The sequence below is a fragment of the Medicago sativa genome, chromosome 6 (genome assembly GCF_051527215.1).
Source record: "Medicago sativa cultivar Bolivia chromosome 6, Bolivia_mono, whole genome shotgun sequence".
Lineage (NCBI taxonomy): Eukaryota > Viridiplantae > Streptophyta > Magnoliopsida > Fabales > Fabaceae > Medicago > Medicago sativa.
This window is the reverse complement of record NC_140754.1, coordinates 41,053,731-41,180,417: the sequence shown is the minus strand read 5'-3', so window position 1 is coordinate 41,180,417 and position 126,687 is coordinate 41,053,731. Positions and strand designations below refer to the sequence as shown.

Below are 126,687 nucleotides of genomic sequence, written 5' to 3'. Positions count from 1 at the left end.
GTTTCATTCTAGTGGCAATTGACTATTTCACCAAGTGGGTTGAAGCTGCCTCCTATGCCAATGTGACCAAGCAAGTGGTTGTCAAGTTTATCAAGAATAACATCATCTGTCGATATGGTGTTCCCAACAAAATTATCACCGACAATGGTTCCAATCTGAACAATAGCATGATGCAAGCTTTATGTGAAGAATTCAAGATTGAACACCACAACTCTTCTCCTTATAGACCTCAGATGAATGGTGCAGTTGAGGCCGCTAACAAGAACATCAAGAAGATTGTTCAGAAGATGGTCACTACTTACAAAGACTGGCATGAAATGCTACCATTTGCCTTGCATGGTTACCGTACTACAGTGCGCAGTTCAACCGGGGCAACCCCTTTCTCTTTGGTGTATGGTATGGAAGCAGTTCTCCCTCTGGAAGTGGAGATTCCATCTCTTCGAGTAATAATGGAGGCAAAGTTAACTGAGGCTGAATGGTGTCAAAGTCGGTATGATCAATTGAATCTGATTGAAGAGAAGCGTATGGATGCTATGACTCATGGACAGTTGTATCAAGTGCGAATGAAGAATGCTTTTGACAAGAAAGTCCGACCTCGAGAATTCAAGGAAGGCGAACTTGTATTGAAAAGAAGAATAAGTCAGCAACCCGACCCAAGGGGCAAGTGGACACCTAACTATGAAGGTCCTTATGTTGTCAAGAAGGCTTTCTCTGGTGGTGCTTTGATTCTCACACACATGGATGGTGTTGAACTCCCAAATCCTGTTAATGCCGATATAGTCAAGAAATACTTTGTCTAAAAAGAAAAGAACAGCGTGGTAGGTCGAAAATCCGAAAGGGCGGCCTAGGCAAAAATGCGCTTCCCGGTGGATCGAAAACCCGAAAGGGCGATCCAGGCAAAAGTTAGGGACAAAAAAAATGAATATGAAAGAGCTCGCTGAGATTGTACGCAACTCAGGCAAGAATGAGCGCCTCGATGAGCCGAAAACCCGAAAGGGCGGTTCATGCAAAAATGAGGTTGATAAAAGACAAGTAACTATATCTGGCAAATCACCATCACTCCTTGGGGCATCTGCAACTGTCAATGATCGTCTTCATCAGAGGCTTCTGTACTTGTGAATTCAAAATTTCTATGAAATGTAGCGGTCATCGTGTTCAATGTATCACCAACCAATAAAATTACCATTTTCCAAGCTTTGTAAATCCGTGAGGTCATGCCTTCGGCTGACTCTCACTCTTCTACATTAATTTGAGCCTGTGCTTTTGTCTGAAACTCTATTTTTCTTTCTACTTTCAATGCTATATACGAAGTACTTTCTTTCTATTTGATAATGTCAATGTCTGAAACAAACATCTTTGAAAATTGAAAAATCTTTTTTTGTCTATTTTGAAAGCAAACCTGAGCAACAGGGTACATTTCAATGAAACATGCATGAATGAATGAGTGTCAATGTCTATTTCAATACATGTTACAAGCAGGTTACTCCCCGGGATGATCTGTGGTCAATGGCAAGAATGAAAAACAGAATGAAAATGAAAAAGTGAAAAAAATGAAAATAAAAAGCTCGCTAAGTTGAAAACCCGAAAGGGCGGCTTAGGCAAAAATGAGCACCCCGCTGATTGACAACCTATGAAGGCAATTCAGGCAAAAATGGGGCAATGAAAAGAATCTTTACTCCCCGGTGAATTGAAAACCCGAAAGGGCGGTTCAGGCAAAAATGGGGTTTGAAAATGAAAAATGAAAGAATGAAATATTAAAAAAGCATTGACCACAGATGCGAACATCCAATGTTTACCCAGCACTGACACGCCTAGCAACGGCGAATTGTGTCCAAGAACCTTCCAAGGGTCCTCCTTTACAAGTTTTATTGCCCTCAGCCATGGTTTCGATACGTCTCTCAACGACGGTCTCTCCAAAGAGGTTTTCCCCCTGTGAATATGTTGCAGCACGAGCCACTGCGTGCCCAATCTTCCAATGTCTTGTCTGCCTTTGTGAAACTTCTCTGCCAAGTTACAAACCAATCATGCATTTCAAGCATTCATACATGCATAATCATGCATTTTATGTGCTCATACATCCAAAAATCTTGCTATACCATACATACATGTTACATATCCAACTGTCAGCTGTCAAATGTCAATGCCAATGTCAATATTCAATGTCAATGTCAATGTCAATGTCAATGTTAATGTCAAATGTCAATGTCAATGTCAAATGTCAAATGTCAATGTCAATGTCAATTTCAATGTCAACGTCAATGCCAATCCAATGTCAATGTCAATGTCAATGTCAATGTCAATGCCAATGTCAATGTCAATGTCAATTTCAATTCCCAAGCCAATGTCAATGTCAATGTCAAGTTCAACTTTCAATTCAGTTCAAATCAATGTCAATTTACTCTTGGGCCAACAAAAATGGTCATGTCTATTTGCAAATCAGGTCAATAACAATTTACCCTCAATTGGTATCTTGTTAAACCAGACTCTCAATTTGTATCTTGTAATGGTCAAGTGCCAGGTTCGATCCAAAAAGAACCACTTGTACCTGCTTATATACCTATGCTTCCGGACAAACGGCAAGTTCGATTTGAAGAACAGTTTGTACCCAGCTTATGCTTTGTTATCGGTCAAACGGCAAGTTCGATATGAAGAACAGTTTGTACCCAGCTGATGCTTTGTTATCGGTCAAACGGCAAGTTCGATCTAAAAGAACAGTTTGCACCTTCCCACATGACGTGGTGATAATCCAACAAGCAAGTTCGATCCAAAGAACAGTTTGTATCAACCCTTTTGTCTATATCGCCGGCCAAACGGCCAGTTCGATCCAAAGAACAGTTTGTGTCTGCCTATCTGTTTGTATTTTCAATCAAGTGTCAAGTTCGATCCAAAGAACAGCTTGTATCTGCCTATATGTCTATGTTTCCGGTCAAGTGCCAAGTTTGATCCCAAGAACAGCTTGCACCTATCTCCTGTTTTGTATTTCTCGGTCAAGTGGCTAGTTCGACCCAAAGAACAGCTTGTACCTGTCTATTTGTTGCCCGTTCTTTCTACCTTGATGTCTATAAATCCCTTGGTGGTGTGACACAGCCCGTAGATTCCGGTTCGATTGTCTTGCATTCATAAATGAAATGTTGCATGGCATTCATGTTTTTGAAAATCTGAAAACGTATTTTTATGTCCAAAAGCAGTGCAAATGTTAATATTTAAGTATCTTCGTCCCGTCAATTCTAAGACTTCGTCTCTTGACTCCCCGGACAAAGAAACTTAAATAGGGGCAGCTGTTATACCCTAATTTTGGACCTAAAAATACTTGTCCAATTCTTCTTTTCTTGCATTATAAGTCATTTGATATGTCTCTGATCAATTGCATCTTTCTCTGCATTTTGTTTCAATATTATTTGCAAAATTCATATAAAAGGGTATCTTAGTCATTTCCTGCATTCAACTCATTTTAATCCTTGAAAATTGTTTGAGTCTTTTAAATTGGTTTGTATAAATCCTTGTTTCAATCTCATGTCAAAATTCATTTCAAAAATATCAGCGGAGTCATTTTTTAGTCAGTTTTGCCCCTAGGGGCATTTTAGTCATTTCCTATGTTAAAATTTCTTTCAGCCCTTAAAAAAAAAAATTGTTTGAGTCTTTTCATTTGATCTGAATGAGTCTCTGTTTCATTCTATGTCAAAATCCATTTCAAAATTTGCATTTGAAGTCATTTTGAGTCAGTTTTGCCCCTAGGGGCATTTTAGTCTTTTCATGTGTTAAAACCCTGTTTAAAATTCTAAAAATCGTCTCTGAGTCTTTTATTTCGCTTGTATAAACTCTTGCTTTAATCCCTTGTTAAAAAATCATTTTAAAATTGCATTTGAGTCGTTTTTAGACGTTTTAGTCCCTAGGGGCGTTTTGGTCATTTCACATAAAAACCCTTGTCTGCTTCGTTGTTTTTAATCGTCTCGCTTTACGTTAATTTTCAATTTACTTTTTTCAATTCAATTTTAGTCTTAATTTCCATTTTGGTCCTTGTACTTTTGTTATTTGCATTTTAATCCTTTTTTAGTTTGTTAGAGTCCAAGTGCCACGTGTCCAAATGTTATTGGTCCACAAAAGTTTGTTACAAGTCAAGTGCCACATGTCCCACTCTCATTGGTCCAAGCTTACCATGTCATCTATAAATAGGTCAAAGTCATTGGTCAAGGTCAATTACAACTAATCATTTTCACAAATACACAAAAAAATCATAAACTTCATAATTATTTTCTCTCTATTTTTTCCCTCTTTTCTAACTAACTCTCCACCACCCTAACAAACTTCCTCCACCACTCTAACCACCATAACCAACTTCCACCACCATCTTCAACAACCCTAACCACCATAACCACCATAAACCACCACCTCTAACCTCTATAACCACCCAAATTCATCACCATTTCCATCATAACCGATCCATTTCATCATCACATTCAACAACCGATTCATTCACCTTTTTTCAATCCAATCAATTTTCATCATCCAATCGGAATTCTCAATTTTCCAACACTACTTCTCTCAATTCCAATCCTTCTCACCGGCGTAGGGCTCCACGAACAAGCCACTTCAGAATGCGAAATTGGTGGTTGTTGTCGTGTCACATGGCTTCTTTCTACGATCTCTGATAAGGTTCTCCCTCGCGTTCCTCGTTGCAAACATGCGTTTCAGAACTGAATCGGAGTTGACGAAGTTCGACGAGAGGAAGCTCGGAACCGCAAACAACAACGCAAATTTGTCACGATAATCACAAAAGGTAACAGAACCGAATCCGAGCCAGAAGAAGAAGATTCGGAACGAAACAGAACGGAAATTGAACGGGACTGGAGCGCAGCAAGAAGAAAAAGCTAAGGTTATGACCAGAGGGAAAGTCCAAGTCGACACAGGCATTCACACGGCAAAACAAAGGTAGCAATTGTTTTCTCTTTTCATGTTTGTTCTATTCGTTTTGTGTAGATCTATAACAATCCTTTGAGCTTTTGAAAATTCTGAATGTATATTTGAAATCGGTTTGAAGAATGATGTGTGGATCTATGTTTGTTCCTAAAGAAATGAGGTGTTTGAAAGTTCCGATACGGTGGCGCCGCCCTGTTGGGCTGGCAACCACCGCGCCAGAAGTTGTCTTATCACCGGAGAAGATGATGCATGGGGAAGCTCTGTTTCTTTTAAAAACTGAGAGAACGGGAGGTTTGAAAACAGAGTGAATAGCAACAACATTTTATGCTAACCCGGTTTAAACCCTTAACCCAAACCCGTTTTGATCTGAACCGCCCCCATGACCCAGCTCTTTGGGGCCCAATCGATTTATTTTCTATTGTGTATTCTGATTGCTACTCGCACCCCCCCATTCCCAGTATGCCTTTGTTAATTTTTGCTGTTCATACCCCCTGCTGTGTTAAAATTGCATGAAAAAATTCCAAAAAATTTGTGAATGTCTTACTCGTTATTTTGATTGAATCTTGACACTATTTGTATGTTAATCTTGATAACATTCCATGGAAAATGTTTCGTGCTCTTGTTAATTCATTGTTTTGATTCTTGCTAAAGTTTTGTTAATAAAAAAAATTCTAAAAGTTTGTGTGAGTTTTTGTGTGAAGTAGTGTCGATACTTGAGACCTATCGTTTGGAAAATAATTGCGTGTTAAGACCTACTTCGAAAATAATGTGTGTTTGTTGTGTCATTTTGCCACTTTTTTTGTTAAGACTTTCGTGAAAATTGTGATGTGATCTTGTCCTTGAATTTTGGTGCATAAGTGTGACTTTGAGTATGTCGTTCTTGGAGTGATTTTTGTTTCTTGATTCAGCATATGCCTGCTGTTCTTGTTATAAGTCCTTCACCTTGTGAATAATGTGTGTTTCTTGTGTTAAATAAAGTGCAAATAGGCTTGAAAATACTATGATCATATTGCATACTAATTTCCCTTGATTTCTCACATCATGATTGAATTAAAACTTTTGAGATGTTACCATTGATGTGAGGATTCTAGGCCTTAGTTTTGCCTTAGGATTTTAGTAATCTTTCAAGTACTATTTCATCATGTTTTTTGATTAAGTTCTAGGATATCTCTTTGTTAATTTCTAGTTACTTTAATTCTCTTTACTCATTTCCATTTCTTTTCTATATTTTTGTGCTACTAACCCTTTTCCTTTCATGTTTCATGAGCATATTTCATCCCTCAATTTTAGTTTCATTTCTTGCACTTTAATTTCGTGCCACTTTAATTCATGCAAAAATTAGAATGTAATAATTAGGACTTTTTTGTACTTTACTTTCATGCAATTTTAAATTTCTTGCAAGACTATAGAATGTATCTAGGCCAATGATGTAATAAGGACAATGGACTCTAATGATGTACACCGACACAAGCACCGACACATGCACACACATCACTATATAGTTAGAATATGCATGTTTAGATGTATGGTTAGGATTGTATGTTTAGATGAATGTCTAGGACTTATACTTAGAAAAAACCAATTTTCCAAACAAATGTGAACAACTTCACTCAAATCTTTTTCAAATAAACCTTGGGATCCAACATCCCATTGTATTTTCTTTTTCATTTTCTTAATCAAACTTCAATGAACTCTAATCCTACTTTGACCATATTTTGCAATTCACTAATTCAACCTCACTATTTCCTAATCTCATGCCCTCGAGGCCTCTTTCTATTCTTCAAACTCCATTTTCAAACTTAAAATCAACCAACAAAAACAAAAACATTTTTGAGAGAGAACTACGGTGGATTTGATCCCTTAATCGGGTACGTAGGCAAGGAACAAAATTCCTTCAATTCAACTAAAATAAAAAAACATTCTTCTCCCTCCAATTCTTCACTTAGAACATTCTTAGTTTAAATAAACATTTTCAAAATAGCATTTAAAAATAAAGCGCGCGCGTAGAAATTAAAGACGGTTCCTATAGGTTACTATAGTCGTTATGGGTGCCTAACACCTTCCCGTAGCGAAAACAACTCCCGGACCTCGATTCTCAAGGGTTTTGCTTACTTTTTCCCTTCCCAAGAAAAAATAAGATATCACCGGTTTAAAAGGTTCAAACGTAATCAATGTTTGACACCCGAAAACCAAGATAAAACAACTCCCCCACACTTGAATCTTTGCTTGTCCTCAAGCAAAAGGCAATGGACATAGCAGCAACTAAAAGGATTAATTATGGCAATGCAATTGAAAACACAAGTCTCTTTGAAGGTTTTGTTTCAAGTACACTAATCATAATTTCAAACATTCCTCGTGAACCTATTCAACCCAACATCAAGTCTCAAGTGAGTGTGTGTGTGCAGTCCAACCTTTTTCTTGCTCCTGTATAAGACAGATATTATGAGGAACAGGTTCTATCCTTAATGCTAAAGTAACCGAGAAAAGTCCTTTCTTCATTTCATATAAGAGTGATGGGAATTTAAGTTAAAATTGAATTAAATTAACAATTAAGCACAAAGGGGCTGCAGATGCTTAGGGGCTATCTATCCTCATAGGAAGTCTTTTTGGATGTAATTGTCCTTTCCCCCTAGATTCAAAATCAACCTAAGCAGTGCTGCAAAATTTTCTTTGATTTCATCTCCGCGTACGAAGTCTTTTTGGATGTAATTGTCCTTTCCCCCTAGCATTGATGAATTTATTTTCTTTAAGTTTAAATTAGGGAGTCACCACCACAATTAGGAAGTTAGGGATTGTCCTTTCCCCCATATGTTGGTGCCATTCTCCCGCCCTATTTAACTTTTAACAATTAAGAATATAACAATAAGGCACGATTGATTAATTTCCCACACAAACTTATACTACTTTTACTCTAAAGACTTTAAAGGGTCTAAGTTAACACTAAAGATAGAACGTGCTCCTTAAAATACCTATTCATACACTTGCTCAAAGATTGCAACCGGGTGCTTTTCTCATTGGAGAATTTTTCACAAAGACAAGATATGAGTATAGCAAGAACACAAGAAACACAAGAACTACTTTCATGTACAAGAAACAACCTTTAAAGAAGAGACAAAACAAAAAAAATTTATGCCATTTTTTACATTGAAAACAAGCTACTAGTCATGCCTTTCACTATAAAAACAAAACAAAAGAATAAAGTTCAAGGGAGTTTGAAAACACTATGATTCTAGACACTTTATTAGGCCCCCCCACACTTAGGGGAAGCATTGTCCTCAATGATTCAAAAGAAAAAGAAATTAAAAGAGAAGAAGAGGAAGTAGAAGAAGGATAGGAGAAAGAGAGAAGAGATAAGGGAAGAGAGGAAGAGGAAAGCTCATAATTTATTGAGGTCCATAAGGAGGACCTTGGAGTTGTAGGTGTTGCATCATCCGGCTGAGCATCTCATTATTTTCATGAGTTAAGAGGTTGCCCCTTTGAACATCGTTTCTTAGTCCGGCGATTTCAACACCTTGCCTTTGTTGCTCGGTGCTTACTCTTTCAACTTCATTGTGAATCCATGCCCATCTTTGATCTTCATTGAGCTCACCGGCTTCATGGTCATGGTACTCTCTCTCATGTTGCAAGTTAGCACCTTCTCCTTCCTCCTGGTGCAAGGTAGCACCTTCTCCCGCATCATGAGCTTGCTCACCAAGAACCAGTACATCATCAACATACAACCAATTTTCCTCCACCTCGGTGGTAGTTCGAGATGGGTTAGGAAGTAAAAACATAATAGGCACATTTAGCTTGAGTTGGTAATGGAGAGGTGGACGACGTTTAATGAAATTCATAGCAATGAGGGTTTCCCTATTGAGCCTATTGTTTCCCTCAATTGGTTTGATCCCCTCATCCTCACTCACCCCAAAACACCTAGCTATGTATGTAATGATGCCACCCACCACTATGTCGCCCTTACCGGCTGGTCTAGTACCTACAAAGTCTAGGTAATCAATCAAATAGAAGCAAGTGTTGACATGGTGGTTGTAGAGCATTGCCCATAACATGAACAACTCATCGGTTCTAGTGTTTCCTAGCTCGGTTCTACCCCAAATAGTGCAAGCCATTACCCGTTGAAGGTACCTAAGGACCGGGTTGTGAATGTTGCTAGCTTTGTTGGACCTAGAGACAAAAGATGTAAGGCCGATGATACGCTCCCAAAAGGCAGCTGGGTCATAGTTATCCAGTTTTAAACTATCATCCCAATGATCATGGATATATCCCTCATTAGCAAAACCTACGGCATCACAAAAGTGCTGAAGAGACATATTATAATCAACATTCATTAACCGGAAAACAACTCTATGATTGGGGTTATCAAAATTCAACTTATCTTTGGTAAAAATAATTGAGCTTAAAAATTCATAAGTGAAATTCTCATAACCCCTCATAGGTGTTAGCATATCAGTCCAACCTAGCCTTCCTATTAACCTAAAAACATCATCTCTAAGCCCTAGCACATTCAAATCATATGAATCAGGATATCTACACTTATGCTTGCTTCTTTGAGGGAGGACCGCAAGAGCTTGCTGGTTCCTTACCACTTCTTCTTGAAGCCATTTGACTCTTGTTTGAATTGGTTTGAAGGTTTAGGGTTGGGGAAGATTTTTGGTGGAAAGGATTGGTTTAGGGTTGGGGTTGATATGTAAGTAAGGTTTATGGGTTTAGTTATGGAGATTGGTTGGGAATTTGTGGTGTTTGGGTTAGGTTTTGAAAGATTAGGGTTTTGGTGAATTATTGGTTTGGGTGGATGAAAGTTGTTTTTGATTGGTGGTTTATGTTTGGAATGAATTTTGTGATTGTTTGGTGAAAGAATTGAGTGGATTGGTTGAGTTTTGAGGGAGATACGAAGGTTTGAAGGTTGGTGGTTATGGAGGTTTAGAGAGAGAGGTTTAGAAGATGAAAGAAGTTTGTGGTTTGAGAATGAATGGAGAAGAAGAAGAAAAATTGGTTTATAGTGGGCTAGAGATCGGGCACGTCCGTGCCCCCTTGGCACGGGTCGTGCCAACATTCTGTGGCTCTTTGGTTTTTTTTTTTTGTGTTACAAACATGGCACGGCCGTGCCAACCTTCTGGTAAGGAGACTTCAAAATTTTTCTTTTCTCAATTTTTTCGAATCACACTTGGACAATTACCTACAAAACAACTTAAAACAAAGAAAAACAAACAAAATAAAGCAATTAAATGCGTGGGTTGCCTCCCACGAAACGCTTGTTTAGATTCACTAGCTTGACGGTTGGAAGGTGGTTGTAACTATCCTATACCCAATCTCTTACTAAGGGATAATGGCATCAAACAAACATTCTCTCCCAAATCACACATGGCTTTCTCAAAGGTTTCAAATCCTATGACACAAGGTAGGGAAAAGCTTCCTAGATTCTTAAGTTTAGGTGGCAATTTGTTTGGAAGTATTTCAATAAAATTCATATACTACTCATCTAACTTGGACTCATCAAACCCTTGTGTTAATGGAATTTCATGCTCATGAGATGGTGAAACGAATGGCTTTTCATTCTCCCCTATGGCTTTCTCACTTTGAGGCTCATCACTCCCTATCTCTCCTTCATTGTTCTTAATTTTCACAACGGGGTCCTCTAATTGTTTACCATCCCTAAGAGTAATAGCACTTATATTTTCTTTGGGGTTGGTTTCGGTTTGGTCTAGGAGGACATCGGAGGATTGAGAGGAAGTAGCCACCTGTTGGGGCACTTGAGAAGTCTGAGTTTCAAGCATCTGACTGTGAGTAACTATGGGGTCTTCTTTTGATGTAAGTTTGGCAAGAGTCCTTCAAAAATTCAGTTTGATTTTTAAGCTCTTGGAGCTGCTCGGATTGATTCATAACACATTTTTCTAGTAAAATTTCCAAGCTGGATTTTTGAGGGACTTCTTGGTTGTTTGCATAACCGGGTGGTGTTGTTTGTTGTCCAAATTTTTTTTGATGGGTTTGAAAAAAAATTTGATTGTTTCCAAACCCTTGATTATATTGAGCATAGTTTACTTGCTCAGGACTTCTAACAACACTACGTAGTTGGCAACCAATGCCAATATGGCCAAATACACCACAAATTTCACAAAAAGGAGATGCAGAAGAAGAAGAAGAAGAATAAGAGATGGCACTAACATTTATTTTTTCAAATTTTTGGGTTAATGCATCAATCTTAACGGCAAGGTGATCATAGTTAGAGATTTCATACATACCTGCCTCCTTTTTGGAGGGTGAAGAATTAGTGATGGCTCTCTCGTCGGTCCACTTGTAATGATTCTGAGCCATGTCTTCAATCAAGGCGTATGCTTCTGTGTAATTCTTGTTCATTAAAGCTCCACCTGCAGCTGCATCAACATAAATTTTTGTGGTATACAAAAGACCATTATAAAAAATGTGAATAATAAGCCAATTCTTTAAACCATGATGGGGACAAAGTCTAAGCATTTCTTTGAAACGCTCCCATGCATCATAAAGAGATTCTCCATCTTTTTGATTGAATTGTATGATTTGATTCCTTAATTGAACAGTTTTAGAATATGGAAAGAATTGAGCAAGAAAAGTTTGCTTCATTTGATGCCATGAAGTGATAGAACCAATTTCCAATGAATTAAACCAAGTACTAGCTCTACCCGCTAGGGAAAAAGGAAAGTAGTGCAGCCTTACGACCTCTTGGTTTGCATTCACGGTTTCACTGAGTCTTAAAAAAGTTGAAATATGAAAATTCAGATCCTCAGTGGGTGATCCGAAAAATTGATTTTGCTGCACAGTGAATAAGTGCAGGTTCTATTTCAAAATTGTCATCAACCGTTGGGTACACAATAGCATCGTATGACTCATTTGAAGATGGGATTGCATACTCTATGAGAGTGCATTCCTTAGCCATATCATTATTATCTTCCCAAGAAGTTAAAGGCAAAAGAAGAAATAGAATAAAGAAAAAAATAAAATAAAATAGAGAAAAAGATTTTTTTTATATAAAATAAAATAAAATAAAGAAAAAGATTTTTATTCAGTCTAATCACTATTAAAAAGTTAATCAAATTACAACAATAATAGTAGAATGATTAGAGGGTCAAACCGCAAGTGCACGGCCTATCGAAGTAATAGTAGTAAGAAGAGTATCGTTCCGCTAGGGAGTTGTGCAACTTAATTAACCTTTAAAGAATGATTATAGGAGAAGAAAGTTTGATAAAAGGAGGTTTGATTGCTGAAGGTAAATAACAATAATAATAAAGAGCCTTGGGATTATTGGTTTGTCATAATAACAAATCTTTCACTAGACAAGACTTTAACTTATAATTCTATGGTTTACACCGTAATTTCCTAAGACCGGTTTCCCTTTAGCCCCTCACCTTTCCGATGAAAGTCCGGTGAGAGTTTACTTCTAGTAACCAAGCCTATTTCGCTGACTTGATTACTAGAAGATGCTTATAAGGATTGAAACTACCTGTGTCTCAATAATTGCAAAGACTATTTCGCTGCCTTTGCAATTATTGTCTAGATTCACTTGTTCCAACATCAAAGCTCCGCTCTCGCTTTATGAATTGATGTTTGGGATGATGGATTAACAGTTATCAAACCCTCCACTTTCGCTTCTACAATTTGATAATGGTTAATCCACGTTAAAACGGTGAATCTAAAAGAAATTACGGTTACATAGAATTAAGGTTAAAGCTTGGTTCGTTAGGATTATATCATTAGACTTTCCCAACAATCCCAAGACAAAGAAGTCTACTCACTCATGTTCATCGTAGACATGGGGGAAGAAGAGAGAAAATAATAAATTGCGATAAAAGAAAGGAACTTTATTGAAATAATAATACTGAAATATTCTAAGCAAAGGTGAATGTTTATGGTGGCGAGCTACTCTATTTATAGCTTTACAATTGACTTAGAAACTAAGCAACTAAAAGGGCAAAACAGTAAAGCTGCAACAGGGTAACTTGGGCTTGAAGAAAAAGCAGCAAAAGTGGCTTCTGGGGGTGGCACGGCCGTGCCACATGTTGGCACTGGCCGTGCCAAGCTTCTGACTTGGTGGGAACATATTTTTGTTCCGTATCTTCGTATTTTCGCACTGTATTTGCTCCAGTCCTCTTTCTTTTGCTCCAAGACACCTTCCACCATATATTCGTTCCTAAAATATAATAAAAAGCAATTTGAAGTAAAATATTCAAAATGGAAATAAATTGCAATAAAATAAAATCAAATCTTTAATAAAACTAAACTAAATAATGCATTAAAATAGACTAATTAATGACTCATCACATACCATCATACTCATGAGCATTGCACTCTTAGCATCTCGACTGGTCCAAAAGTGGTGTACTTAAGTATTTAAGTCTCTTCGACCCATCGATTTAGAAGTTTTCTTTCAAATCTTCGAGTGGTGTACTTAAGTATTTAAGTCTCTTCGACCCATCGATTTAAAAGTTTTCTTTCAAATCTTCGTGACGAAGAAACTTAAATAGGGGCATCTGTCATACCCCAATTTTGGACCAGTTATTTCTTTTTCTAGTCGTTTTAAAATGTCTCAAACCTTTTTTCGCTTTAATTATTTAAAGTCATTTATTCGTCTTTTAAAATTGTTTTGAGGCTTTATTTTACAGTTTGAAGTAAAGTTCATAATTGTCCAAGCTTCGTATAATTTAAATTATTTCTTTTGTGTGTCAGCTTTTTAAAAAATATTTTACGCACTCTTTTTAAGCACTTAGCGTCCTATTTTTTTATTTTATTTTTTCCCTTTAAAAAGCTTTTAATTCAAAAATTTCCTCTTTGTCCGTTTTTAAAATACTTTAAAAGAATTTTGTTCGCGCTTTAAAACGCCGCGTTATTTTAGACATTTCAGTCAAAATTTCGGCAGAGAGGTATTTTAAAATACCTCATTTAAGATAAAGTTTTTAGTCTTATTATCCTTTTATTATTATTATTATTAATTTTATTATTATTATTATTATTTAATATTTTATATATATATGGTGACGTGAGTTTCAAAACAACTCACACTTGTTTTAAGTTTTTTTTATTATTATTATTTTTATTATTTCTTTTAATTTTTGTTAAGTCTTTGGGTCCATCTAGTTGTCCATGTGTCCTGTCCTTATTGGTCAATATGGTCAATATGAAACTTGGTCCCCAATTTTCGTTTTTGTTGTGCTGGCACTTTTCATCAGAGACATAGGGACATTTTAGTCTTTTTTCTCATAGGCAGAAACCCTAAAATGACAGTCTATAAATAGACTATCATTTATGGCAGTCTGCAGGCACTGTTCACGAGTAAAAACAGCAGCAGCAATCATTACAAACAATTCTCATCTTTCTCTTTCATAAAATTTTGGATCAAACACTACCAAAAATACAAAAAACCAAGAACATGATGAATAGAGTAAGAACTTCATGAACATTCATCCAAATTTCCAGCAAACATCAAAGCAATTCATAACCTCATGATCAACAACACTGCCTTCACTCATACTAAATCACTTTTCGTCAACAAATAAGTTCAAATCCGAATTCATTTGAACTCAGAAACAACAACAGCTCGCTCTTATTTCTTTTTCTCCTCCGATCTGGAACGGTACCAACACAACAAGCAGCCCAAACTCGATTCAGCAACAACAAGGTCGGTTCATTTTTACAAACAAGAAGTAGAGCAGAAGTTTTCCTATTATCTTTGTTTATCTCCGTTTATTGCTAGAGGTAACCGAATCTTCACCCTCCTTTTACCTTATTGCCGTTTTGGTATGAGCTTGTTGTGTTGATTCTTGCTTGTTTGTGTAAAAACATAAAGATGTGGTTGAGAAGCTTAGAAATGTGTTTTTGAAAAATGTAGATCTAGGCTTCGTGATTTAATTTTTGGAAAAAATAACTTCGGATTTGGACTCAGGAGAAGAAAAGGAATCGATTCATGTAAAAAGTTTCAAAAAAAAATAAAAAAATATAGCTCCGACGGCGGCGCCGCCACCCTAGGGCGGCCGGCCACTGCGTCGGAGTTGTTTCCGATTTTCTTCTCCGGCGTCCAAGTTGCAGAGGTGAGTGAGAGTTTCTCTCACTAGAAATGTTTTAGAGAAAGGGAAAGAGGGAGAAATGAGGAGAAAACCGGCCTTATGGCCTTTTATAGCTCAATCGAACCGGTTTGGTTCAACTGAACCGAACCGGTTCCCTTTGATTCTCCTCCTTTCTTTCTCAATCATTGGATCTGCTTCTGTTGTCCGATCTAATGGCTCCTGTAATTTCCTTGAAACTTTACCATGCGCTCTAGTTAATATTGCATGTTTCACAGCTTAAGGACCTTAGATCTATCATCTTATAGATCCAACGGTCACTGAAGCTCCCTGATCAATCCCATGGTACTTTTTTTTTTGTTAATACTTTGTACATACTTATCTTTTAGCCTTATGATCAATCCAAGGGCCAGGATCAAATCCTAAAGCCCAGTGGACCAAGTGAAGACCCTTTCACTCTACTGTTTCGCTTTTCATACCTCCCAGTATTATTTTTGCACCCCCCTACATTACTTACATATTTTTCTTTTACAAACTTTTAAAATAATTTCATGCTTTTTTTTTCTTTTAATTTCTTTCAAATAATATTATCCCATCAATTTTAAAGCTTTATTTTCTATGCTTTATTTCATTTTTAGTTCTTTTCCTTAAAAAATTCATCTCATGCATTTTTAATGTCTTGTTCAATAATTTTCCATATGAATCATGCTTTATTTTATGCCTTGCTAAAATCTTTTCTTATCATCATTGCATTGCATTTTAGTATATAATGTTTTTAATTTTCTCTTTATCTCATTATATCATGATTGCTTTAATGTGGGTACCTACTCATTTTTCTCCTATTGCAAAGCCCCATAATGTTTAGTGTGTATAATTAGGGGAATGATGTAATTTGATGTGGGCTTTGCATTTAGGAATGGTATGTAATAGCTTAGTAATTGCACACACCGACACAAGCACCGACACTATCACTTTATTTATCGCTTTACTCTCGCTTTATTTTTCACGTTGTTACGCCCGCTTTCCGTTAGTCTAGAAAAATCCTTTTTATCTCAAACATCAAATAAGCAAAAGTCAAATTATTTTCTTAATAAACCTTGGATCCAAATCCAAGAGATTTTCCTTTATTTTCTTAATCAAATTCCTAAATGAACTTTAATTAAACTTAGACTAAATTTATCAAATAAAATGAAACAACCTCACTTCTATTTTATTCTTCTATACCTTGAGGTCTCGCAACCTTTCCCAAAATCATTTTCAAAATTAAATTAAAATCAACCTAACCCACAAAAATATTTTTATAAGAGAGAACTACGGCGGTTTTGATCCCTTTTAAGGGTACGTAGGCAGAGGCTTTATTCCTTTCAAATCGATCAAATAAAAATAACAAAAACTCCTACTTCTTCTCCCTCCATTCTTTCACTTAGACTTTAAGCAATAAATTTTCAAATAAAAATAAAGTTAGAAAGAGGTTCCCACGGAGTACCGTGGACGATGCGGGTGCCTAACACCTTCCCTAATCGTAACCGACCCCCGGATCCAAATAAGGGTTTAACTCATTTTCCCTTCCCACGAAAAATCGAGAAAGTCCAAACGATTGAGGGTTCAAAACCAATCGATGGATTGACACCCGAAAATCATGGTCTACAACTAAGTTTGCTCTATGAGTACTATTGGTTTTTTTTTTGACATATCAGATAATCTCTATATTTTAAGAATCTGTTCTTTTGCTCTCTTTTAGGAATTGTTTAGACTCTTTTTCTACAATTTCTAAGTGTGTATATACATGAAGTAAGCGACTCTTTTAGGAATTCAGAGTATTTTTAAATTTTGGTGCTCCAGTGATGTGAGGCTCCGACTCCGTGTATGAATTACAAACGGCGCTGGAATCAACTTTGTTGTATGTTTAGCTAATTTATCTTCAAACTTGGTGTGGAGAGTTGGTGAGCACCTAGTGTGGGTTGGCTGCTGTTTCGGTTTTGCTCCGGTTCGGATGGCTGTTTTCGCCTACTTTAGGTTGGAACTCATTTAAGCGGTCATTTTAGTATCCGGAATTGTGGAAAGTTTTGGGGATAGGCTGGAACGGCAGAATTTGAAGGAGCTGGTCTTGTTATGTGTTGTATTCCTGATGGTTACAACTTACAACTGTGTTTTCTCCCCTGATATGCCGCTTGGTTCAGATGCGTAGTTAACTGCTTTTGTTGTTGGTTCGGTTTCCTGCTATACAGTTTAGGTTTCATGCTTTGTAGGGGTTTTAGGGCTCCTGTGGAATCTTTATTTATGTGGATGGCTCCTGTGGAACACAACACTTCCCTCTTCCAGCAACATTCGGATCTCCTAGCCAAACAATTCTGCGGATTCCAACACCACTTATAGTATAGACAAGATGAAATTTTAAGCCGGTTCATACTCCAATCCAACACCATGAGATCAACTTTATACTCTCCACCAATTCAATTACATCCACCACAACATTATTGAAAATAATTCCATTCCTCACCTTCCAAATCATCCAAATCGTCACATTCCAAACAGTCCAATGACCATGTCTTAATTTCTTAGATGTCGCCTCATGTGTCCAACAATTCAAATGCATCAAAAGATGTCGTTGGGTTAGGAAATGCGACATGAAGCAAGATGTTTTTCTAGATTATTTTTCTCCTGGTAATAAGAAAATAATAGTTTCCCATATGAAACTGCCCTAAGGAGGTGTAATATCATTATGTATTATTGGTGTAATATCTAAGGAGGTGACAATGAAGAACAAAATATCTTGGGAAGCTTTTCTATTTGTGGTGGACCAAGATATAATACTTCTTTCACATTATCAATAAACAAGACCTTGCACCCGTGCTGCCGCACGGGTCATATTGATGACAAACAAAATATTCAATTATACTGTTAATTCATAATCTATTTGTGCAAATACAATGTTAAAAATAATAATACAACTTAAAAAAAAGGGAACAAATCATGTTGGTACATTACGAAAAATTTCCTTGTAAACAACATTGTATTTAGGATGATTTGAATGATTCAAAAATTCGCCGCAATCTAAAATATGAGAACCATCTCCACCATATACTAACAAATACAGGTGTTTCATTTGTTGAAACTGACATTAAATATATGGTAGTCTGTCCACAAAGATTAGTTTTTGAATAGTTGTTCGAAACGAATATCTTAATCATTTTGGATACTCGCCGCTACATAGGGAAACATAGAATTATGATTTGAATAATAACTAACTTGAGATCAGTTATGAATTGACTATGGGTAGATGTCGAAAAATTTCCTTTCCAGGAGAAAAAAGGCAAAGTTTATTTGAATGCATTTTGTGCCTTGTAACTGCAATATTGGTTTAACAGTCACCGCAATTTAAGATATTAGATCCACTGATGGATAAGATAACATGGTTTCTTAGATTATCTTGCAGTGAATAATTGCATCAGTTCTTGCTTCTTGAAAAATTAGAATATTAGCTATACGTAACAGATATGAAGTTATGATTGATGGTAATAATGTCATAAGCAATGAGATTATAATAAGGTACGTTGTTCATAGAAGGTTGCTCGGAATGATAACATAATAGAGATCAGTCAGAAATTTACTATACTAAGATGTCAAATAACGTCCTGTTCAGCATTAAGTGATAAAGTTTAGCAGAAAATATTATGTGTACTGTAACTACTATGGTTTAACAGTCACTAAACTTTAAAACATAAGTTGAACTGATCGCATGCATTTTGTAGATACAATGAGTTGGAGTGTAAGGTTTTAATCTGATGCTTTTTTCCAATCTTATAATAGAGTATGTTGCAGAGAAAATATATTGTCAGTTATCGCTTCACAGAGATTTAGGAAATTAGTTATACTTAACGGATATAAAGTGGTGATACCAGTGTAACTAAATGTGGACCTTTCAATACTCGTGCTCTTTTTCTCTTCAGATTCAAGTAACTATAACTGTGTGCACCTTCATTAGAACCTACAAATTAAAAAAAAAAAAGTTCAGAACATCAAAAGGTAAGAATTAAAAAAAAAAGTTCAGAACAATCAAATGGAATTTATGAATTAAGTAATAGTAGTTTTAGCACGTTCTACTATAATCACAATGAAACAACTTTTTTATAAGCACAATGAAACAATTGTTCCCCATCTGCAAAATGTGTAGACAAAATTTTATCAAATAAACAATAAAAGATTAACAATCACAACATTCTCATGTCTAGTCCATCTCAAGGAAGTTTGAAAATTGAAAAAACCAAAGAAGACACAATCAAAATAGATAGTTTACTGAATCAGATGCTACAGGAAATTTATTTGCAAAAGAATGAACACCGGATATCACACAACCATGATTAGAGAAACAGATTAGAGAGAACATACATACCTTCTATTAGTTTCTTTCCTACGGACAACATAATTCAAAGTTATTAATTCCTCAATGATTCAGTTACTCTCAATTTCACAGCAAATCATCTAATACCATAAAAGATAAAGAATCACAGACAAAACAATAGTTGTAACAAATAAAAGCTAAAAAAAAAAAAAACTTAAATATAGATGATAGCAGCAGAAGAGGCATTGGTCTGTTTTCATAACCGTAACCACCACCTGAATTCTTCAACCTGCAGTGGGAAGGGTGAATTTCGTGTTTGTGATTGTGATTTCTGGTGATGCAATTTCACAAAGGTGGGGTCGGAAATTAGGGTTTTTCAACACTTACTTACATACTTGAATCGAAGAAAATATCTTATAGGAAGAAACGAAAGTACATCAAGGATGAGATCGCAAGAGAGGATCGAGGGGACTGCCGGCGATGGAGTCATTGTCATGGCGGTGATGGTAATGACGTGATGAAAGTTGACCGCGACAATGGTTTGTTAACGGTGATGATGGTGACGGTTAGTTAGTGATGATTGTTTGGTTACTGCACTGATGGTGTGGATAATGAATGGTGATAGTGAAAAGAGAAGTGAGAGAGAGGGAGATGGACCAATGAAAAAAATGGTGTATTGAAGCTGGAAAAAAAAAGATGACACAAATAAAGTAAAAGAGATCATTTATTTCGATTTTCATATATAAGCATCAGATTGACTATATCATTAGTTGTCGACATGTTTAAACAATGAACAAATTTTTGAAAAAAAGTTACTGTATGAAGGGAAAAAAATGGTTGAAAATCACAAACTTTTGGGTTTAGATTGCGAAGGAGAAAAAAGGGTTCGAAACCATTTGGAAAGAAAGAAAAAAGAATTAATTGGTTTTTAGAAAAGGGAGATTATGTTGGATATCATGTAGTGGAAGCCAAATGATATCACAAAAACAGTAAGTGGCTTGGTGGTCAAAATGCTTTGAAATAACCAATATGTCATGGGTTCGAATCTGTTCGAATCTTATGTCATGGGTTCGAATCTTTGGAGTGAATTTTTTCATAAATATTTTTCAAAACCCTCAAAAAAGGCAGGAGGACACAAAGGTAATTGTGAGATATAAATTAGGTTTAGGGTTTTCATATTAGGCATTGTGAACCTTAGTATTATATATTAAGATAATAATAAAAAGTCAACATTACATTACAAGTGGACATTTACTGCTTAACACTGGAATCAATGATGAGGACTAAAAGGAACCATTTCCCTTCACTAGGCCATAGGGTTGAGAGAAAAAGTTTAACCTAATAACACACTGGAAATCAAACTTTAAAACATAAGTAAAAAATGTTTAAATTAATAGAAGAACTTAAACATGAAACTAAATTGATGGAACATTTACAATACTTAAAAACTAGGGCAAAAGGTTCATTAACTTTGATACATTTAACCCAAAGACATCTTTGTAGCCAATGCCATATGAATAGACCAATATACTTTTACCAGCATAATGGAATATCACAAATGAAAAAGTATTCAATCTTTGAAAATATAACCTTCTTTAAAATAGTCATTGGCGCAAGCTCATCTAAAACTCAATGTTTCAGCATCAATTCTGACTGGTGCCTCACATTCATCAAGTAAAAGTTCTTGATTCACTTTTATCCCATGAAACAGAACCTGAAATTCCATGTAAACCAATCAAGATATCTTCAATGAGGAATGAATAACACATCAGATCCCTCCATGCTTTTCAATAGAGATCATACATGCAAAAAAGAGAGAGAATCCCTCCACATAAGACTATCCTATGATTCTTTTTCCAGAGGCCGAAAAACATAGATAAGGACAAATATAGAACTACTAGGCCCTAAGGAAGGACAAAATCGTATTTTTGGATGCTCAAAGGAACATAATTAATTTATGTAATCAAACTTTATTATTAGCAAAACATGAAGAAGGTTGCTGAGGGACAAAGGAAAAAAACCATAACTCGAAAACCTCCTTCCCGTTTTGCTAAAAATAAATTTTGATAACATAAACCAAACAAGTTCTTTTGAGCATCCAAAAAGTTTTTTTGAACAAATCAAAATGATATATATTACGAAACCAACGATGATTCCTCCCGCACAAGGTGTGCAAAGAAGGAACACCAAAAAATATTTACAAAGTTAAGGTGCCAATAAAGAGCACCCACCAAATCAAAGATTACAAAAGAGCACCCATACAAAGAGTAGGATGTCTCCACCAATTGTTAAAAGTATAAGCAAAAGCCACCTGTTTGGATTGCAGCCAAAGGAAAGAATGGAGTTTAACTTTTTCAATGAGAGTAATAGGAGAGGAAACCGTATTTTGGAATACCCGGTTGTTCCTTTCCCTCCAAAGAACCCAAATAGTGGCAAACCAAATAATCCTGAAGAAAACCTTAGTAGAGAACGGCATACCCGCCATTTTAGTGAATTGAAGGAAATGATGTCGAAGCTGACCATCATGCACAAAATAAATGCCTAACCAATTCAACTCAAGTGCCCAAAGATCTGCTGACAGCGTACAAAGAAGGAATAAATGAGTCGTCGATTCAGTACAATCACAACCAACAACGCACAGCACGTCTGAAGGAGGGATAACACCGCGCCGCATCAAGTTGTCTCTAGTTGGCAATCGATTACGGAGAAGACGCCACGCCAACAACGACACCTTTGAGGGAATATGCCTGTGTCAAACCTCATCAACAAGAGACCTGTCCACCATATCACCTGTAGTAGTAATAAGGCGGTATGCTCCCCGAACTGTGTATCCATGAGTAGGATCAAGAGCCCACCACCACGTATCAAGGACTGAATCCTGCAAAACAAAGTTATGTAATAACAACGAACACTCATGTGCGGTGCTAGCAAGAAGTGGTTCCTTTTTTTTTGAACAAAGCAAGAAGTAATTCTTGTATCATGAAGAGTACTAGCTATGAGACCAACCGCATTAGGTAACTCACCAATGGTGGCGAAATACTCTTAAGTCAACCGAAGCAGAAAACCAAATTTATATAGTGTCTATTTATTAACTGAACCAAATTCTGTTTCCTTTTCAATTCTACGATGCAACCGAAGCTGATTCCCTAAGGATGGAGGAAAGACGGATTACAAACTAGAATGAGACAATGGAAGAGCAAAAGACATCATCACCTAAAGTAGTAAGTTCTATTAGGCCATGATAAAATATATTTGACTGATTTTATGAAAATATTTTTATTAAAAACATTTTTAAAAAATGACAATGTGAGGAGTTGCCAAAATTAGTTTTAACAACTTGTATGTTATTAAATTTAAAAATTATAATATAACTAAGGTGTTTAACGAGGATAAAAAATTAGAACTTGCATGATAATGAGTTATAAAACTTGTATGATTCATGTAGAAATAAGAATTTGGATAGAGAAATCATATAAAATATTATTTTTACATAGTCAAGATGTTCAAATCAATAAAAATGTTTTACAAAAACAATAACCTAAATTTTCTAATTTTACATAGAGTAAATTATGTATTACAGCCCAATCTTTTGTATTATTCCTTTTTAGTTAATCGATTAGCTAAAAAGGAATAGTACAAAATATTGAGTTGTAAAACATGATTTACTCTATGTAAAATTAAAAAATTTAGGTTATAACTCTTTAAAACATTTTTATTTATTTGATCACCTTGACTATGTAAAAATAAGGACTCATATGATTTCTTTATCCAAATTCTCATTTCTACATGAATCATACAAGTTTTTATATCTCATTCTCATACAAGCTCTTATTCATTTATCCTTGTTCAACACCTTGATTATATTGTAGTTTTTATTTTTAACAACATACAAGTTGTTAAAATTAATTTTGGAAACTCCTCACATTGTCATTTTTTGAAAATATTCTTAATAAAAATATTTCTTAAAATTTACTGTTTTAGGTGATGATGTCTTTTTCTCTTTCATTGTCTCATTCAAGTTTTTAATTTGTCCTTCCTCCATCCGACATTGTAGAATTGAAAAGGAGATGGGAATTGGTTCAGTTAACGAAAAGACACTATATTGATTATGCAGAATTATTAATCACATGTTTGTTTGAGAGTGATAAATAATAATTCTTAACTTGAGTTTCTAAAATGTTTTTATATTGTGTTATTGTTTACTCTTTTTTTTTTTTGATTAATCGATATAAAGACATTGATATTTATTGATATTGAGAACTAAATTTTTTTTTTTTGAACAAGCTAAGTGTAATATCCCACTCGTCAGTATTGCAATATTACCAGTCAAACGTGTCAGAGGAAAATGTTCATGGAAAGTAAGTATGACGGAGAATGTTTATTAACGACATCAGTCAAGCACGAGTTAAGTATCAATGTCGGTACATACACGTTTAAGGCGAAGGGCATAATGGTACTTTTACGTAAAAGGGGTATATAAGTGATTTTGGGTACAAAATCTTCATCTCAAGCTATTTCTCTCTCTAGGTTTTGAGAATTTGGGTTCTCTCTTCCTTCTCTCTACTCACGCCCTCCCTCTCTTCTTCAGATCCTTCCAAAAACTCATTCCAAACCAAGAAGTATGTTGAACAAGTGATTTTTATATGAATGTTTTTCAGGTATCCTATGATCCATAGAGTTAAAATATACTTTGGGTCACTTAGTTTTGAGGTTTTTGAGCGAAAAATGCCATTTTTACAAGTTCTGGACTGCCACAACTCGCTAGGGCGAGCTAGAACTCGCCATGGCGAGCTAGACCACAGAATACATGGTCTACTCACCACCAACTCGCCATGGCGAGCTGACAACATCAAAACGTGTTGTTGGCTCGTTCTAGGCAGTTTTTGGCATCTTCGTGTCGGGTTTTCTCTGTGATGTTTTTACAAAAGTAAACCCCTCAAACCAAGGTCCACTTTGACAATCTTTTAAAAGGTTTTCTTAAGAATGAAGCAAGTATTTAACATATTTAGTAATGCCTGGCATACGAGAGAATGATATGATATAAGTCGGGTCACAAGCTAATCTTTAAGGAAGGGAATGAATGTAGAGCCTCGACATAGTTTGTCGAGAACTAGTATGCTAGGCATGAGTCCCATGTATGATAAGACGCGAAGTGATTAGTGTATTCTCTTCGCACATGAACAAGAATGACCATGCAAGCATGTTAAGCCGTGAATAGATAAGCTAATCTCTTCACTATGAATGAGAATGTCTATGTAGGTAGCTTACCGCTAAACAGGTAGATCACGGACCCGTGGTAAACGAGTAAGCATGTATAGGTTTATCCCTTCATGTATGTAAGACCAAGACTATGTTGTATGTGTAGTTTACCGTTAATCGGATCATTTACGTATCCGTGGTAAATGAGTATGTATGATGTAGGTGTCGTGTCTCTTGTGATCCACGCAAGGTTGGGATCTCAAGGGGTTTTCGCCATGGGAACGGGATAAGCTCTGCAAGGGGGGCCCGCGCGTCACTGAGGGAGTCCGATGTGCCTTAGCTAGGTTTTCATCGATCATGTATGGGATTGTACTCGGGGTTACTCCACCTGAAGCTCTCCGTAAAATGAACTTAGATGATATGTTTGTTCAACGCTAACATCTATGTATGAATGATTATGACTATGTATGATTATGATATGATGTTAGAAACGCACAAGTTTATGAGATAGAGCAAGTTATGAATGTTAAACCGAAGACGATCTTAGGTTCCCCTAATCGTCCGGTTTAGGATCGGGTCATGAGTAAGCATGTAAAGTCTTGATGCGTTTAGCGTATCTTGAGTTAGTGGTCTTAGGTTCCCTTTAACCGCCATGACACATATCATGTAAGAAGGACCTATGACAAGTTAAGATGAACCTACGACGGATCTAGTATGCATGACTGTGTAGGCAAGCATGACCACACACGTATAATCAACCGGCAGGTTGTATTGTAGACACGTGGTGACCATAGGTTTCCCGCGAGGTTAACTATAGCCTAGGATTGGGTAGAACTCACTGAGACATTATGTCTCATCCCAATCCTTATTTGTTTCAGATAAACAGGTTGGCATTGTGAGCTCGTAGCCGGATGGATATTCCAGTAAGTGTTTGTTCGTACCCGCTGCAGGATGTCATGGACCTTTAAGGATGTTTTTTCTATGTATAGACGAGTAGTGTTGTATGTTGATGTACGAACGCGTATTGTTGTATAATATATTCATTCAAATGTATTTTATGTTGTAAAATTTAATGTATCCAGTACTAAAGATAATGCACATGCTAAACTTTTTAGAAACGTTTAGTGTGGGCGTTCACTAAATTAGTCCACGTAAATTGGCACTATAGAGAACCGAACCTGTGATCAAAGAGGAGCACACTCTCAGATCTCAAGGCAATACCACTAGATCTCAAGGAGGAGAACTGAATTTTTTAACGTATTAGATGTGTAATATTTCTGTTGGGTTCTTCCTTGTATTTTTCTCGGGCAAATCTATGCAACTAATATTCCTAGAGTTGTGAGATGATCAATTGATAAATCTAAATATTTTGTGACCATGTATTAAAATATGATATTAATATCTTTAGTTTGAGTGAAATATATTTTACTATGGGGCATATATCATGCACTTTGTCAAGACTTTATTTTGTTGTTTATATATTAATATTATTGTTTGAGATATTTTATTTTATTGCGGAATATTGTTTAATTATGTTTATTTTATTGCGGAATATTGTTTAATTATGTTATTAGCCGAAAAATTGAGAATTTCTTGGAGATGCATATATAATATGCATGAGTGAAAGAAAGGAAAAAGAGATATTTCCTCTTAAAATTAATTTAAGCCGACGTATATAAGGGTTGGAGGTGGAGCCGCCTCTATGAAAGTTTGGGTACACTTTTAAGAGCCAGTTATGAAATCAGACATAGGTGCAAGGCCAAAATACACCACGCCACGTTGAACAATTTTGGACGAAGATCAATGTGAGTGGTGAGATCACTAATTCTCAAACAATATGAGGTTCGTATAGGTTATAATCTCACCGATATTCTAGTGGTTCCAATTTCATTTGCTCTATGTGTTAGTTTATAGTCAAAAGACACTGGTGTTTATGCATTGATGTTTTACGCCTAAAACTTTAAAATATATTGTAGGGGATTATTGTTGTAAAATATTGACATAAAATTTTCTCCATATAATAGCCAACAAATAATTTCAACATCAAGAAAATATTATTTTAGAATAAATAAAGTAGGAATAAGAGAAACTTATCGAATTGGCTTTCGACACCATGCTACCAACATCTTTAAATTAAACTTCTTGATACATCCACCATATATCTTAATCAATTATGTAGAACTGCAAAACAAACAAAACCGTGAAAGTCTAAAACACGTTGACCACACTAGCCTTTTTTTTCTTTTCTACATTATATAGTTACCAAGGATTTAATAGACCTTTATCGATATAGAATAGAGGGACACAAATAAAATGTTGCAGTTGAGAAAATTAATACTTACACCAAGTAATGATCATGAACACGTGGTCAAAGAGTAGATATATAAGCATGAAATTAAACCTAAGTAGAAAACAATGACGAAGTCAAATTGTATTATAAATAAAATATAAATAATAATAATTTTCTACTAAAACTATTTTTCTTATATTTCTCAGCTAAAATAAGTGTACACAATTTTTTTTTTTGAAGAATCAAAAATGAAATATATAATAACAACGGCGGTGAATCCCCTTGAGCACAAGGTGTACTCAAGAGATCACCCCAAAATTACAATCTGTCTGAATACAAGAACAAAATTATGAATCAGTCGATACCCAAACTACGTAACGGGTCCGACCACCAACTTTGTGAACCATAAACAAAAATAGCATTAGTAGCTTTTAGCCACGACAAAGACGTATATTTAACTTTATCCATCAAGTCTGTCAGTGTAGTGTGAATATTATTGAATAACCTGTTGTTTCTTTCGTTCCATAATATACACACACACAATAGCCATAGAAGCTGCATAAATGACCGTCAGGACCTCGAAGTTCCTAAAGCGTTAGTAAACTGAATGAAATGAGCATGGATATGAAAGGGATCAGCTCCTGAAATTCCAAGCCAATTCCTTACATGTTGCCATAAACCACCAAAACTATCACAATGAATGAACAGATGTAGCAATGATTCATTGTTCCCACACCCCGCCACACAATTAATGTCCGCAGGTTGTATAATACCCCGCCTCAATAAATTCTGTTTTGTTGGCAATCTGTCCCGCAACAACCTCCAAGCTAGAATAGAAACCTTCAAAGGTACCTGCTTATGCCAAACAAGATCTCTCGTTTCATCATTTAAAGTAGCTTCCTGAGTAGATAGAATTTGGTAAGCTCCACGCACAGTATACCCCCCCCCCCCCCCCCCCCCCCACAATGTCAGGGAGCCACTGCCACCTGTCAGTAACATCAAACTGCAAAACAAAATTGTTAAGTAAAAGGCGACACTCCTCTAACAACTCCTCCTCCCACTCCCACAACCTTCTCCTCCATCTCCACGCTTCTCCCCTACCTCCCAACCCAGCGAGAACACATCAGCGACTGTAATCAATTTATTCAACGATAAATCAAATAAACGACTAAACCGCCTACATAACGGGACATCACCTAACCACCTGTCATGCCAAAATAATGTAGATGAACCATTCCCCACCTTCCTATACACATTAGCAGCGAACCATCCTCCCACCTCACTCTCTACTCCGTCCCTAATCTTCGCTATCTCCCTCCACCAAGTAGATACACTCCGGCCCCCAACCTCCAACCGCCCAGCCTCCTGACCATATCTCGCCACCAATACCCTGAACCACAACCCTCCTCTATCCACTAACATCCTCCAACACCACTTTCCTAACAAAGCAAGATTAAACTCCTTCAACTGTCTCACCCCCAAACCCCCATACTCCTTTCGTAAACATATCGAGCTCCAAGCAATCCAGGAAATTTTCCTGTTATCCTCAGTCCCTCCCCAAAAGAAATTTTTAAAAATAGATTCAATGGAATAGATTATACCTGACGGAGCTTTGAAGAAAGAAAGAACGTAGACAGGCAATGAGGACAGGACGGACTTGAGAAGAACCAAACGGCCTCCGAAAGAGAGAAAACGACTTTGCCAACACCGCAATCTAGATTTTATGGTTTTCAACACAGGTTCCCAGAATGCTAGTCTCCTAGGATCACCGCCTATCGGAAGACCCAAATACAGAAACGGAATTTTGCCAACCTTACAATTCAAAATAGATGCTGCCTCATTCAACCATGAATCCGAAATATTAATTCCCACCAATAAGCTTTTCTGAAAATTAACTTTTAACCCGGACATATCTGCAAACAATGTCAAAACCGCCCGTAATGCTCGAACATTGGCCCAACTCTTGACACCTAATAGTAGCGTGTCGTCAACAAATTGAAGATGGGATACGACAGTGGAGTTTACGCTACCCACCCCATAGCCTGTAAATAAATGATTGTCCACCATCGATTTCATCATTACATTCAGGCCCTCTGCGACCATCAAAAAAAGAAACGGCGAAAGAGGGTCGCCTTGGCGCAATCCCCTCTTTAAAGGAAACTCTGCTGTTGGACTACCATTGACAAGGACCGAAGAAGTTGCAGTTGTCACACATTCTTTTATCCATTTTCTCCAAAGAACTGGAAAAGCCATTTTACTCATAACGGCTTCTAGATACCCCCAATCCACCGAATCATATGCTTTTTCAAAATCAACCTTAAAGAGCATCAATTCCTTGTATGATTTTTTTGCTTCATCAACCACCTCATTAGCTATAAGAATTCCATCAAGTATCTGTCTATCTTTTACAAATGCCGTCTGAGTTTCAGATATCACACTCCCGAGTACCCTCTTTAGTCGATTCGTTAGCACCTTCGACAAAATTTTATAAAGGCATCCCACCAAAGAGATAGGTCGAAAATCATTTAAACGATGGGGACTATCCACCTTAGGAATCAAAGCTATGAAAGTAGAATTAATACCTCTTGTTAACCTGCCATTTTTATGAAAGTCTGTTATGAAGCATAACACATCCCCTTTAACAATCTCCCAACAATCTTTTAAGAAGCCAAAATTCACGCCATCAGGTCCCGGGCTTTTATAATTATCACAATCCCATATTGCGGACTTTACTTCTTCTTCTGAAAAAGGTATAATCAGACTGGTTCCTTGGACAACAATAAACTTTAAAAGCCAAGTTTGCCACCCGTAGCCTACTGCGATTTGAATCCTCAAAGTGATCTTTAAAGTGCGTGAAAACTGCATGTCGTATAGGCTGAACCCCTTCAACAAGAGAACCATTCACCATGAGTGAAACAATGGAGTTACGTCGTCTTCGACTAGACAAGGCCGAATGGAAATACTTTGAATTTGCATCGCTCTCCTTCAACCAAAGTAACCGAGATTGTTGCCAAGTAATACTAGTGTTAACGTGTGACAGATAGTGGATGTCGTGCGTTAGACCCTTTAACTCTTCTCTTTCTTCGACCGACAACCCACCAACCGCATTTTTCTCATCAAAATCAAACAATCGAGCTTTTAGAGAATCTATCCTTCCGGGCATATTATGAGCATGACTGGAATGCCACTCCTTCAACTCGGTCTTTAACAATTTCAGCTTCTCCTTTATTACAAACCCGCCCCGACCCTCTACATGAAAAGAGTTCCACTTATCTTGCACAAACTGCTTATAACCCGGCATATCTTGCCAACATTTCAACATTCGAGACGGCCTTGGTCCCCAATTTTCCTCATCCACTGCTAATTGAAGCGGACAATGATCAGAAAGGCCCCTAAGAAGGGCTACCTGAAAACAGTTAGGCCATTGTAAGCACCATTCTTCAGACAACAAGAACCGATCAATCCTACTCATAGCTGACCCATCACCCTTAAACCAAGTAAAACTGCGTCCACATAACGGCAAATCTATTAATCCATTATCTTCAATAAAGAGATTAAAGAATTGACTGTCATAAACGGCTCTTTCCCCTCTGGCAGACCGTCTTTCCTCAACACTTCTGACTGCGTTAAAATCGCCACATAAGCACACCTTTCGAACCCTCAGTAACTGCAACCGCGCTAACAAAGAGACCCATAATTCTTTTTTTCCTCTATCATCACAAGGAGCATAAATATTGAGCAAAAAGAATTCTTCATCTGTCCGTGTAAATCTTCTATGAACTTGAAGAAAGTGATTCTGACTACTTGAAGACCAAACCTCAACCTCCGTAGTGTCCCACAACGTGATTAATCTACCTGAAGCCCCCTCCGAGGGACGATAAGAATAATCATAGTTCGAATCGCCCCACAAAAAAGCACATAACCCGCCATCGCATACCATTAATTTTGTTTCTTGAATACACATAACAAAAGGTTTTTTCTCCTTCACCAGCTGCCTGACCTCCCTCCTCTTCTCCAACCCTCAACTACTCCCACGCCAAACCCCCACACCCCTCCACCACAACTAGACCATCCCTCCAACCCTACCTCCTCCGTCCTCTACCAGCATTAACACAGGCCCTAAGACATCCTTCTTGGAGCAAGACAACACACTGAATTTGTTTGAAAAATCATCCTTAGAAGATACACCAATAATTTTACCTATTTCTTGAATATCTTCTTCGACGGCCTTTTCATTTCCCTTTAAAGCAACCCAATTTTTCCAATCATTATTCACAGATGATAATGATGCTGATCCATTGTTGGAATTTTGGTTCACCTCCAAAGATCGAGTCACTCTCTGTCGTTGCGTTTGACGGTTACAAACTTTTTGTTTCAATTCTTTCAATAATTTAGAGTTTTTCAGAACTTTCATGACTTCTGCTCTATCTTTACTTGGTAATCTTGCCACAATACTCCTCCCGCCTTGGTAATCTTTCAATCACTGGATGTCACAATACTCCTCCCGCCTTCTTTCTAACCTCTTGTTTCTTGGTTCCCCCAAAGTGTACACAATATATTATAAAACTTTTGAAATATACAAAATTACAACAATCCCTAAAATATCTTAAAAGTTGAAAAAGTAAATCAAAAAATGACATTCTGAGTTAACATCGTGGATGTAATACATCAAACTAGTGTAGCAAGCTATTTGAACCAGCCCTAGATGATATACTTAACACATAATGAAGTTGGTGTAGCAAGTTATATGAACCAAAATCTTTAGGCGTATGTTAAAGGTATACCTCTTGCATCACACCCAACATTTCTTGTTGTTGAATTAGATCACTAACCAATTAAGGAAGGAAAATAAGTTGATTGATATTCTATCCAAATCAACAAAAACTCATCATTTTTGTATCAATTGAAAAATGTATTGCCTACACTATATGAAGTTTGTCATGCTAGATTGAAATAAATAGAATGAAACTCACTCTTCATTTTACAAAGATATGTATGTATCATATGTTACATTAGATAACAAAGTATAAGAGCTTAAATGTTCTAACTTTCCTAAATCCTTATATAATAAGCTTCAAAGAAGTATTAAAGCCTCAAATTGCAAAGGACAAGATTCAACAATTAAACTACTGAAATATAATCAATTTATAATCATTTATCAAACTATATGACATATCAAACACATAAACTAATAGTCATAATGGATAAAAAAACACAAGCTTCAAACCCACCAAGAAAACTTACATAAACTCAATCAAAGTCATTTCATCACATGGATGGTAGGTATACAAAAAATTTCACTTGGATGCATAAAAACTTATACATGTTTGACAATCACATAACTGATCAAAACATTAAGCATATTAAATGACAATTACTTGGCTTTTCAGTATTCATGCCACATGTACACTTAATAACATCAACCTTTTCTTTAGCTCATTAAATTTATGGCCAAACAATTCTAGATGAATACCATCTCAATAGAAATAAGTTTATCAGTTTATGTATAATCCTTGCAGGTTTACAGTAGTCTTCATCATTCTTGCATTGTTTGATTTAGTTTCTAAATTACCATTTAAACAATAATTAGACTCATTGAGTTAGGAAAATATTACCAAAATAATAAATTCTCTAGATCATGAGATTTCATCATGCACATGAATCAAAGTGAACATGGCAAAGATCACCAAGTAAAACTATAAAGAGAGAAATAATAAAAAACGTGGATGGAATAATAAAAACATGGATGACTTAGTTAAGAGATGAATATTACCACATAAAATACTTTTATATGAAGATTAACTTTAGTAATAGAAAAAACTTTGGTAAAAAAAAAAAGAGTTTAAAGAGGGTAAGCAGAGACAATGTTTAGAAACTATACACCTTCAACCAATCAAATATCACAATTTTGACACATCATATTACAATTTTAAAATGAATATACAAAAGTCTAACCACGATGAATTGATACCGTAACTGCTTTTTGTCGATCACCGTGGTATATATCCGGCTTCTAACATGCTCTTGCATACAAACCCTAATATTAAATTTGTATTCTCCAAATATTTTTTCCAATGTCCCTTTCTATAGAGAGACATCAAAGCATAAGCTTAAGCTGAAAGTAGGCAAGCATAAGTTGTTGCATGAGTTCAAGATAATTGAGGTGAGTTTCTTTAGTTGTAGAACCCACCACTTGGGTAGGTTATGATTATGATTGAGTGAGATGATTATTATGTTAGATTAATCTAAGTATGTATGATTCAGGTGAGTTTTTTTAAAAGACATGTCTGTGTGAGTGTTGTACATGTAAAAGTGATTTTTGCAGTGCATAAGCTGAATACAGGCTTATCTTTGAGATTTTATACTTGGTAATTGGTTACCACATCCTGGTAACCGATTACCAGTTGATTCGCAATGTTGGAAACTATTTATCTGCTCTGGTAATTGATTACCACCCAGCAATAACCTTAAAAATGCACTACAAATCCGCTTTTCTTGTTTCCTTTCCTTATAAATCAAGTACTAACTTGTCTTTCAATCCCGAACGATTTATTTTAGAGGCGAATCAAGTTAAACATAAGATTAACACATAATGCATTTACAAGAGAGATTTATTAAGATTATAATTTGACTATGTTGAGATTGTGGATAGGATTCTAATCCATATGTCATGAGAAAATACCTTATCATTAATGTATGGCTAAGTATGATCTAGAAAATATTTCAGATAATAATCAAATAAGTTGTGTCCTTTAAGACTCCATATTATGCTGGATTCTCCCTAGATGGAAATCCAAACGCAAGTAAGTATAAGTAAAGTATCATTTAGTCGTAATCTTAGATATTTATGTATTTATAAATATAACATTTATAATAGGAATAAAAGATTGATGTTTAAAAAACAAAATAAAGAAAAACTAATAAAATAGACCGATTGAATTAATCTTACCATTTCCATTGTCACTAGTTAAGTACAATAAACATGTATTTAACCAGTGGGATGGTCATAATGGTGTAATAAAACATAGATAAAACTCTGAGAACATCGTCGTTATGCTCAATACCCTCTTGGAAAGTGCTTACAAACACATGAACGAGAGAAGTCGTTAAGTCACTGTAGACAACTCATATGCTTTGAAAGGCCAATAAAAATATAGTCATCCAACCCAACTAATAACAATCAACAAGAAACAAGTTACAATTTTAATTATTTTGTGGACAATAAGTCACATGTTGCCCAACCAACGCAATTTACAAGCAACATGTGAATTATTCTCCACGAGATAATTAAGTTTGTCACTTGTTTCTTGAATTTTGATTGTTATTAATTGGGTAGGATGACTACATTTTTATTGGCTTTTCAAAGCATAGGAGTTGTCTAGCGTGACTCGAAACTTCACACATGCTTGTGTTTGCAAGCACCTTCCATGAAGGTATTGAGCATATATAAGGAAACATTCTTGACGTCTTATCTACGAAATTTATACCGTTCTAACCATCCCACTTGTTAAATACATGTTTATTGTACTTAAGGCTAGTGACAATGACAGTGATAAGATAAATCCATTGAAACTCACACTTCATTTTGCAAAGATAAGTATGTATTATATGTTACATTAGATAACTGAGTATAAGAACTTAAATGTTCTAACACTCTTCAATCCTTATAGAGCTTCAAAGTTAAGTATTGAAAACTCAAATTGTCAAAGGACGAGATTCAACAATTAAACTACTTAAAATATAATAAGCATAATGGATAGAAACACAAACTTCAAACCTACCAAGAGATTTCAGTATATGGATTTATTACAAGAACTCAATCAAAGTCATTTCATCACATGGATGGTAAGAATACAATAAAAAAATTCACTTGGATGCATAAAAACTTATACATGTTTGACAATTAAATAACTGATCAAAACATTAAGAATGATAAATGAAACTTACTTGGCTTTTCATGATTCATGCCGCATGTACACTTAATAACATCAACCCATTTCTTAGTTCATTAAATCTTTGGTTAAACAATGCTAGATGAATACCATCTTAACAGAAATAAGTTTATCAGTTTATGCACCATTCTTGCATTGTTTAATGTAGTTTCTCAATAACATTTTAAACAATAATTAGACTAATTGAGTTAGGAAAATCTACCAAAATAAAAAGTTCTCTAGATCATGAGATTTCATCATGCACATGAATCAAAGTGAATGTGGTAAGGATCACAAATTAAAACTATAAAGAGAGAAATAAGGATTGACTAGGTAACTCATCAAATTAGGAATAATAAAAAAACATGGAGGACTTACTCAAAAACATGACGAATACAACGTAAAATTACTTTGATATAAAAATTAACTTTGGTAATAAAAAATACTTTGGTACAAAAAAAAACAGTTTAAAGATGGTAAACTGACATTGTATATAAACTATACACCTTCAACCAATCAAATCTCACAATTTTGAAATATCATATTACATTTTTAAAATGAATATAGATTTTAAAAATAATAGAGGCTGACCTTGTTGAATTAATACCGTAACTTCTCTTTGTCACCGTAGTTCAATGATGAAATTCAGTCATGTGATGCTTGCTTCCTCTCTTTTTTTGGTATATTTCCTGCTTCTAACATGCTCTTGCATACAAAACCTCATATTAAATTTGTCTTCTCCAAATATTTTTTTTCAATGTCCCTTTCTATAGAGAGACATCAAAGCATAAGCTTAAGCTGAAAGTAGGCAAGCATAAGTTGTTGCATGAGTTCAAGATAATTCAGGTGAGTTTCTTTAGTTGTCGAACCCACCACTTGGGTAGGTTATGATTATGATTGAGTGAGATGATTATTATGTTAGATTAATCTAAGTATGTATGATTCAGGTGAGTTTTTTTAAAAGACATGTCTGTGTTAGTGTTGTATATGAAAAAGTGATTTTTGCACTGCATAAGCTGATTATGGGCTTAAGTCAATCAACCCTGTTTGGTAATCGATTATCTGCTAGAAACAGGTAGGAAATTGAGATTTTACACTTTGGAAATTGGTTACAAATCACCTTTTGTTGTTTCCTTTCCTTATAAATCAAGTACTAACTTGTCTTTCAATCCCGAACGATTTATTTTAGAGGCGAATCAACTTAAACATAAGATTAAAACATAATGCATTTACAAGAGAGATTTATTAAGATTATTTGACTATGTTGAGATTGTGGGTAGGATGCTAACCCTTATGTTATGAGAAAATACCTTATCATTAATGTATGGCTAAGTATGATCTAGAAAATATTTCAGATAATAATCAAATAAGCTGTGTCCTTTAAGGCTCCATATTATGTTGGATTCTCCCTAGATGGAAATCCAAACGCAAGTAAGTATAAGTGAAGTATCATTTAGTCGTAATCTTAGATATTTATTTATAAATATAACACTTATAATAGGAATAAAAGATTGATGTTTAAAAAACAAAATAAAGAAAAACTAATAAAATAGACAGATTGGATTTATCTTACCATTTCCATTGTCACTAGTTAAGTACAATAAACATGTATTTAACAAGTGGGATGGTCATAATGGTATAATAAAACATAGATAAAACTCTGAGAATATCGTCGTTATGCTCAATACCCTCTTGGAAAGTGGTTACAAACACATGAATGAGAGTAGTTGTTAAGTCACTGTAGACAACTCATATGCTTTGGAAGGCCAAAAAAAATATAGTCATCCAACCCAATTAATAACAATCGACAAGAAACAAGTTACAATTTTAATTACTTTGTGGACAATAAGTCACATGTTGCCCAACCAACGCAATTTACAAGCAACATGTGACTTATTGTCCACGAGATAATTAAGTTTGTAACTTGTTTCTTGAATTTTGATTGTTATTAATTGGGTAGGATGACTACATTTTTATTGGCTTTTCAAAGCATAGGAGTTGTCTAGCGTGACTCGAAACTTCACACATGCTTGTGTTTGCAAGCACCTTCCATGAAGGTATTGAGCATATATAAGGAAACATTCTTGACGTCTTATCTACGAAATTTACACCGTTCTGACCATCCCACTTGTTAAATACATGTTTATTATACTTAAGGCTAGTGACAATGGCAATGAGAAAATAAATCCAATGAAACTCACACTTCATTTTGCAAAGATAAGTATGTATCATATGTCACATTAGATAACAGAGTATAAGAACTTAAATTTCTGACTTTCTTCAATCCTTATAGATCTTCAAAGTTAAGTATTGAAAACTCAAATTGTAAAAGGACAAGATTCAACAATTAAACTACTTAAAATATAATAAATATAAAATTATTTATCAGCACATATGACATATCAAACACATAAAATAATAATCATAATGGATAGAAACACAAACTTCAAACCTACCAAGAGATTTCAGTATATGGATTTATTACAAGAACTCAATCAAAGTCATTTCATCACATGGATGGTAAGAATACAATAACAAAATTCACTTGGATGCATAAAAACTTATACATGTTTGACAATCAAATAACTGATCAAAACATTAAGAATGATAAATGAAACTTACTTGGCTTTTCATGATTCATGCCGCATGTACACTTAATAACATTAACCCATTCCTTAGTGCATTAAATCTTTGGTTAAACAATGCTATATGAATACCATCGTAACAGAAATAAGTTTATCAGTTTATGTATCAATTCTGCAGGTTTATAGCACCGTTCATCATTCTTGCATTGTTTAATGTAGTTTCTAAATAACATTTTAAACAATAATTAGACTAATTGAGTTAGGAAAATCTACCAAAATAAAAAGTTCTCTAGATCATGAGATTTCATCATGCACATGAATCAAAGTGAATGTGGTAGAGATCACAAATTAAAACTATAAAGAGAGAAATAAGGATTGACTAGGTATCTCATCAAATTAGGAATAATAAAAAAACATGGAGGACTTACTCAAAAACATGACGAATACAACGTAAAATTACTTTGATATAAAAATTAACTTTGGTAATAAAAAATACTTTGGTACAAAAAAAAAGTTTAAAGATGGTAAACAGACATTGTATATAAACTATACACCTTCAACCAATCAAATTTTTGAAATATCATATTACAATTTTAAAATGAATATATATTTTAAAAATAATAGAGTCTGACCTTGATGAATTGATACCGTAACTTCTTTTTGTCACCGTGGTTCAATGATGAAATTCAGTCATGTGATGCTTGCTTCCTCTCTTTTTTTGGTATATTTCCTGCTTCTAACATGCTCTTGCATACAAAACCTCATATTAAATTTGTCTTCTCCAAATATTTTTTCCAATGTCCCTTTCTATAGAGAGACATCAAAGCATAAGCTTAAGCTGAAAGTAGGCAAGCATAAGTTGTTGCATGAGTTCAAGATAATTCAGGTGAGTTTCTTTAGTTGTAGAACCCACCACTTGGGTAGGTTATGATTATGATTGAGTGAGATGATTATTATGTTAGATTAATCTAAGTATGTATGATTCAGGTGAGTTTTTTTAAAAGACATGTATGTGTGAGTGTTGTACATGTAAAAGTGATTTTTGCAGTGCATAAGCTGAATACAGTCTTATCTTTGAGATTTTATACTTGGTAATTGGTTACCACATCCTGGTAACCGATTACCAGTTGATTCGCAATGATGGAAACTATTTATATGCTCTGGTAATTGATTACCACCCAGCAATAACCGTAAAAATGCACTACAAATCCCCTTTTCTTGTTTCCTTTCCTTATAAATCAAGTACTAACTTGTCTTTCAATCCCGAACGATTTATTTTAGAGGCGAATCAAGTTAAACATAAGATTAACACATAATGCATTTACAAGAGAGATTTATTAGGATTATAATTTGACTATGTTGAGATTGTGGATAGGATGCTAATCCATATGTTATGAGAAAATACCTTATCATTAATGTATGGCTAAGTTTGATCTAGAAAATATTTCAGATAATAATCAAATAAGTTGTGTCCTTTAAGACTCCATATTATGCTGGATTCTCCCTAGATGGAAATCCAAACGCAAGTAAGTATAAGTAAAGTATCATTTAGTCATAATCTTAGATATTTATTTATTTATAAATATAACACTTATAATAGGAATAAAAGATTGATGTTTAAAAAACAAAATAAAGAAAAACTAATAAAATAGACAGATTGAATTTATCTTACCATTTCCATTGTCACTAGTTAAGTACAATAAACATGTATTTAACAAGTGGGATGGTCATAATGGTGTAATAAAACATAGATAAAACTCTGAGAACATCGTCGTTATGCTCAATACCCTCTTGGAAAGTGCTTACAAACACATGAACGAGAGAAGTCGTTAAGTCAATGTAGACAACTCATGTGCTTTGAAAGGCCAATTAGGATATCGTCATCCAACCCAACTAATAACAATCAACAAGAAACAAGTTACAATTTTAATTATTTTGTGGACAATAAGTCACATGTTGCCCAACCAACGCAATTTACAAGCAACATGTGAATTATTGTCCTCGAGATAATTAAGTTTGTAACTTGTTTCTTGAATTTTGATTGTTATTAATTGGGTAGGATGACTACATTTTTATTGGCTTTTCAAAGCATAGAAGTTGTCTAGCGTGACTCGAAACTTCACACATGCTTGTGTTTGCAAGCACCTTCCATGAAGGTATTGAGCATATATAAGGAAACATTCTTGACGTTTTATCTACGAAATTTATAGCATTCTGACCACCCTACTTGTTAAATACATGTTTATTGTACTTAAGGCTAGTGACAATGACAATGATAAGATAAATCCATTGAAACTCACACTTCATTTTGCAAAGATAAGTATGTATCATATGTTACATTAGATAACTGAGTATATGAACTTAAATGTTCTAACACTCTTCAATCCTTATAGAGCTTCAAAGTTAAGTATTGAAAACTCAAATTGTCAAAGGACGAGATTCAACAATTAAACTACTTAAAATATAATAAGCATAATGGATAGAAACACAAACTTCAAACCTACCAAGAGATTTCAGTATATGGATCTATTACAAGAAATCAATCAAAGTCATTTCATCACATGGATGGTAAGAATACAATAAAAAATTTCACTTGGATGCATAAAAACTTATACATGTTTGACAATCAAATAACTGATCAAAACATTAAGAATGATAAATGAAACTTACTTGGCTTGTCATGATTCATGCCGCATGTACACTTAATAACATCAACCCATTTCTTAGTTCATTAAATCTTTGGTTAAACAATGCTAGATGAATACCATCTTAACAGAAATAAGTTTATCAGTTTATGTATCAATTCTCTAGGTTTATAGCAGCGTTCACCATTCTTGCATTGTTTAATGTAGTTTCTCAATAACATTTTAAACAATAATTAGGCTAATTGAGTTAGGAAAATCTACCAAAATAAAAAGTTCTCTAGATCATGAGATTTCATCATGCACATGAATCAAAGTGAATGTGGTAAACATCACAAATTAAAACTATAAAGAGAGAAATAAGGAATGACTAGGTAACTCATCAAATTAGGAATAATAAAAAAAACATGGAGGACTTACTCAAAAACATGAAGAATACAACGTAAAATTACTTTGATATAAAAATTAACTTTGGTAATAAAAAATACTTTGATACAAAAAAAAAAAAAGTTTAAAGATGGTAAACAGACATTGTATATAAACTATACACCTTCAACCAATCAAATTTTTGAAATATCATATTACAATTTTAAAATGAATATATATTTTAAAAATAATAGAGTCTGACCTTGATGAATTGATACCGTAATTTCTTTTTGTCGCCGTGGTTCAATGATGAAATTCAGTCATGTGATGCTTGCTTCCTCTCTTTTTTTGGTATATTTCCTGCTTCTAACATGCTCTTGCATACAAAACCTCATATTAAATTTGTCTTCTCCAAATATTTTTTCCAATGTCCCTTTCTATAGAGAGACATCAAAGCATAAGCTTAAGCTGAAAGTAGGCAAGCATAAGTTGTTGCATGAGTTCAAGATAATTCAGGTGAGTTTCTTTAGTTGTAGAACCCACCACTTGGGTAGGTTATGATTATGATTGAGTGAGATGATTATTATGTTAGATTAATCTAAGTATGTATGATTCAGGTGAGTTTTTTTAAAAGACATGTCTGTGTGAGTGTTGTACATGTAAAAGTGATTCTTGCAGTGCATAAGCTGAATACAGGCTTATCTTTGAGATTTTATACTTGGTAATTGGTTACCACATCCTGGTAACCGATTACCAGTTGATTTGCAATGTTGGAAACTATTTATCTGCTCTGGTAATTGATTACCACCCAGCAATAACCTTAAAAATGCACTACAAATCCCCTTTTCTTGTTTCCTTTCCTTATAAATCAAGTACTAACTTGTCTTTCAATCCCGAACGATTTATTTTAGAGGCGAATCAAGTTAAACATAAGATTAACACATAATGCATTTACAAGAGAGATTTATTAGGATTATAATTTGACTATGTTGAGATTGTGGATAGGATGCTAATCCATATGTTATGAGAAAATACCTTATCATTAATGTATGGCTAAGTTTGATCTAGAAAATATTTCAGATAATAATCAAATAAGTTGTGTCCTTTAAGACTCCATATTATGCTGGATTCTCCCTAGATGGAAATCCAAACGCAAGTAAGTATAAGTAAAGTATCATTTAGTCATAATCTTAGATATTTATTTATTTATAAATATAACACTTATATTAGGAATAAAAGATTGATGTTTAAAAAACAAAATAAAGAAAAACTAATAAAATAGACAGATTGAATTTATCTTACCATTTCCATTGTCACTAGTTAAGTACAATAAACATGTATTTAACAAGTGGGATGGTCATAATGGTGTAATAAAACATAGATAAAACTCTGAGAACATCGTCGTTATGCTCAATACCCTCTTGGAAAGTGCTTACAAACACATGAACGAGAGAAGTCGTTAAGTCAATGTAGACAACTCATGTGCTTTGAAAGGCCAATTAGGATATCGTCATCCAACCCAACTAATAACAATCAACAAGAAACAAGTTACAATTTTAATTATTTTGTGGACAATAAGTCACATGTTGCCCAACCAACGCAATTTACAAGCAACATGTGAATTATTGTCCTCGAGATAATTAAGTTTGTAACTTGTTTCTTGAATTTTGATTGTTATTAATTGGGTAGGATGACTACATTTTTATTGGCTTTTCAAAGCATAGAAGTTGTCTAGCGTGACTCGAAACTTCACACATGCTTGTGTTTGCAAGCACCTTCCATGAAGGTATTGAGCATATATAAGGAAACATTCTTGACGTTTTATCTACGAAATTTATAGCATTCTGACCACCCTACTTGTTAAATACATGTTTATTGTACTTAAGGCTAGTGACAATGACAATGATAAGATAAATCCATTGAAACTCACACTTCATTTTGCAAAGATAAGTATGTATCATATGTTACATTAGATAACTGAGTATATGAACTTAAATGTTCTAACACTCTTCAATCCTTATAGAGCTTCAAAGTTAAGTATTGAAAACTCAAATTGTCAAAGGACGAGATTCAACAATTAAACTACTTAAAATATAATAAGCATAATGGATAGAAACACAAACTTCAAACCTACCAAGAGATTTCAGTATATGGATCTATTACAAGAAATCAATCAAAGTCATTTCATCACATGGATGGTAAGAATACAATAAAAAATTTCACTTGGATGCATAAAAACTTATACATGTTTGACAATCAAATAACTGATCAAAACATTAAGAATGATAAATGAAACTTACTTGGCTTTTCATGATTCATGCCGCATGTACACTTAATAACATCAACCCATTTCTTAGTTCATTAAATCTTTGGTTAAACAATGCTAGATGAATACCATCTTAACAGAAATAAGTTTATCAGTTTATGTATCAATTCTCTAGGTTTATAGCAGCGTTCACCATTCTTGCATTGTTTAATGTAGTTTCTCAATAACATTTTAAACAATAATTAGGCTAATTGAGTTAGGAAAATCTACCAAAATAAAAAGTTCTCTAGATCATGAGATTTCATCATGCACATGAATCAAAGTGAATGTGGTAAACATCACAAATTAAAACTATAAAGAGAGAAATAAGGAATGACTAGGTAACTCATCAAATTAGGAATAATAAAAAAAACATGGAGGACTTACTCAAAAACATGAAGAATACAACGTAAAATTACTTTGATATAAAAATTAACTTTGGTAATAAAAAATACTTTGATACAAAAAAAAAAAGTTTAAAGATGGTAAACAGACATTGTATATAAACTATACACCTTCAACCAATCAAATTTTTGAAATATCATATTACAATTTTAAAATGAATATATATTTTAAAAATAATAGAGTCTGACCTTGATGAATTGATACCGTAATTTCTTTTTGTCGCCGTGGTTCAATGATGAAATTCAGTCATGTGATGCTTGCTTCCTCTCTTTTTTTGGTATATTTCCTGCTTCTAACATGCTCTTGCATACAAAACCTCATATTAAATTTGTCTTCTCCAAATATTTTTTCCAATGTCCCTTTCTATAGAGAGACATCAAAGCATAAGCTTAAGCTGAAAGTAGGCAAGCATAAGTTGTTGCATGAGTTCAAGATAATTCAGGTGAGTTTCTTTAGTTGTAGAACCCACCACTTGGGTAGGTTATGATTATGATTGAGTGAGATGATTATTATGTTAGATTAATCTAAGTATGTATGATTCAGGTGAGTTTTTTTAAAAGACATGTCTGTGTGAGTGTTGTACATGTAAAAGTGATTCTTGCAGTGCATAAGCTGAATACAGGCTTATCTTTGAGATTTTATACTTGGTAATTGGTTACCACATCCTGGTAACCGATTACCAGTTGATTTGCAATGTTGGAAACTATTTATCTGCTCTGGTAATTGATTACCACCCAGCAATAACCTTAAAAATGCACTACAAATCCCCTTTTCTTGTTTCCTTTCCTTATAAATCACGTACTAACTTGTCTTTCAATCCTGGATGATTTATTTTAGATGCGAATCAAGTTAAACATAAGATTAACTTCAAATGCATTTACAAGAGAGATTTATTAAGATTATCTACCTATGTTGAGATTAAGGGTAGAATGCTAACCCTTATGTTATGAGAAAATACTTTATAATTAACTTACGGCTAAGTATGACCTAGAAAATATTTCAGATAATAATTAGATAAGATGTGTCCTTCGAGGCTCCAGACTATGTTGGATGGGATTCTCCCTAGTTGGAAATCCACACGCATGTAAGTATAAGTAAAGTATTATTAAGTCGTAACCTAGTGATTCCGCAATTAGTGTGATGGGAGTATGTTTCGAATGGATGACCCACTTCAATAGTTGAAGTAGGAGTATGTTCCGACTGGATTGCCCAGACGAGGACAAGAGAAGTCCGGTGTTAGCCTGATACGATATGAATTTTCACCAGTTATGTTATGGGGATGTGTCTGGGGTTACTCCACTCAGATTCAATCTATAAAATCAACCCATATAATATTGTTTGTTTCACGCTAACTTAATAAAATATGAATGTGATTATATGATATGTTTATGACAAGAATTATGATAGTATACAGTTAGCGATCCTAGACTTCCCCTAATCTCTACGATATGCAAAACAAAACAGTAAACCTTATCTCATGTCTATGTACAGAAATGTGGCGATCATAGGTTCCCCAAGATCGCCTACAACCTAAGGATATGTGAAACTCACTGAGACATCATGTCTCACCCCAATCATTTATCTTATTTTAGATAAGAAGGTTGACTGTGGCAAGGGCAAGCAAAAGAAAATCTTGATGATTATACACAAATGTCTCATATTAGACTATCAATTGTATTTACTTATGTATCGTGTACTCGTTAGTTAGTGCATTATTACTCATACAAAGATTTTACTTTATCTACTCGCCAGTTAGTGCATTTGTATTCAGATAAGGCTTATGGTTTGTACTCATCCGTTAGTACTTTACATATGAGATTGTGCATTGATATAATTCATTCAGATTAACCAAGAATAGATTCAAGGCATCTGTAATTCATTTACAAGAATTTTTAATTGATCTCACCTCAGGTATATGCCTCGTGATGAAGGACCTGTCATCAGCAATCATATAAAAGACATAAGTTTGCCAATTTCCAGAGCTTGGTCTTAGTAACACGTAAACTTCCATATTTTGTTTTTGAACTTTAGTTGTGCATGTCTAATTTGAGATTACATATGCAATACAACAACTATTCAATGATAAAAGAAATCTTGACTTATTTTTTAAGCCATGCAACCTTCACATACATGATTGTCCGAACCTAAATAGAAAAGCTTAAGGAGTGTATTAAAATATCATTCTTAAGGAGCGTATAAACCCTCAACAAGTTTACAACTCTAGGTATCAAAATAAAGTAATTGTACTTTCAAAGTTTACTCCATAAACTCATGTTATTTTATCCCCAAACATTCCTAATACAATGGTGGTTACAATATTTCTTTATCAAAATAAAATGCAACAGTGAAATACTAAACACTCCGTTGTTGACGACCTAGATATAAGCGGCCATGTTTTACAACATTGGTACCAATATAATTCTATTCTATGCAATATACAAAGTTCATTTCCACCAGCTACATGCAAATTTACTTTGTTATTCGACAAAAATCTTCATTATTTATTTATAATTCAATTTGCAATCTAACTTAATGGGTTTTAATGTGGCATGGCATGAACCAACTCTCTATGAGATGTGAAGGACATGGATTGTTATACATGTAATAAACCTCTCGTGAAAGAGACTTTGGAATTAAATGCTTAAAATCTAACTTGTTTTTATAGGAGGGAAAGGTGAAATATAAATGGAAGAATATAAATTCACCTGTTTTTCCAGATTGTTGAATCTTTATCTGATACTGCGCACATGGAATGTTTTGTTACTCTTGTATATATTCAAAAGCCCTGTCATAGAGTGTATGATTTAAGTCAATATGGATATTACAAAATTATCATTTACTAAGTTTCCGTGAATGTAAAGAATTAGTAAATTACTAACTTTTGAACTTCATAAGCCCCCCTTGTCTTGTGGAAAATTTATCTTTAGGTAAATTAGCAATGGGAACTGAGCTATGGACTCACAGGAAATCCCTCATACACATCAGAAATGCAACCAAAAACCTGCATTATACTTATGATAAACCTGAAGTGTGAGTGCAATGTAGAACTATATTTACTATAAAAGAAAACATGAAAAAAGCAAGCCATTGGTTAGATACCAAATGTGTATAGTGTGACATGAAAGTGTAAACAAAATATAAACGGAACTCATGAAAAACATAAATATTGCTTTTTGTCCAAAGCAACCCATTCATTGTAGAATCATCCAAATGACTTCAACCCTATATGCTTTCCTGCTCTACACAACAAAATGATACCAACATTTGATATAAATCTGATTGCAAAAGACAGTAAAGTTTGATTGTGTCTAATTTTCGAACACCAAAAATGAAAAAGAATAAAAGTGACTCACAGAATTAGGGTTGAGAAGAGAGAGACAACCTGATGGAGAATTCCTGCTATTGGAATCAAAATATGATTGTTTGATCAATTGTGAGGCAATGTATAGTATTGTAGATTGTAGATTGAGACCGAGTAAAAATTCTGTTGGGGAAATAGCCTTATTCTGCGGAAAAAACTAACAACTACACTAAAGGCAAGGTCAAAGCAAAACCATATTTTAACAATAATCTCATAAAGAAAGGTAAAAAAACGTTATAGGGAAAAACGAATGGTCAAAGAAAAACAGAATTCACAAAATTTGTTTATATTTCCATTTTTGTTATGAATACTAGCGTCGTCCTACCTGTGCATGTCTTGCTTTTTCTACTGCTCAAACATATGTATATATTTGACTATTTTTTTTTTTTTGTATAAATTAATATAAAATATGCATACACGAATATAATTTTATTTCAAAAAAAAATATGAATATAATTTATTTAACACCATGTAAAAGAGTAATATATATATAAAGCTTATGATATAAAAAATAAAAAGACTGAATTGCTGCATTATTAATTTGATAATGTGTTAGGGTATTTTTTTTTTGGCTTAATTGCACTTTTGCCCCCTATATTTTGCCAATTGTGCGATTTTGCACCCCATTGCTTCAAACGAGCGATTGAGCACCCTATATTTTGCCAATTGTGCGATTTTGCACCCCATTGTTTCAAACGAGCGATTTTGCACCCCATAGTTTTCCCCATTTCTGATTTTGCACCCCAAAAAATCATAAAAAAATTCATTTTTTTCCAAAAAATTTTAAAAATCAATTTTTTTTTTTTAAAAAGTACATAAATCAATAGTTCAATTAAAATTTACGTTATTTTTTAAAATTTAATCACCAACTAATTCAAATAAAAACAGAATAATTATTATGATTATCCTTATTTAGTTATCCGTGTAGAAAGGAAAGTAAAAAATCAAAAACAAAAAATCAATCCTTCTGTCAAGAACTATATAATGTCATTCACTTGGTTATGCCCACGTTTATATATATGACCCATTGTGTGAACATGTTTTATTATTAAGGCACCTTAGGGCCGGTCCAACACATTGAGTCTCAAGACGAAATCCAAAATGATGCCTTCTAAGTTATTCTTAGTTTGTGCAAAAAAAGAAGTTATTAATTGCATTTGTTTTACAAAAGTAATATTTTAATTCAAATTTCACTTGTCTAACTTTTTTTTGGTTGCAAAATCATTCATTAAATTATTGTAATTGATTTCGTTTAACAACTGTTTTTCAATCATTAACAAAACAAATCCATTTAATCTTTGTGGACACAATGTTGATCTTAAATAATATATTATTAAGTTTAATTTTAAATTTTATTTTCGAAAGAAGCAACGACTATAGGAATTGCTGGCATTATTCTATAAGCAATATACGCATTTGAAAATGAATTAAGTTTTTGAATATAATTAAGTATTAAGTATATCAATTGGTATATCATTTTCCACTTGTATTATTTCTCTTAAAACTTCCAGCTTCATAAATAAATGATGCCTTCTAAGTTATTCTTAGTTTGTTACCAATAAAAAAAAGGCCTAGTTAGCCTATAGCTTGGGCCGGCCCTGAGGCACATACAACTTGATGTCTTGTTGTGAATATTGATGACGGAGCATCATATGATATTTTTGGTTATGTTTTTTTATCTGTCCGATGAAGATTGATGAAAGGCAACAGTGGCAAAAAGTGCTTTGGTACGGCGCCGATGAGACATCGCAGTGGAACGAAAGGTGTTTGTAGGCTTATTAGCATTCCAATACCCAAGTCAGTATTGGAACTGAGAAAGAGTGTGTAGAAAGTGTTGTGAAAGTGAATCATACCTTGAGGGTGAAACAATGTCACCCTTATATAGGTACGGTTAGAGGATACGTGTAGCGTGATCCTTGCGCGGGGACGTGCTTGTATGCGATGTGGTGCATTAAAGTTGGCGTGTTTTCAGGCGCAGAGTCTTAAGCCGGTGTAAGTTCAGGCCACGCGACAGCATTGGATTGGTCTTTTACCCGGTCCAGAACAGTTTCCCCCCAAGTCCTTCATGCCTTTAAGGCACAATGACTTTTAGCTGTAATGAGAGGTGCATGATAGGGCACCTGCAAACGATGTTGCCTCCGAAGTTTTTGCTTAATTAGAGATTTCTTGTCCTTCTGTTTCGAGGAAGGTGACGCTAGTAATAAGCAAGTGGGGTATTTGGCATTTTATGCTTCAAATCGAAACATTTTGATGGGATGATCGTTCTTCTTGCTTTACATGTATCAGCTTCTTGAGTTAAACGCATCCAGGGAAATGTACTTTACGCACGAGTCATATTGACTGCGTTTCGTTTTTTCCAATGCCATTTACAGCCGCTTAGATCGCGGCTCTCTGTTTCCCCTTCATTTGGTCCGTTGATTTGAATAGTCCAAAGGCTATTTAAAAGGGGTAACCTCTCCTTCTTCTTATTATTATGCCATCATTCTTTGTCGACGTGTTTTTGGGGAACATTTTCCTTTTCCCTCGGAGTTTCCTTTTCTATTTATTTTCTGGGTTGAATGAGAAAGATGATTGTTTCCTTTGTGGGTTATGGGAATTTGACAGGTTTTTCGTTTCAGTATGGTGATTGGTTTCATGCACTTGTTATGGCGACATTCATCAGAAAGGAGAGAACTACGTTGGTCGAAAAGTTCGTCAAAGCCGAGTCAGAACGGTCGATTTCGGACGAGGCTACTGCTCCGGCTCCAAAAATTGCAGCTGAAACTGTGTATGTTGTGGCAAAGATAAAGGACTCATTGTACTTCCTCCCGTTATATCCAGGATCTTTTGGCTTGCTGGCGCCAGGCTTCCTCCGTTCGAGTTTTCTGTCATCCGGTGGATTTTGCCGATTAGTCTTGTTGTTGCGGATGACCGGAAAATGATTAACCTGCAAAAATAACAAACTGTGAAATAAACCTGAGGCGTGACTACGTCACTGGACTAAGGAATTATCCGCAGAATTGCGCAATTCCCCCAGAATACAACAAGTTCTTCCCGGCGATAATCATACCGAGGCTATCAAGACACGAGAAAAATTATTGACATAGTAACTCAGGCACTTAGTTTAATTTATAAAATTGAAGGAAGAAAAGTAGAACAATATATATTTTCTCTTTTTTTTATCCGAAAAAGCAATGTAGCTGAGTTAATATAGAAGGAATATATTTTCTCCCGTTGGAAAACGGTTCTTCCCATTAAAAGGCAACATTCTATATTACTTGTTAATAATAATGATAATAACAGCCCAACAAATGAGAAGTTTATGAATAGGAAGGTAACGTATACGGTCAGCAAAATTCAAGGGTAGCTAATTATTGAGAAAACCAAATCAAATTCATTTGAAAAGTGATTGTTCCTAATAAATACGGAGCAGGAAGAGTAATTAAAAAGGAGGTTCTACAAATCATGGTAAAATGGCAATGTAATATCCTGTCAAAATGAGCTTCTTATGCATAAGTCAACAAAGTTAATTTTCTCTCAATAAAATTAATTAAACCATTTATTTTTAATAAAATAGAATAGAATAAAATAACTTTTGAAATATCTCAAATATACAACAATCCCCCACATATTTCAAAAGTTTTAAATTAAACTATTTTGCCTGAGTCACCTTTGAGTATGATGCATCAAACTGGTGTAACAAGCTATATGAACCAGTGCTAGAATGATAAACTTAACACACAGTGAATTGGTGTAGCAAGCTATATGAACCAAAGACACTTGGCGTATGTTAGAGGTGTATCACTCGCATCACACCCCCACAATTCTCGTGTTATCGCTGTGTTGCGCATTTAGGCCGTGCGCGTGTCTGGTTTTCATGAGTGCTCTAGAGACCCGCCACGGTCTCATGCAAGCGGCCCCACTTGACACTCATATAGGTGATTCCATCTAGTGCATGCTACAACCACGCACCACCCATAAGGGTTTATGGTAATCATTAAAAGCATATAAAGCTTACCCTCAAATTTAAAATTTAATTAGCACTTCTCATTGGCATAACACTATAGGAAAAAGAGAAAACAATTTAGTGCTAACATAACTAACAAGTGACTTGTTTTTCCCATATGAACCTTTTTCATGGGATCTCCAATCATAAAGGTTGGGTTCCCATCACTTGTCGTTTTCAAGTGGCATAGTCTTATTTCCTTCATTTTCTTCCTGGGGTTTTTGTCAACGAATTCGTTAAACTCTCAAATATTGACTAAGACGTCTCTTAGTCAATTAATCTCATATTTCATCAAGTATATAAAAATAACTCGGATTGCACAATAAGTTTATACAAGTCTGCTTAGTTGTCTACTAAGCGACAACTTATTCATCAATGAGATAAATCAAGTTATAGATTTATTCTTATTGGATTTATATCTAATTAACATCATTGTATTATTTGAATACAATGGCTCATCCTCTCTAAATAATATCACATGTGTTGTCAAATCAACTTCTATATGGTTGATCAAGTCTACTTAGATGAATTCCAAGCGACACCATATCCACAAAGGAAAAACTAGATCCAACGATGAAGTTATTATCCAAGTCTACCAAAAAAAAAAAAACTTTCAGGCAACAAACCCCCACATTGGATTAATATAATACAATGTGTAGATTTATTGTACATATCAACTTGAATAATTTTTTTTTTTTATGTAACAACATTGTCACAATGGCGAAAACAAATCCCCATAAATAACATAAGCAAAGTTTTAACTAGTGATTCAAAGGACAACATGTCACACTCTAAATTATTTCTGGTTCAAGAGTATGTGCCATTCCAAAAATAGTATTAGTACCAAGACTTGATCACATAATTTGGTAGAAAGCAAATTTAGAAGTCTATCCTCTGAATACATTTCATAAACTTTTCATTAATGTCTCTTGGCAATACACTTCAAATCATATAACCATTGTCAACTATTCAATTTCAAGTTAAATATTATTTTAGCATATCAACAAATACATATGAAACACATTTTATTGCACGACAATTGACAAGAAAACATATGCATGCAGTCATTATCATAATTTGAATATAATGATTTCTCATGATTTGTAATTGAAACAAATAAGACACATATTTTTAACAAGAATTAAACAATAAGTCAAAATAGATAGAACCTGGTAGAAGTATATAGCTTTCAAACACTTAATCGTCTTTTCCCTGGCTCCCTCCTCTGAAGGCAAACCTCCACCTCTTCACGTAGTGAAAAATAGAACAGCACTAACATCTAATATTAGACATAATTGTTTGGATAAGTGACCACCGTCGTAAGACCGGTGACAACTAGAATCAGCAACCCATTTCACCATTGCATAATCTTTTTCGGTCATAATTCCTTAGATTGTTGTTGCGGATGACCGGAAAATGATTAACCTGCAAAAATAACAAACTGTGAAATAAACCTGAGGCGTGACTACGTCACTGGACTAAGGAATTATCCGCAGAATTGCGCAATTCCCCCAGAATACAACAGGTTCTTCCCGGCGATAATCGTACCGAGGCTATCAAGACACGAGAAAAATTATTGACATAGTAACTCAGGCACTTAGTTTAATTTATAAAATTGAAGGAAGAAAAGTAGAACAATATATATTTTCTCTTTTTTTTATCCGAAAAAGCAATGTAGCTGAGTTAATATAGAAGGAATATATTTTCTCCCGTTGGAAAACGGTTCTTCCCATTAAAAGGCAACATTCTATATTACTTGTTAATAATAATGATAATAACAGCCCAACAAATGAGAAGTTTATGAATAGGAAGGTAACGTATACGGTCAGCAAAATTCAAGGGTAGCTAATTATTGAGAAAACCAAATCAAATTCATTTGAAAAGTGATTGTTCCTAATAAATACGGAGCAGGAAGAGTAATTAAAAAGGAGGTTCTACAAATCATGGTAAAATGGCAACGTAATATCCTGTCAAAATGAGCTTCTTATGCATAAGTCAACAAAGTTAATTTTCTCTCAATAAAATTAATTAAACCATTTATTTTTAATAAAATAGAATAGAATAAAATAACTTTTGAAATATCTCAAATATACAACAAGTCTTCCATAAATTCTCCAACTTTCCAGCGATATACTTGGAAGGGTATGGATTATCCCCCCTTGTTCAATACTAGTCAACCCTGAAGGTTAACCTTACACACTTCTAACCCTCAAACATAAGCCTCATTCGCAATCTTAATTGAAAGTGTGTCTCCACGAATTGATGGTGTTTGAAGCGGTTCAGAGAATTGTACATGAGGTCCTTTGGCACCCTCTGCAAAGGTAGCAGCCACTACAGAAGGAGAAAGTGTTGCATGCGCGAATGATTTTGAAGAAAAAGCCATCGCTGAAGAGGAAATCAGTGCATGCACGTGTCGTAGAGGAGAAACCGAAGTCGCATGTTCAGCCTGCCAATCAAACATGGTGAGGCACGCGATGCAGTAATCAGACTGATTTGAGAAATCCAAACAGGAGAAAGAAATGGCTTCAAAACAATCTCACCAAAGGCAATCATGTTTGAACAACAACCAACACTTAATTGCTAGGATATATTCCAATTGTAAACAATCAGAAGTCAGAACCGAACAAAAATAACAAGCCATCAATCACAAAAGTTTGGAAAATTGGATCAATCAATTTGACAAGAGAGGGGGGGGGGGGGGGGGGGGGGGGGGGGGTTCATGCTGGGAGATCCCTAGCTGACCGTGTTTTTCCAAATTCATTGTAGGGTAAAAATGTGGAAGGAGGAATCACCAATGAAGCATTATGACACTTTAGATGAGGTAAATGGGCTATTACTTATGTTTGGGCTGAGTTAGGAGCTAATGCTTGATATCTAACTACATAAATTGACTTCATTTGTTCTTTGTTTTTCTTCTAACTTACTGATGGTTCTTTTTGGAAGTTGGATATATGTTTGTAAGGGAAGGATTTTATCAGGCATATGGAAGAAAAGTCATTCAAACAAGATGTGGAATACCAAGATGGATATATGTCTGCATTCATGTCCAAGTTGGATATAAGTCTCGATTTTTGGTTCTTATTTTTTAGTTAACTCAAGTGTACCTTTCATATTTTTTTAATTTTTTATGGAGAATATCATAAAAATCTCATTAATTTCTATTTTTTTAGAATTGTTAAACATATATTAATGTTCTTTGACATTAAGTTAGTTCGATCAAAAAATTCTTTGGTGCTTTATTCAATAGATCTTTCCTACAAGCGGTTCTTGTAACAATTGCAATGTTCTTTGTCACACAGCAATCATTCATAAGGATTTACACTAATAATTACCCAAAATGGCACTGCTGAAACACAAATTGACCATGTACTCTATCCTCTGATATTTGCAAACTATCAACATATTTTTGGTCTTGGCACATACACCCTTCAAAACAAATCATTTCTCATTTGAATCTTGAATGTGCTAGCACATTCATCACATACTTACAACAATCTTCGTTATGCATATGTTGTTTGATGACACCCTGTCATCCTAGTTTATTAGGCACTTTTTATGTAATGTTTGGGCCATTTTTGATGTAATTCTGGGAGCTAGAAGCCACAAAGGAGGAAAAACACAAGTTTGAGGAAGTCAGGAATCGGTCACCGTTATTTCCAATCAACCACCGATTTTGCTGCTGAATTTCCAACTTTCAACACTGGAAAAATCGGCTACCGATGGCCTTGCATCGGCTACCAATTCTGCCTTTTTTGGATCGCATATTTTGGGCTTTAGTGAGCAATCGGTTACCGATTGGATGCCATCGGTAACCGATTTTGCCTGTGTCTATTTAAAGGAACTCGGTCTCAGACTTAAGGGGACGATTTTTTGGAGATCAAAAGGCATAGAAACACATAGGAGAGCGATTTGGAGCGACTTGGAACATCATTGAAGGAGTTTTAACAAGGTTTATTCATGAATTCACCTTGTAATTCTTCTTTTATTGTTTATTGCTTGATTATGTGTAACTAAACCCTCCTTTGTTGGGGATGAGTAGACCTAGATGAACATGTTTATTATGACCTAGTTTATTTTATTGATTGAAATTCATATGATTGTTTCTCTTATTTCCGTTTTTAATGCTTTTTATTGTGTCGGCCGCCTTTAAATTGATTCATGGTTTATTTTGTGATACGGAAGTGGAATTGATAAACGCTTTGAAATAAGAGATCCTTGCCTTTGTAATCTAGGAATAGATACAAACCCTTGGAATCATTAAGAGAATTCTTGTTTGTTAATGCTTAACCCTAATCTTCAAATTCACTAAGGAATTAGGTCTTTATTTTAGGTTTAAAGTTTTTGTCACTAAGGAATTAGGGCAAGAATAAATTAGATAATTCGGTAACAATCATACGAGTCGATTCAATAGTTGAGACTAAGTTATTAGCTTTTCATGGTCATCTAGCGAAACTCATCCCTAGCATCTTTCTCCCATTAATCTTAATCACTTTATTTTCCGTTATTTTAACTATTGTTTAAAAACCAAAAGATTAACTTTTTGTTCGATTAAGTTCTAAATACAATTCAATAGCATAACGCAATCCTCGAGTTCGACACTCGGTTTTACCGTTTTAACTTTACTACTTGAACGATTTCGTACACTTGCGAAATACGCCATCATTGTCTTTTGGGCTTTTCCTTTCATGCAGTGTTAGCCGATTCATCGCTCGGTCCAAAAAACATACTTATCTTTTCTTGTGTCTCAATGCCAATAATTTCCATGCCCGTAATCCTCTCCATCTCCACCATTATTTTGATTTACTTATCCTTGTTTTTCTCACCAATGAAGTTAACGCTGAATGGAGGTTCCGAGTTGGGATTATTGAGTATTTTACTTTCACAACGAGGTACCTGTCTTTACCATGCTATCGCTTATATTAACCGGAACTATTTGGACATCTCTTTACCTTTTGTCGTCAATCCATGTTATATGTTACTCTGTCACTGCTTATTGATTTGTTACCGAGTCCCCAAGATGGTTTATTATGCAAGGCCAAAAGAAAGAAATTTTTAAAATGCTCAAAAGAGTTTCATGTGAAGAAAATGTTGATGATCGTAACGTTAATCTTACTTCAAGTTTACAAAAACCACCAACAAAAGAAAAGGTTTCAATTTTTCAACTTTACTCTTCAATATGTCAATTATTTCATGAAAAAAGGGATCTTATAAGAGTGATAGTTGTAATGCTTCTTAGAATTGGAATGGTTTTTATTCTGGTTTGCCACTGTACGTTGGAAATTTAGGATTCAACAACTACTTGGCCGTTGTTTTTAGTTCCTCAGTGGAAATACCTTCATGTGTAGCAAGTAGCAACTTATTTCTTGGAAAACTATAGAAGAAAATCTTCAATTCTTGTTTTCTCAATCTTAGGTGGAATTTGTTGTGTGATGTGAACCGACACAAAATTGTATAAAATCTCGTAAAATAGACCTATAATCGTTGATTTTTTAAATTTTGGGGGTGGGCCGTGGCCCACCTCAGCCCATGAAGGGCTCCGCCACTGATTCATATGATTATTGAGTCCAATGACACAGTCATGTTATGACCTCCACCAAGTCAATTAAGCTTCAGTCATGCAAATAACAATGCAATTTGAAGCCATACTTTTAGATTATATTTTAGCTTATGTTGAAGCAGTGGCGGAGCCAGGATTAGTATCAAGCCTAGGCAAAACAATTTTGCAACACATTTATAGGGGTTTACATGAGAAATTGCAAGCAAATAATAAAAAAATCTAAATAAATTGCCCAATTCATAACGGTTTATATAAGAAATTTAGAGGAATTTATGTAAGAAATTGCAACAAAAATTGGGTCGGAGCCCGGGCGCGTGCCCGGGGTCGGCGGGCGGTGAAACCGCCGCTGCATTGAAGACAACCTAGCTAGTTGACAAAAAAAAATTAACTTTAAGAGGATATTGACTCAGGACAGATGTGTGACTCCTAAATTGTCATCCAAAGGATTCATGTCACAGATGTGTCTTAGAACCAAACCACTAAGGATCCGAAATAAATCAACGACTCTTGGATAAAATTTATATGTACCGACTCTGATTATAGCAATATGCCAATCTTTAAACTGTAACCTAAGATCAATTCACAATATAAGTGTATCACTTCCTAGTGCGAAGAGCATTCAACACAAAACATATGAAAATTAAATATAACTTATGGAAATTGGAATTTTAATAAAAGAGAACTGTGGAATTATTAATAGAGAAGTGAAGAGCAACGGTTGTAATACTAAGCTATAGCGTGGTATAGCTCTGGTGATCTAGCTTTATGACTGTTTATTAACCTCTTAAGCTAACTGAGGTTCACTAGGCTATAGCTTCCTATAGCGTTTGTTTTACATTCAGGTCCCTTGACCACTTTCACTCTCTAAGTGTTTAAGGGATAACTCGTATCAAGTAAACATGCTCTGCTCCTTATTTAGCCAACCTGATGAGCTATATCACTAGAACTAAATTGCTTATCAGGAATCACTTCTAGTGGTTTTGCAATACGAACAGTTTACTGGAGTAAAGCACGTCACTACAACTTTATATATTGCAAGTAATTAATAAATCATAACCTCACCATGTCTAAACCACCTGAAGGGGTTTAGGTCATGGTGAGCTGAACCATGAAAATGGAAATGAATGAAAACAAAGAAAACTAAATTAATAGAATTGATAGAGTTTTCACAAGTATACAATCCTTGAAGGAATAAGGTGAGCCAAAGCATCACCAAATAATCTACTCTAAGAACTCTAGAATCTAGCTACCATGCTCATCTATGGTAGAAAATGAGATGGAATGAGATCTCTAAAGCTGAATTTTCGTACCCTTGGCACTAACACATGTGGGTGTCCTTCTGTAGTACAAGGTCACCCACTACAAGTTGTACCCTTTGGCCATTTTACATGTGTTGTCCTTATCCATCTGTCCTTATCCAATCCTAACTACCCACTAGCATATTATTTTATTCTTACTAGGATTCCAATAATTGGGGAGAGCTCATATTCTTCCTCACTAAGAAATGGATAGACTGGACCCACATATGCGTACTATGCACGACCCGACTAGAGTCCCGGGATGTTGCAGCTTTCCACATCTTCAATTCAGGCTGCAACTTCCTACATCTTCAGAGTCATTCCTTGATCTACACCATCAAACATCATAAACAAGCATTACTAGTTCCAAAATAATAAAAACACTTAAAACTAAAAACTCATAAAATAGACACTGATTAGATGTTAAAGGCTTCATAAAAAATAAAAATTTTGGTGGTTATCATTATTGTACATCAATATTGTCTGTTTAAAAATTTATTTTGGTGGTTGTTTGGCTTCATAAAAAAATAAAAAACTTGTTGTGTAAATAGAAAATGAAGTAAATCAGCCAGAGTTTATTACTACCAACATTAAGAAACAATTATTTTATCCATACCCTTATCAACCTTTCAGTAGAAGAAAATAGAATCCATCACTAAGCCAGTAGAAGAAAATAGAATCCATCACTAAGCCATAAGGTTGAGAGAAAAAGTTTAACCAAATAACACCCTGGAAATAAAATTTTAAAACATAAGTAAAAAAAATTTAAATTAATAGAAGAACTTAAACATGGGAATAAATTGATGGGACATTTACAATACTTAAAGAAAGTTGAACAATAAAATCTGCAACTGTGTTTTCAATATACTTTCCCATCACATCGCAGCAATCAAAGTCTAGTTTTGTAAACCAAAAGGTATGAGTTTGAATCTCCATTATACATCAAGTGATCCCAAAGTTATCAAGAGTAATTTAAATCGTATAATATCATCTCAAAAACCTTAAACCATAGTCGACTTCTACAACAATTGACTATTTGAGAAAAAAAAGATCAAATTGAAACAATAAACTACCTTCTCCTCCAAGTTTATCTCAAGGAATAAGTTATTAAATGCACACCTTTACGTGTGAATCTTTTATAAACATACAAATGTTCCACTAGCAATATGTATGCCAGCTTCTTATTGCATGTTTTAATAAATAAATAAAACAAGATTACATGTCCTTTACACAAATTAGAAATTTAGTTGTGTTAAACCACTATAACCCATGAATTCAAAATATATACGTTGAAAGTTAATAAGCGTCCTCCTATCTTTTTTTTTTGACGTTAAAGACAATTTCATTAATGAAAGTCTGGCAATAAATCAAATGCCAAGACCGCATAAATACAAGGTGGAGTTTCTTCAATCCATATGCAATCTAAAATCTTAAGAGCATATTCGTCCTCCTATCTACATAAAGCTCCGGTGGGAACGAACAATTATTTAAACTAATCTATGATATATGCAGAGAAAAGTTCATATACCTCTTATCTTAGGAATTAAAGATTGATGTTTAAAAACCAAAATAAAGAAAAACTAATAAAATATACCGATTGGATTTTTCTTATTACCATTTCCATTGTCACTAGTCTTAAGTACAATAAACATGTATTTAACAGGTGGGATGACCAGAATGGTGTAATAAAACATAGATAAGACTATGAGAATATCGTCCTTATGTTGAATACTGTAACGCCCAAACTAAACTTATCTAGAATATTTAGAATGTGCGTTAAACTTAGTACTGGATACATTAAAATTACAATAATAAAAATTTCGACTGAATAAATATATACATCACTGCATGGTCGTACATTTGCTATTTGAATACATGTATGAAACCATAATAAATAATCTGAACTGATACGACACGAGCTTGTGGAAATATATCATTCAGCCTCCTGTATTGTCTCCTTGCCATGTACAACCTGCTGATCTGAAATAAAATAAAAGGGATTGGGGTGAGACGGGATGTCTCAGTGAGTTCCACCTATCCTAGGTTGTAGGCAATCACAGGGAACCTAGGATCGCCATCTGTCTCTAAACTTAACCCATTCCGGGTTTATACTGTTTTATCATGCATAACTGAGCGATCGGGGGATAACTAGGATCGCTATCTGAATTACTAATATAATTCTAATACTAATGACAAAATCATAAACATAATCATAATGTCTGTCATATTATGTTAGAAATGTTAGCGTTGAACAAACAATATTATCTGAGTTGATTTTACGGAATAAACCCAGGTGGAGTAACCCCGGAATTTATTCCACTCTGACCGGTATTAATTTCCAACTGGCGGGAACCCAACTGACGGGGATACCGGACTCCTCTGATTATTGTGGGGTCATCCTCACGGATAGTGCCCGTTCCAACTGGCGGGAACCTTTCGTATCCAACTGGCGGGATAGCGAAAGCCACATTTTAAACATGTTTTAATATTGTAACTTGAACTAATTTTCTGATAACTGAGTTAATCCTCAACTCCACTACTGACGGGGAGATAGAGAGGAATAACTTATCTTAACTGATTTTCTTATAATAACAACATCCTGAAACTGATAATAAAGACGTAGTGATTCTGTCTTTATTCTGAAATTAATTCTGATACTAACCTATTTAGGTTCTAGGCATATCGTTGTCATATGCCATTCTTAAAAGGTTATGAAATTTCCCCATATCCTGATAAATTAAATCCGACTAATTAAGCCGAACTTTCATACTTAGAATTCTTTACTTTCCAATGATTGGAAATCTACCCATGAATAATTTGTTTCAATGGCTATTTTACTCTAAATATTCCTTTACACAAATAAATATACACTATGGTTGTGTATGGTTAGAGGATATGCATAATACAATTTCGGCTACATATTCGGCAATAATGAGAATTGGAGTCTTAGCCAAGCTAAACCATTATATTACCTTAAAAGTGTAATTTATATTAGCCAAGAGTCGAAATAAAGTAATAAAATCAAACAATTCTCACTTTACGTAACGTTAGCCGAAATTGCATATTTATTCATTCTCACGTAAAACTTATCATAATATTTTTCCTCTAACTTCTACATTACCATAATCATATTTATCAACATAAAAGTTATTTTAGAGTACTCTAGCAAGGGTATAAATCTTAATCATATTGTCACTAAATTATGTACTAATGTACTAAATCATATTCTATTATTCTAAAGGCATAATTTAACTACCCAAAGGGAAGTTTTCTAACTAAAGGAACTCACCGTGAATCATTCCTGCAAATTGCAAGCAGTTTATCCCAAAATCTGCAGCTCTGCTATCTCCAAAACTCTATAATCATTTTCCCAAAATAGCTTATGCCTTGACTTATAGGTCTTGACTTTTCCGAAACAGTCCAACCCACTTGTGACATACTCCTAACTCATCAACCAGCATATAGAAAAATTACCATTTCAGTCCCTGCACCAGAAGTTTGCCGTTTGGCTATTTAAGCACTTCCAAAATAGCTTAATTACTATTTAAGTACTTTTATCATCACTAAAACAGCTTATAATTTTACCATTACTCATATACCAGTTTAACATATCTCTCCTAAACTGGTCATTACAAAACAATACTTGAAACAACTCAAATTCCAATTTAAGCTATTTTCCAAACGGCTTAACTAGAAACTTATGACTTTTAGCATATCAATTTCAATTCAAACTTTCACACATACTTCCAACATGAATAATCAGCCCTTTTAATCACTTACAAATCAGTTTGAATCCACAACTTAATCATTTAAGGCCTTTTGATCAAAACAGCTTAACTGACAGCTTATTCCTTCTAAACCATTCATTTTCTGTTCAAATTTTCCAGAATCAAAACATACATGTATACACAACTCATATCCCATTTCTGCAGCAATACTAACATATTAACTTCAAAAATCAGTTATGGAAGTTATTGGAACAACTTATGGCTTTTAGCTTCTAGCTTTCTACCTTTTCATTCCAAACAGCAACAACAGAAAAATTGCTACTACTAACAGCCCAAAATACAGAGTTATATCAGAATCCAAAGGCAATAACAGCTTATGCTTATAATTACTCAACATAACTTAAATTTCTTCTCAAAATAAGCACTTTTACCTCACTTTTAGCTTGATTTTGCAAGAACCCAAAATCTGAATTTTGAAGAAGAGGCACAACCAGGGCAAGGTAGGAGAAGGACTGAGCTTGTTAAATAAGCTAGAGGCTTCAAGAATCAATATTGTGTGATTGTTTTGTTGAATTTTTGGAAGAAAATAAAGAAGAGAGAACTTGAGAGTGAGAGGGAGAGAGGTCGGTTGTGAGGGTGAGGGAAAAGGGAAGAAACCAGATTTTTTTGGGGAAAAGAAGGATGTAGAAAGTGTGGAAAATTCTAATGGTTTTGTCTTATATACTCATTTTAATAAAAATGACCATTTTGCCCTTTTTACACTCTTCTTCAAACTAAATATCCGATTAAATGTCCTAAAAGTTTTAAGCGGCAAATTCCATTCTCAATAGTCCGTTGGAATAATATGATTCGGTCCTGAAAAGTCTTATGCACAATTACCATTTTGTCCTTCTCTTAAATTTTTCGATGATAAAATAACTGATACTTAATTTTTCATGCGGGGTATTACAAATACGCTCTTGGAAGGTGATTACAAACACATGCATGGGAGAAGTTTCGAAGTCACCCTAGACAACTCCCATGCTTTGAAAAGCCAATAAAAATGCAATCATCCAACCCTACTAATAACAATCAATATCCAAGAAACAAGTGATAAACATAATTATCTTATGAACAATAAGTCATATGTTGCCCAACGCAATTTACAACTGAAAGTAAATTGTGTTAGGCAACATGTGGCTTATTATCCATGAGATAATTAAGTTTGTAACTTGTTTCTTGAATGTTGATTGTTATTAGTAGGGTTGGATGACTACATTCTTATTGGCTTTTCAAAGCGTAGGAGTTGTTTAGGGTGACTTTTAAACTTCTCTCATGCATGTGTTTGCAAGCACCTTCCATGAGGGTATTGAGCAAAAGGACGACATTTTCGACGTCTTATCTACGATTTTTACACCGTTCTGACCATCCCACGTGTTAAATACATGTTTATTGTGCTTAAGGCCAGTGACAATGGCAATGGTAAGATAAATCCAATCAGTCTATTTTATTTGTTTTTCTTTATTTTGTTGTTTATATACATTCACTCATTCCTATTATAAGTGTTAAATTTATAAAATAAAAAATATTTATAAAATAAAAAATTATCTCAAAGTAAAATTCATTTTTAGTTTTCAACGTGATATTAATTAATTCGTTTTATTCCTCTAATTATACTATTAAAGTAATATTATGTATATTATTCTTGAATTATTGTACTTTTCACTTTGTATCTACCATAATAGTGAATGCATTGATATTTAATGAGAATAATTTAGTTAAAATTGCTATTTTGTTTTCATTTATGACATATTTTTAATCACTAGTAAAAAAAATACATTTAGTGAAACGTTTTCCCAATGATGGAGCTCATAACCGATGTTCAATGTGAAAGATAATACAGTAACAATTTTAAAATTATTTTGAATTTTACTCAAAATGAGTAGTTGAAAAGTGATATGAATTTTACTCAAAATGCCAAGAGTTGTGAGATGTGTAATTGTTAAATCTAAATATTTTGTGGTCATGTATTAAAATATAATATTGATATCTTTAATTTGAGTGAAATATATTTTATTTTGGGACATATATTATGCACTCTGTCACACTTTATTTTGTTGTGTATATATTAATATTATTGTTTAATTATATTATTGGCGGTAAAATTGAGAAATTCATGGACATGCATATATAATATGCATGAGTTAAATAAAGACAATAGAGATGATGTCCCTTAAATTATTTAAGCAGGCCTATATAAGTGTTGGAGATGAGTCCGTCTATATGAAAGTTTGGGTAGACCATTTAGAGTCACTTATGAAATCAGACATAGGTGTAAGGCAAAAATGCAACACGCATTGAAATTTTTTGGAATTTTGGACAAGAGATCAATGTGTGTGGTGAGATTATTAATTCACAAACAGAATGATGTTCTTAGAGGTTATAATATCACCGACATTCTAGTGGTTCAAGTTTTATTTGCTCTATATGCTAATTCATAGTCAAAATACATTATTGTTTATGTATTACGCTTTTGGGAACACCCAAAACTTTAAAATAAATTGTAGGGGATTATTGTTGTAAAATATTGACATATAATTATCTCCATATAATGGCCAACAAATAATTTTCACATCAAGTAAATCTTATATTAGAATAAATAAATTAGGGAATAAGGGAAACTCATCGAATTGGTTTCCAACACCATTCTATCAACATCTTTAAATTAAACTTGCTGATACTTCCACCATATATCTTAATCAATTATGAAGAACTGCAGAACAAGCAAACAGTAAAACAAACAGTAAAAGTCTGAGACATTGTCCTTAATGGTTTTCCGCATTATATATACTAATTTTCAAGATTTAACAAACCCTTTTTGATATGTAATCGAAGAAACAAAACTGACAAGAAAATATATGCTAATGTGGAAAGCATACCAGCATTTATCTCATTCTTGGCTTTCTTCACATGCTCATCTGGTTTAATATCCACTATGAGAGTCTGAACTATCTTATATCCATAAGCTGACATGGCCTTCATATAAACCAGGAGTGAGAAACCAAAATTTATGCATGCTATTGCTAACAACTTAGTACACTTGAAACAGAAAGAAAAAAAGAATTACCTTTTCAAGCTCTTCCTCAACAGCTTTTGCAAGTACATTTCTGTTCAAATAATAAGTATAGTGTAAAATATAGGCTTGCATATACATGTGTATAGTATTATTCAGGGTTTTCATTGAGGAACTATTATTTAAGAGTTTTTTTTTTAAAAAAAAAATATTTAAAAAAAATAAAGATTCCACGTTAGCATTGTCAAGAATACATGTGCCAGTGCCACGTCACTAAGCATGCGGATGTGGCGCTATCATGTCAGCACTTTCAATGAAGAGTTAACAGTAGGAACTAATTACATAGATGAAAATCTTTAAAGAACCAAAATCCTAAGGAATATTTTAGAGGAACTAAAACCAAGAGTGTGTATATTTTTATTTTATTTTGAAGAAAAAAGTGTGTATATTTAGAGGGACCATTTACTTATTTAATCCTAAAATCTAAAATATAAGTAATAAAGGTTTAAATTAATAGAAGAAATCAAACATGATATCAATAAAAAACTTCAATGGTGTTTTCGATATACTTTACATCATGTAGCAGAGGTCAATGTCTAGATTTGTGATCCATAAGGACTAAGTTTAAATCTCTTTGTCAAAAAAAAAAAAACGTTTAAATCTCTATTACACATCAGCTGATCCCAAACAAGTGGGAATAAACAAGTATTTAAAACTAATCTATCATATATGCAGAGAGGGTTCATATACCTCAAACAAGTTTACGGCCGATTTGGGGCTAAAATCAAACTGACATTGAATTCATTACGGCGCACACACAAACCTCAATACAAAATCATAAATATGGAGAGATGTCACAATGCTCTCCTAACAACCACATTTGAACAAAGGACATACGACAAGAATTACACATCACTAAATTCTTGTCGTTTGTCCTTGGTTCTATTGTGATTGTTAGTAGAGGGTCGTGATAAAGCATCAAATCTATGATTTTGTATTTTATATTGGGTTTTTGTGTGCGCTGTAATCAATAGAATGTCATTTTGCTTTTAGCCGGAAATTGGTTGTAATCAATGCAATGCATGTTTCGGAGGATTTTGCGGGATTGCAAATTGTTACTATTATTCATATAGTGTCCTTTTTTGTATAATATTATACATATATATTTACTTTGTCCCTTCAAAAAAATAAATATATATTGTGTGATCAATCAATTAGATTTAAGATCATATCCTTTGGTCCTTTTTTTTTATAATTTACATTAACATGTTGATGAAACTTTTTTCATATCACATTAGTTTTTTTTTTGAAAGGTTCATATCACATTGGTGTCAGTATTAATTGCCATGTTTCCTCAAAAAAAAAAAAAGTATTAATTGCCATGTGGACTTCCATTATTTAAAAGCGAGAAATAAAATTAAAATTTTTGGTTTTTTTGAAAGGTTCATATCACATTGGTGTCAGTATTAATTGCCATGTTTCCTCAAAAAAAAAAAAAGTATTAATTGCCATGTGGACTTCCATTATTTAAAAGCGAGAAATAAAATTAAAATTTTTGGTAGGGACCAAAAACAAAAATTGATATATTTTTAGGGTCGAAAAATATATTTAATCATATGTTTTGACACCCCTTCCTAATCCCAAGTAGAAAATATTGATTTTGGCTATCTTGTTTATGGCAATATATAAGCATGAAAACAAAACGGTGAAGAAAAGTAAACTAACTTGAAGGTGCGGCCATTATGAGTGAGCAATAGATTTTTTTAGTATAGCAATATTGAAGGCAAATCAAGGATTCTAGTTGATAGTGAAACAAAGCAAGAATTTTGTATAAGAGATGATGCCTTGTCAAGCTTAGATATGAATATCGGACACTATGCTAACACGACACATAGACAGCAATAATAATTTGAAAAAATAGAAGTGATTCAAATTTACAACACATGTCGGTGTCGTGTATGACAATAATTAAATCTTGTGTGGGTACAATAACTTAATTTTTTTATAGCAATGAAAAGACAAATGTGTATAGTGTGACATGAAAGTGTAAACAAAAGCAAACATGAAGGTAAAAACTAAAAATAAAGGAACTCGTGAAAAACATACATATTGCAGCACCTTTTTGTCCAAAGCAACCCATTCATTTGTAGAATCATCCTAATGTCTTCAACCCCATATGTTTTCCTTCCCTAGAAAACAAAATGACACCAACATTTGATTTAATGAATTTTTAAAAACAAAATTACCAAATGAAAACTGCAATTAATAAATCTGATTGCAAAAAGAGGAAAGTTTGATTGTGTCGAATTTTCAACACCAAAAATGAAGAATAAAAGTGACTCACAGAATTAGGCTTTGAGAAGAGAGAAACAACGTGATGGAGATTTCCTGCTATTGGAATCAAAATATGATTGTTTAATCAATTGTGAGGCAATGTATAGTATTGTAGATAGAGACCGAGTAAAAATTCTGTTGGGGAAATAGCCTTATTCCGCGGAAAAAACAAACAACTACACTAAAGGCAAGGTCAAAGCAAAACCATATTTTAACAAGCCACTTAAACGGGAGTAAAAAACGCTATAGAGAAAAACAAATGGTCTTAGCAAATGTGAATTCACAAAATTTATACTTCCATTTTTGTTATGAATACTAGTGTCCAGACGAAAATAGGAGACTCCCGTGCCCGTTTGACTGCGCTAAACTCTCTCTGTGTGTGTATGTGTGTGTGTGTGTGTTTGTGTATATATATATATATATATATATATATATATATATATATCTGTCCGGTGAGAACGGTTGAGTGGCAACGGTGGCTGAGAATGCTCCGATGTAACGATAACGACTTCCAGTACAACGGTGATGAGTCATCATGGTAAAACGAAGGTACACGCAGGCACGTTAGCACTTCAACGCTCAATTCAGTAATGGAACTGGGAAAAAGTGTGTAGAAAGTATTGTGAAAAGTGATGTGTACCTTGATGGTAAAGCAAGTTCACTCTTATATAGGCGCGCGTTGGTCATAACTGTCTCAGGGTTTTGCTGCACGTGATTAGGGACGGAGGAGGACACATGTAGGGTGATCCTCGCACGAAACCATGCTTCAGCGTGTCACGGCGCATTTAAGCAGGCGTGCGCCTTCAGGTGTGGAGCCTTAAGGCAATGTCAGTTGTGCCACGTGCTGCCGTGTGATTGGTCTTCTAACCAGTCCAGAACAGTTTCCCCCCAAGCCGTTGTGACCTTTAGGGCGCAATGGCTTTAGCTGTGGATGAAGCTTTTTTACGTGGCGCCTGTGGTAGTTCGGCCTTTGTGGTGCTTGATGTGTCGTTGTCTTTGAGGCGCTATAGCTGTTGGTCCTGCGCGATTAGCTTAGCAGCGCCCGAGACATTTCAGTGGAAAAGTCGTTTGTTCGACTCTCCACGTGTCAGCCTCGTGAATTCCACTCGCTTTGGGGAAAACGCTTCACGCGCGGGTAGCTTTGTCTGCATTTCGCTTTCCAAAGTCATTTTAAACCGTTCAGTTCACGACTCTTTGTTTCTCCTAATCTGGTCCGTTCATTGTGGCAGGTTCGGGGCTATTTAAAGGGGAGTTTCCCTTGTTTCCTTTTATACTTCAGAGTTTTCCTTTCGGTATTATTGTTTTAAAAGCCTTTCTTTTCTCCTTTTAGTCTTTACATTTTTCTTCTTTCTTTTGGGTGTTCTTCCTATTCCTCGTTTTGGTTCAAGTAAGGAATGGTTGTTCTTTTTGCGGGTGATGGGTACTGGTCTAGTGCACTTGTCACGACGGTGTGCTTTCTCAGGGGATTGATGACGCCTGTTTCGGCTCACAGATTTTGCTTCTGTTTGTGACAGGTGATGTTGGGGTCTATCCCAGGCATTTCTTCAAGAGAGCATGCGAAAAGGTTCGTGTTGGCTCGTAGGCACTTGATGAGACCCTCTTCGACCAGAGGTGGAAGGTTTGTCCCAATCTTGACTATCATGGCTGAGTTCTCGTCTAGCTGGATGGATTTGAACTCCATGTCGGGAGTAGGCCGTTCGAAGGGTAGTTTTGCGTCTATGGAAAAGGGCATCTCCTGCCCCTTCTAGCCCTTTGGGTATCTCTCCTCGTGGCGGGCGTCCAGTTCGGCGTAATTACAGTTTGGGACAGGGCACCATGGGGTTTTTCGTGATTCTTTAAGAATCGACGCGGATTGAAGTGCGGGCAACTTCCCCCAGGCCTTGTGACACCTTTTGGCTCCCTTCAAATCCACGTGGATTGTGACTACGTCTATGTTCTTGTTATGATATTTAATTTTCAAATGGACCGTTGAGGTAACCGTATAGAGCGCCACTAAGGTGGGGCGCCATAGTATGCAGTTGTAGATGGATACAATTGGTATCACTAGGAAGGATGCTTTGATCGTGCGTTCCTTCGTTCCTTCTCCAAAGGTTATACATTGTTTTACGTATCCTCATGACCGTGTGCTTGTTTCGTTGAACCAGTGAAGGTTGGTACCGTCGTAGGATTCCAAATCTTCTTTCCTTAGTCCCAATTTCTCAAAAGCGTCCTCGTACAAAATGTCTACCAAACTGCCTTCGTCTACCAAGCATCTAGCGACATCATGGCCACAGATGCTCACGATGACAACAAGTGGTAGCTCTTTGTTTGGTACCCAGTTTACTTTCTCACTGTCGATAAAACCTAATAGTGGTATCTTTTTTGCCACTTTTGGAGGTGTTGTATGTAGAGTCCTTTGTTCAGCTACCTTCCTTTTGGCCGACCCCCTCGGTTCTCTGCCCGATGTGGAGAATCCGCCCATTATCGCTCTGAGAAATATTCGGCCTCCTTCTTTCTCACCCCCACTACCACTGTCGACATTTGTTCAGTCATCGTCGATGGCGCCCTGCATCTTTCAAGGTGGGGACTCCTTTCTCTCCTAGGTGCGTTTCTTTTTTGGTGATTTTCAGCGGGCATCATTCCTTGGGTGTCCCTTGTCAGTAAAGCGGCTTAGCTTTCCTTTCTTTATCAATTCTTCGATTGCATCTTGAAGCTGGTGGCACTCTTGTGTGTCGGGGCCCCGATCTCAGTGGTAGCGGCAATACTTCGTCCTGTTGCTTCTTGCGGATTCTTTCGGTGATTGGGGTGTTAAGTTCCTGGTAGGGCTCTTGTCATAGGCCAAGGAGCTCAGGTCCTGAATACTATTCGTGAGGAAAGGGTGCGTACCTAACTTAAGTTCTAGGTAATGGTACCTCGAAAGGTGTGTCGTTATGGCCTTAACACGATGGATGAGGTAACACTCCCTAAGATCTATTATTTTTCATGAAGCCGGAGTGATATATAGCTATGTGAATCTCAAAAACTTAAGAAGCTAATAAACGGCTATAGCTCTGAGAATCGCAATAATGTTTTGTAATAACTGAACCTAGTTTGAACTACACTTTTATATTTATTGTTGTGACAAAAGATTTATTTTATTTTCTTGGAAATAACTTTTCTGCTTAAATGCTATACGATTCTATGTATCAATGTATATTACATACACTAATGTCATAATTTTGTGATGCAATTCTTTGTTGGAGTTATGTATGCCTCTCTATAATAGATTATCAACTACACCATTTCAGGAAATTAAAGAAATGAAGACAATTATTGTAACGCCCTCCTTTTTATTTAATTATTTTTATTAAGTTAGAGTCTATTTATGTGATTTATTTAAATATGTGAGGTGTTAGTATTATATTAAGTGGCATTATTCTATTATTTATAAGAATATGAGAATTATTAGAGTAAGTAGATTTGGAGGTAGTTTTGAGATTAGATGTCTTTTTATGATTTAGTCGATTTATTTTGATGAATGGTATTTTGTTATGTTATATGTTGGTATTTACTAGCATAATATATTTGTTATTTGTTAGAGATATATTTGTTATTTGGTGTAGAAATATATTTGTTATTTGTTAGAGATATATTTGTTATTTGGTGTAGAAATATATTTATTATTTGTTAGAGATATATTTGTTATTTGGTGTAGAAATATATTTGTTATTTGTGGGAGATATATTTAATTTAGAAATAAATAAGATTATGAGGAAAAGAGTAGTTTTGAGGTGTAAGAGAAATAAGAAGGTGTTATAAATAGAGAAGCTTAGGTTGGAAAGAGTTTACCTTAAACCGCTTTTTGGAAAAGAGGAGAACAAGAGAGAAGAGAAGAGAAAAGTCAAGAGAAGAGGAGAAGACCTTTGGAAAGAAGAACGCTGCTGCTGATTCAAGAATTAATCTAAGGTGAGGGTGAGACTTGAAGGTGAGAAAAACACAAGAAGGGGAGGTTGAATTGTGTTTTGGAAAATTATTCGTTTCTCCTAAATACTGAACACACTGGTCAGAAGCTAAGTGAGACAGCTTCTGAAGTGGTTATCAGAATCTAAATGCAGCGGAATAAAACAGAGAGAGAGAAGAAGAATGACACAAAGTAATTATACCGGTTCCTTCCACAACCCAGAAGTAGTCCAGTCCCCCTTGCACTTCCAAGGAGATTTCACTAAGAGTAATATCCGATTACAATTGCTCAAGCACACAAGCAAGAGACTTCCTTTGCTCAAGCACACAAGCAAGAGACTTTCTTTGCTCAAGAACACAATCAATAGACTTCCCTGCTCAAGCACAACTGCAAGAGACTTCTAACTAAACAAAATTACACAGAAAATTGTTTAAGGTTGAACACTTGATATACAATCAGAGGTGCTCACAATACAAATCAGATACAAACTCAATGACTTAAGAATTTCTAAGATATGACTTTGAGACACATAAATTCTAAGTGAATGCAGAACAATTTCAGCAGAGGTTTGACACTTGTAATAATGTTGTGAGTCTTTTGTTCAACATTACCAAAACTCTAAGTCTTCACTCCTTTATATAGAGGTGTGAAAGAGACGTTGTGAAATTGCCAGCACATCAAAGAGTCGTTGTTGAAGCTTGATCTTTCACCAATGATCTTTTGCCTGATTTGGTTGTTGTCCTATGAAGAACCAATTTGAAATCCATTCCTTATCCAAAGGAACATCTATGCAGGCGAAGCCGTATTCTGGAGCTGTTTTCTTGTCTTGTAGCGTGGACACAAAACAGAGTAGTGGAGAAGGTGGTTGTACAGTTTGTACAATAGTACAATGTCAACGCTTTCGTCCAAATTTCAAGCACATGCCTTCAAACACCTTTGAAAAGACCGTTGCAATGTTCCACTAATTTTCTGCTATGTTTTCGAATCCAATAGACAGCTTTTGCAGTGATGATTCTTCAATCCTTGAATCTTTTGCAAATCCAGTTGATCTTCAGCTTCTGGTGAAATGACTTCTGATGAGGCAGCTTCTGATGATGCAGCTTCTGATATCGCAGCTTCTGATGATGTGGCTTCTGGACCTCTTGTCTTTAGGAGCACTATTTTTCAGAAGCACTTTACTAACTTCAGGAGCGGCTTTACTTCAGGAGCGCTTTTTCTCTTCAGGAGCGTATTGCCTTCAGAAGCGTCTAAACTTTATTTACTTTTGCTCTTTATTTGTTTATTCAGAACCAATTAATGATGTAACTTTTTAACTGTGGTCCTGTACACTTGAACAAATATTCGCTAGTCCAATTTACAATTTTTAATACCTTGTTATCATCAAAACTCTTTAAGGTTCTTTGTTAAACACATTTTGTTCCAACAATCTCCCTCTTTTTGATGATGACAAACAACAGTATTTAAAATTGGTCAATTGTTTTTAATCTAATTAACGAGTTGACTTTGGGGTTTCTGAGGTTTGTAAGCTCAGAGTCTGAGGTTTGTAAGCTCTAACTCCCCCTGAGTCTGATAGTCTTTAAGGTGAGGTTTGTAAGCTCCCCCTAAGTTCTATCCAGGTTAATTAAATTCATTTTTCTCACAATAATATCAGAGCTTAAAAAACATTGAAAAAATTGACTTATAGATAAGAAGAATGGTTCAATTAATTTTATTTGAAATTTGATACTCCCCCTTTTTGATACACCGTTTTAAGGTAAAAACAAAAGGATAGAAATTTTCAAAATTTTCAAATATTATTAATGGGGCTCAAAGCCTTTAAATACTATCACATATACTCCCCCTTTTGTCATTAGCAAAAAGACATAAACAAAAAGAAGAGATGAGAAAAACGTAAGATTAAAGGTTCAGAGCATAAATCAAATTATTTTAATGCATATTAACCATCTTCAAAAAAATTAAATAAACAGAGCATAGCAAGCATTATTATCAAAGCAAATAGCAACACTCATGATATAAACAGTTAATGATATTCAGAAGCAAGAAGAATTCAGAAGCATATAATATCAGAAGCGAAAAGAACTGAATCAGAAGCAGAGATGATCATAGAATACTAAAAGCCTAAAGAGAAAAAAAAAATAAGTTAAAAGTGTGCAACTATGGGTTTGGCTTATTTCTCTAAAATCTTCTTCAGAAGCTCTTGAACATCAGCATACTTCTTGTCCATCTCTTTTCTGTAGTTGTCTTCTCTGATCTTGGCTTCTTGCATATCAGCTTCCAATTTTGATATCTTCAGCTTCTGTTCTAGTAGCTCTGTTTCAAGCCTTTCATTTTCTTCTTTGAGCTCCTTGTTTTTCTGAGCTAGAGCCAGGTCAGGTGCATCATTCTTCTCCAGGATCTCAGAAGGGATAATTAGATGCAAATCCTTAGGCAGGAATTCACCAGGTTCTCTGCCTCTGATACTGAGTGGGTTCTTCACCCAAGTACCAAGAATTTCTACATCTCCAGTATCCTCTTTCATTCCATTCAACCAATCTTCCAGCTTCTGCTTGGCTTGCTCATGAGCCTCAATGCAGGAATCATGCAGTGCTGAAATCAGGTTGATGACCCTTTCCTTGATCCTTCTCCATTGCTTCTGATAGGTAACTTGATGACCCAAGTCATTTCTTCCTGCTATCAGTCTGAGAACTTCAGAAGCAATATCTTCCCACACATCTTGTAGCACTTGAGAATCCAGGAAAATGGTGGGAGGTGAAGGTTGTTTAGAGGGTTTTGGAGGGGCTAAGTGTACCATGGGTAGGTTTGATGATGATTGGTCATTTGTAGTTAAGGATTGGCTAGTTGATGGTTGGTCAGGAGTGTCAGAGGCATGATCATCTTGATCATCCTCAGAGTCTGTGTCCATATCACATACACCAGTATGGTGGGTGATCTTGATGACTTGTACTGGTGAAGGAGTTATGGAAGCAGGAGTTGGCTCAGGAACAATGTGTTCAGGAGCAGCAGTTTCAGATTCAGGTTCAGGAATGGGTTTAGTAACTGGTTGTTCAGGAACAATATGTTCAGGAACGGTCTTTTGAGGAGTGACTTGTTCAAGAACAGATGGTTTAGGAACAGTTGGGGGTGATGAAGTTGTAGGTTCTGGTTGTGGGGGGTCTTCTGAAACAACTTTATTAGAAGCGGATGCTTCTGAAGTTGTCTCAGAGGCTTTCTCTGAGGTTGACTCAACATTTTCTGATACAATCATGTTGAGGGGTTGAATGTTAAGAGGTTGAGGGTGATGGCGGAGGATAGTATCAATGACTCTGTTTCTCTGCTCAGCCATTTCTTCTATCTTCTTATTGATTATATGACCAACTGGCTTAAAAGTGCTTGACTGAGAGGGCTTTTTGTTGGTCTTGGTTGATGTTGAATGGCTTTTTACTGGCTTACGAAACAGAAGACTTATGGGTTTATTATCATCAGAATCAGAAGATGATGATGAGGATTTTGAAGAGGGTGAAGGAGAGTCACTGGATATCTCATGTACTATTGGTTCTGAGTGTGTGAAGATATTACCTGTTGTAGAGGGTTCTGAACAATCAGCTGACTTTATTTGATCATCTTCAGCAGTGCCAGGAATTTTAAGAAGTTGTGATGCTTCTGTTATTACCCTCTCTTGAAGTTCAGAAGCAATCTCCATAGCTTTTCCAATAGCTTCTGACACAGTAGAAGCAGCTTTAGCCTTCTTGGTAATAAGAGGAAAATCCTTGGTCCTCCTTACTGCTTGCTTCCTTTTCTTCTTTGGTATTGCAGGTTGATCAAGAGCAATACCAGTACTCAGGACCACGCTAGAGTTGATATCTTCAGCCGCTTCTTTCATTGATGGCATTGCAGAACCACCAATTATAAGCTTGTCAGAAGCAGGTTTTGCGTTCTTAGCAGATTTTTCAACTTCCATATACTCTTCTGCAGTCATTTTTCTTTTTCTTCTTCTGCCTTTTGCCAGAGGCACTGCACCACCATACATTTCATCAGGTACCTCATCCATCCTGATGACCTGGTTGGTTGCCTCATAGTGTTCCTTGATGTAGTACATCTGCACATCAATAGGATCCTTTTTGCAGATTGGAGGAAAATCTTTCATAAGATCAGACCTGACATGGGATTCACTCAAATCAGTTTGAAGCTTGGTGACAACAGTGATCAACTTCATATTCTTGAGGGTTTGTGCATTTATGAACTTTCCAGTCTTAGTATCAAGCAGCTCATCTGTGAAGGCTTCAACACTGCTTAGTTTGTCCAAGACTCCTCCTTTGATAGAATATTTCTGACAAGAGTCTTCCATAAGGTACCCAGGTTCTATTCTGCAGCTGACTCTGTTTCAGACACTCTATCAAGTACTTGAACATATATTTTGGCACGTTCACTTTCTCCTTCTTAATGAAGTGCTGGAGAAAGACCTTCTGTGCCAAATTGGGTTTCTCACTTCCACCACATGGAAGCAAGTCCTCATTCTGAATCTTCAGAAGCAGCTTCTTATCCATGCTCAGATCAGCATACTTTCCTGCTTGCATGGAGTTGTACAGAGCCAAGTTTACTTTCTCTTTCCAGATGCGTTCTTCAGCTGTACTTGAGAGATCAATTCCAGAGTATTTTCCAGAGGCTTCTCTACGGAGTACAGCTTCTATCTGCCATTCTGCAATTCTCACTGGAATACCACAAATACTTGACCTGATTTCAACACCTGTAAATGGCTCAAGTCCCATTTCTTATCTGGTCTTCCCTTCCAGTTCTGGATAAATCAACACCATTTGACTTTCTTCAGCTATAGACGCAGCTTTGTCATAAACCTTAGCTCTCACCCAGAAGTGTATAACCAATGCTTCGTATGTTGGTCCATTCAACATCTTGAAGTAATTCATAAGTTCTTGCTTTTCATAGTAGCTTCTGATCCAACACTCATGGAAGGCGAGTGATTCAAAATCCACCGGATTTTCTATTTGAACCTGTAGTTCCCATTCTTCCAGTTTCATACTTCTTCCTCTGTAGTCATATTCAGGAACCATTCGTGCAGAAGAGTCTGAAGCTTCCTGTTGCGAGCTTGATGATGCCATTTTGATGAAGATTGAAGAAGATTTAGAGAATTTAGGGTTCTAATGTTTTTGCGCTTACTTCGCAGGAGGTTTGAGAGCAAATGTGTTTGTTGTGAGTGAGTAGTGTGTGAATTGAAAAAGTGTTTAAGAGTAAAAACGTTTGCAATTCAAAAGAGACAAACAAACATAACATTAATGACAAAATTGGGGGCGCGTGAAAAGTACTTTCAAGGCTATTAAATCATCATTGCCCTTTTTAGTTATACACCAATACATATATGCCACGTCAGAAGTTCTCAGAGTAACTACCAAGTTAGTGGGCTAGAAGTTACCATAAAAAGTAACTCCCAACATTTCCACTAACTCCACTATTCAGAAGCATAAAATCCAGCTTCTGGACTTCAGATGCTGACATCATCATCAGAGGAGAGTTTTCCTCAGAACCTCAATAAAGAGCTTCTGATGGATTACTGCTTCTGAACTAACTTCAGAACCTAAAATCCTATTCAAGAGCAAGCAAACATTTAATCAGACACAAAGTGCATGTTCAAATTTTTCTTTATAAAATCAAATCTTTCAACAGTTAAAGGCTTAGTAAATATATCAGCCCATTGATTCTCAGTATCAATGAATTGTATATCTAAAATCCCTTTTTGAACATAGTCTCTGATAAAATGGTGTTTGATTTCAATGTGCTTAGCTCTCGAATGCAAAATTGGATTTTTAGACAAACAAATAGCAGCAGTATTATCACAATAAATGGGAATACTGTTAGCAGTTATCTGATAGTCTTCCAACTGATGTTTCATCTAGTTGTGTACAACAACTTGCAGCTGAAATGTATTCTGCTTCTGTTGTAGACATAACAATAGTTGTTTGTCTTTTGCTAGCCCAGGATATAAGATTGTCACCCAAAAATTGACAATTGCCACTGGTTGACTTTCTTTCAATCCTATCACCAGCATAATCAGCATCACAGAATCCAATTAGCTTATAATCTAAGGATTTCCTATAAAGGAGTCCAAGATTAGTTGTTCCTTTCAAATACCTGAAGATTCTCTTGACAGCAGTCATATGAGATTCTGTAGGATCTGATTGGAATCTTGCACACAAGCATACGCTGAATAAAATATCTGGCCTAGATGCAGTGAGGTATAACAAAGAACCAATCATACCTCTGTACAGCTTCTGATCAACTTTAGCTCATTCATCTTCTTTGCTTAAGGTGCACGTAGGATGCATTGGAGTGTTCATCACTTTACAATCTTCAAGCTTGAACTTCTTCAGAAGCTCCTTTGTATACTTTGATTGATGAACATAGACTCCATCTTTGCATTGATTAATTTGAATGCCCAGGAAGAACTTCAGCTCTCCCATCATGCTCATTTCAAATTCATCCTGCATTAACTTAGAAAATTCCTTGCAAAGAGATGCATTAGTAGAACCAAATATTATATCATCAACATATATTTGCACAACAAGAATATCTTTCCCAAGGGTCCTTCTGAAGAGTGTTGTATCAACCTGTCCTCTTTTAAAATCATTTTTGGTTAAGAAATTACTTAGTCTATCATACCAAGCTCAGGGAGCTTGTTTCAAGCCATATAGTGATTTCTTCAGTTTAAAACATGGTCAGGATATTTAATATCCTCAAATCCAGGAGGTTGCTTGACATACACTTCTTCTTCTATGACACCATTAAGAAATGCACTCTTGACATCCATTTGATATAATATTATCCCATGATTAACTGCATAAGATAGAAGTAACCTGATTGCTTCCAATCTTGCAACTCGAGCAAATGTTTCAGTGTAATCAATGCCTTCTTGTTGACTATATCCTTATGCAACAAGTCTGGCTTTGTTTCTTGTTACTTCTCCATACTCATTCAACTTGTTTCTGAATACCCATTTTGTTCCAATAATGTTCTTGTGCTGAGGTTTGGGTACCAGATCCCACACATCATTTCTTTGAAATTGATTCAACTCTTCTTGCATAGCTAAGATCCATCCATCATCTAAAAGTGCTTCATCAACTGTTGTAGGTTCAATCATTGAGATCAGTCCAATCATTGATTCTTCCTGTCTGAAGTATGATCTTGTTCTTCTTGGACTATCTTTGTTTCCAATGATTAATTCCTCAGGATGTGAAGACTTGTGCTTGAATGTGTTTCTGGAAGGATCTGCTTGATGTGAGCCATCTTGTGCTTCATCAGAAGCAGCTTCATCTTGCGCTTCTGATGTGGGTTCAGCTTCTGGACTATCTTCAGATTCAGCTATCTGATCAGGTTCTGGAGTAGCTTCAGGAACCTGTATCTCTGCAACACTTTCACCTTGCTTTGAAGTTTTATCTTCAAGCTCTTTGTCATCAAATTTAACGTGCATAGATTCTTCAACACAGAGTGTCTCTGAATTATACACTCTGTATGCCTTTGACCTTTCAGAGTAACCTAAGAAGATTCCTCTTTGGGCCTTGGCATCAAATTTCTTTAGGTAGAGCTTGTTATTCAGAATGTAACATGTACATCCAAATTGATGAAAGTAAGAGATATTGGGTTTCCTTCCTTTAAAGAGTTCATATGTTGTTTTCTCCAAAATAGGTCTAATATAGATCCTGTTCTGGACATAACATGCTGTATTCACTGCTTCTGCCCAAAAATGTTTTTGTAAATTGTTTTCATGGATCATGGTTCTGGCCATTTCTTGTAAAGTTCTATTCTTTCTCTCTACAACCCCATTTTGTTGTGGAGTTCTAGGAGAAGAGAATTCATGGACAATTCCATGTTTTTTACAAAAAGCTTCAAATGGCTCATTTTCAAATTCTCCACCATGATCACTTCTGACTTTTAAATCTTTGATTCTTTTTCAGATTGAATTTGAGTGCAGAAACTACTGAATACATCACAAGCAACATCTTTACTCTTTATGAATTTCACCCAAGTCCATCTGCTATAATCATCAACAATGACTAATCCATATCTACTTCCATATAAGGATGCAGTACTAATTGGTCCAAATAGATCAATATGAAGTAGTTCCAAGGGTCTAGAGGTTGAAACAATGTCTTTGGTTTTAAAGGATGATTTCACAATTTTCCCTCTCTGACATGCACCACAGAGTGCATCTGAATGATAGTCAATGTCTGGTAGCCCTTTGACAAGTTGTAACTTACTAAGTTTAGAGATTAATCTCCAGTTAGCATGTCCCAACCTTTTGTGTCACATCCATTTCTTAGCATTCACTGATAGAAGGCAAATCACCTTCTGATCAGCCAGTTCAGAAAAATTGATTTTGTAGACATTATCAACTCTCTTTCCCTTGAACACAATGGATTTGTCTTCCTTGTTGATTACAGTACAGTTGGTTTTCTCAAAAAGCACATCATAACCATTATCACAAAATTGACTAATGCTCAAAAGGTTATGTTCAAGACCATCTACCAACCATACATTATTAATTGAGGTAGAGGAATTACCAATAGTTCCTGTACCTATGATCTTGCCAGTTTGGTTGCCTCCAAATTTCACACTTCCTCCTTCTTTCATTGTTAAGCTGAGGAAGCTGGACTTCTCTCCTGTCATGTGTCTTGAGAAACCGCTGTCTAGGTACCATGATCTTTGCTTTGGTGCTGCTCTTAGACATACATCGTTTTCATCTTCTGAGTCTGAATCTGATCCAGCTTCTGAAGTTTCTGTTGCTACCAACCCAACAGCTATCTTTGCATCTTCATCAGCTTCCTCTTTATCAGATCCAGATTCACTTTCCAAATCATCCCAGGTTGCCATTAAACTCTGCTTGATCTGCTTCTCGAATTTGCTTGGTTTGAATGTAGACCTCTTTGACTTGTCCTTTGTCTTTTCTTTTTGAAGATCAGGGTATTCAGCAATGAAATGTCCAGGATTCTTACAGTTGAAGCATCCCTTCTGATCTTCTTTCCTTGAGCTTCTGGAGTTGCTCCTCTTGGTTAGAAACTTTCTGTTCTTCTTGGCCAGATATTGAAGTCTGGTTGAGAGCATGGCCATTTCAGCAGCATCTGGTTCAGAATCTGAACTTGATTGTTCTTCCTCTTCATATTCAACCACTTTGAGAGCTTTTGATGACTTGCCTTTGGATGGAAGAGCTATTGATTTACTCTTTTTAGTAGACTCATGTTCATTAAGACTTAACTCATGAACTTTGAGAGAACTAACAAGATCTTCGACACTTAAAGTGTTTAAATCTTTAGCTTCCTCAATTGCAGTCACCTTTGGTCTCCATCTTGCAGGAAAGCTTCTGAGTATCTTGCTCACATGGTCAGAAGCAACATAGCTCTTCTTTAGAATTTGTAGCCCAGAGACTAAGGTTTGAAACCTTGAGTACATCTCCTCAATAGTTTCATCATCCTTCATCTTGAATAACTCGTACTGATGTACAAGCATGAGAGCTTTAGCTTCTTTGACCTTCTTGCTGCCTTCGTAGTTTGAACAGAGAAAAGCAAACATAGCTTTAGCAGTGGATTTGTCACTCATCTTCATGTACTCTGCTTTGGGTATGGCAGTGACAAGGGCTCCTCTGATAATATGATGCTTCTTGTAGAGTTTCTTCAGCTCTGGAGTATGTTTCATTCTATCCACAGCAGCTCCTTCTTCATCAAGGACAAGGTCACGAACACCATCTTCTAGAATATCCCATAGTTCTTCATCTAAGCTCATGATATAACTATAGAAGTTGGTTTTCCACCAAGAAAATTCTTCAGCATCTCCGTTGAACTTTGGAATCTTTCCAACACTGGATTTCTTACTATCACTATAATCATGTGAGACATTTTTATAGCTAGTATCACCAGAACCTGTAGGAGGAGGAGTAAACATGTTTTTCTCAGATCTTTGACTGTTACACGGTTAAGTGATACACAACATACCAATGCTCTAGATACCAATTGAAGGTTAGAAAAACACAAGAAGCGGGGTTGAATTGTGTTTTGGAAAATTCTTCGTTTCTCCTAAATACTGAACACACTGGTCAGAAGCTAAGTGAGACAGCTTCTGAAGTGGTTATCAGAATCTAAATGCAGCGAAATAAAACAGAGAGAGAAGAAGAACGACACAAAGCAATTATACTGGTTCCTTCCACAACCCGGAAGTAGTCCAGTCCCCCTTGCACTTCCAAGGAGATTTCACTAAGAGTAATATCTAATTACAATTGCTCAAGCACACAAGCAAGAGACTTCGTTTACTCAAGCACACAAGCAAGAGACTTTCTTTGCTAAAGAACACAATCAAGAGACTTCCCTGCTCAAGCACAACTGCAAGAGACTTCTAACTAAACAAAATTACACAGAAAATTGTTTAAGGTTGAACACTTGATATACAATCAGAGGTGCTCACAATATAAATCAGATACAAACTCAATGACTTAAGAATTTCTAAGATATGACTTTGAGACACAGAAATTCTAAGTGAATGCAGAACAATTTCAGCAGAGGTTTGGCACTTGTAATAATGTTGTGAGTCTTTTGTTCAGCATTACCAAAACTCTAAGTCTTCACTACTTTATATAGAGGTGTGAAAGAGACGTTGTGAAATTACCAGCACATCAAAGAGTCGTTGTTGAAGCTTGATCTTTCACCAATGATCTTTTGCCTGATTTGGTTGTTGTCCTATGAAGAACCAATTTGAAATCCATTCCTTATCCAAAGGAACATCTATGCAGGCGAAGCCGTATTCTGGAGCTGTTTTCTTGTCTTGTGGCGTGGACACAAAACAGAGTAGTGGAGAAGGTGGTTGTACAGTTCGTACAATAGTACAATGTCAACGCTTTCGTCCAAATTTCAAGCACATGCCTTCAAACACCTTTGAAATGACCGTTGCAATGTTCCACTAATTTTCTGCTATGTTTTCGAATCCAATAGACAGCTTTTGCAGTGATGATTCTTCAATCCTTGAATCTTTTGCAAATCCATTTGATCTTCAGCTTCTGGTGAAATGACTTCTGATGAGGCAGCTTCTGATGATGCAGCTTCTGATGATACAGCTTCTGATAACGCAGCTTCTGATGATGTGGCTTCTGGACCTCTTGTCTTTAGGAGCACTATTCTTCAGGAGCACTATTTTTCAGAAGCACTTTACTAACTTCAGGAGCGGCTTTACTTCAGGAGCGCTTTTTCTCTTCAGGAGCGTATTGCCTTCAGAAGCGTCTAAGCTTCATTTACTTTTGGTCTTTATTTGTTCATTCAGAACCAATTAATGATGTAACTTTTTAATTGTGGTCCTGTACACTTGAACAAATATTAGCTAGTCCAATTTACAATTTTTAATACCTTGTTATCATCAAAACTCTTTAAGGTTCTTTGTTAAACACATTTTGTTCCAACAAGACTACCTTGCATTAATATTAAGTTGTTGAATCATTAGATTCCATCTAACAAGTTGGGGAAAGTTTGTGACAATTTGAGAATTAGGGTTTTGAGAGGGATTTGATGATTAGATGATGAAAACTTGTTGAATTGATGTAGAAATTCTATACAGTCCTTAGATAACCCATAGGATGATTATTGGATGTAGTTTTGAGGATAGAACCATGGAATTGGATGAGATGTTGGTGAGTTTAAGAATTAGGGTTTAATAATTGTAATAGGTTGTTAATAGATTTGAGAACCCTTTGAATTTGCATACAGTAAGTTGATGAATAATTAATGTTCTAATGATATGGTAATCATAGGGTAATGATTAGGGTCAAGTTTGGAGAGTATTGGATCGAATACGAAGTGGAAAAGATTTCCCCAAAGCAAAATCGCAGCTGAATTGCGATTTTGCTATCAATGTGCAAAACGCGTTTTTATTGTCTCAGTTTGACAAGTTTAAGTTTTGAACTGGGTTTAGGTGTAAACACGAAAGTTGTAGGTATGGATGTTAGATTTCTAATGTCGTTGGTCTCACGTCAATAGGATTTATAGAACTTGAGTTATGGTCAAATTACTGCACGTAGGTCACAGTGAATTTTTATGGACTTTCAGCACAACTTTTCCAAATTTAAAATAAAAACTGGTACTGATCGGTACAGAATTGGTCTTAGGCGTAAACATGAAAGTTTTAGATAATTTTGTTAGCTTTCTAGTGGCTTTGGTTTGACGTGAAAATGATGTTTGGTCTTTGAGTTATGATGAAAATACTACAGGGAGGTCTTAGCAAAATTGTACGGTGACAGCCTTCTCTGTTTCATGTTTTTGCATTTTGTTCATATGTTTCTGTTTTGAATTGATCTTTGTTGTAAACATGAAAAGTTTCATCTCAAATTCATAAAATCATTTTAATCCAACCCAAATGATGTTCTAGTAGCTTTTAAAGATAAAACAACAGTCAAACACATCAAAAGAAACACTCAGGGGTGTCCGGAAACAACCCCGTACGCCCCGAGTTGCACAGAATTGCATGTGCAATTCTGCACAACTCGCCATGGCGAGTTCCTGCTCGCTAGGCGAGCCTCACAGAACAGGGGAACCCAAAAATGGGTTCCCTCTCGGAAACAAACCCAAAAATCTCACAAAAAACCCAATTTCCCCAAAATCATTACAGAAACTTTGTTAGCAGTTAACATACATTAAGGACACATCAAAACACATTTAATCATGAGGTCATATCATCATTTCAACATAAAAATCAAAATCATAAACATTTTTCACCAAAAACTCATTTTCCACAATTCAATCCAAACTTCACAAACAATACCAACAATTCAAAACCCAACAACATACAAACATACCCAAACATTTAATTAGTAATTTGAAGCATGTTTAAAATTCATGGTTTTCACACAATTAAGCTACAATTGAGAAAAAAAAAACTTATTTCAAACCCCAACTATAAACTTGAACATATAAACACTTCAATTCCATAAATTTTCAACTTACCCAATTTTACACATCAAAGAAGAGCACGAATTTCATCACACATCATCATAATTTTCACAAATCAAACGAAGCAATTATGACCCATAAGTGAAAAAGAAATTATAACTTATTATGTAGAATAGAACTATCCCCCTTACCTCAAATCTTCAAAAATCTCTAGCCAAGGCTTCACTCTACTCCTCTAGCTCCCTAACTCTTGTTTTCTTCTCTTCTAAGTTCTTCCTCTTCTTTCTTCTATTCTTCTCTCTATCTCTCTACTTCCTCTCTCTAGCCACACTATATTTGTGAAATGTGTGACAATTATCACTCATAAGTGAAAAAGAAATTATAACTTATTATGTAGAATAGAATTATCCCCCTTACCTCAAATCTTCAAAAATCTATAGCTAAGGCTTCACTCTCCTCTTCTAGCTCCCTAGCTGCTGCTTTCTTTTCTTCTAAGTTCTTCCTCTTCTTTCTTCTATTCTTCTCTCTATCTATCTACTTTCTCTCTCTAGCCACACTATATTTGTGAAATATGTGAATGAATGATGAGTGTAACCCTAATTTCCACACATGAGTTATTTATTTATACCACAATAATGGGGGTAAGTCTATTCTTATTGGGCATAACAATTCTTACCACCTAATTCTAAAAAGTTACTACATTATATACTTAACTCATTAAAATCTTATTATTTTACCATCTCAAAATAATTATCACTATTTACTTCTAACTTGGTAAAAATAACTATTCTCTCCAAAACATTAAAAATAATCTTCCAACTAAAATTATTAACTTACCCTTACTCACCAAATGACCAAAATACCTTTAGTGTTTAAAATAACTAAAATACCATTCTAGGCTAAAAATTCACTAATCCCAAGTCAAATACACAAGCAAGCAAATAAACACATACAAACACATATAATAAATACATAAAATAAACCTAGTGAAAACAGGTTGTTACAGGGAGGGGGTGTGTTGCGAGTAAAGCTGTCAAATGTGGAATTTGGGATGTGTTTGTATTGGGCCTAAAAGTATTTAGCCAGTCCAGAACAACTACTAAAAACAAACAAAAATTAAATTTAATTCATCCCCCTCTTCATACCATTTAAACTTTCGCAAGAGATATTTCTATAATGTTATAGATGAGTTTACTTGAAAGCAAACATCAAAAGTTGAGACATAAAATATATTGGGACCAAACCTTGTTAAAAATAATTAAATTGAACTAAAAATAAATTTTAAGATATTTATCTAGAGCAAAACTTATTTAACCCAATATTATTTATGATAAACTTAAAACCGATATCAATTGAATATAATATAATATGGATAGATATGTAATAACACAAAAATATATATAAATTCCTAGTATACATTTTGTTTAACAAGCCAATATGGAATTCTATTAACAACACAAAAAGAAAACTCCTCAGCACAAGGCGTGCTAAGCAGATGCTTAAAAGTTCAATACAAGGATCAGTAGAAAACCAAGACGAAATCAGCCAAACCCATTCAATCAAAGGGGATCGGACACCAACTTGCAAAATCAATAGAAAACCCTATATGTTTTTCCTTTACACACCAGAATGAAGTAAGTTTAACCTTATGTAACATTTTCACTATAGATTTTTCCTTATCATTAATAACTCTAGCATTTCTTTCCTACCATAAAGTCAAAACACAAGTGAAAATTGAACTAAATGATCATGAAAATCAAGTGGATCGACTGATGAAAAACCAAGCCAAGCACAAACCAAAAGCCAAAGTGAACCGAAATTGAAGGAACAAATGAGATGCTGATTCGGAATCACAACACCCACTCGTACACAAATGATCTTCAACAGTAATAATCTTGCTAGTCCACATTCTTAACTAGTCATCATACTTTTGATGATGTACCGCCATGTCTTATTAAATTGGTATATAATGAAATGCTATAAGCTTTTTTTCCTCTAAAAAAATAGATTCCTTCAATAAAATATAGATATACTAGAAAAAATATAATTTAGATATATGTAGTTTTTTATTTTCATATATTTTAAACTATTTATATCGAAAAAGAAAAAATTGTCAAGTGACCTAAATATGTCTTCTACTGTAAAGAAACGTCGTGAACCTTCTCACCTTACTGTATTCAAGTTTAGGGCTTCTTAATTTAAGAAGAAACGCTTTTGCCGTAATCTGCTTCTCTTCCCTTTTCCCCTGATCTTTTAGAATTTCATTCCATATTGAGGGCGACGATCCAAATGTTCCTTCTCAATCACTGGAAATGAAAACAATCGCCATTATGAGGCAGAAATTGACTACCAACACCGGATCCCAAACGTCGTCGTTGCTTTCCACTCTTCCCTTCGATTTAGTACCAAAGATTCTTTGTAGGCTTCTGGTAAAGCTCATTCTTCAACTCCAATGCATCTGCAAGTCATGGAAATCTTTGATCTCCAATCCCATGGTGTATAATAAACTTGATTTGGTCCATTGGACTAATTAAGTGTTAGGCCCAATTAGAAAATAAATGGCCAGATTATAGATGCTATCATAATCTATTTTTTTATTTACATGTCTGTTGTTTATTTCCTCAACAATATTCAATGTTCGTTATTGTTGTTGGTATTTAAGAGCATATAATTGTAATTTGGAAAACGAAAGATTAGATTACGCGTGTATTCTTGTTTCTGCTTCTTCTTTGGAGGTGGTAAATAGGAATGAGCAGATTTTGGTTGAAGGTACGGTGCCCGAGGTTAAAATCATGGAGGAATGGAGGGAGTTTTCATTTAGGTGAAGATTGTTTGATTGATGACGTACTGAATTCAGATTCAGCCCATTATGAACCAGGTCATTTCATTTTCACATAAATTACATCCTCTTCATATATGGCCCTGCTTGTGCGTAAAGATTCTTAAACAAGGTCAATTCAACCAGGTCAATTCAACAATAACTGAATGCTCTTAAATACCCTCTAATTCAGCCAATTTATTGTTTGAATATTGTTGACATTGAGAAGCATTCAGTTTGCAGGATGTAAAGCTTCAATGTGGAAACTCAAGAATGTGTGATAACACCATAGTTGTACATTATTCCTTCATTGCACCGATACATTACAATCATACATCAAAGACTTTTGAAATCAGTTAATGGTTTGATAACTACAATGCAATGTGGAAACTCCCAAATACGTGAAAGGTCGTATAATGACAAGGGATCATCTTCAATATATGGTTACTGATGAAAAAAATATAAAATGGAATAACATATTTTTCAAATTACAAGAATTTAAATACATCCATGTATATTTGTTTGCACCAACAACACAAAAAAACACTAAAGTCCAATTCAATACCCATACTCTGGAGCCATAAATATTATTACAATATGCATGCTTTGATGTCCATTGAATTTGAATTCGATATTACTTCAGCTCTTAATACCAAAAAAATTCTCCAGGGTCTCAAATCTAGTTTGGTAACCAAAGGTTTCGCTTGCATTTGGTAACAACTTACAAATTAAAACCAAAGGTTTCGCTTGCATGTGGTATCAGGTTTCAATATACCTTTGGAATTCAACATAACTCTCAAATTTGTACAACGGATACATGGATCTATGAACAAATCTAAGTTGTAAATCCCCAAACGTGTCTCTTCATTATACTCATCAAGTTGTCGAGGCTTTAGTTTTTTTATTGTGGTATACCCTCCAAGCACTGTGGGCTCAAGCAACATGGTAGTCTTACCGGGAATGACAAAGGGTGACATACTCAACTCAGTGAATCGATTACATTTATATGAAAAATGTGCAAAATATCCCGATTTAGGATGATATGCTTCTTCGTTGGAGTTTGTTGCTGTCATGTTGACCTTTAATCTGTAAAATATGGTGTCGTTTTCTAGGTTGAATTTTATTAATGAAGCATCAACCACATTGTACTTGATCCCTGACATGTAACTGGTATTGCTTTTTATGAACAACGCAGCCATGACAATCATAAACAACACGATTATAATAATCATAATATTCTCGAATTTTTGTGATTGAGATTGAGTCGGAGGGTCATTGGAGGACGACATCTTGAATGAAATACAAGATTTTCTTCAACTCTGTTGGTTAGGTTTTAATGCAATGTTCTTCAACTATGTGGTGGTTTTGGTTTCTGCACAATGGTGTTTTCATAGTACTGTTTATTGCTTGTGCTCATTTTAGGCATGATTTGTTGTTTATTGCTGTAGCAAGCTTTTTTTTTTGTCAAGCTGTAGCAAGCTTTTTATAGTGTCAATTTCTTTTCTTTTTTTTTTTTAAAAAAATTAGTTGTTGCATCTCCTTATTTTAGTTGTCACCTCTCCCTCTTTTAGTTATAACTTTTGTACATTGGTGACAAGGATAATTATTTATTGGATAAATGAGTTTAAAAAATATAAATAAATTAGATTGAAAAAAATATAGGAATATAAGATTTTGATTTCATAGTGAGTAATACCTCAAATTCGTCCTTGAATTTTCAAAAATCAGCCAAATTCGTCCCCAAATTTTGCGAAATATCTATTTAGTCCCTTAATTTTAATGATGTCCATCAAAATGGTCCCTCCGTCCAAAAGCTCCATTAGTGCTGATGATGTGTCCTCTTGCATGCTGTGTTGTCCTGTACACGTGTCAACAAGACAACCACGTGTACAAGGACTAATTTGATAGAAATGGTAAAATTTCCAGTTTTAAATTTTCAGTGTCATTTTTTCTGTGTTTCTAATTATACCCCCTCTATAACTGAGACCAAAATGAGGATCAATTTGAGACTTATTGTCATAATATAAGGACTAATTTGATGGATATTGTTATAATTTAAGGGCTAATGTGATTGATTTTATTTCAGGTAATGGGTACAAGGAGATATGGCATGAGAGGACCAGTGATTTCAAATGATAGGCATAAACAAACACCATCGAGAGGTCCTGCTCCACAAAATCAAACTGCTCCTGGAGTTATTAGAGTTCCAAAACCAAATTACAGGTCATCCGCTTCTACTCAACCCCAATACATGGAGTTTATCCCAACGTCAGGATTTCCAAAGCAGTGATACTTGTTTAAATTATGCTTTTGGACTAGTTTAATTAATGTTTTTTGGACTTGTTTAATTTATGCTTTTTAGATATGTAATGACTTAAGAACATCAAATCGCTTGATGACTTGATGCCTATGTAATGTTCTTTTTTTTGGCTATGTAATGACTTATGAACATCAAATGTATGACATATGATGGTATGCAAATGTCTGTTTTTTTACAATCAAAGTGTCTGTCTTTTACTTTTTACTTTGTTCAACAAATGTATGCACCAAGGATCACAGTGATATATGTTGTGAAAATTCAAGGAATTATTTGATGGTATTTTCACTAATTTGGGGATCGATATGATGGATAGACATACAATAGAAGGACCAATTTGATGGTAAGATTTTGACAGAAGGGTTGAATTCATTCATTGACAACCTCTTTTCATTACAACATTACACAAACTTGGCACAATACAATAACATTTTAAACAACTCAATCAAACAAATTACTCCTATCAATATCTTAATCAACTTAAGCTCACTTCCTACACAATCAACTTTATCCATCAACCTTGCCCTCCAAACCTCTTGTCTGCCACTATCCTTTGACTTCTCCATCAACCTTGCATTTCTTCCATTACCAGCACCATTGTTTTTGAAATAACCTAGTTCTCCAGCTTCATCAACCCAGACAAAAAATTGACAATTTTCACCATCATCCTATACAAAGAAATTTCAACATCAGTACAATTTAAACAAACCATTCACACATCACATAACCATTGTTAAACAAACCTTGGGCAGAGGGCAGACATAGAAAGGCCTTCTTGGGTTATTGACAGTGTTGGCTTTTCTTACCACACATATTCTAGGACACCAACATTGAAGCACTCTCACATCACCATTGTACATAGAGCTTGAAGATGAAGACCAACTGTTGTAGCTGTTTTTGCCCATACACCCACCACCCATAATTTCTGAACACCAAATCTTCAACAATAACCATTGATTTTTGGATTTCGAATTGAATTAAAAAAATTAGGGTTTTATGTTTTTTGAATTGGGGAAGAACTTTGTCATCAATTTCTGGAAGAATTTTTGAGGATTTTGAACTCTAGGTAACAAATTATAACATTAGGGTTCCAAATTTATATATTTGGGGAAGAAAGAGCCGTTCATGAGAAAGAGACGTTGGGGGAAAAAGATATGTTGGGAATTTTCCAATTTTCTGGAAATCAATCAATTTGGTCCTTGGTAATTTCATCATTTTCAGCCAAATTAGTCCCTGCTTGCGTGGCATCTGACGTGGTAAGCCTTGTAAGTAGTTAACGGTGCACTTCACCTCCGCTAACAGACCAACTTAATGGATGGACTGATTTGATTGACATTTTAAAAATTCAGGGACTAAATAGATATTTCGCAAAATTTTGAGAGGAATTTGGCTGTTTTTTGAAAATTCAAGAACGAAGTTGAGGTATTACTCTTTCATAGCCTTTTCTGTGTATAAATCCGATAGTGTCTCAGACAATGATTTTTAATTTAATTATTAATATAAAATAATTATATTTTTTATAAAATTAAAATATGTAAAATATGAAAAGATTATTAATGTGGTTTTTTTTAATAAGGAAATATTACTCTCGTATTTGGGGATGACAACTCATTTTTAGATATCTACAGAAAACCCATTTTTTAGAAGAAAAAAAAAACAAGATTTCTTTATAAAGAAATTGTGATACCCTAAGTTTCTTCATTCTCTTTTCAAGACACAAAAGATGTTAACACAAAATATTCACACCTTTCATTCTCAATTTAACAAGAAAGTTTCTAACAAAAACAAAATAAATCACATTCATTTTTTTCTTTTTACCATATAACTAACTTAAATCGTTAACAGAAAATTTTTATGTCAAAAAAAAGATACACAATTGCTAACTTTTTTGTTTTTTTAGCAAATAGTCACTTTAGTCCCTGACTCTGCACCTCGCTGTCACATAGGTCCCTGACTCAGGATTAAATACAAACAAGTCCCTGACTCTACACTTCCGCTATCACTTTAGTCCCTGCCGTTAAAAAAACCTGTTAAGTGATGATGTGGCATGCTGACAAGGAGTATGACGTGTCACAGGGACTAAAGTGAAAGTAAAAAATGGTCAATTTGGTCCCTGTATCGAAAATCAATATCCTCAATTTATTGTTAGATCCCTGACTATGTATATTTACTGTCAGTTAGGTCCCTGACAGTAAACACGAAATTTCACTAATATCCTTGACAACACTAAGGTATCTGTGCTAAATACCAAAATATTATTATAACACTTACAAAAATGATTCCATAGTTTAATAAAAAATGTTTCCATAACATAATTATTAAGTCATTAATGACAACCGTCGAGTAATCAAAAGATTGCACCATATTTGGGCATTTATGTTTGATATTTCTATGAATGATATGCTAAAAAACAAGAACACCATCTCTGTGTATATTTTTATTAGACTATGAAAACAAACCATAAAACTATTTCTGATATACACATATACCTTAGTGTTGTCAGTAAGTAGCATGTTAAACTAACAACTTGCTAAGGGTCTTAATGAAATTTCGTGTTTACTGTCAGGGACCTAACTGACAGTAAGTATACACAGTCAGGGACCTAACAATAAATTGAGGATATTGATTTTCGATTCAGGGACCTAACTGACAATAAGTATACACAGTCAGGGATTTAACAGTAAATTGAGGATATTGATTTTCGATTTAGGGACCAAAGTGACCATTTTTTACTTTCACTTTAGTCCCTGTGACACGTCATACTCCTTGTCAGCGTGCCACATCATCACTTAACAGATTTTTTTAACGGCAAAGACTAAAGTTATAACGGAAGTGTAGAGTCAGGGACTTGTTTGTATTTAATCCTGAGTCAGGGACCTATGTGACAACGAGGGGCAGAGTCAGGGACTAAAGTGACTATTTGCTCTTTTTTTTTTAAAGTAGTCTAACGGCTAGAGGAATTCACCTTAAAGGTGAACCAAATCGTCTACCCGTGCTACCGCACGGGTCATATATAGTTAAATGCCTACTTGCAACTCATTATAATATGTCAAATAAAATTATTACTTACTGTGACAAAACAATTCACAATCTCATGAAATATGAATGGGTCTTAATGTGATTTTTTTATAAAAGCAGTTAATAATCCATAAGTGGAAAATACACTTAGAAATATTATACATATGCAATCATTTTAGAAGTATATCCTATTTCATTTCCCATCTCATGAAATCAATTTCCAATCCGTGTCGTTCCGAATGGGTCATATAAAAATAATGACAGCAATATCCGCTAACCTACATAGTTTCCTTAAATCTATAACAATTATATATAGGACCTTTGATTTCATGTATCAGGAAAAAAGTAGATATTCTACTTCACTTAAACATAAGCTATTTAAAGAAAAAATATTAACTTAACATTTGATCTTATAAAATGCATAACATTAAATCATAGTAAAGCCAATAGCAATTAAAGAAAAACATTAATGTGACTGCTAAACTCTACCAAGTCAACCTTAATATCTTGAACAGAGGAAGCATTTCCATTTTATACATGTGACTGAGAGCAACTACAGTGTCATTTTTGCTGCTATTTAACTCGACTGCATTGGCATATATGAAGCAATGCTTATTACATAGTATATGCTCGTCAACAATTATGTTCCACGGATGAAACTTATGTGGACCAACCCCAAATAACACCAGCTAGTTATAATACATTTTTCTTTGTGATCATCTAGTACTAATAATCATTGTATAATATATACTTACCACCATGGCACATCTTCAATAAAAAAACCATCACCTCCACTCACTGTCTTGATAAGCCAATTACTATTGATGGTTTGTTTCCTATTCAATTCAATTCCACACAAAAAGAGAAAATGTGTGTCAATCATGTAACCCAATAATTCGAAACTTGGTAAAACCATATGAAAGCTATAAAAACTCACATGTCACAACTATCTAATTCATCTCAACAACAAAACAAAAACGGATAAAATTATGATTTAGCGTAGAAAAAAATGGCTATAAGCCTACAAATGTAAATTGTTATCCGAACATCGCAACTAACAATGGATAAATAATTTTTTTAGGCAAGAAGACACATCCAGGAGTATCAATCACATTATTATTTATCTAACTAATTCATTAATAGTTGAATGTATTTCTTCCAGCAAAGTGAGACATATTACTTACCTACAATACTTCTCATCTAAAGAACATGTGAAGTTATTCAAACTATTTCAGCAACAACTGAAAGCAAAAGAATTGTTCAATCTCATGTGCAAATATTAATACTTCAAACAAATAACCTTAAGTACAAAATATTTATTGAAACACACCATTTCATTTATTTGAAAAGAAATAAAATAAATAAATAAGTAATAATAGTAATAATAATAATAATAATATAATATATTTATGGAACTTACTAGACACGTGACACACACTCACATAAGAAAAAAATATATCATTTCCCTCATTCCTACTCTCTGCCTCCCGTAACCCTCTTTGTTCCCACCTTTCCTTTTTATTTTTTTTTCCTTCTTCCTTTCCAAAATCAACCAATTCCATACACTAATCAAACATCCATAAGAAAAAATTATTCACCTAAGCAAAGTAATTTCATATTACCAGTTAATTTGGGTTTGATTTTTGGAGATTGGGGTTAGGGTTCTAAGAAGAAAAAGAAATACCCATTTTGTGAAGGTTGCTCATTGAGGTTCTTTGAGGTATATTTATCAGCTTACCTTCCAATTAGTGTATATTTAAGCATGATTATTGGATTAGAAAATTAATTTTAGGGAGTAGAGTATATAGGATTTCAACATATGAATATGATATAAACTTTCATTTACTTTGAGTTGTTATAAATATAATTTCAGCAATGTAGCCATGTTACTTCTGCTATTTGTTCCCTGTAAAATATGCATTGGTTTCACGTTCTGTCTAAAACGAAAGTTTGGAACAAATTAACAAGTTGAAGCTTATACGTTATCGATAATACTAACATATATACTCAACTTTCATTTCATAGACATTTAGTGCTACTATTACAGTCTTGGATTGAGTATCTAATTTATGAGAAATTATTATTGATGCTCAGATACGGTGCCGGACGCTTCACATGCTTCTCCTGAGGTGATTGGAGAGCACACTTAGTGGATTCGTCATAACTGTGAGTTGATGACGATCATCATTACTTATTTTCATTATCGTCATTATTGATATTTTTATGATTTTATATGTTAAAGTGTTTATAAAAATGGGGAACACACCCTTCGAATATTTTTCTCGTCTTGATACATGTTTAAAGTCGGTGATATTATTGTGGTCGCTATTTAGATTTTATCTATGACTTATAAACAAAGAATTACAAATTGGGATTTAATTGTATGCTTGACCAAGTTTGATATTTCACGAATTGTGGTTTTAAAGCTATATGTTTTGAGAAAAATGATTATTATTGCGACGACCTAGGTGCACCTAGTATGTGATTTCAATTAGGTAGAATTACCCCATTAGATGGAGCCGCCCCTATGGAAAGGCCGCCATTAGGAGGAGAGGGCTATCAATGAGAGGTAAACTCCCTAATTGAAAATGTTTTACATTTTGTTTTGAGTCGAGAGAAAAGAGCTATCCGTTAGATGGAGCCGCCCCTATGGAAAAGGCCACCATTAGGAGGAGAGGGCTATCAACGAGATGGAGCTAGTTCTCGATTCACCCATTTTGTTTATTTACCAAATGGAGTTTTCTATATTTTCTTTAAAGGTTTTAATCAAGATTTTCGGCAATATATTTTTAAAGGCTTTATTTTGATTTTCATGTCTTTGTGATGTTGAATTTTCGTTGAGGTATACACATTTGTTTGGAAATATTTACAACGTGTGGATTTTCATGCGTATAAGGGTTGCGGATTATTAGAAATTTTTGACGGTTATTATTTTTATAAATTGACATTAGATTTGAGAAAGTAATAATCGTGCCCTTGTGTGTTTCCCTTCTAGTCGGTGGTGGTTGTTGTCTCCTCACTAAGTCTTTGTGGCTTACTCTTTCTTATTCCATTTTTTTTTCAGATTCCCGAGCAGCCGTGTAGGAAGCTGCATGTAGGTCTGAAGTCCATCATTTCCACTTTTTGGTAGGCCTCCTTGATGGATGGCTCTTTTGTTTATGTAAATATTTAGTCATTGTATCTGCAGCTATATGGAGTTTAGAGTGTCTTATTTTGAGTTGTACACTTATGTAAAAAAAAAAATTGTCTTTTTGAGTTTCTGGATGATGGAACAGGTTTATGGACAGGATTCATATCCTGGAAACGTTAAAAATACAGGGGATACTCTGTCCAAATTTCTGTAAATATTATTTTGATGAAAATAGTTATCTGTAAATTGTTTATGCCATTTGTCGAGTTTGTTAGTTAGGCTTGCCGGACTAAAATGTATAAGTCTGTGCGCCGGTCACGATTTTGGTTCTTGGGTCGTGACATTTATCAAATGAACTACACCAAAATGGATTGAACTCGTATTGAAGGTGTCAAGAGAAATGACAATGGAAATTTGGGTAGGAAAATAAACATTCAGTTTCGACTCAAATTTTGAATATACGATATATTGGAATGTCTATGCTTTCTCAGTCAAAATAGTGTTGAACAACCACGACAGCAACCCACACAAAAACACAGAGCACAAACAATCCTTAACCAAACACGGATGTGCGACAGAGGACGAACCTGATTACAGAGACATGCCGATGACGAATCCAGAGAACCTGGTGAATGGAGAGATACGCGACAAACCAACACAAAAGAAGGAGGATCAGACAAAAGCGACACAGTGTTGGGAGACCACCGTAGCTGCCACTGGCTAACAACCCTAAATCGGGTTACTATTCACAGAAGTCGTAGCCTGAAGAGAAACATAGAGGTCAAACATTAGCATTGTTTCTTTGGTAGATGAGAAACACAGAGATTGCCTTGGAAAGTTTGTAGCGAAACATAATTGCAATTGGTTCCTTGGAAAATAGAGGTGCGCCATTTTTAAGGTTTAGGTTATATAATCCATGCAGCCATACCTTGTGGGGAATATAAGCACATTTAATTCTTAGTTGACAGCTGGATAGTGCTACAGGCGTGGCAATTAATCAGTAATGGAGGGATATTTGAATTTCAAATATGTGTTGTGACTTGTGCATATTTGGTTTGCCAAAGTAAACCTAATTAGGTGGTCCCAAAATTAAACAGTGTTTTGGCGCCTTTGAGATTAGGATTAGGGTTGTGCAATTAGGCTAACAATGTATGTTAGGATTAAATATAAGTAAGATAAGTGGGGTATCCGAGGATTGAACCACAACCCATATCCTTACTAAATGAGTTAAGCTCACGGGACCCACGATTGCTAACTTTTATACCAACCTAAAAACATTAAGTTGTAATTTAAACCTGAATATTTTAGGTTGGTGGCAACCCTATATTTATTGTAACAATATGTAGGTTGTAGATAATAGATAATAACTATCATAACAAAATGCCCTTTCAAAAAAAAAAAAACTATCATAACAATATGTGTCAAAAAAAACTATCATAACAATATGTAGGGGAGAAATCTAACGAGAGGTAAAGAGGCAACAAGTAAATATTAGTATTTTAGCATTTTATAAAAATAAAAAAAATAAAAAAAAGGAGTAAATATAAGTATTTTAGCATTGAATTCTATTATTTTGCATTAGGTAATATGCAGTGAAAACTCAACACACTGAGAGGTTCCAGTAACAAAATTTTCTCATAGTAGTTTGTAATTTCGGTTGCAGCTAAGGCAAGCCTTGAATATCATCATTATTTTTTATATCTTGTATATATATTAAAAAACTTATTACAAAAGACAATAAAAAATTCAGAAATGTGTAAATTGTTTTTCTAGTTTTGAGTTTTGTGAAATTATTTTTGATGGATTGTTGTTCTGAGGTTTAAAGGAATAAAAGAGAAATTGGAGGTCACAGGTTAAATTTTTTCACTAATAAGTTGATTGATAACTAACATTTGTTATTTTATAAACAAGAATTCATCATATTATGACCATAATTTAGAAAACAAAATTAACTAAATCTACCATATTTGTGAATTCATCCATCATACTGCGATAGATGGTTTTGTGGTTTAAAGGAATAACAGAAATTATTGTTAGCCCACTGACAGCCATGTTATGACCTCCACAAAATCAGCTTAAGTTTTAGAAAACAAAATTAACTAAATCTTCCATTTTGGCTGCTCTTAACAATTTGGCTCGTATGCAAAGATGTGTATCATTGCAAGTTGATTTCTCATTTACGTCTAACAACTTTAAAAACTTGTCAAACTCTTGTTTTTTATATGGTTTTTTTGAAGAAATCAAAATGGAATTAAATCACCAAGAGTGATTCATCTCGCAGAAGGTGTGCAAAAGAGAATCACCCAACAAAATACAAGGTTACTGTCTGTTGCCAAAAGAAAAACACAACGCCATAACAAATAGAAGAAAGCTAGTTCCTAACAACTCAAAAAAGACCTTGACCGGGGGCTCTCTTTAAATAATGTAATACGCTCTGAGCAACTCAAAAATGATGTAGAGTTTGGTTGGACAGAAACTAAGAAAGTTGTTGAACAGGGAAAGTAATGTCAGGTCGAGTGGTAGTCAAATAGAATAGTCTACATATCAAGCGTCTATAACAAGCATTGTCCTCAAAGAGTGCACCATCATCATTGTGAAGATGAGAAACCTGGATCCATAGCTGTCGAGACTGGTTTACTGCCACAGATTGAGACAATACTGCCTCTGACACAGAGAAATACCATAAGGGGAATCGGCCACTTCAATTCCAATTTTCAAAATTCCAAAATCTTCAATGCAAAAGTTCTGATCGGTGATCCCTTTAATATTCTTGAATTCAACAAGATGAGTACCAACAAGCACAATATCGTCTCCTTTCAAAATAAAAAATAAAAAAAACACAATACTGTTTACACGCACAAGCAGCGCCATATATGAAGAGGATGTAATTGTGAAAATGAAATGATCTGGTTCAGAATGGGCTGAATTTGAATCCGATACGTCGTCAATCAAACAATCTTCACCTAAATGAAAACTCCATTCCTCCAAGATTTTAACCTCAAGTACCGTACCTTCAACCAAAATTTGCTTATTCCTATTTACCACCTCCAAAGAAGAAGCAGAAACAAGAATACATGCGTAATCTAATACCTCGTTTTCCAAATTACAATTATATGCTCTTAAATACCAACAACAATAACGAACACATAATTTGAAAAAAATTTCATTCCTAGCATTTAACGATATTCCATAAGACGAACCCAAACATCTCTCATACGCCACAACTGAAAGATTCCATACCATAGAAGATGAGAAAAAAATTGAGAAAAACTCCAAAACATCATTAAAAATCTTCTTTATATCGGCTGATCCTATACACCGCAAAAACACCTTATCTCCTCCCATTGGGACCGAATATAAACAAAAATCCTCCTCTTTGATTCTATACTATCATTCCATCCAAGAAGATAAACAAATTAAAACACATTTTGCTGAACAAGAAGATAATAGATACAATCATGATCTATTTTTTTTATTTAAATGTCTGTTGTTTATTTCCTCAAATTACTTCAATTGAAATGTTTTTCATTACACATCCTCTAATTCATCAAATTTATTGTTCGAATATTGTTGACATTAAGAAGCATTGAGTTTGCAGGTTGTAGAGCTTCAATGTGGAAACTCGCAAATGTGTGATATGACCATAGTTGTACATTATTTCTTCATTGCACTGATACATTACAATCATACATCAAAGACTCTTGAAATCAGTTAAAGGTTTGATAACTACAATGCAATGTGGAAACTCACGAATACATGAAGGGTCGTATAATGACAAGGGATCTCAATATATGGTTACTGATGATAAAAAAAATATAAAATGGAATAAAATATTTTTCAAATTACTAAGAATTTAAATACATCCATGTACATTTGTTTGCACCAACAACACAGAAAAAACACTACTCCAATTCAATGTCCATACTATGGAGCCATAAATATTGTTACAATATGCATGCTTTGATGTCCATTGAATTTAAATTCGATATTACTTCAATACCAAAAAAAAGTCTCCAGGTTCACAAATCAAGTTTGGTAACAATCACAAAGATTTGGACAAATTTATTACTTTAACAACTTACAAATTAAAACCAACGGTTTCGCTTGCATGTGGTATCAGGTTTCAATATACCTTTGGAAATCAACATAACTCTCAAATTTGTACAATACAAACATGGATCTATTTTCATATCTAAGTTGTAAATACCCAAACGTGTCTCTTCATTATACTCGTCAAGTTGTCGAGGCTTGAGTTTTTTTATCGTAGTAAACCCTGAAAGCACTATAGGCTCGAGCAACGTGGTATTCCTACCGGCAATGACATTGGGTCCCATACCCACAGAAGTGAATACATTACATTTATACGCAAATCTTGCAAAATATTTATAATCAGGTTTATATGCTTCTTCGTTGGAGTTTGTTACTGTCATGTTGACCTTTAAGTTGTAAAATATGATGTTGTCGCTTGTGTAGTTGAAATGTATTAATGAAGCATCAACCACATTGTACTTGATCCCTGACATGTAACTGGGCTTGTTGGTATTAATTATGAACAACGCAGCCATGACAATCATAAACAACACAATTACAATAATGATAATATTCTGAAATTTTCGTGATTGAGATCGAGTCGGATGGTTATTGGAGGACGACATCTTGAATGAAATACACAATTTTCTTCAACTATGTGGTGATTTTGGTTTCTGCACAATGGTATTGTTTATACTACTGTTTATTGCTTGTGCTCATTTTAGGCATGATTTGTTGTTTATTGATGTAGCAAGCTTTTTATAGTGTCGATTTCTTTTTTAAAAAAATTAGTTGCATTGTTTTTTTTTATAGTATTTTATAGTCTGTACATTTGTTGCAACTCCTTCTTTTAGTTGTCACCTCCTCTCCCTCTTTTAGTTATAACTTGTGTACATTAGTGTCACGGATAATTATTCATTGGATAAATGAGTTTAAAAAATATAAATAAATTAGATTGAAAATATATAAGAATATAAGATTTTGATTTCATAGCCTTTTATGTGCATAAATCCGATAGTGTCTCGAAAAAGGATTCTTAATTTAATTATTAATATAAAATAATTATATTTTTTAAATTCAAAATGTATAATATGAAAAGATTATTAATGTGGTTTTTTTTAATAGAAGGAAGGAAATGCTACTGTCGTATTTGGGGATGAACTCATTTTTAAATATCTACAGAAAAACCTTTTTCTAGAAAAGAAAAAAAGGATTTCCTTATAAAAGAAATTATGTCCAGGTTCCTTGTTGCAATTAACATTCGGGCATAATCGAACTGCCCTTTTTCTATGGCCACAATATCAGTTCTCATAAAACGTCCACAATTCATTACCCATAATTTGAAAAAAGATTCATTCCAAGCATGTAATGGAATACCATAAATACGAACTCATGCACCTCTCTACACTGACACAACGTCCTTGTTCCGCGGCACAAAATTCGCAAAAGAATGATTGAAAAATTCATTCGCACCTGATAAGACTTCCCCAACATTCATAATACTCAAACTGGAAACAAACACTTTGTTCGCCCCCATAGGAATAATATTCAGGTCATCAAAGCCAGCATCCGTTATTCTGTTTTGGAACAATTGGAATGGACTCACCATTACGTAATGTTGCTACCACTCAGCTGCGAGCCCACGACAAGTCATCAGCATTGGACCTATACAATTGAAGTTATTTTCTTCTTCATTTTATTCCTCCATTTTATACAAAAATAATACACAGTTGAAAGGATTTTTAAAGCAAAATTGGAAGATAAAGCAGAGTAAAAAAACCAGTGTAAAACAATAGCAAATTGGCAATCTCTCAAGGGTCAAAGACACTCATCAGAGATGGAAAAATATTTTGAGTAAGTATTTTTTAGGTCCAAAATTAAAGTATAACACAGTGATGATTCTTCAATCCTTGAATCTTTTGCAAATCCAGTTGATCTTCAGCTTCTGGTGAAATGACTTCTGATGAGGCAGCTTATGATAACGCATCTTCTGATAACTCAGCTTCTGATGATGTGGCTTCTGGACCTCTTGTCTTCAGAAGCAGTAATCTTCAGGAGCACCATTTCTTCAGGAGTGCTTTACTCTCTTCAGGAGCAGCTTGACTTCAGGAGCGCTTTACTCAATTCAGAAGCAGCTTGACTTCAGGAGCGCTTTCCGTCTTCAGGAGCGTATTGCCTTCAGAAGCGTCTAAGCTTCATTTTCTTTTGCTCTTTATTTGCTCATTCAGAACCAATTAATGATGTAACTTTTTAACTGTGGTCCTATACACTTGAACAAATATTAGCTAGTCCAATTTACAATTTTTAATACCTTGTTATCATCAAAACTCTTTAAGGTTCATTGTTAAACACATTTTGTTCCAACAGATCTTCCTTCTTTTGTCTTGATGGAGGTGGTTCAGAGATTTCTTGAGAATCAGAGGAGGAGTCATGTTTGTAAAGTGTCTCTTTTCCTTTAAAGGTCGAAGTTGTAGCTTTGGGTTTTCTTGACTCATAAGTTGTTGGTATATGACGGGTATGATCTGATGGAAGAAAATTGGGATAGAAAGGAGAAGGTTTTTTGGGCTGAGTGAAATAAGAAGAGAATGCAGGGGTGTTTGAAAAAAGGTTTCTTTTTGGTTCAGGTTTGTGTTCCTTGGAAGCTTGTATGAAGTCATCCATCTCTTTTAATTGTTTTGGTAGAGTCCTGATCTCTCTTTCTTTTTGGTCAAAGACTTTGCCAAACATTCTTTCATCCAGCATGGTTCTTAGATCACTATCTAATTTGACTACTTCTTCCTTGAGCTCCTTATAATGCTTTTGCATTTTTTGAGACAGTACTTTGAGATCTTGATCTGTTTCTTCCATCTTTTCTGTAACTTTCTCTAACTTATCACCCATGGTTTGGAGACTTTCATTCTGAGCAATTATGTTTTCTGATTGCCAATTGAGAACTTCTTCTGCCTGGGATAAAGGCTTGAATTTTCCATCTGGATAAACTTCATTGGGTTGTATGAAAGGTTTGGAAGCCCTATTTGTGACAGGATCAATTTTTCTTTCTAAGGCAGGGAATTGTTGTTCATATTGGGAAGATGAAGCTGTATACATGAAACAAGGGATGGGTTCAAAGTATGTTGTGGTTTTGTTAGGTTTGCAATGGTCATGAGGAGACCAAGTGACTAGGTCTGGATCATCAGGTGGTATTAAGTTTTCTTCTCTAAGAATTCTAAGAGCCTCTTCATAGATTGGAAGAGGTGGAGCCTTCTTATGAATTCCTACCCAAGGGCCATTGTCTGGATCAGATCTCCTTTGTGGAGTAGATGGTGGTTTACATCTACCTTTCTTTTTACTTTTCTTTGGGTTAAGAAGAGGAGGTATTGTTTCTGCTACTTGCACATCTTCAGGAACATAAGAGTACTCAATAAGATTTTCTATTTTGTGGGAATTGGTTCTTTTAAAGGATTTTGGAAGAGTGGCAGAAGTGTGAGTGATGGGCTGGGTTGAGTTGCTATCGCTGTTCATGTTAAAGAGTATTTCCTTCCTACTCATCTTCTTTACTATATACATACCATAATGTACCCCCGCTGTTGGCAAGCAGGCTTTGATACCACTGCTAGCCGGGAGCCTCACAAACCGAGACTAACTGCCAACTCCTTTGGACTTACAAGTCTCAAGGTACCAAGGACCGTAGCATGGATCATTGATCATAGAGTTCATTATCACTCTATTGGAGGGTTATCATGAATACTCTCTACTAAAAAAATTATGAAAATGTAATATTTTAAAAATATTCATCGAGACGAATCCAACAACATCTTACATAATATTATTTATCTTTGTGAATTAGTAGAAAAATATAGTCAAAGTATGTCAAGTCAATAATATATATTGTCAACTAGGTCATCTATTGAGGGACGGAGGGAGTATATGAGTAACTTTAGAAAGGTAGGGGGTTCATGTGCATCCCTTCAAGCATGAGTGGCTCCGCCACTGCTTCAAAGGGAGGAGCGATGTTCTCCAATTCCCAATGACGACACTTAATTCCTCCACTGATTCCGCCACTGTTCATCTCATTGGAACATCAAGAGAAGAACCTGAACCAGAATCTTCTTCTACTTTGATCTTCCCTGTTTCAAGATCCACAATTTAATTTTTTTGTAAAATCTTATTTTTCAGTTGACCTTATTCGCCCTTAAAACACAATTAGACAACGTCCAAGATTCGAGCCAACAAAAAGAAAAAGATAACGTCCAAGACAATCAACTATTTTTCACTTCCTACTCATTTCAATCTATTGTTATCCCACAGCCACAAACAATTCAGTCCTCATCAAGATTTCCTTTTCGTGTGCTCACCCCACTCTGACCTTACAAAAATTATGGCTTTGCGATAACATTAAAATCATACATCAAAGATTCTTGAAATCAGTTAAAGGTTTGATAACTACAATGCAATGTGGAAACTCACAAATACGTGAAGGGTCGTATAATGACAAGGGATCATCTTCATCATATGGTTACCGATGATAGAAACTATAAAATGGAATAACATATTTTTCACATTATTAAGAATTTAAATACATCCATGTACATTTGTTTGCACCAACAACAGAAAAAACAAGTCCAATTCAATGTCCATACTCTGGAGCCATAAATATTATTAGAATATCCATGCTTTGATGTCGATTGAATTTGAATTCGATATTACTTCAGCTCTTAATACCAAAAAAATTCTCCAGGCTAGTTTGGTAACCAAAGGTTTCGCTTGCATTTGGTAACAACTTACAAATTAAAACCAAAGGTTTCGCTTGCATGTGGTATCAGGTTTCAATATACCTTTGGAATTCAACATAACTCTCAAATTTGTACAACGGATACATGGATCTATGAACAAATCTAAGTTGTAAATCCCCAAACGTGTCTCTTCATTATACTCATCAAGTTGTCGAGGCTTTAGTTTTTTGATTGAGGTATACCCTCCAAGTACTGTGGGCTCAAGCAACATGGTTGTCTTACCGGGAATGACAAAGGGTTCCATACTCAATTCAGTGAATTGATTACATTTATACGAAAAACGTGCAAAATATCCCAATTTAGGTTTATATGCTTCTTCGTTGGAGTTTGTTGCTGTCATGTTGACCTTTAACCCATAAACTATGATGTTGTCGCTTGTAAGGTTGAATTCTATTAATGAAGCATCAACCACATTGTACTTGATCCCTGACATGTAGCCGATATTGTTTTTTATGAACAACGCAGCCATGACAATCATAAACAACACAATTATAATAATCATAATATTCTCAACTTTTCGTGATTGAGATTGAGTCGGAGGGTCATTGGAAGACGACATCTTCAATGAAATACAAGGTTTTCTTCAACTCTGTTGGTTCGGATTTAATACAATGTTCTTCGACTATGTGGTGGTTTTGGTTTCTGCACAATGGTGTTTTTATAGTATTGTTTATTGCTTGTTCTCATTTTAGACATGATTTGTTGTTTATTGTTGTAGCAAGCTTTTTACGGTGTCGATTTCTTTTTTAAAAAAATTAGTTGCATTGTTCTTTTATAGTATATTATAGTATGTACATGTGTTACCTCTCCTTCTTTTAGTTGTCACCTCCTCTCCCTCTTTTAGTATGTACGTGACACGGATAATTATTCATTGGATAAATGAGTTTAAAAAATGTAAATAAATTAGATTGAAAAAATATAAGAATATAAGATTTAGATTTCATAGCCTTTTATGTGTATAAATCCGATAGTGTTTTGAAAAAGGATTCTTAATTTAATAATTATATTTTTAAATTAAAAATATACAATATGAAAAGATTTTTTTTTTTTTGAGAAAAATATGAAAAGATTATTAATGTGGTTCTTTTTAACAGAAGGAAGGAGATATTACTCTCGTATTTGGGGATGAATCATTTTTAAATATCTACGGAAAACCTTTTTTTAGAAAAGAAAAACAGGATTTCCTTAGAAATTGTTTGTGACTACCTTGAGTTTCTTCATTCCCTTTTCAAGACAAAAAAGATGTTAACACGAAATATTCATACCTTTCCTTCAAAATTTGACAACAAAGTTTCTAACAAAATCAAAATACATCACATTAATTTTTTTTTCTTTTACCATATAACTAACTTAAACCGATAACAGGGAATTTTTATGTTAAACAAAGATACACAATTGCTAATTTTTATTACCATCCTAAAAACATTACGTTGTAATTTAAACCTTAATATTTCAGGTTGGTGGCAACCCCATATTTATGATAACAATATGTAGGTTGTAGATAATAGATAATAACTATCATAACAATAAGTAGGGGAGAAATCTAGTGAGAGGGAAAGAGGCAAAATATTATGTAATATTATGGTTTTGTGGTTTAAAGGAATAACAGAGAAATTATTGTTAGCCTAGTGACAAAATCATGTTTTGAACTCCACAAATTCAAGTTAAGTTTTAGAAAACAAAGTTGTGAATTTCAATCAAACAAAGTTAAGACGAATAATTGTTTTTCATTGATGACATGATAATAGACAGGTACAAAGACAAAACCAAAACCTATGACCCATAACTATTCAAGACAAAAAGTAACTAAGACACAAGAAGCATCCACCATCTTTTAACAAACTAATATCATTCCAATCTATAGGCTTTTAGTCAACTTCCTCCATCTTGCTCTCCTCAGCACCATCTTCTTCCAATGGAGGCATATCAACATCATCGGCGCCAGTTTCATCCTCATCAATGCTAAGACCCAATTTCAACATCCTATGAATCCTTCCAGCAAAGGTGTTTGGTTCATCAAGGCTAAAACCAGAAGTCAAAAGAGCAGTTTCAAAAAGCAGAAGCACAAGATCCTTCACTGACTTATCATTCTTATCAGCTTCAGATCTCTTCCTTAACTCTTCCATAATGCCATTATCAGGGTTGATTTCCATAGTTTTCTTGCTAGACATGTAGCCTGCCATGCTGCTGTCCCTCAGAGCTTGAGCCTTCATGATTCTCTCCATGTTAGCAGTCCATCCGTATTCGCCAGTCACCAAACAGCATGGAGAATCAACAATCCTGTCAGAGACAACCACCTTCTCCACTTTATCTCCCAAGATTTCTTTCATGACCCTGCAGAGATCCTCAAAGGATTTCTTCTTCTCCTCTTTTTTCTTCTTCTCCTCCTCAGTTTCATCATCCAGCTTCAGTCCTTCCTTTGTAGCAGAAACCAATTTCTTTCCGTCGTACTCTTTCAGTTGTCCAACAGCATACTCATCAATAGCGTCGACCATGAAGAGAACTTCATAGCCCCTCTTCTTCAGTCTCTCCAAGAAAGGAGAGTTTTCCACAGCCTTTTTGCTTTCTCCAGTAATGTAGTAAATGTCCTTCTGCCCTTCTTTCATTCTGGTAACATAGTCCTTCAAGCTAGTCATTTCATCACCACTCTTAGTAGAATGGTACCTGAGCAAATCAGCAAGTTTAGCCCTGTTCTGGCTATCTTCATGAACACCCAATTTCAAATTTTTCGAGAAAGCATCATAGAATTTGTTGTAATCTTCCTTGTTCTCAGCAATCTCATTGAACATCTCAATACATTTCTTGACAAGATTTTTCCTAATCACCTTCAAGATCTTGTTCTGTTGCAACATCTCACGAGAGATGTTAAGCGGCAAATCATCAGAGTCAACAACACCTTTCACAAATCCAAGGTATTCCGGTATGAGCTCCTCGCAGTTGTCCATGATGAACACCCTCCTAACATAAAGCTTGATATTGTTCATCTTCTTTCTGGTATCAAACAAATCAAAGGGTGCTCTTTTCGGAACAAAGAGAATGGCCTTAAATTCAAGCTGTCCCTCAACAGAGAAATGCTTCACAGCCAAGTGTTCTTCCCAGTCATTGGTTAAGCTCTTGTAGAAAGCAGCATATTCATCCTTGGTGATCTCTTCTGGCTTACGCAGCCAGATTGGTTTCTGCTTGTTGATGAGTTCCCACTCATGAGAAACCTCCTTAATCTTCTTTTTCTTCTTGGCATCTTTCTCCTTGTCCTCATCCACTTCTTCAACAACACCTTCTTCTTCCTTCTTGGGCTCATCATCTTCATCATCACTGATTTCTTTCTCAGTAGTCTTCTCAGTCCAAAGGTAGATTGGGTAGCTAATGAATTCAGAGTGCTTCTTCACAAGGTCTTTGATTCTCCTCTCTTCCAAGTATTCCAACTGTAAATGAATCAATCATTAATTTAACACAACTACTGAATAAAATATTGATTTTCAAAATTAACATACCAAGTTAATGACCAACTTAGTTTGAGTAACAGAAATCATAGAGCTATGTGAAAACATTTCCAAAAATTATATAATTGATATAATATAGTAATCTCTGCTAGAACAACATTTCACAAAATTATATATAATTGATATAGTAATCTCTGCTAGACAATTTCAGAAGTTAAGTTCACTATTCAAAAGAAACCAGGCAGAGTACCAACTTTCTCTACAAAATATCACCAATGGGATGCAAACTTGCAATAGTAAAGCAGTTTTCAAAAACATGACAGGTTATAAAAAAATATTCCAATAATTTTAGCAAAGTTTAGAAAAATAAACTACCTGATCCTCTTTGAGGAAAAGAGTGATCTTGGTTCCCCTACCAAGTTGTTCACCTTCAGTATCTCTTGTAACAGTGAAGGAGCCACCAGCTTGTGATTCCCAAACGTATTGCTCATCATCATTGTGCTTGGTAGTTACAATAACTTTCTCAGCAAATGTGTGATAACACCATAGTTGTACATTATTTCTTCATTGCACTGATACATTACAATCATACATCAAAGACTCTTGAAATTAGTTAAAGGTTTCATAACTACAATGCAATGTGGAAACTCACAAATACGTGAAGGGTCGTATAATGACAAGGGATGATCTTCAATATATGGTTACAGATGATAAAAAAAATATAAAATCGAATAACATATTTTTCAAATTACTAAGAATTTAAATACATCCAGTACATTTGTTTGCACCAACAACGCAGAAAAAACACTAAAGTCCAATTAAATGTCCATACTCTGGAGCCATAAATATTATTACAATATGCATGCTTTGATGTCGTATGAATTTGAATTCGATATTACTTCAGCTCTTAATACCAAAAAAATTCTCCAGGGTCACAAATCTAGTTTGGTAACCAAAGGTTTCGCTTGCATTTGGTTACAACTTACAAATTAAAACCAAAGGTTTCGCTTGCATGTGGTATCAGGTTTCAATATACCTTTGGAATTCAACATAACTCTCAAATTTGTACAACGGATACATGGATCTATGAACAAATCTAAGTTGTAAATCCCCAAACGTGTCTCTTCATTATACTCATCAAGTTGTCGAGGCTTTAGTTTTTTGATTGTGGTATACCCTCCAAGCACTATGGGCTCAAGCAACATGGTAGTCTTACCGGGAATGACAAAGGGTTCCATACTCAATTCAGTGAATTGATTACATTTATACGAAAAACGTGCAAAATATCCCAATTTAGGTTTATATGCTTCTTCGTTGGAGTTTGTTGCTGTCATGTTGACCTTTAACCCGTAAACTATGATGTTGTCGCTTGTGTAGTTGAATTCTATTAATGAAGCATCAACCACATTGTACTTGATCCCTGACATGTAACCCGTATTGTTTTTTATGAACAATGTAGCCATGACAATCATAAACAACACAATTACAATAATCATAACCAGAGTGTCATTGGAGGACGACATATTGAATAAAATACAAGATTTTCTTCAACTCTGTTGGTTCGGTTTTAATACAATGTTCTTCAACTATGTGGTGGTTTTGCTTTCTGCACAATGGTGTTTTTATACTACCGTTTATTGCTTGTGCTCGTTTTAGGCATGATTTGTTGTTTATTGCTGTAGCAAGCTTTTTATATTGTCGATTTCTTTTTTTTAAAAATTAGTTGCTTTGTTTTTTTATAGTATTTTATAGTATGTACATTTGTTGCCTCTCCTTCTTTTAGTTGTCACCTCTCCCTCTTTTAGTTAAAACTTGTGTACATTAGTGACAAGGATAATTATTTATTGGATAAATGAGTTCAAAAAATATAAATAAATTAGATTGAAAAAAATATAAGAATATAAGATTTTGATTTCATAGCCTTTTGTGTGTATAAATCCGATAGTGTCTAGACAATGATTCTTAATTTAATTATTAATATAAAATAATTATATTTTTTATAAAATTAAAATATGTAAAATATGAAAAGATTATTAATGTGGTTCTTTTTAATAAGGAAATATTACTCACGTATTTGGGGATTGCAACTCATTTTTAGATATCTACTGAAAACCCATTTTTTAGAAGGAAAAAAAACAAGATTTCTTTATAAAAGAAATTGTGATACGCTAAGTTTCTTCGTTCTCTTTTCAAGACACAAAAGATGTTCCTTTCAAAAAAAAAAGAAAAAAAACACAAAAGATGTTAACACAAAATATTCACACCTTTCATTCTCAATTTAAGAACAAAGTTTCTAACAAAAATATAATACATCACATTCATTTTTTTTCTTTTTACCATATAACTAAATTAAACCGATAACAGAAAATTTTTATGTCAAAAAAAAGATACACAATTGCTAACTTTTTTGATTTTTTTGTAAAGTAGTCTAACGGCCAAAGAAATTCACTTTAAAAATCAATAAGTGGGGTATCCGAGATTCGAACCACAACCCCTACATATATTATCCGAGATTCGAACCACAACCCCTACATATATTATGGATTATCCTTATTAAATGAGTTAAGCGCACGGGAACCACAATTGCTAACTTTTATACCAAACTAAAAACATTAAGTTGTAATTTAAACCTTAATATTTTAGGTTGGTGGCAACCCTATATTTATGATAACAATATAGGTTGTAGATAATAGATAATATCTGTCATAACAATATGTAGGGGAGAAATATAGCGAGAGGCAAAGAAGGCAACAAGTAAATATTAGTATTTTAGGATTTTATAAAAAAAATGAGTAAATAAGTTGCATGATGTTCATTTAACAACATGACAACCTTTCGGAAAATTTGCGAGTATATATCAAAATAATTAGCAGAAAATACATCCAATTGAATTTCAAAAGGAAAGAATGATAACAAATTTCCATAGATCTAGAGACAAATAACCATCTCAACCACATAATACACGATGAGCAATTGAAGAGTGCTACTACATAATTACATTTGCTTGGATCCTTAAAATTGATTCTTTTTAAGAAATTGAATTCCATGATTTTGCATTAGGTAATATGCGCAGTGAAAACTCAAACACAGAGAGGTTCCGGTAACAAAATTTTCTCAAACAATTAAAGCAGAGATGATTTTGCATTAGATTCTCTTCATTGCAATTAAAAATGCAGTAATGTAAAGTTTGTTAATCTAGTTTTGAGCTTTGTAAAATTAAATTAGATGGATGGTTTTGTGGTTTAAAGGAAGCCTAGTGACATAGTCGTGTTATGACCTCCACAAAGTTTCAGAAAACAAAATTGACTAAAACATTCATGTATAGTTAATCAAACAATATTAAAGATGAAGATTGTTTTTCATTAATGACATGATAATAGAGACAAATACATCTAAGACAAATCCAAAAAAAACCCAGACCCCATGACTATTGAAGACAAAAAGCAACTAAGACACAAGAAGCATCACCATATTAACATTCCAATCTATAAGCTTTTAGTCAACTTCCTCCATCTTGCTCTCCTCAGCACCATCTTCTTCCAATGGAGGCATATCAACATCATCGGCGCCAGTTTCATCCTCATCAATGCTAAGACCCAATTTCAACATCCTATGAATCCTTCCAGCAAAGGTGTTTGGTTCATCAAGGCTAAAACCAGAAGTCAAAAGTGCAGTTTCAAAAAGCAGAAGCACAAGGTCCTTCACTGACTTATCATTCTTATCAGCTTCAGATCTCTTCCTTAACTCTTCCATAATGCCATTATCAGGGTTGATTTCCATAGTTTTCTTGCTAGACATGTAGCCTGCCATGCTGCTGTCCCTCAGAGCTTGAGCCTTCATGATTCTCTCCATGTTAGCAGTCCATCCGTATTCACCAGTCACCAAACAGCATGGAGAATCAACAATCCTGTCAGAGACAACCACCTTCTCCACTTTATCTCCCAAGATTTCCTTCATGACCCTGCAAAGATCCTCAAAGGATTTCTTCTTCTCCTCTTTTTTCTTCTTCTCCTCCTCAGTTTCATCATCCAGCTTCAATCCTTCCTTTGTAGCTGAAACCAATTTCTTTCCGTCATACTCTTTCAGTTGTCCAACAGCATACTCATCAATAGCATCGACCATGAAGAGAACTTCGTAGCCCCTCTTCTTCAGTCTCTCCAAGAAAGGAGAGTTTTCCACAGCCTTTTTGCTTTCTCCAGTAATGTAGTAAATGTCCTTCTGCCCTTCTTTCATTCTGGTAACATAGTCCTTCAAGCTAGTCATTTCATCACCACTCTTAGTAGAATGGTACCTGAGCAAATCAGCAAGTTTAGCCCTGTTCTGGCTATCTTCATGAACACCCAATTTCAAATTTTTCGAGAAAGCATCATAGAATTTGTTGTAATCTTCCTTGTTCTCAGCAATCTCATTGAACATCTCAATACATTTCTTGACAAGATTTTTCCTAATCACCTTCAAGATCTTGTTCTGTTGCAACATCTCACGAGAGATGTTAAGTGGCAAATCATCAGAGTCAACAACACCTTTCACGAATCCAAGGTATTCTGGTATGAGCTCCTCGCAGTTGTCCATGATGAACACCCTCCTAACATAGAGCTTGATATTGTTCATCTTCTTTCGGGTATCAAACAAATCAAAGGGTGCTCTTTTCGGAACAAAGAGAATGGCCTTAAATTCAAGCTGTCCCTCAACAGAGAAATGCTTCACAGCCAAGTGTTCTTCCCAGTCATTGGTTAAGCTCTTGTAGAAAGCAGCATATTCATCCTTGGTGATCTCTTCTGGCTTACGTAGCCAGATTGGTTTCTGCTTGTTGATGAGTTCCCACTCATGAGAAACCTCCTTAATCTTCTTTTTCTTCTTGGCATCTTTATCCTTGTCCTCATCAACTTCCTCGACCACACCTTCTTCTTCCTTCTTGGGCTCATCATCTTCATCATCACTAATCTCTTTCTCAGTAGTCTTCTCGGTCCAAAGGTAGATTGGGTAGCTAATGAATTCAGAGTGCTTCTTCACAAGGTCTTTGATTCTCCTCTCTTCCAAGTATTCCAACTGTAAATGAATCAATCATTAATTTAAAACGACTACTGAATAAAATATTGATTTTCAAAATTAACATACCAAGTTAATGACCAACTAAGTTTGAGTAACAGAAATCATAGAGCTATGTGAAAACATTTCCAAAAATTATATAATTGATATAATATAGTAATCTCTGCTAGAACAACATTTCACAAAATTATATATAATTGATATAGTAATCTCTGCTAGACAATTTCAGAAGTTAAGTTCACTATTCAAAAGAAACCAGGCAGAGTACCAACTTTCTCTACAAAATATCACCAATGGGATGCAAACTTGCAATAGTAAAGCAGTTTTCAAAAGCATGACAGGTATAAAAAAATATTCCAATTATTTTAGCAAAGTTTAGAAAAATAAACTACCTGATCCTCTTTGAGGAAAAGAGTGATCTTGGTTCCCCTACCAAGTTGTTCACCTTCAGTATCTCTTGTAACAGTGAAGGAGCCACCAGCTTGTGATTCCCAAACGTATTGCTCATCATCATTGTGCTTGGTAGTTACAATAACTTTCTCAGCAACCAGATAAGCAGAGTAGAATCCAACACCAAATTGACCAATCATGCTCACATCAGCACCTGCCTGTAATGCCTCCATGAACTCCTTGGTTCCAGACCTCGCAATAGTACCCAAATTGTTCACCAAATCTAAAACATAGACCCAAAACAGAACATTCAGAAATTCAGGTTCAAAAATATCAATTTCAAATCAACAATACTAGAGCATATGTGTGTAAATTAACCGGTAGTTTTAACATAATTATAATTAACAGCGAGGTTAACAAAATTACATTGTTCCACCTATGAAGCACCACACTGGTATGTTGACATTGATAGTAATTTTAAAAAAATAAATTAGATGAATGTAATCTCAAGTGTCACCACCATCATTCAGTGTCGGTCACCACCATCATTCAGTGTCGGTCACCAGACATACGTTCAATCATAAGCATTGGTGCTACATAGTGTTCTACCATAATCTTAACAAAATTTACACTAAACTTTCAAGAAAATCACGGAAACACTGTGAATTCATCAAATTCATCACCAATTCAAACATGTATCAAACTTCGGAAACAAAATGGAATCATGCGATTACCTGCTTTGGTCATTCCAATGCCACTGTCAATGATGGAAAGAGTGTTGTTGGCTTTGTCAGGAACAAGCCTAATGAAAAGCTCTGGTTGTCCATCAAGCTTACTCTTGTCAGTCAAACTCTCAAACCGAATTTTGTCCAAAGCCTTCAAAAAACCACATCCAAATACACAGTTAGTCAAATAATCTTCATGAAATAAACAGATTCTTCTTTAATTCCTTCATAATCAAAATTCATGCTTACAAATTTTCAATCATGCTTTTATAAGATACGTCAAACTTGAGCTAAACTATTTAATCAACAGAAAGCATACTGATAAACTGATTAAACAAACTACTAAACTAATATCATTTAACATCATAATTCAAAAACTACAGATTAAGTAAAATAATTCATAATCAATTAATCGTGAATAAGTCAATTAATCAATTTCCTCAAAAAAAAAAAAATTCAATTAATCAATTAAAACTACATAGATCAAACACTAACAGAAAAACAATTTTTAATCAAAAAGTAAATTGATAAATCGATCATTAATCGAACGCAATGCGAATGAATCGATCACGAAAAATAACAAGAAAGAAAACAGAAACGCGTGCATGCTTACATCAGAAGAATTGCTGATGAGTTCACGCAAGAAAATCTCCTTGTTGCTATAGAAAGTGTTGATGATCAAGCTAAGAAGTTGGTTAATCTCAGCTTGGAATGCGAATGTTTCAGCGTCCGCCATTGAAGAAACTTGATCGAGAAAAAGCGAATTTCACAGAGAGAATTTCAAAGGACAAAAATCGCAACGAGAGAGAATTGCAGAGAAAACGAATCGATCGCAGAGAATGAGAATTGAGAATTGCAGAGAAAACGAATCGATCGCAGAGAATGAGAATTGAGATGCTTCGAATGAATGAAAGAGAGAGAGATTTTATAGTGTGAAGTGTTTCTGGATTGTTCTATCGTTTTCGAGATTCTTAACTTCTTTTTGAGGGATGGTGTGAAGTGATACGGTGTCGTTCTGAAAGGATCCAGAACGTTCTGTTAGTATGGTTGAGTCTGGAATGTTCGGGGGTTTTCGCTGAGTTTTTAAAAGAAAGATAACCTGGCGCGGGAAATTCAGAGTAGAAAGTTTTTACCGTTTGGTAATTTTTTTTTGGCATATTTCGTAAACTTTAGGGTGTGTTTGGTTAGGCTAGAAACATGATGGAAAGATTGAAGTAGGAAAGAAAGCACGGATTCCAACATCCTTCCTCAATTTGGAATAACATAAGAGCACCCACATCCATGCCACTCATATGGATGGTATAAATGCGTCCCACCTAATATTTTATATTACTTCACATCTCAATTATTTAAACCACCCAACTACATTTTCTAAATATCCATACCACTCTCCAAAAACTCTAAAATGGGTCCCACTAATCTTACAATATACACCAACTTTGTGTTTTAAATTAATAAAATATAGTTAAAAGGTGAAAAGTTGGGAGTTTTAATATAAAAACATTGATGTTGGCATTGCAAAAAGTGAAAGGCACCGTAGTATTGCAGTACCACCATGGTATAGGAGAGGGTGTCTTTGTTTCTCAAATATCCATCCCTCTCTGACATCAGTTGCTACACGTATACAAAAATTTGCAATGCCACCACCGATAATTATGCTCTAAAGAGCACAAGAGGATGGAAAGTTTGGGTGGGACCCACATCAAATATGTTTCCGCGCATCATAGGACAGAAAGTATGCAGTTTGCTACTTTTTGAATGAAAAAGACCATAATACCTACCATCTTTTTATTTTATTATAAATAAATAAACAACAATTAGTACTTTATTTATAATTTTTAAATTTAAGAGAAGTTAACTACTAAATTATATTAAAATATGGTCATTAATGTGTTATCAACCAATCTTGAACTATTTTATATTTGAGTATTTATTTAATTAGGGTACTATTATTCTTAGTTATTTTATTTTTGTAATATACTCCTTCCGTTTCAAAATGAGTGTCGTTTTAGTCAATTGCACACAGATTAAGGAATGGAATAAAGTAGTCAAATGTCATAGCAATTTTACCAAATTATCCTAATCAACTATTGGTTTGCTTTTCATTAAAGAAAAAATAATACTTTGGAAGTAATGTAACATAGTATTAATTGAAGGGTACAATTGAAAAGAAAAAGTTATTATTGCATTGAAAATCGAAAGTGACATTCATTTTGAAACAAATTTTTTTGGCTAAAGCAACACGTATTTTGAAACGGAGGGAGTATTTTATAATGTTCAAGGATATTTATGTCTTTTCATAACTATGCTTCTTTCTTTCTCTCACACTTTCTTTTCACTTTCACTTTTACCAAACAACTAAACAAATCATCTCACTTTCTATGATCTTTCTCTCCTTTCACTTTCTCTCCTTAGGCTTTCTCTCCTTTCACTTTCTTTTGTCAACCAAACATACCCTTAGGTCCCGTTTGTTTTAGTTTTTTTTTTTAGCTTTTTTAAAATAAATTTTTATTTAAGGGTAGTTTTACTCCCTTTATTTTGATAAATTTTGAATTTTAACCACTTTATTTTACATTTTTCAGGATTTTACCCCCTCTAGCACATTTGGACACATTTTTGCTTATGTGGATTATATAATAATATTTTGATTTAATAATAAATAAGAAAATGATATTTAATAAATGATTATTCATTCATAGACTAACCATGTTTAATTAAAGAGTTAAATTTGATCAAAACAGAAAGTTAAGGTCAATAGTCATTCATTCTTTACATTCAAATTATATATGATATGTGTATACAAAGATATTAAACACATATTTAACTAAATGAAAACTAGAATTGCATTATCTTAGATAGAGTTTAACAACCTACATGATTCAAACATATCCAACAAATTTCATCTCCCGACCTAATCACTAAGAACTTAACTACTCATAATAAAGGTTACAAATAACAAATTCAATTGAAGCATACACATACAAAGAACTGACTATGAGTTTGATGGAAGGACGCCTCTTCAGTCTTCTGCTCTCAAATTCGTGCTTCGGATCTCCAAAATTTAGAACCATATTCCTGACAACAAGTTCAGCTTATGTAGGCAAGGTCCTAGGCGACCAAAATCATGTCACGATGACAAAAACGTGATAAGATAACCTCCTGAAATTCAAAATCCAACTTTGACACTCATCCAAATCGTGTCACGATTATGCAAACAGGCCGGGACAAACTCCAACTTCTGCGAAAAATCATGTCACGAAGTAGAAATCGTGACACGGTGGTTTAAACTTAACTTGTAAACTCTTGCTTTTTTCACCACTAAGCTGTCTAAAATTACTACAGACTCATTAAAAATATCAAAATACTGATAAAAAAACATGTAATATGTTGAGGCAAATATAATATGTTGACTTCTGGTTGACCTTTCTTCAGAGAGACGTCCTTTTCTTCTGATTTAATATGTTAACTTCGGAGAGACGTCCTTTTCTTTTGATCCACACAGTCTGATGAGGCAAATCTTTAGCTTCGAAGAGACATCTTTTTCTTCTGATCTAATATGTTGACCTCTGGTTGACCTTTCTTTAGATCTTCTATCATAGTCTTTTGAGCTTCTCTTGTGCTTCTGATGTTGTAATACATGTTCAATACTTTGATGGACATAGTCAATGATCTTGCACACTTGAACAAATATTAGTATATTCTATTGTTCTTTAATACTTTGTTATCATCAAAACTTAGATGAATTGTACAAGTCTCTTCTTGTTCCAACATTTTATCCTACATACGTCCACTCTTCATATTTTGTTTGTAACCTGGTTTTATGCCTGTAAGTAGGGGTGGGAACAGGCCAGGCCGTCCGACAGGGGCCTATGGCCTAGCCTATTTAAAGCCTAGCTCGGCCCAGCTCGTTTAATAAAAAGGCCAGGCTCAAGCTTTTTATAAAGCCTATTTACTTAAATAGGCTAGGCTAAGGCTTACAAAAAAGCCTATTAAGCTCGTCGGGCCGACCTATTAAGCTTTTAATATATAATATGCATTTCATTATTGATAATGTTGATGTTTTATTTTTATAAACTCAAGCTTTCATATGATTTGGCTATTTAGTAGCAGATATATTAGTGTGATTAGCCCTTCGTAAGTATTTGTTATTTAGTAGAAGTCATATTTGTGTGTTTTAGGCCTTCATAAGTTTTGGCCTATTTAGTGGTAGGCTTATAGATGTTCCTAGGCCTTAGTGTAAAATAGGCTTTCAGGCTTCATCAGGCCTTTTAAAAGGCCAGGTCAGGCCTCGAAAATAAGCCTATGACGGGTAATAGGCCAGGCTCAGGCCTATAATTTTTGAAGTAGGCCAGGCTTAGGCCTTACAAAGCCCGGCTCGGCCTAGACCATTTCCACCCCTACCTGTAAGTGAGTTCACTAGGTTGTGCTCGTGAGGAGTGCTAGTTTTGTTAGGATTAATTAGGGTTAGTCCACCATGTTTATAATATCTTGTTTTATTCTCATTTTAGTTGTATTTTGTTCAGGTCTAGTGCGCTCGATCTCTATATGTCGTTATTTTTATCTAATATATTTTTCCGTTTTGCCTAAAAAAAATTGATTTTTATAATTTATTATAATAAATAAATATGATTGTTTTTTATTTGAGAAATTCTTGTGTGAACTCTCACCCAACACATCATTCTTACACCCAACCAATAAAAATATGACATACATTATTAAACTTAAAAAGGGTTAAATATGTTTTTGGTCCCTATAAATATACCAACTTTTCATTTTAGTCCCTCTAAAATTTTCCTTCAACTTTTAGTCCCTATAAAATTTTCAATCACTACTTTTGGTCCCTATTTTAAAGTAAAATCATATGTAGAGTTCATATTTTTGAATAAAATTTTGCAGAAAAATTCATAATATTATAAGAATCTTTCTCAAAAAAATTTAGAATTTTTTAACAAAACATGAATTTAATATGAATTTTTATATTTTTTATGGTTAAAAATTCATATTAAATTGATTTTTTGTTAAAAAATTCTAATTTTCTTTTTGGGAAATATTTTTATAATATTCTTCACATTTCTGCACAATTTAATTGAAGAATACAAAAATTAACTTTAAAATAGGGACCAAAAGTAGTGATTGAAATTTTATAGGGACTAAAAGTTGAAGGAAAATTTTAGAGGAACTAAAATGAAAAGTTGGTATATTTATAGGGACCAAAAACATATTTAACCCCTTAAAAAAAAAAAGTTTAATTTGTTTAATTAAGGAAAAGGAAACAGAGGCCTTAACTGCCCCTCTCTCGCTGCTGCCATGGCTTCTCTCTCTAACACACCAGTCACCATGGTTTCATCTCCTACTCCTCCTCTTCTCTGTCCTCCTCTCGTCTCTCTCTCTCTCTCTCTCTCTCTCTCCAAATCATTCTATGTTCCATGAATTGTAGTTTGTGTCCTCTCTCCAAATCATTCTAACTCAACAAAGGAAATTAAAACATAAATGAACCATGTTTCACAATTTGGAAGTACAAAATTGAAGGAAAAAAATAAACGCAAAACAAAAACTTAAGGTTGCTGAATTGATTAAGGACATGTATCCTTTTCCGTCTGTTAAGGAGGCAAAAAAATTAGTGCGCAGAAAATAGAGGGTTATGGAAAAACGAAAAACTTCAATCCCAAGAAAAAATTGAGAAGAGAGAGAAAACTTCAAGATTAATGATGAAAAATGAGATTTTTTTTTATTATTTTAATGAGGTGTTGGGTTTTTATTGATTGGATGTAAGAATGATGTGTTAGGTTAGAGTTCACACAAGAATTTTTTTTTTGGAAAGAATGTTTATAAATTTATGATTCCATCTTGCCATGTCACATATAACTTTCTTACTTATTTGATTTCAATATCCATGCATACTTGTCTCATTTTTTTCCTTCTCAAATAAATGTATAGGAGATGCATACTTGTCTCATTTTTTTCCTTCTCAAATAAATGTATAGGAGATTTCATTAACTATTCAATTTGTTTTTTTTTTAAATAGAATTATTCCATTTTCTTTTTTAGAGAATAGAATTATTCCATTTGTTTATATTGTATGACAAATATAACAATTATATTTTTTAAAGGGACAATCATGCACGGATCTAGTGTAGGGGCAATGGGGTCAAGCGCCCCCACTTGCCTCCACATGTGTATTGTATTTTTAACTTAAAATTAGATATCTATATATATATATATATATATATATATATATATATATATATATATATATATATATCTAGTTTGACCCCTGTTTATATAGTATTATTGTTTTTACATATTCTATTTATTACACTATAAAAATTACAAAACTAAGAAGGATCTTAATGAGTGTTCTAAGAGCACTTGTTAATAAATCAAAAGAAGTGGTTTTTTTTTTTTTTTTATAAAAGTTATAGTTATTATATAGATACAAATAATGCTTATTTTTAAGATAAAATTTTCTTTTATGAAAACTTTAACCAATTATTTCAGAGAATATCGTTGGCAAGACCATACAACTACTATTATAATATGAACTATTCTTATATTTGTTGAAAAAGGCTGCGACTGACACTACGCGTTATAAAGTTTTATATAATTTTCGCACGCTTACGCGTTTATAAAGTTTTATATAAATTTTTATGATATAACTTGAACCAACTTATTAAAATCTCTGAATCCGTCACTCGGGACAACTATATTTTTTTGGATAGATTTTAGCCAATATTTATATTCTTATATTTTTAAAAATTAATTTAGTTTCAATTCCAAAAAAAAAAATGAAAAACTGTAAAAAAAGAAAAAGAATAATAAAACAACTTTTGGTTTTCTTACTGCGGATGAAAAAATGTTGATAAAAAGAACTGAGTGTGGGGCATTCCTTAAAAATTAATTTAGTTTCAATTCCAAAAAAAAAAATGAAAAACTGTAAAAAAAGAAAAAGAATAATAAAACAACTTTTGGTTTTCTTACTGCGGATGAAAAAATGTTGATAAAAAGAACTGAGTGTGGGGCATTCCGAGAATTGAACTCGGGACCTCTCGCACCCTAAGCGAGAATCATACCACTAGACCAAATGCCCATGTTGCTGTTCAATCCTCAGATGAAGCAAACTTATTAACGGAACAATAAAACCCGTGTTAGACTGGCAATTCACAAACACTCACTCCTTCAGGTATACGTACAATCGTTTCTTACCATTAATTAATTCATAGTATTTACATTCTTCTAGCTGGAATGAAACATTCTTCATTGGAATTTTTTATAAACTTCTAAGTGAGTTATCTAGAACCATTACGGTCCGCCTGTAGCTGTGTATTTGTAGCATTTGAGTTGCCTTCACTGCGGTCAATGTAGTGTTTATAAAGCTTGGGCAGCCTTCACCTTAACCGCTTTTGTAAGGTTGAATTAGATCTAACACTATGCCGTCAAACATTGATCCTATGAAGCACATATACCTATCGGATTAGACGTGTCTCAATGTTTGATATGTATATGTATCGTGTCTGACACCAACACATTTAATTACATTGAATTATGACATTTTCAAGAATTATTATTGATGTTGACGTGGCCATGTTGTGTCCAGTGTTCGTGTCCGACTACACTTCATTGCGGATTTATGTGACTCTTTTTAAAGTGAACTGTTCATTTTAGAGTGAGTATATAAACCATCAAACTAAAATTTAAACATGTAATTTTTCTAACTAAACTAACAACTCACTGAAGAGGAGACAAATCCAACTAGGGGTTGTTTGGATTGACTTATTTGATCTTTTCTACCGACATAAGTTTTGTGACACTGTTTGAGATAACTTATGACATTTTTCCTCAGCTTTTTCCAACTTAATTTCATAAGTTATAATGACATAGTTTGCAATTGCATTCTGTAGTTTGAGTTTGTTCATTCTACAGTATAGCCCAAAACATGACAGCTTTTTTCTATTATATTGCTAATTACCGTTATAATGACATAGTTTGCAATTGCATTCTGTAGTATAGCTTGTCCTGGTTTAACTTTGGAGGATATCTAAATTTAATTCCTGTTTATGCATGAAATTGCGTGCATTAGTCGAACTGTGTCAATTTCGCTAAACTTCTGGAAACAAATGCATGATTCATAGTTTTTTATGATTGGTTTAAGTGTCTAGTCAGCCTAATGGACTACAAAGCCCTAAAGAAATGTGCAATCCATTTTCCTTATCAGGCTTTAGGTAACCAAAGCATTTTGTTGATCGGTTCTTTCTGTTTGTGATGCTTTGTTCAGTGGTGAAATCAATCCTTTCGAATGCTCATTGTTGTCGTTAATGTTAATGCTTACTTGAAGAATTAAATTGAATCAAAATCGAGCGGTGTGTTTAATTAAATGGAGGACGAGGAAAGGGGTGACAAAACAAGGAGAGTGGTGTTTGTGACTGTAGGGACGACTTGTTTCGATGCTCTTATGAGAGCTGTGGATTCTGAAAATGTTAAGGAAAAGTTGCTTGGAAAAGGATATACTATACTCGTCTTCTTATCCAAATGGGTCGTGGATCCTATGTTCCTACCAAGGTAGTTTCAGTCATTATTTCGTACTTTCCCTCTCTCTATCTCTGTCAGTTCTATCTTCTATGTTTCAAAAATAGTTACAGTGGCATGCTTAATGTATATTAAAACATTTCATTGTCTCGCCTATTTCTTGATGAGAAACATAGCCACAAATTTTCCCATGATGCAATCTGTACATGTGAAAGTTTACGGTTAGAGAACTCATCCTCATTTCTAATGTGACGGTGTATTTTCATTTTTGAGTTGATATGAGCTATGAAATTTCATGAGTGTGTAATTGTCACTTTAAACGTGTGCTGAATGAACATTATTTCCCAAACTAGAAGCCATGGCTGGTAGTTTGGGCCGGTGATGAATGTAGAATGAACTAGTTTGAGCTTTTAAAAATCACGGAGATAATTGTGTGATGCAGCATATCAGAGGAAACGACAGTCATGAGAGCATGATTGATTAGTATGTGGACTTGCAACAAATCAAACCTGCATATTGTACGCAATGCAATCAATGGCGGAAAGCAAAAAATCCACTATATAAACACCCTATTCATCCATGGCCGCCATTTAATAACACCGATTGTACTTGTGAAGGATTTTAGAAAAGCAAGATAAAGATGTGGAGAAATTTGCAGATAAGCTTACTATTGGAAATTCAGTCTTTATTGTGATCCGCCCCTAGTCGCGTAATTGCAGCATTGGAGTTGCTTCGTGTTGGCTTGCCTTGTGTAAGTTGTGTTGGCTTTGAAGGGGTGAATTTAGTCCCACATCGGTTAGATATGGGACTAAATATTATTCTAGAGATTGAAAATTAATGACATTAAAATACATAAGGTCAATTTAATATTTATAACTCAACTTCTGATTCGCCAAAGTTCTTAATTTGAAATGCTGTGTCTTCCCAGAAACTTTATCTTCTACCCGTAATTTTACTTTTGTCTGTGTTTGTTGGCCTGGTTGTGCCTGAATCGAATGAACCCTCAATTCGTCGAACATATGATTTCTTTCAGCAATGATCCTCTTAATCTATACTGCTGATTGAGTCGAATCTCTAATTAATACAGGGCAGGTCTCTCCTGAATTAGGCTTTAAAAGGGGCGCTTGGTTAGGTTTAGTTCACGTAAGATGCCTAAGGCAAGACTCGAAACATCTGTTAACAGCCTCGGTTTTGCCATTCGATTGGACATGATTTTCGGAATTGAATTTCATTTTGGTTCCATGTAGTTTAAATTCTTGTGTCTAAAAGGTATTGATAAAATCAAACCCCATCCCTGTCATAACCTCGTCCCTGTCGGAAACAATCAATACTAGGCTTAACGTAGCATATTTGAGACACTGCGGCTACGCAAACCTTTAATCGTGGTTGTAAATGAAGATTTAATGGATAATCATCAAAGTGAGCTTGCAGAAGAACTTGTCAACAGAAAACATTTGTACTGTTCTAGTCGTCAAACACTCCAAACTATAGCAGATATGGATTTAAATTCTCTCCTTCTTTACATTCCAGGTGACGCTACGCCAGTGGCCAATCATATAAACAGATTCCTCGGTTTTCCTGATGATTGATCCCAGAGGCTTTCCTTTTCTTCTGGTTTAAAGTATTTGCCTAATGTTTAAGTTATTACTAAAAGAAAATTGATAATTTTTTTTCTTAAAATCATCATATAAAGTTCCTTGGTATAGTTGGAGGGGCGTTGGATGGGTCCATATAAGGGATTGAAGTTCTTTCAACAATTGTTTTTCATTCACAAGACTCAGATCTGAAGTTTTATTTAAGAATAATCAAACTTCTTGCCGCTTTGACTCACTGTCGTCGTAGTATATATTGTTTGCTGCTATTTCCATGCTACTCACTAGTTTCAGTTTCTCTTACATTAAACTTGTTTGGATGAAAAGCAATGTTAAAATTATTAGGGATGATGACCTAAAGCTTTCTTAAGATGCCTTCAGATGAGACTAGAGGTAGCTTTCAAGATGTAAATTTCTACATGTAATAATTTTCTTAAGATGTCTGTTTTAAATTAAAACAATTAATACAAGAAAAGAGTAGTCAATGTTAAAAGAAAAGGAAACAGTTATAAAAAAAGAAGAAGCCACACTTTATTACATCAAGGAACAGATCCAAACCAGGAAGCACACATGTATTACATTAATTATTGATGAGCAGAAAGCAAACATTAACAAGAGTCTTTTATTCTTAATTATCATACAATCTTATTATTATGATCATAGTCGTGAAGCCAGTGATTGATTAATTCTTTAGAGGTATGATGCTACCAAGAGCTGGCCAATAGTCACGAATTAGGTGCACACCACCTCTAATCTTGTCATTTGACGAGCCTGGGGTAACATCGACATGTGCATAGTACTCTCCTTTGAAAAAGTAGGCTTCATTGGTCTTGTGAGAAGCAAGAGCTGCATCAATTCCATATTCAAAGATAACCCACTTGGGTTGGCCTAGTGGTATTGGCTTGGGACCTGGGAGTGTGCTCCTCCTCGAGGTCTCAGGTTCAATTCTCACCGGTGTCAATTTGGGTGGGCTAATTTAGCTTCTTCAAAAAAAAAATTCCATATTCAAAGATTGTGTCACGGAAACAAGTAAACCCTTCGCTAATGTGCAAGATACTTTGAACGAGACGGTTGTCGCCATAGTCTATACAAATGGGATGATTATTATATCGACATATTTTTTAAATATTGACTCAGCTATTATCTCAAGAAGTCCATAAGTTCATCTCAAAGACAAATGGCTTGGGACGCTAATGTGCAAGATACTTTGAACGAGACGGTTGTCGCCATAGTCTATACGAGCATACTTGTCTCCTTTGAATAAGTAAACTTCTTTTTTCAAAGTTGACCTTAATGCAGAGTCTACTCCGTTTTCAAACACGGTTCCTTTGAAAAAAGGAAACATGTCGACAATTTTCTTAGGACCTGAGATTATTTTGAAATTGTCAAAGTATGGAGCATACTCAATGAGCGCACAAAAGTTTTCATAAAAGATGAATGTCTGGTCGTATTCAGTGTCAAAGGCACAATCAACTCCATAGCTTCCAAATATTGTATGAGCAAGTGATTTAAACCCATCACGAACATGAGTAGGCCCGCGCAAAATCTTATCGTTGGTGTTACAAGCAGCATAATCCACAAGCAAGAGCTTATCATTGATGAAAAAGTATGCTTCATTGTTCCTAGATGAACGAAATGCAGCATTTTTGTAACCAGGAGTTGCCATCTTTGGTATTGTAAAGTTTGTAGGCGATGAGAAATTATTTCGAATGCGATTAAGGATGGTTATGTTGTGAGTAAATTATGGGAAAAGAAGAAGGATTTATATAGACACACGGAGAAAAAATATAATACAATATAATATGATATATGCCAATCCATTTGTATTTGTGGGTGTGTATATATATATATTAATTCCTCCTTCCGCGCGTCTTGCACATATTTGTATATGCTATGAGAAATCCTAACTTGTGCCCTTAGAACGCATGTTAAGAAAACTAAAGTGGAAATTTTGTCTAAAAAATTCTGCCTATTTATTCTTTTATTTTTTTGATAATAAGGACATTTTATTAATGAACTAAATCATGAAAGCACACATTAGCAATTTGGGGAGGAACACTTTCCATCCAAATGTTATTGGGCGCAATATGGGCCAATTTAGCCAGATTATGGGCCACTTGATTTCCTAATCTAGGCGTAAAGTGATAAGAACAGGCGTCTAACATTCTACTGGTCAGCTGGATTTCCTTTAAGATAGAGCCTTGATAACTTCTATCTGCAGATTCATTATATATATATAGAGGGTGTATCAAATGAGAGCACTATTTATAATGAGAGATGAGAGGAATTAATATTGACCATTGGATAAAATTATATGGTGGAGATTCAAAAACTCAACATAACAGTAATTGCACATGATTCTTTCTCCTATTCCCTTCTCCGTCCTCTCTTTCTCCGACTCTTTCAATTCTTTTCCTGCCATCGACCAAAATCATCTTCTCCTTCCTCTCTGAAGCCTATTCTAACTCTTATACAATTAACCTACCTCTTAAATTCTCCTTTTCATCTCTTTATAGCATTTCGTTTATATATTTATTTGTGCACCCATCATAAGTTCAGGATTCAACAAACAGATTTAATAGGGAATAAAATTAGTTTGAATTATTCATAGAAAGGGGAACTTTTCTTATTCCTAAAATAATTGAACCAGTCATCAAACAATAATCCAAAGAAAACGCAAGCTGTATTTACCATCAAACCTCACAACAGCGCTGATTGATTCTTTTTTTTTCTTACATGATTGTGAATTAATTTGTATTAGGAGCGGTGAATCAATTTCTGCGTTTTTTTTAACAACTCAAGCTTCATTACATCTCAATTCCTTTAGAAAAAAATCTGCATATTAACAACAAATGTGAGAGTGAAGAAGATGCAGGGACAAAAGGCATGCAATTGTCCTCATGCTTCAATCGATGCTGTTCAAAGATGAAAAACCATCAAACAATTAAACTAATACTTCAAAACTATCTCTAACTTATTTTTCTGATGTTTGTTTGATTAAAAAGGGTGTGATCAAATAGCCTTGCCCAAGAAATCAAGTGGAGATGCAGAAGTTTTTTTTTTTTTTTTTAATGAAGAAAGCAAAGGTCAGAGAAGGGAGAGGGACGAATGTTATTCTGTGTGGTTATCAAATTTAATTATCATGCTAAAGATTAATCTAAGGGTCATGGTTTAACCCTCTCATCTCTCACAATAAAACTCCTCTCACTTGAAATGCCCTATATATATATATATATATATATATATATATATATATATATATATATATATATATATATATCATCAGTGAGAAAATGGCTTAGCAATGATCTGATCTCTTCAGTGTCACCACCTCAACCATTGCTATCTGCAGTTCCAAGGAAATTCTTGAAATGCTGCAAGAATTCCTTTTTAATCAAAGCAGGTTCCTCAATCTCCTGTAGCAAAGGTGATAGATAGAATTCTGCTCTTAGCAGCTTTGGCTTTGACAACTCTGTGAAAATAGCTAGTGTTTTGATCACCAGCTTCAAGCCTGTTTACTCGGGATTTCTGTTTCATAAACTGCTCCTCAGGCAGGACACTTGCTTTCTATCTTTGAATGGTTTACCCACAGACCAGAGGGTTAAGGCTCTCACCTTCTTTTCAAATCAAAGAAAGAAGAGCCCGGACCTTTCCCACCTCCCTCAGTTTTTAGTATTTATTTCTTTTATCCTTTTTATTTTAAGCGTACTTAACCTGAACCCTGTCTATGAGTAAAGC

General features: G+C 34.5%; 4 protein-coding genes, 3 long non-coding RNA genes, 2 other non-coding genes and 1 pseudogene across 9 annotated transcripts; 3 read left to right on the top strand and 7 right to left on the bottom strand.

Moving 5' to 3' along the window:
* Positions 1-11,356: 11,356 nt before the first annotated feature.
* Positions 11,357-11,463, top strand: LOC146915182 (small nucleolar RNA R71). Its single transcript, XR_015017111.1, has one exon. It is a non-coding gene; the product is annotated as a small nucleolar RNA R71 (small nucleolar RNA).
* Positions 11,464-55,004: 43,541 nt separating this feature from the next.
* LOC146915181 (organic cation/carnitine transporter 2-like) lies at positions 55,005-55,788 on the top strand (annotated as a pseudogene).
* Positions 55,789-58,954: 3,166 nt separating this feature from the next.
* Positions 58,955-61,815, bottom strand: LOC146915180 (uncharacterized). Its single transcript, XR_015014496.1, has 3 exons — positions 61,368-61,815; positions 60,498-60,693; positions 58,955-59,188 (listed from the first exon to the last, which is right to left on the bottom strand). It is a non-coding gene; the product is annotated as an uncharacterized LOC146915180 (long non-coding RNA).
* Positions 61,816-63,486: 1,671 nt separating this feature from the next.
* LOC146915179 (uncharacterized) lies at positions 63,487-66,378 on the bottom strand. Its single transcript, XR_015014495.1, has 5 exons — positions 66,333-66,378; positions 66,095-66,177; positions 64,043-64,082; positions 63,855-63,951; positions 63,487-63,688 (listed from the first exon to the last, which is right to left on the bottom strand). It is a non-coding gene; the product is annotated as an uncharacterized LOC146915179 (long non-coding RNA).
* Positions 66,379-92,764: 26,386 nt separating this feature from the next.
* On the top strand, positions 92,765-94,675 carry LOC146915178 (uncharacterized). Its single transcript, XR_015014494.1, has 3 exons — positions 92,765-93,019; positions 93,394-93,465; positions 94,364-94,675. It is a non-coding gene; the product is annotated as an uncharacterized LOC146915178 (long non-coding RNA).
* A 7,827-nt stretch (positions 94,676-102,502) lies between these two features.
* LOC146915177 (NDR1/HIN1-like protein 10) lies at positions 102,503-103,663 on the bottom strand. Its single transcript, XM_085721266.1, has 2 exons — positions 103,273-103,663; positions 102,503-102,564 (listed from the first exon to the last, which is right to left on the bottom strand). The coding sequence occupies exons 1-2, from the start codon at positions 103,661-103,663 to the stop codon at positions 102,503-102,505; spliced, it is 453 nt and encodes a 150-aa protein (XP_085577392.1).
* Positions 103,664-104,937: 1,274 nt separating this feature from the next.
* On the bottom strand, positions 104,938-107,358 carry LOC146915176 (heat shock protein 82). The gene is made up of 2 exons (XM_085717698.1): positions 107,046-107,358; positions 104,938-106,652 (listed from the first exon to the last, which is right to left on the bottom strand). Exon 2 carries the CDS (start codon positions 106,212-106,214, stop codon positions 105,099-105,101), a length of 1,116 nt encoding a protein of 371 aa, XP_085573824.1. The 5' UTR covers positions 106,215-106,652; positions 107,046-107,358; the 3' UTR covers positions 104,938-105,098.
* A 2,654-nt stretch (positions 107,359-110,012) lies between these two features.
* LOC146915175 (heat shock protein 83-like) lies at positions 110,013-113,730 on the bottom strand. Its single transcript, XM_085717697.1, has 4 exons — positions 113,448-113,730; positions 112,844-112,985; positions 112,112-112,392; positions 110,013-111,719 (listed from the first exon to the last, which is right to left on the bottom strand). The coding sequence occupies exons 1-4, from the start codon at positions 113,568-113,570 to the stop codon at positions 110,166-110,168; spliced, it is 2,100 nt and encodes a 699-aa protein (XP_085573823.1). The 5' UTR covers positions 113,571-113,730; the 3' UTR covers positions 110,013-110,165.
* A 6,119-nt stretch (positions 113,731-119,849) lies between these two features.
* On the bottom strand, positions 119,850-119,921 carry TRNAP-AGG (transfer RNA proline (anticodon AGG)). The gene has a single exon. It is a non-coding gene; the product is annotated as a tRNA-Pro (tRNA).
* Positions 119,922-123,458: 3,537 nt separating this feature from the next.
* On the bottom strand, positions 123,459-124,694 carry LOC146915173 (albumin-2-like). The gene is made up of 2 exons (XM_085716305.1): positions 124,156-124,694; positions 123,459-123,858 (listed from the first exon to the last, which is right to left on the bottom strand). The coding sequence occupies exons 1-2, from the start codon at positions 124,613-124,615 to the stop codon at positions 123,632-123,634; spliced, it is 687 nt and encodes a 228-aa protein (XP_085572431.1). The 5' UTR covers positions 124,616-124,694; the 3' UTR covers positions 123,459-123,631.
* Between the last annotated feature and the right edge of the window lie 1,993 nt (positions 124,695-126,687).

What these genes read in the sequence shown, in the direction of transcription:
- LOC146915177 (XM_085721266.1), bottom strand. Translation starts at nt 103,663, where the DNA reads ATGTCAGGGATCAAGTACAATGTGGTTGATGCTTCATTAATAGAATTC. An exon ending in AGTTATGTTGAATTCCAAAG is followed by an intron (nt 102,565 to 103,272) that starts GTATATTGAAAC and finishes ATCTTGAAACAG; the next exon opens with GGAAGATCAAAGTAGAAGAA.
- LOC146915176 (XM_085717698.1), bottom strand. Translation starts at nt 106,214, where the DNA reads ATGAACAATATCAAGCTTTATGTTAGGAGGGTGTTCATCATGGACAAC.
- LOC146915173 (XM_085716305.1), bottom strand. Translation starts at nt 124,615, where the DNA reads ATGGCAACTCCTGGTTACAAAAATGCTGCATTTCGTTCATCTAGGAAC. An exon ending in CGACAACCGTCTCGTTCAAA is followed by an intron (nt 123,859 to 124,155) that starts GTATCTTGCACA and finishes GCACACTCCCAG; the next exon opens with GTCCCAAGCCAATACCACTA.
- LOC146915175 (XM_085717697.1), bottom strand. Translation starts at nt 113,570, where the DNA reads ATGGCGGACGCTGAAACATTCGCATTCCAAGCTGAGATTAACCAACTT. An exon ending in TCATCAGCAATTCTTCTGAT is followed by an intron (nt 112,986 to 113,447) that starts GTAAGCATGCAC and finishes GGTTTTTTGAAG; the next exon opens with GCTTTGGACAAAATTCGGTT. An exon ending in TTTTCCTCAAAGAGGATCAG is followed by an intron (nt 111,720 to 112,111) that starts GTAGTTTATTTT and finishes ATTCATTTACAG; the next exon opens with TTGGAATACTTGGAAGAGAG.